This window comes from Medicago truncatula, chromosome 4 (assembly GCF_003473485.1).
Source record: "Medicago truncatula cultivar Jemalong A17 chromosome 4, MtrunA17r5.0-ANR, whole genome shotgun sequence".
Classification (NCBI taxonomy): domain Eukaryota; kingdom Viridiplantae; phylum Streptophyta; class Magnoliopsida; order Fabales; family Fabaceae; genus Medicago; species Medicago truncatula.
In genome coordinates this window covers 26,166,778-26,310,956 of record NC_053045.1, presented here as the reverse complement: position 1 = coordinate 26,310,956, position 144,179 = coordinate 26,166,778, and the positions used below count along the sequence as shown (strand labels likewise).

General features: G+C 34.4%; 10 protein-coding genes, 1 non-coding gene and 1 pseudogene across 16 annotated transcripts in view; 6 read left to right on the top strand and 6 right to left on the bottom strand.

Moving 5' to 3' along the window:
- Positions 1-5,052: 5,052 nt before the first annotated feature.
- LOC11439875 (protein FAF-like, chloroplastic) lies at positions 5,053-7,962 on the top strand. Its single transcript, XM_003605946.4, has 2 exons — positions 5,053-5,218; positions 5,926-7,962. The coding sequence occupies exon 2, from the start codon at positions 5,948-5,950 to the stop codon at positions 7,646-7,648; it is 1,701 nt and encodes a 566-aa protein (XP_003605994.2). The 5' UTR covers positions 5,053-5,218; positions 5,926-5,947; the 3' UTR covers positions 7,649-7,962.
- A 20,151-nt stretch (positions 7,963-28,113) lies between these two features.
- LOC11443421 (serine/threonine-protein phosphatase BSL3) lies at positions 28,114-45,732 on the bottom strand. The gene is made up of 21 exons (XM_003605944.4): positions 45,016-45,732; positions 38,840-38,900; positions 38,661-38,739; positions 38,476-38,555; positions 38,310-38,404; positions 38,110-38,209; positions 36,551-36,620; positions 35,627-35,728; positions 35,465-35,546; positions 34,812-34,991; positions 33,880-34,153; positions 33,094-33,322; positions 32,832-33,002; positions 32,016-32,254; positions 31,331-31,415; positions 31,146-31,244; positions 30,860-31,059; positions 30,705-30,780; positions 29,360-29,495; positions 29,140-29,276; positions 28,114-28,938 (listed from the first exon to the last, which is right to left on the bottom strand). The coding sequence occupies exons 1-21, from the start codon at positions 45,434-45,436 to the stop codon at positions 28,855-28,857; spliced, it is 3,000 nt and encodes a 999-aa protein (XP_003605992.2). The 5' UTR covers positions 45,437-45,732; the 3' UTR covers positions 28,114-28,854.
- Positions 45,733-53,169: 7,437 nt separating this feature from the next.
- LOC112421453 (U5 spliceosomal RNA) lies at positions 53,170-53,286 on the bottom strand. The gene has a single exon (XR_003011783.1). It is a non-coding gene; the product is annotated as a U5 spliceosomal RNA (small nuclear RNA).
- A 1,545-nt stretch (positions 53,287-54,831) lies between these two features.
- On the bottom strand, positions 54,832-60,090 carry LOC11444051 (GTPase LSG1-1). Its single transcript, XM_003605939.4, has 7 exons — positions 59,740-60,090; positions 59,536-59,643; positions 58,134-58,220; positions 57,845-57,938; positions 56,852-56,908; positions 56,411-56,490; positions 54,832-56,299 (listed from the first exon to the last, which is right to left on the bottom strand). The coding sequence occupies exons 1-7, from the start codon at positions 59,961-59,963 to the stop codon at positions 55,180-55,182; spliced, it is 1,770 nt and encodes a 589-aa protein (XP_003605987.1). The 5' UTR covers positions 59,964-60,090; the 3' UTR covers positions 54,832-55,179.
- A 1,284-nt stretch (positions 60,091-61,374) lies between these two features.
- LOC11445209 (protein IQ-DOMAIN 1) lies at positions 61,375-67,186 on the bottom strand. Of its 4 annotated transcripts, none has more exons than XM_024782563.2 (7): positions 67,016-67,186; positions 65,727-65,844; positions 64,603-64,851; positions 64,129-64,356; positions 63,792-63,905; positions 62,185-62,674; positions 61,375-61,875 (listed from the first exon to the last, which is right to left on the bottom strand). In XM_024782563.2, the coding sequence occupies exons 2-7, from the start codon at positions 65,808-65,810 to the stop codon at positions 61,718-61,720; spliced, it is 1,323 nt and encodes a 440-aa protein (XP_024638331.1). In that variant the 5' UTR covers positions 65,811-65,844; positions 67,016-67,186; the 3' UTR covers positions 61,375-61,717. The 4 variants fall into 4 exon arrangements, with proteins under 4 accessions (XP_024638331.1, XP_024638333.1, XP_024638332.1 ...); XM_024782565.2 differs by having other exon boundaries at positions 64,603-64,848; XM_024782564.2 differs by having other exon boundaries at positions 61,376-61,872; positions 67,016-67,185.
- A 6,561-nt stretch (positions 67,187-73,747) lies between these two features.
- Positions 73,748-74,779, bottom strand: LOC112420830 (uncharacterized). The gene has a single exon (XM_024780541.1). It carries the CDS (start codon positions 74,777-74,779, stop codon positions 73,748-73,750), a length of 1,032 nt encoding a protein of 343 aa, XP_024636309.1.
- A 9,495-nt stretch (positions 74,780-84,274) lies between these two features.
- Positions 84,275-88,045, top strand: LOC11444505 (dnaJ protein homolog). The gene is made up of 6 exons (XM_003605932.4): positions 84,275-84,525; positions 85,061-85,211; positions 85,302-85,452; positions 86,703-86,979; positions 87,068-87,266; positions 87,496-88,045. The coding sequence occupies exons 1-6, from the start codon at positions 84,376-84,378 to the stop codon at positions 87,816-87,818; spliced, it is 1,251 nt and encodes a 416-aa protein (XP_003605980.1). The 5' UTR covers positions 84,275-84,375; the 3' UTR covers positions 87,819-88,045.
- On the top strand, positions 86,191-86,345 carry LOC112421543 (uncharacterized; annotated as a pseudogene).
- Positions 88,046-88,762: 717 nt separating the features above from the next.
- Positions 88,763-93,616, top strand: LOC11444504 (putative disease resistance RPP13-like protein 1). The gene is made up of 2 exons (XM_003605931.4): positions 88,763-92,946; positions 93,573-93,616. The coding sequence occupies exon 1, from the start codon at positions 89,090-89,092 to the stop codon at positions 92,894-92,896; it is 3,807 nt and encodes a 1,268-aa protein (XP_003605979.1). The 5' UTR covers positions 88,763-89,089; the 3' UTR covers positions 92,897-92,946; positions 93,573-93,616.
- Positions 93,617-98,111: 4,495 nt separating this feature from the next.
- LOC11439874 (putative phosphatidylglycerol/phosphatidylinositol transfer protein DDB_G0282179) lies at positions 98,112-102,818 on the top strand. The gene is made up of 4 exons (XM_024782528.1): positions 98,112-98,271; positions 98,475-98,576; positions 99,249-99,409; positions 102,474-102,818. The coding sequence occupies exons 1-4, from the start codon at positions 98,178-98,180 to the stop codon at positions 102,579-102,581; spliced, it is 465 nt and encodes a 154-aa protein (XP_024638296.1). The 5' UTR covers positions 98,112-98,177; the 3' UTR covers positions 102,582-102,818.
- Positions 102,819-119,365: 16,547 nt separating this feature from the next.
- LOC11445207 (uncharacterized) lies at positions 119,366-124,708 on the top strand. Its single transcript, XM_003605927.4, has 4 exons — positions 119,366-119,503; positions 120,014-120,287; positions 121,001-121,248; positions 124,198-124,708. The coding sequence occupies exons 2-4, from the start codon at positions 120,029-120,031 to the stop codon at positions 124,555-124,557; spliced, it is 867 nt and encodes a 288-aa protein (XP_003605975.2). The 5' UTR covers positions 119,366-119,503; positions 120,014-120,028; the 3' UTR covers positions 124,558-124,708.
- Positions 124,709-138,314: 13,606 nt separating this feature from the next.
- The window catches only part of LOC11446936 (putative axial regulator YABBY 2), a 7,904-nt gene continuing 2,039 nt past the window's right edge, over positions 138,315-144,179 (bottom strand). For 2 of the 3 annotated variants that reach the window (XM_003605925.3, XM_024781799.2), the window contains exons 2-6: position 144,179; positions 142,169-142,292; positions 140,862-140,910; positions 140,430-140,505; positions 138,315-138,595 (exon numbers count right to left, since the gene is read on the bottom strand). The exon at position 144,179 is cut by the window's right edge and continues 125 nt beyond it. In XM_003605925.3, the coding sequence (XP_003605973.1) occupies positions 138,503-138,595; positions 140,430-140,505; positions 140,862-140,910; positions 142,169-142,292; position 144,179 (343 nt within the window). In that variant the 3' untranslated portion in view covers positions 138,315-138,502. The remainder of the gene's footprint in view (positions 138,596-140,429; positions 140,506-140,861; positions 140,911-142,168; positions 142,293-144,178) is intronic. The other variant, XM_024781798.2, reaches the window with a different exon arrangement.

Genomic DNA, 144,179 nt, shown 5'->3' with positions numbered 1-144,179 from the left:
TTGCGCCAATGTGTGTAAATTATCAACGGTATTTTATAGAAATTTTGTGTGTAAATTACAAACGATATTTTATATAAAAATTTTGATGTAGATTAAAATTATAAGTGTAGATATTTGTTACTTTTAAATAAAACAAATTAAACAAACCATATTTATCTTTTTCAATAACAACAATAATATAACAAAAATTATTATCTTTTTCAATAACAACAACAATTTAACATTATTACAAAAAAAAATTGTTTAAGAATATAATTTTTTCTTTTTTGTTAGCAAAGTCAATCTAAAATATCATATTCTCTTTATATATAGTAAAGATAGATATCTTGAAACAAAAGTGTTGTAGTATTTTATCGAATTACGATCATATTTTTGGTCCTCTTTCCTTAGGTAATTTAAATTGATCTCCTCTACATTTTTCATTATGATCTCCATTTCTTTTACCACTACAGTTTTATAAATATTAAAGACCAAATACCATCGGCAGTCCTTAAGTTAAATAGTTATAACAAATTAATTATTTAAAAAATTAATTTTGTTATAAATTAGTCATTTAAGTCACAAAATATCTGCATCAATATAAAAATAATAATAGTATAAAATTTTAAGCCTATTTATTTCTAAAAATGGTTTTTATGAAAACTTACTAAAAATTAGTTTGAGTTATTTTGAACTCATTCGTTTTAAATAAAAAGAGTAATTATGACATTGGGCGTAACTAATATACTTATTGTTAGAGATTAACATAATAAAAATCATACTACATAAAAGAATATATAATAAAATTACATTTTTTTTTCATAAAATTCGTAGCAAATGTATGAAATATTAAAAATGACTTTTTCTAATAAGTTGTGTAAACTAATTTCTTATTTGAAGCTTTCTTTAAAAAATTATTTATCAACAAATGTTTTACAAAATTATAAAATATTATAAAATTATTTAAAAAACTATAATTAATGGGTCTTAAATATTGGACTAAGAAGTTTTAGTATCAAGTTCTGCTAGTATCTTTGATGGGATGCAAATGTAAATTCACTTGTAAGTTGAGTTATAAGGTGTTCTTCTTAAGACACCACTTTCTCACCCGAAATTATTTTCATAAAAAAGTCCAAAAGTCCTTTATTCATCTAAGTTACTCCAAAACTTTGAAAATAAAATAATGAAATATTGAAACAAAATGGAATACTACTCTCTACAACTAAATGACATATTAACAATTGGATTGGAGTGATATATAGCACAGCCTCAGGGACGGATGTAGGCTATGGCCATGCCCATGTGTGACTAAAGCCACACATCCAATTCTCTAATATAAACACATTGTTGATTGGAATTGAGGATTTTAGAATTGTTTATGAATTATGATAAATCAAATTTGGACATTGTTGTTTTGTGATGTGAATGAATGTCGGTGATATTTGTTTGGTTTGGTTACTTGAGGAAGAGTATGTAAATTTATTGGTGTTGTTCTGTATAATGGTGTTAAGTAAAACGCAAGTTCATGATCATGTTCTGTATAATTATTTGAAAAAACTATGTTCTAATCATGATCATGAACATGTAATCTTTATATTTTGATCACTCTAAAATTTTCTTATTTTTATAAGCAAGGAGAGAGGACAGGCATCGGGAGGCATCATCGACATTCCAACTAGATTGGTACCCTGGGATACATCCATCCTATGCCGCCAAGCTCGAAAAATTTATTAAAAAAGGGGGAAAAGATATATACAAAAGGAGGAGGGACTATACCAAAACCCTCCGAAAAAACCGCTATAAATAGAAAAAGAAACATAAATACAACAAAACAGCCCAAAAATAGATTAAGGGAATCTATAATTAGGTAACCCACATCTGTCTCTAAAAAAAATCAATCTTCACCTCATCTGGAAGAAGAGTTCGAGAGAAAATTCATTGAGCAGACGGTTGAGTGTCACCCCGTACACGGGATTTGGATGGCTGCTTTGATAAGATGTGTTGTACCTTAAGCTTATGTTTCTGACTTCGTGTAAGAACAGGCATGAAACCATCAGTTGCTTCAGCTACTGATCTTGCGTCATAAGCACGGACTCGTTCCCACAAATCTAAACCATGTTGGATATTTTTGCTTGGATGAACCTCTTGTCTTAGCAAAATGACCACATTTTGTTCCTTTGTCGTGGGCATACCCCCATCAACCACACTTGATGGTTCGGTAACCATAGGCGATTTCAAGGCTTGTGAAACAGCAAGAACATCATCTATACCATCCAGAGACCCATCAAAGTTCTCAAGTGTAACAATTGGAGGATCAATGAGAGAAATATCGTGATGGTCCTTAAAACCAACAGATACCTCATGCATGTCATCATGCTCAACAAGGGATGGTCGTGCAACACTCTCACGAGCACCCTTGGGACTCTCCACCAGCTCCCATGGGCTCACATGATCATGTACCACAACATCCTGAAGTGGTTCAGAAAAATCATTGACCTTGGGGTTCTCCAACACCTCCCGCGATGTCTGATTTGTCTGTGCCACTCCGTCGGGTCGTATGTCCTCACGCCCAAGAGGGGATGAGTGTGTATCACGCTCATTAGAACCCTTAGCACTCTCCACCAGCTCTGTCGGGCTCACAAGATTATGATCCACACTATTCAGAAGCGGATTAGTAACGTCAGCCATCTTGGGGTTCTCCAACACCTCATGTGATGTCTGATGTGACCTCCCCACTTCTACGGGTTGCACGTCATCGTGCGCTACAAGGGAAAAAACCTCCTCCAACACATTACTAGTCAAAGGTAACTCATCAGTCGGAATACGGTCAATACAGTCAAAAACATTATGAAGCGGAAAACTAAACGAATTTGAGGCAATGTTTGAAACCGGCACTACAGGTAAAGAAACCGGATTTGATTGAGTAATAGTGTTGACTTGAATCCGAGAAGATGTAGCCTGTGTTGTTTGGGGGACTGGGACCATAGTCCTGGAAGTGGTTGTAACTGTGGAATTGACAGAAATAGGAATCCACGATCCATTACCTCCAATAGCCGAAGTAGAGGGACCCTCACCATTAAGCTTAGGGGGAGTTTCTTTGGCCGGTTGTTTTCCACGATCCATTTTCTCTTTGGCAGCTTGCAGATTTAACCATCTACAAGTGGTGATATTATGTCCAATGGAGTAACAATGATGGCAAAACAAAGGTCTCCGTTCATATTGTACCTCCACCATGAACGGAAAACCATCACGTTCCACAAGGACCTCATCATATGCTTTCTTAGATAAATCAATGTCCACTAGAATGCGAGCATAATGACCAAAGGAACGATTTCTAGTTGGCCCGTCGATATCTATAGGAGTACCAACTGCACTTGCAATTTCCATCAGGGTTCTCTCCCGCCAATACTCTTGTGGTAGCTCCACCAAACGAATCCAAAGCGAAGCATGAGTCTGTTTCTACGTCAAAATTATAAAGTCTTTGGTCCATTGTGAAAATCTCAACAAACCAGGCTTGAGATTTACCGTGCCTGCTACCCATATTTTCTTTAAATCCTCCGCCGAGTCAAAATGAAAGTCATAATACCCCTTGCCAAGAGACACCATTTTCCATCCTGCCATTGTCTTCCAAGTCTTATCAATTTTAATACTGAGATCACGTGCAGAATAAGGTTTGTCTCCTTAATTTGTTAAGAGTCAACCGAGCCCTTAACACCTTCTGACAATCTTCTACTCCCTTACAGTATCACTCTAAAAATTTTGCCAAGCTGCTTTATAAAAATTATTTATAATGACTTCAAACAATATTATTTCTTATTTTTAATGTAATTTGCTTCATTTTTTTTTTTAAATTTTAGTCACACATATACTACTAAATATCTAGATCCACCCTTTCAGCCTTCAAACAAAAATTATCTAACACAGCCCGTCTCTTGGATATCATTGTATGGTCGTTCCGCAAACTTTTTTTTTTTGTATGGTCGTTCCACAAACTTAAATTGTTTAGACACATTCATACAAAAATATATATTATTTAATTATTTTAATTATAATAATAATAAAAAAAATCTTTCACATTCTACCTTTTTTCCATATTTATATATGTGTATGAATGATTTAGATTTGTGTTACTGTCGCATAAGCATTACTCCCGTCTATTTGGCCACTGAATCCATACATGAGCTTTCCTCCAAACCTTTTTACCATCCCAAAAAAATTCTCATATTGAAAATATTGGTTGATGGTTTTTTATAACCAGTTGGTATTCATGATCCACTTTATCTATACTTATAACAAGTGTTCATCAATTCTATAAGATACACGAATTCATAATTTTAAAAACACGTTATTAACTTTATGTTGGTATGGATGGAATTCCTAACTAAGGGTATGTTTGGATTGAGAATTTAGGAGGGGAAGGGAGATGAGAGTTTACTTTTCTTTTTTAAATTACAAACTATATAACATATTTTTTTTTAAATAAATTAAGTGTGATTGAAGTATTATATGATCGTTTATCATGTTATTATTTTAAATTTTTAAAAAACATTCCATAATGTCCATAATTTAAAAACGAAAATTAAACTCTTCCCTCCATTCCCCTCCTAAACCCTCCATCCAAATGCACTCTAAGGTTTTGAGTTTAATCTTTGTGTATATAAGTGTGTGCGCGCGCGCAAGGGTATGGTATTAAGAGAGCTAAAGGAACTTATTAAGCATTAAAAAAATTTGACAAATATTATATATAAAAAAAGTGTTTTTTAATACTTCAATATTTTGAATACATTATTTTTAATTTTTCACTTTAAACTTCTTAACAAATATCCTTAAAAAATGAGTGATTACTTCACACCAATAACATAGTTACCATAAAAAATTCAAATCCATCACAAACTTGTGTCCATAAATAATACTAGTAATTTTTTATGTGGAAAAGAATTGAAATAAATAAAATAAAAACCTGTAATGCAATAAAGTGGGTCATTATCATGGTGCATAAAAGGGGTCCACTGAACACGGTTCTTTAAAGCTTTTAGCTCCCTACAAATACCCTCTTCATTCTCCCCCATCCTGCATTCCCATCACAAACCATTCCACTTCTCTCAACTCAACTATATACAAATATTACATTCTCATATATCTCCCTCTTGCTTTGCTATTTGCACTCTCACAGTGGTCTCTATCTCTCACTAGAGAGAGACCTCTGTTTGCTGTTTTGCTTTGCTTTGCTACCTTACAGGTAATCAATCATCAATTCATTATTTTATTCAATATCATGGCACATACTTTGTATTTTTCCTACTTTGTGTTTTCCAAAATCATACATGCACGTTACCCAACTCTTCCTAGTAACTTGAAATTTTTTTCCTTTTCCACACTTATCTCACACTCAAATCTGGATCCTCTACAATAAGTTAGGTTTAGAGAAGAAATTTTCTTCTCTTTATCTAATGTATATATATAGTCACTTAAACTATATAGAGGTTGTAGAGTAACCAAGTTTATTAAAAAATAAAAAATTTCAAGTGTTTTTAATTTATTTTTTATTATTATTAGTATATGCCGCTTTGAACTCAACTATAAACAAAAAAAAAAAAAACTATTTATATACATGCAAAAAATATTAGTTAATTTGATGTAATATTTTTAAGTAATTTATATAAAAATTAATCTATTCTTTAAGTTACTCTCAATGATATTTATTTATAAAGTATCCTGGCATTTTACTTTTTTCATGAATTAAATGAGAAGTATTTTTGAAATAATTATATTAAATAAGATAAGTTAGTAAAAATTTGCTAATAATTTAAGATAATAAACTAAAACAAAAATTGCTTTTATTTTAGCCAAAAATAATAATAGTGATATATTGCTCCTTTTGGATTTTGTTATTATTTTGGTGTTTAGTGTTCAAAATATTGATGAGTTATTGTATTGTATATGCAGATAAGTGCAATTTGTATCGAACATGTCAACTTGCATGACCATGAAGATAGAAGAAGACACTGTGCTCAATCAGAAACAAGGCATAGTCACTATCTTGAACTGTAACAGTGACACTAATTTCACACCTAATTCACCACCTTCTCTCAGAAGAACTCTTTCAGCTGACATGTCCTCCAAAAAATGGCTTCCTCCAAAGGGTTCCTCTAATCTCATCAAGAAGATTTCATCATCTGAAAATCTCTTTCAGTTGCACCCCAACAACTCATTTTCATCCTCTGAGGAAGATGGTGAGTTCAAAGAAACAAAGCTGGATGATGAAGCTGAAGCTGAAAGAGAGAGGCTTGAGATTTGGAGTTCAATCCAGAAAAACAAGAAGGAAGAGCAACAAAAAGGTGGGTCATTTGATACATGGGGTTCACTCATGTGTTTGAAGACTAATGATGAAATCTCCAAATCTCTTCCACCTTACATTCACCCTCTTGCTAAAAGGACAAAAAGCTCTTTGTCTAGGAAGAGTCTTGAAATTTGTACTGAGAGTCTCGGATCCGAGACTGGTTCAGATGGCCCGGTGTCCTCTTATCCTCCATCTGAAAGTCTCGGATCCGATACAGGTTCTGATGGACTGTTGTCCTCTGATCCTCCGTCAGAGACAGAGGATACTGAGGAACATCAACAAAACCATCTAGAACAAGAACCTGAAGAAGACAAAAAAGAAGTGGAAGACAAAGAACAAGAAGTGTTGGAGGTGGCAAGGTTCAATTATGGTGGTGTTGCCGCGACTACTAAGAAATCACCACCACGATCTTTCCCTCCACCACTTCCTTCACTTTCTCGCCAAGACGGTCCTTCTTTTCAAATGAGGCCACACCGCGACAACGGAAGGTTGGTTCTAGAAGCTGTGTCTCTTCCTTCATTGAACAACTTCTGTGTTCAACGCCAAGATGGTAGACTTGTCCTCACTTTTGCAAATCAAGACCAAGAAATTGGTGAGAATGATGAGAAAGAAAATGATGGAGTAGGTGAATTGGAAGAAGAGTTTGAAGGGTTTGAGGAAGAAAAGGATGATCCATATGAATATGAAGATGAAATTGAAGATGAGGAAGTTGAAGATGCAGATGGAGATGGAGGATCTAAGAGTGTGATAGAGAAAGGGTCATTTATGTCATTTGATAAAACTACTATAAAGAGTAGTATTCATTGGATAGGATCAAATAATAAGATGGTGAATAAGCCAATTGGAGTAGTGAACATGAATCCAAAGTGGTCAAAGAAGTTCAATAATGAAGTGGATAACAAGAATTTTGAAGACAAAGATGTTCAAGTTGTGGAAGCTAGTCAAATGGTAAAATCACTTCCACCAAGGCCAAGAGTGGCTAGGTTGATTCCATCAGCACCAAATGCAGCAACTGGTTCTTTCAATTTAAATGCTTATGAACATTATTGGAGGACCACAAAACCAACAACAACAGCAACAAAAGGTGGTAATTATCCACTTGGACCTTATCAAGAGAATAATAATAATAACAACAATAAGAATAAGATTGTTGTGTCTGCAGCAGGAGATATGAAGAACATGAACATCAACCATGTCTCAAATGATAAGCAACAAGTTTTGGTTCTTAAAGGGAAGAATGGTGATTACTTGGTTCATAATTTGAAGAGTTGCAAGGATTCAAGAAGGTCTTTTCTATTTTGGGAACCATATTGCATTGCTACCTCATGAGTCACACCTCAACAACAGTCACAAAAATTTACTATTACTGCTTCTAATTAATCCAACAACATCCATTGCTTAAATTCAAACACCGCTAGCTTCGTCTGTTTTTATAAACACTCTTTTGCACTCGACAAAAGAGATTTATAATTACGGACGGAGGTAGTATTTACTGCTCTATATATTATATCTACTAAGTTCAAATCCTTCAAGAAGGCGTAATGTAGTGTAGTCAAATAAAAGAAAAGGGATAGCGAGAATTACTACTTATTTGTAAGTTGTCAAATAATTTATAATATATAATATATATATCTATTACTCTTTATCATTGGTTAATAATCAATTACATTGTACAACATAATCTTAGCTCATCTTTGACTTGGTGGGAATGTCTTGTCTTGCTCTAAAACATGATCTATCTATCATCATTGTTTCTTTAACTTTTCAAACTTTTATGCTTTTGTAATCCACAAGCCAATGAGGTTTCAGAATGGGTTGTGTCATGTCTAAATATTGGTCTTATTTTTGGGAACACTATGATCATTCCTTGATTTGTTTTGCCCCTTCTGGATGGTGACTAATTCATACTCAAGATTTTAGAATCAAAAGGCTAACTCATACTAATTTGTTGATTACACCAAGGTTTTTTATCCTACTTACATATATGGTCTCTAATATCAAAGCTACAATGTCTCTAGATTTTACAATTATATAGGGTTGATTGTTGGATTAATATAATTATTGAAAAATCAATATAATCAGTTGCATGATAAATTCAACAATCCAAGGACCAATCTTTGATTATAAAAGGTGAAGACATTGATTAGAAGATCATCACTATTGTACTAAATAATCAAACTAATTGATTATCAAAGTCAGTGTCCAATAATTTCAATAACTAAAGGTTGGTTCTTAGTATTCATGTAATTACTCTATCATTGGATTATTCTATCAATTGAAAGACAAACCTTTAAGCATAAAGACAAGAGATGCTAGCCATGCATTCAAAATACATTGGCAAGGGCCTACAAATTATTATTTTTTTTTTAAAAAAAAAAGTGAATATTATTGCCATATTTGAACGTCATGAGGACATTTTATTATGATATGATTAAAACATGAAAACAAATGATCGTGATGATGACAACATCATCAGCTTTCAACTGAAATATATTTATTTAGCTGCCACTTTCTGATGGTGGGGGTGACAACTTACCAATATGGATAACAAAACAACACAAATTTAGGATTAAATAATTAACAATCATGGAGTGTGATTTTGTTTCCAATTTGTTGTTAATGGTATTGCATGTATCACATGTCAATATACATTGGGAAAAATGCAATTAGAATCCTAGATCACTATGATTAGCACGGTTATCATGTTTTTGATAAGATTTTTGACTGAAAAACAACTTTAGTCCATAGAATTATAGCAATTTGATCTCTTAAATTCTTGAAATGGTAAATTATGATAACTTGCTTTGCATAGCCATTGATGCAAGGCTGTGGTAGTGGTTTTGCAACATAATAGTGTGTGGATTAGTAGATGAATTTAATGACTGAATTACACTATGGACCAGCTATAGAAGTGGTTCATATCAGCCTTATTCGTTTCTATAATTTTAAGAGCATTACTTTTCCCACCCTATGCCTTTCCTCACACGCCTTATGTTTTTTTTTTAAAATTACCTTCGGAGCATTCCGGATTATATAATCTGGAATGATGTTTTCTTTTGTTAAAGGGTGCAAAAATGAATAACGGATTTTTCCAGATTTTGTAATCCAGAAACTTCAAAAAATAGGGCGCGTTACATGATGTTTCCGGATTACATAATCTGGAAACCCCTTAAACACCCTTTTTTAAGGTAAAACAGTTCGGATTATATAATCCGAACAGTATCAGCACAAATTCTAAACATGTTTGTAACATGGATAATCATTTTAGGGACATTATTAATCTTCCTAACTCTCATCCTTCTGTTTTGGGTCATTGTTACCTGTTCTTAGTAAAAAATCAGATTTTCAGACCACTTGATCGGATTGCTCCGAAACTTCTCCAGAAAATCAGAAAAAATTCAAGGACCATGACTCCCTTAGAAAGAACTTCTTAAGAGATTCCGCCTCTCAAAATCCAAAATTCCATAGTTTAGACCCATTTTTTATTTTTTTTTATTTTTCATATTCTCAGAAAAATCCGAAAAAATTTGCATTAGTTTGATTTGATTTTTAGAATTTTTGGGTGCTATTTTTATGATTTTATTTGACAGGTTTTTAGCATTTTTTACTTAGTTTTTTTTGTTATTTTTAAAAGAAAAACTCAAAACTGCTGAAATGTGAGAGAGTCTGATGGCTGATTATACATAAGAATTGTCCGGATTATAAAATCCGAAATAGTAAACATGAATCCGGATTTTAAATCCGAAATGCACAAGGACATTTTTGGAAATTTTGCAGGGCGCGGGAGAAAGCCGTAGGGTGGGAAAGGTAATAGCCTAATTTTAATGACAAATGTTAGTGAAACCTTACGCATCTACTGTTCTATAATCTTTTTTTTTTTTTTTTTTTTTAAGGGAACTGTTCTATAATCTTAATAACAAACATCAAATGTTAGTGGAGGATTTTCCTTTGAAATATGGTCGGTCCACTTTATTGATATACTGTTTCTAAATAGACAATTTTTTTGTACCAAAAAAAATATATATAGACATTTTAGAATGGATCTTGCAAACAAAGTTCTAAATGCATTCTTTAAAAATTTCAGATAAAAAAATTATTTATTGAAAAAGTTAAATACTTCAATTTTAAATACTTTAAATACATATATTGTTATAAAAATTTACTATTCAAGGTTATTTAATTATTGGCTTAATTAATGAATTGGTCCCTTAAGTTATTTATTGGTTACAATTTGGTCCCATAAGTTATTAAGGTTACAAAATGGTCCCTTAAGTTACACTTTATCAGCCAATTAAATCCTAACCGTTAAGTTTTTGAAAAAAAAACGTTAAATCATCCTACGTGGCATATGTTGGGTGAAAAACGGCCAAATGAGTGAGGATGACGTGGCATAAGTTTAAAGGACATAAATTGGAGATGAAATTAGGTTTTTTTGCTTTCCAATTTCCATTACTTCTCAATCGTACTTTGTTTCCGCGTCTCCTTCTCCATCGATCTCTTCTCCTTCTTCATCGATGTGCATCTTCTTCTCCTTCTCTTGCTTCGTTTTCTTTCAATTCCACTATGTCTAATGCAAGCCAAAGCTCCAGAAGCCATAACAACTATAGGGTTCAACAAAGCTCAAACTCCACAACTGTTGGGTCTGTGTTGAGAAGAAGATCTGATAGAGTGTGGTTGTAAGGATATTGAGGTTTTGAAAACTGTTACAGATGTTTTTTCGATTTTGATTGATGAAGGAAGAAGAAAGAAGATGAAATACCTTAATGTAGATCGCGATTTTCTCCTCTTCGTCGTTCTACCTTCTTTCTCTCCGTCAGTCGTTCTTTTTCTTCTTTCTCTTGTCGTTCTTTCTTCTCTCTAAAATGAGACCTTCTCTCTCTAAAAACTAAAGTCCATCAGACTTATGCCACGTCATCGTCAATTATTTGCCTGTTTTCCACCCAATCATATGCCACGTAGAATGATTTAACGTTTTTTTCAAAAACTTAACGGTTGGGATTTAATTGGCTGACGGAGTGTAACTTAAGGGACCATTTTGTAACGTTAATAACTTATGGGACCAAATTGTAACCAATAAATAACTTAAGGGACCAATTCATTAATTAAGCCTTAATTATTAGAGCACTTATTAGTATTTTCTTCTTAAAAAAAATATTAGTCCAAATGAACAACTTTAAAAATTCTAACCCAAATAATTGAACTCATGAAGAGTCCCCCATTTAGACCCCTAATTGCACCCATGACTAAACCCAATGTTAGCTTTCCATGAAAATTGCTTTTCTGACATAGGAAACTTCCTATTGACACAAGTAAATGATGCATTTACCCCCAGCGACAGTTAACAACCGTTGGGATAAGCGCCGGCAGTTAACAACCATTGGAACTCGGCGGAAGTTAACTGTCGTTCGCACCAGTTAACAGAACCAGTGCATTATTCACTGGTTTAGCCCAAGGAAATTTGTCATGTTTTACCTATAATTTCAAACGGCGATTCCGGAGGAAATCAAACCGAAACAACAACATCCAGCAATCACAAACATCAACATTTCATAGGTTATCAATTATTCGGCAACATTACACAAAACCGATAATGCGTTAATGTTTCACAATTGTTTGAAATTCGTCAAATTTTCCACATTATGCAACACGTTACACGTAATGTACATTAATTACTAATAAATGCGAAACTCAAATATATATATATATATATAGTTAAAGGTTAGTTACATATCACCCCAAAAATTGATATCCCAAAAAATACGTCGGCGTGTATCGACCAAAAAATGGATTAACACCGACCAAAAAGTGTCATATTTCATCTAATAAAAGCAAATCATCTAAATGTTCCAGAACATCTTCAAATTCGGTGTTTGCTTTAACCGGAGTGTCGTCAAACATAATTGGATTGTCTTTATTTGTTGGTTTTTTTGATGGAACCGGTCTCTCTTTGTCCTCAATCTCCATGAGTACTCGGAAACAATCGTGTTGATCCAAGAATTCATAATCTCATGGTTTTGCCTCATCGCTCCTATGATTTCTCCACTCCGTGGATGATGGAGGTAGTGGACAACCATCTTTCAACGAAAGGACAAAATGATTTGGGATTAAACCAAGGCAAATCATGTTACTTTTCGGATAACCGGAGGCACACCTCTAAGTGGGAAAAAAGTCTCGGAGACTCCAATATCAAGGGTACTCATCTCCACCACCGGCCTATTGTAACAAGATGCAACGATGTGTCCCATATCCGGCAATGTCAACCATTTGTCGGGACGTGCAAAGCTACTAGAATTTTAGAGGGGATGCAATCCATCCAAAATGTACTTGTAACGGTCCTCGCTCGCATATACCTCGGTGTATTTGTTCCTATGCTCTTTCAACTCTTTAATAAGTGCTCTCCGCACCATAACATGACTTTCTTCCGTCAAACCCACGCGTTCAGCAATAGCCCTAAACCCACAATGTCCGTCACCAATAACATCCACAATTCCCTCAATGTATGGTCCCATGAATTTTGGCATGTAATACATAGGATTCGATGGATCATAATTTCTTGAAACCAAGCTAGACTTAGGAACCGGAGAAATACCAATGCGAGAACCTTTTCTTTTAGGTTGTGAAGATTTTTTTCATGGTGAAGATTGGTTTTCCAGATGTTGAGAATCAATAGTCTCCCACTTAGATGGGATCCTACGTGTAGTTTTGATTTTTTTGGGAGCTCCTTTGGTTGGCACCTTTCTTGGAGGTGGTGACAACATTGTGGTCTTCGAAAACGCTAACAACCACATACCCTCTTTGATTTCTAGTTTCATTTGGAACAGAACTCTTTCGAGACGTTCTTGGATACCACGCCACTCCTCCGCGACCGAAAACAAATCTTCATTACTTTCTTCTTCACTCATATACAACGTATGTCAATGCGGGTGTATCTCATTCAATCGAATGGGCTTGTTGTGACGGATTTTCATAGCAATGAAGCATGCACAAGGTAGGCCATACGACTGTTGGAACAAAATGTGTTTCACAATGAACCTTATTAAGTTTTGATGATAACAAGGTATTAAAAATTGTCAATTGGTTATTACTAATAATTGTTCAAGTGTACAGGACCAAAGGCTACTCAAGTTATTTCAATAGGTCTTGGAAGAACAATGGAAAGAAAAAGAAATTCTGAGCATCTGAAGAAAACTGCTCCTGAAGGTGAAGTGCTTCTGAAGTAATGACGTCATCAGAAGCAGAAGGTCATCAGAAGCAAAAGTTTTCATCAGAAGCAATATCTTCACCAGAAGCTACGTTTGATCCTTTAATCAAACTGAAGATTCAAAGTAGCTGATTCTCAATTCAGTCTTATCAAAGAAGAACGAAGAATTGAAAGGGAGGTATCAACGGATATATGGATAGCACTGAGCACTTGTCTCTCGTTAATAGAGTTGACAAAGTACAAGTGTACAACCACTACCTCCACTACTCTGTTTTCTGTCTACGCTACAAGACAAAACAACAGCCATGCCTGCAGAATTTGTACACTCAAGATGGGAATGAATTTGAAGCTTATTCTTCAAAGGACTACACCCAAATCAGGCAAAGGATCACTGGTGGATAATCAAAGGATTTCAAACGACTCTTTAGACGTGCTGATTATCTCAACGTCTCTTTCACGCCTCTATATAAAGGAGTGAAGACTTGAAGATTGTAGATAGAGATACACAAGTTCAAAAGCGCCAAAACTCTGTCAATTTGATTCTACAAAGCACACTGAATTTCTGCACTGATTTGATACATCTTAGAAATTCAAAGTCTAGAGTCTTTACTGTATTGTATTGTGAACACCACTGATTGTATATCAAGTGTTCAACTCAAACTCAATTCTCTGTATTTTTGTTTGATTGGAAGTCTCTTGCCTGCGTGCTTGAGCATTAGAAGTCTCTTGCTTAGTGCTTGAGCATTGGAAGACTCTTGCGTGTGTGCTTGAGCAATTTTTGTGAAGTCTCATACTTAGAAAGTATTGAGCAGTTGTAATCTTTGTGATTATAGTGAAATCTCCTTGGAAGTGCAAGGGGGACTGGACTACTTCCGTGTTGTGGAAGGAACCAGGATAACTGCTTGTGTCTTTGTCTTTCTTTTCTCTGCTCTGTTCTTTTCCGCTGCAATCTGACTCTGATCATTTCATCAGAAGCAATCAAACTGCTTCTGAAGTTTTATCAGAAGAAGTATTTTTTAAGAGAAAAAGAAAACACAATTCAACCCCCCCCCCCCCTTCTTGTGTTTTTCACCTTCAATTGGTATCAGAGCCTGCTCTGTTATCACAGCACTTAACCGTGTTACAGTTCAAGATCTATTAGAAAAACATGTCTGGAGATGAGGAATCAGTTACTACAAAATACACAAGTGTCAAGCATGACTATGATACTGCTGACAAGAAAACAGACTCTGGAAAAGCTCCAAAGTTTAATGGACATCCAGAAGAGTTTTCATGGTGGAAAACTAATATGTACAGCTTTATCATGGGATTGGATGAAGAGTTATGGGACATACTGGAAGATGGAGTTGATGATCTGGATTTGGATGAAGAAGGAGCTGCTATAGACAGAAGAATACATACTCCTGCTCAGAAGAAGCTTTATAAGAAACACCACAAGATAAGAGGAATCATTGTGGCTTCTATACCTCGCACCGAATACATGAAGATGAGTGACAAATCTACTGCGAAGGCTATGTTTGCTTCTCTATGTGCAAACTTTGAAGGCAGCAAGAAAGTGAAAGAGGCTAAAGCTTTGATGCTAGTTCATCAGTATGAACTTTTCAGAATGAAGGATGATGAGAGTATAGAAGAAATGTACTCAAGATTTCAAACTTTAGTTTCTGGATTGCAAATACTGAAGAAAAGCTATGTTGCTTCTGATCATGTTAGTAAGATTTTGAGAAGCTTACCTTCAAGGTGGAGACCCAAAGTAACTGCTATTGAGGAAGCTAAGGATCTAAATACTTTAAGTGTTGAAGATCTTGTTAGCTCACTCAAAGTGCATGAAATGAGTTTAAATGAGCATGAAACCTCTAAGAAGAGTAAATCCATTGCTTTACCATCTAAAGGAAAGACCTCAAAATCTTCCAAAGCCTACAAAGCCAGTGAATCTGAAGAAGAATCACCTGATGGAGATTCTGATGAAGATCAATCTGTAAAGATGGCTATGCTGTCCAACAAGCTTGAGTATCTAGCAAGGAAGCAGAAGAAATTTTTGAGCAAGAGAGGTAGCTACAAGAACTCCAAGAAAGAAGATCAGAAGGGATGCTTCAATTGTAAGAAGCCTGGTCATTTCATTGTTGATTGCCCTGATCTTCAGAAGGAGAAGTTTAAAGGCAAATCCAAGAAATCAAGCTTCAACTCCAGTAAATTCAGAAAGCAAATCAAAAAGAGCTTGATGGCAACCTGGGAAGATTTGGATAGTGAATCTGGTTCTGATAAAGAAGAAGCTGATGATGATGCTAAGGCAGCCATGGGGTTAGTGACAACAGTATCATCAGAAGCAGTATCAGAAGCTGAATCAGATTCAGAAGATGAAAATGAGGTATATTCCAAAATCCCTAGACAAGAACTTGTTGATTCTCTAAAAGAACTTCTATCACTGTTTGAACACAGAACCAATGAGTTGACAGATTTAAAAGAAAAATATGTTGATTTGATGAAACAACAAAAGACAACTCTATTGGAACTGAAAGCTTCTGAAGAAGAACTCAAAGGGTTTAATCTCATATCAACAACATATGAAGATAGACTCAAGAGTCTTTGTCAGAAGCTACAAGAAAAATGTGATAAAGGTTCAGGCAATAAACATGAGAATTGCCTTGGATGATTTTATTATGGCTGGAATAGACAGAAGCAAAGTTGCTTCTATGATCTACAGCACATACAAGAACAAAGGCAAAGGGATTGGATATTCTAAGGAGAAATCCAAAGAATACAGTCTCAAGAGCTACTGTTATTGTATCAAGGATGGATTGAAATCCACCTTTGTGCCTGAAGGTACAAATGCTGTAACTGCTGTTCAGTCAAAACCTGAAGCTTCTGGTTCACAGGCTAAGATCACATCAAAGCCAGAAAACCTTAAGTTCAAGGTGATGACAAAATCTGATCCCAAGAGTCAAAAGATTAAAATTCTGAAAAGATCAGAACCTGTTCATCAGAATCTGATTAAACCAGAATCTAAAATCCCAAAACAAAAGGATCAGAAGAACAAAGCAGCTACTGCTTCTGAGAAAACAATACCAAAAGGTGTCAAACCTAAAGTATTGAATGATCAGAAGCCACTCAGCATTCACCCTAAGGTACAAGGGAGGAAAAGTAAAACCTCCAAAACTAACCCAAAAGGACCCATGAAGATATGGGTACCTAAATCTGAATTGGCCAAAAATGCAGGTGTGCCTAAGGGCAAGAGAGAAACAAAGGTCAAGGTACCTAGACAGCGGATGTTCAAGGCACATGACTGGAGAGAAAGCTTTGTTCCTTACCCTTACAATGAAAGATGGAGGAGAAGTGAAGTTTGGTGGCAACCAAACTGGAAAGATCATTGGTACAGGTACTATTGGTAATTCCTCCATCTCAATTAATAATGTGTGGCTAGTAGATGGTCTGAAGCATAACCTATTGAGCATTAGTCAATTTTGTGACAATGGGTATGATGTAACGTTCAGTAAGACCAACTGCACACTAGTCAACAAGGATGACAAATCCATTACATTCAAGGGAAAGAGAGTTGAGAATGTCTATAAAATAAATTTCTCTGATCTGGCTGATCAGAAGGTAGTTTGCCTTCTGTCAATGAATGATAAAAAATGGGTATGGCATAAAAGGTTGGGACATGCTAATTGGAGATTAATTTCTAAAATTAGCAAGTTACAACTGGTCAAAGGATTGCCTAACATTGATTATCATTCAGATGCACTTTGTGGTGCATGTCAGAAAGGGAAAATTGTGAAAAGTTCTTTCAAATCTAAAGACATTGTATCAACCTCCAGACCCTTAGAATTACTCCATATTGATCTTTTTGGTCCAGTTAACACTGCATCTTTATATGGAAGTAAATATGGATTAGTCATTGTTGATGATTACAGCAGATGGACTTGGGTAAAATTCATTAAAAGTAAAGACTATGCATGTGAAGTGTTTAGCAGCTTCTGCACTCAAATACAATCTGAAAAAGAATTGAAAATTTTGAAAGTCAGAAGTGATCATGGTGGAGAATTTGAAAATGAGCCATTTGAACTTTTTTGTGAAAAACATGGGATTCTCCATGAGTTTTCTTCTCCTAGAACTCCACAACAAAATGGGGTTGTAGAGAGAAAGAACAGAACCTTACAAGAAATGGCCAGAACCATGATCCATGAAAACAACTTAGCTAAACATTTATGGGCAGAAGCAGTTAATACTTCATGTTATATTCAAAATAGGATCTATATCAGACCTATGTTGGAGAAAACAGCATATGAACTCTTTAAAGGAAGAAGACCCAATATCTCTTACTTTCATCAGTTTGGATGTACTTGTTACATCTTAAACACTAAAGACTATCTGAAGAAATTTGATGCCAAGGCTCAAAGAGGAATCTTTTTAGGTTACTCTGAAAGGTCAAAGGCGTACAGAGTGTATAATTCAGAAACACATTGTGTTGAAGAATCTATGCACGTAAAATTTGATGATAGAGAGCCTGGAAGTAAAACTCCAGAGCAAAGTGAAAGTAATGCAGGTACAACTGATTCTGAAGATGCATCAGAATCTGATCAACTTTCTGATTCTGAAAAGTATACAGAAGTTGAATCTAGTCCAGAAGCTGAAATCACTCCAGAAGCTGAGTCTATTTCAGAAGCAGAACTTAGTCCAATAGTACAGAATGAAAGTGCTTCTGAGGACTTTCAAGATAACACTCAGCAGGTTATTCAACCTAAATTCAAGCACAAATCTTCACATCCTGAGGAGCTAATTATTGGAAGCAAAGATAGTCCTAGAAGAACAAGATCACATTTTAGACAAGAAGAGTCATTAATAGGATTGCTTTCAATAATTGAGCCTAAAACTGTTGAAGAAGCTCTCTCAGATGATGGATGGATATTAGCTATGCAAGAAGAGCTAAATCAATTCCAAAGGAATGATGTGTGGGATCTGATACCCAAACCTTTTCAGAAGAACATTATTGGAACAAAATGGGTATTCAGAAACAAGCTGAATGAACAAGGAGAAGTAACCAGAAACAAAGCCAGACTTGTTGCTCAAGGCTACAGTCAACAAGAAGGCATTGATTACACTGAAACATTTGCTCCAGTTGCAAGATTGGAAGCAATCAGGTTACTTCTATCCTACGCAATTAATCATGGCATAATATTATATCAAATGGATGTCAAAAGTGTCTTTCTTAATGGTGTCATTGAAGAAGAAGTGTATGTTAAACAACCTCCTGGGTTTGAGGATCTTAAGCATCCTGACCATGTTTATAAACTTAAGAAATCACTATATGGCTTGAAACAAGCTCCCAGAGCTTGGTATGATAGACTAAGTAATTTCTTAATTAAAAATGATTTTGAAAGAGGACAAGTTGACACAACACTCTTCAGAAGGACTCTTAAGAAAGATATTTTGATTGTGCAAATATATGTTGATGATATAATATTTGGTTCTACTAATGCATCTCTTTGCAAAGAATTTTCTAAGTTAATGCAGGATGAATTTGAAATGAGTATGATGGGAGAATTGAAGTTCTTTCTTGGAATTCAAATCAACCAAAGTAAAGAAGGAGTATATGTTCATCAAACAAAATATTCAAAGGAGCTTCTGAAGAAGTTCAAGCTAGAAGATTGTAAAGTGATGAACACTCCAATGCATCCAACCTGCACCTTAAACAAAGAAGATACTGGAACAGTAGTAGACCAGAAGCTATACAGAGGTATGATTGGTTCTCTGTTATACCTCACTGCATCTAGACCTGATATTTTATTCAGTGTATGCTTGTGTGCAAGATTTCAAGCAGATCCTAGAGAATCTCATTTAACTGCAGTTAAGAGAATCTTCAGGTATCTGAAAGGAACAACTAATCTTGGACTCCTGTATAGGAAATCCCTAGATTATAAGTTGATTGGATTCTGTGATGCTGATTATGCTGGTGATAGGATTGAAAGAAAATCAACCAGTGGAAATTGTCAATTCCTGGGAGAGAATCTGATATCCTGGGCAAGCAAAAGACAAGCAACTATTGCTATGTCTACGGCAGAAGCAGAATACATTTCAGCTGCAAGTTGTTGCACACAACTACTTTGGATGAAACATCAGTTGGAAGACTATCAGATCAATGCTAACAGTATTCCCATTTATTGTGATAATACTACTGCTATTTGTTTGTCAAAGAATCCAATTCTACATTCAAGAGCCAAGCATATTGAAATCAAACACCATTTTATCAGAGACTATGTTCAAAAAGGGATTTTAGATATACAATTCATTGATACTGAACATCAATGGGCTGATATATTTACAAAACCTTTATATGTTGAAAGATTTGATTTTATTAAGAAAAATTTGAACATGCATTTTGTGTCTAATTGAAAAATTGCTTGCCTCTGAATAAGAAGTTTGGTTCTGAAGTTTATTTAGAAGCATTTGGTCCATCAGAAGCTCTTAACTGAGGTTCTGAGGAAAATGTGCTTCTGAAGATGACGTCAGCACTAAAACTTCAGAAGTAGTATTCTTTGCTTCTGAATAGCATGGTTAGTGGGAACGGTGGTAGTTACTTTATGTAACAGCTGTCCCATTACCCAAAAGGTAGTTTTCTGAAGAGTCTCTGACGTGGTCTATTTGTATTGGAGTATAACAAAAAGGGCAATGATGTTTTATTTGCTTTTTAACATACTAACACGCGCCCCCAATTTGTCATTAATGCTATGTTTGTTTGTCTCTTCTGAATTGTAAACGTTTTACTTAAAAACACTAAGTCAATTCACACACTACTCACTTCACAACAAACACTTTCTATTTTCTTCTCAATCCTCTGCGAAAGTAAGCGCATTCACTCTTCCTCTCAAAACACCGTAGAACCCTAAAACTCCTTCAAATCAATGGAAAGCTCAAGTTCTGCTGGTGGTTCATCATCAAATATGGAAATAGATATTCCAGCTTATGAGATCAAATGAAGAACCATGTCTATTGAAGAATGGGAGTTAATCATTCAAGCAGAAAATCCAGTGGATTTCGCCTCCTTAACTCACCATGGATGTGATTTAGTAAAGTTCTACAAGAAGCAGAAGCTGATGAGTTACTTCAGTCTTCTCAATGGTCCAACTTATGAAGTTCTGGTCAGACAATTCTGGATAAGGGCTTCAATATTTGACATTAATGCTGCTAGACAGGAAGAAGCTCAACTGATTCTGGTTGATCCTACTCTAAAGGGAAAAACCAGAGAAGAAATGGGTCTACTCTCCTTCACCGGTACAGAGATCAGGTCAAATGTCATGGGTATTCCTGTAACCATAAATGAGCAGGTTATTGCTCAAGCCATGGGAAGGGATACCTCTGGCAAATACTTTGGAGAAGAGATTCCTAATCCAAGAACCAGCTCTTGGAAGGAAATTGTCAATGAGACCATCTATGGGTCTAAGGTTGCTCAACCTTACAGCACTTTGAGCATTGAGAAGAAGTTGTTGCTGAAGATTCAGAATGAGAATATCTTTCCCAAAGGTGGAGGAAGTGATCAACCATCACTTGGTCACAAGGTTTTTCTGCATCACACCATCACTCAAGAGACCACAATGAATGTTCCAAAGTACATGTTCAAATACATGATCAAGGAACTAAAGAAGAGTCAGATGGAGAACAGGAAATTTGTTCCTTATGGAAGTTTGCTCTCTGTAATCTTTCAAGAAGGAGGAATTCTAAGTGCCTTGAAGGATGTGGGCATCTATGATAACCAGAAGCTGGGAGCAGTAACTGGGAAGATAATCAATGCATCAACACTTGTGAAGATGAAGTTGATTCCAGCAAATGCTCACAAGAAACTAGATTCTGATATGCATGAATCTGATGCAATATCTGATCTAGTCACTCATCACATCCCCATCTGCAAGAAGGATCCCCTGGATGTGCAGAGAGCCTACATCTTGGACTTCTACAAAACCTACAAAAAGAATATCAGCTTGAAAGATGTCCCTGAAGAGATGTATGGTGGTGATCTGCCTGTGGCCAAAGGCAGAAAGTCTAAGAAGAAGCAGATCACCAAGGAAGAATACCTTGCTGAAGATGCTACTGAGAAGGATGCTCAGAAGCATCAGAAAGCCAAGAAGGAAAAATCAACTCTATCCACTATTCAAGAGGAAGTGGAGAACCTAGATGAAGTCCCTATCATCAGAAAAAGGACAAGGAATGCTCAAGAAACTGCAGAACAGCTTGCTTCTGAACAACCTGCTTCTGAACAAGCTGCATCTGAAGAGCCTCAGAGTCCTAAAAAGAAAAGAGAAGCTGCTCTTAAATCCATCAAAAGGAAGAGATCTTCAAGGAATCTGAAGACAGCTGAAGGACGAAGGGCAGAAATGTTGGAAGAACTGGAAGAAAACTGGGATGAAGACTCAAGCCCCAAGAAGGCAAAAAGGACTATAACTTCTGAGACTATAGTCATGCCCAGTTTTGAAGCTTCTGAAGAATTAAAGCAATATGCTAGGGAGTATTCTGCATCCAAGATAGCAGAAAGGAAAAGGATGAAGGAATTGTATGAGAAGGAAAGGGATGAGCGTCTCAAGGCTGCAGGGTATATGCCTACTCCTGTCATTGCTGCTTTAGCTTCTGAGTTAGAGCAAGAAACAGTTCAGTATGGAGCAACTCTGCTTTCTCAAGCCTTGAAGAATAAGCAAGCTTCAGGAGCAACTTCATCAGAACCAGCTTCAAAAGCTCCAGAAGCAGTTCATCCAGAAGCTCAATCTTCAGGTAATTCATCCAAACCTGACATCTATACTCAGATTCCTTCTCTACCCTCTTCACCCTCTTCATCATCCACAGAATCAGATGACCAACCCCTTAGCCAACACATAGACAAACTTCTAAAAACCAAACCTACCAAACTAACAGAATTTGGAACACTTGACTATGAGAGAACTCAAATAGAATTTTCCAAAAATAGGATTAAACTGTGTGAGAAATTCAATTTGCCTACTACTCATCCACTATATCCAGATATTCCAGAACCTGTTAGTGTACAACAACCTGAACCCAACCAAGAACCTAACCAAACTCCACAAAAAGCCTCTGAAGTAGTTTCAGAAGCAACTACTTCAGAAATCCCCCAACAACAAGAATCCTCAACCATTCACAATTTAGAAAAACACTTAGGTGGTGAAATGCAACCTACACCTACAAAGGCCCCTAAGACAGTCCCTGGAAAGACTGTGTTAGAAAACCAACAAACAAAAACCATCCCTGAGCAAAATGTTCCTGAGCAAACTGTTCCTGAACAAACTGTTCCTGAACAAGATGCTTCTGAACAAGTTGCTTCTGAACAAGTTGCTTCTGACCATCAATCATCAGAACCTGAACAACAACCAGAACCACCAATAATTGACCTAACTTCTTCTGACCAACAAACAGCCTCTGATCAACCCTCCACATCTCATACAACTCAATCTGAACCTTCAACCATCCCTGACTCTATCCTTGAATCTGAGTATATAGATGAACAGCTAATCAGGCTTAGTGATGAGATTCAGACACTGATTCTTCGCAGAACAGTTCCTATACCTCCTATTCACTATCTTGATCAATGGATGGATCTGAAAAAGAGTTTTGATGACCTACTGGATAAGCTAAGCTCTAAGTGTGTCTCATCTCACTCTGCCATGCTGCAAAAGATGTTGGATGATATGCATGAAGCAGCTAGAGTGAAAGAGCTGAATTACGTGCCTCTGCTGGACATCACTCCTTTCTATCCAGAAGAAGAGTACATCACAAGGGCTGCAAGAATTCATGCTGGGTATAAAAGAAGAATGAGGGAAAAGGATGAGCTACTCAAGAAGAAGGATGAGCAAATCAAGTATCTTTTGGAACAGATGTACAAGAAAGCCCAACCTTAGTTGCACACCTATTTTTTTTGCTTGTTTTAATCTTTGTTCTAAGTACTTTAGTTGCACTGCATTTGTATCTCAACTTTTCTATATATATATATATTATCATTGTTTCTGGATCTTATGCTTTTTCACCTTCAATATGTTTTACAAGCTTTAACTCTGATGATATTTACTGTTTTTAATGCTGCTTGCTCTGAAATACTAATTTTAAAGGTTATATGTTTATTCTTTTGTTTTGTTTTGCTCTGATACTCTTTCTTTTGTTTCTATTCTTTTTGTTGATGACAAAAGGGGGAGTAAATGTATAGTATTTTAAGGCACTGAGCCCCACTATAACCTCTTCTAAATTTTTAATACTTCTGATTTTATTTTTATGAGTATTTTATTGAAATTTAATTAATAAGAATAGAACTCAGGGGGAGCTTACAAACCTCACCTTAAAGATCTATTAGACTCAGGGGGAGCTTACAAACCTCTATCCCAGTGGTCAACTTATTAATTAGATCAACAACAATTGAACATTTTAAATACTATTGTTTGTCATCATCAAAAAGGGGGAGATTGTTGGAACAAAATGTGTTTCACAATGAACCTTATTAAGTTTTGATGATAACAAGGTATTAAAAATTGTCAATTGGTTATTACTAATAATTGTTCAAGTGTACAGGACCAAAGGCTACTCAAGTTATTTCAATAGGTCTTGGAAGAACAATGGAAAGAAAAAGAAATTATGAGCATCTGAAGAAAACTGCTCCTGAAGGTGAAGTGCTTCTGAAGTAATGACGTCATCAGAAGCAGAAGGTCATCAGAAGCAAAAGTTTTCATCAGAAGCAATATCTTCACCAGAAGCTACGTTTGATCCTTTAATCAAACTGAAGATTCAAAGTAGCTGATTCTCAATTCAGTCTTATCAAAGAAGAACGAAGAATTGAAAGGGAGGTATCAACGGATATATGGATAGCACTGAGCACTTGTCTCTCGTTAATAGAGTTGACAGAGTACAAGTGTACAACCACTACCTCCACTACTCTGTTTTCTGTCTACGCTACAAGACAAAACAACAGCCATGCCTGCAGAATTTGTACACTCAAGATGGGAATGAATTTGAAGCTTATTCTTCAAAGGACTACACCCAAATCAGGCAAAGGATCACTGGTGGATAATCAAAGGATTTCAAACGACTCTTTAGACGTGCTGATTATCTCAACGTCTCTTTCACGCCTCTATATAAAGGAGTGAAGACTTGAAGATTGTAGATAAAGATACACAAGTTCAAAAGCGCCAAAACTCTGTCAATTTGATTCTACAAAGCACACTGAATTTCTGCACTGATTTGATACATCTTAGAAATTCAAAGTCTAGAGTCTTTACTGTATTGTATTGTGAACACCACTGATTGTATATCAAGTGTTCAACTCAAACTCAATTCTCTGTATTTTTGTTTGATTAGAAGTCTCTTGCCTGCGTGCTTAAGCATTAGAAGTCTCTTGCTTAGTGCTTGAGCATTGGAAGACTCTTGCGTGTGTGCTTGAGCAATTTTTGTGAAGTCTCATACTTAGAAAGTATTGAGCAGTTGTAATCTTTGTGATTATAGTGAAATCTCCTTGGAAGTGCAAGGGGGACTGGACTACTTCCGTGTTGTGGAAGGAACCAGGATAACTGCTTGTGTCTTTGTCTTTCTTTTCTCTGCTCTGTTCTTTTCCGCTGCAATCTGACTCTGATCATTTCATCAGAAGCAATCAAACTGCTTCTGAAGTTTTATCAGAAGAAGTATTTTTTAAGAGAAAAAGAAAACACAATTCAACTCCCCCCCCCCCCCCCCTTCTTGTGTTTTTCACCTTCAACGACGTCCTTTGAACACAACCGAAGTTTTCTTCTCGATGCACAAGGTTTTCCTAGCACGCGCTTCTTCCATAAAAATAAAGTTCATGCCTTGTCTAGACATGTGACCCCCAACCCGGAGTACAAAGTGACATCTTTGTATCTATTTTCCAAGACCGTAACGCTCCTACCAAACGTTGATTGTATCTCCCCAAATTGGTTTGCCAACATCTCATCTATTTTTTGCCAACAAGTACCCAAATCACCTTTGGAGGTGGACAAATATTCCTTCACCACACCATGAGCTCCTTCAACTCTATTCGTGGTCCTACACCCAAGATGTAACACAAGGTTCGTTCATGCCCTCACTATTTTGTCCTTAAAAGGCTTCAAAATGGTAGTTTCAACATATTCAAGAAACTTTGGATGATCCTTACAAGCATCTTGGAATTCCACTAGATTACCTGCATATAACTCTTGAGTAGGAGATTCAACCAATTTTTCTCATGCATCAAATATGGTATCAACTAACTTACTATGACTCTCCTCGTCGACAATCTTCTTTTGCCCATCCACCACAACAACATTTTGCTTAACTTTGCAATCAGTGATGATTCTTGATCTAACATTTTTGCCAACATGAAAATAACAAAGTATTGCACTACTATCGGGGAGAACATTTGTTACGACCTTCATCATACTCGGGTCACTGTCAGTCACTACCATCTTAGGCATATCACTATTTGGTTCAAGAAGTTTAAGCAACATTTGCAATGCCCAAGTAAAGTTATCCTCCTTCTCCGACGTCATAAATGCAAAACCAACCGAATATGTCAAATGGGTTAAGGTGACTCCAACTATTTCAAACAATGGCATTCTATACAAAATGGTTTTGTACGTGAAATCCATTATCAAAACAGTCGGAAAAGTGTTAAACAACTTTACCGATGTTGGATGAGTCCAAAATATGTCTTGAATGGTTTGACTTTCCGGCTTTTCTCTTACGTAATGAACATATTCATTCTTTTCCAACTTTGAGATTAGATATTGCATTTCTGTCAAGTCACCCTTTTTACCTTTTTGAATTTGTGATGTTCATTGTAGACTTGCTTGATATTTGTGATGGACTCTTTCCTTTTCTTCTTCAAATTAATCAAAATATTTTTTGGTTTCACCGAAGAATCGGTCAAGTCATGTACAATCTTCTTGTCGTCCTCCATTAATCTTCCGGCAAGAAGGTGCCCTGCTACATACCGCACCATCTCATGGTTGTGAACACCATTAAGAATAGCCAATTTCCAAGCATTGTTTTCCCTCACGACATATCCACGCACCTTGAACAAACACCCACATTTTCTTGATCTCGTTGCTTCATGCTTCACTTTTGTCTTCGGTAGTTTGAGCTCGCCACTCCGTTCATAGACCAACTCCAACATAGCATTTCTTCCCTCACAAGATTTTCTAATGATAACCGTAAATCCATCCATATTTGCTTGTCACCGGACCCAACCGAGCAATTCCTCTTAATCTTTCCATGTATCTCGTGTCGAAAAGAAATGAGTTGTGTCCACTTCGTTGTCACAAAGTTTACACACGTCGGAATTGACGCTTGAAGCCTCTACTTTAACGAAAGTTTCAACCTTCACGTAAGCTTCGACATTAATGATAGCTTCAACCTTAACGGAATCGACAACACTAAGTTTTCGATCACTCTGATCATCATCCGCATTATCAACCGTATCTATAAATAAACAACATACAATTTGTAAACTAATTAATAAACATGTATCTAATATCATATAATAACATAAACAAACAAAAAAAAAAAAAAGGAAAAAAAATTAAAAAAAAAAAAAAAATTGGGCAATAGCACTGCCATTTGAAAATACCAGCGGCAGTTAACAACCGCTCACACGCAACGGGTGTTAACTGCCGCTACAGCTCGTGACAGTACAAAAAAAAAAAACCAGAAAAATCAATCAAATGTAATGGATTTTAACGTTGTAATACATGTTCTTTGATGCATATTGTGTGTAGAAACGTCCTAGCAATCGATCAGCAATGATTTAGAAGCAAGATTTTGACACAAAATTTTGAAATGGGATTTTTTTAGGTATGGTGATGATGAGGTAAGGTGATGAGTGAATAGGAGAGGTAGGGGTTTTCTCGTTTTGGGGGGAAAAAAGCAACGGCTGTTAACAACCGCCGAGTCCCAGCGGTAGTTAACAACCGCCGAGTCCCAGCGGCAGTTAACTGTCGGCGATTTTTCCAACGGTAGTTAACTACCGCTGGGGGCTTTTTAATAAATTACTTGTGTCAATAAGAAGTATTCCATGTCCAAAAAGCAATTTTTGCTTTCCATTATTTATAACAGTTCATGAGTCTCCAGTTTGAATACATCAAGAGATGGGACACAACTATGAAATACCCTTCTACGAGTTCGGATATGCTCCATTTAGGCTAAGTTCCATTTACTCCATTTAAAGTTTGGATGCAAGACATGTGGCAAAAAAATATCCAACGGTTGATATTTTAAATTAAAAAAAAAATTTGTTTAATAGAAATACATAATAACAACAATGAAATAATATTTGTTTAATAGAAAGGAGAAAACTTAGGTACATAATAAGAGATGGGACCCAACTATGAAATACCCTTTTATTGTTTTTTAATTTAAAATCTCAACTGTTGGATATTTTTTTGCCACATGTCTTGCATCCAAACCCTAAATGGAACTTAGCCTAAATGGAACATACCCGAACTCCGCTTCTACAAAGATGTTATTACAACATTATTTGAAAAAAAAATTAAAATCTATATTCTATATGGCTATTATGCACGACAACTCTGATAAGCATGCATGAGGCAACTACAATTTTATCATGTATAACTAAGTCGAGCGAGGATGTCTCAGATTACATCATAAAAATACATAAAGAACTTACAACAACAATAAAGGAACTTAATTCAGTCCCCCAAGCTCTTTGCTGCACAAGGAAAAATACATAAAAATACATAATATTTTATCAAAATTCACATTTCTGTGTCGGAATATGTTGATTCACACAATTAATTGTACATTGCTTGATTGAGAATAACACAACAACACCTATGATACAGGGACCCCCAAGAAAGATTTCTCATATATCTCACCATCACAAAAAGAAAAGAAAAGAAAAAAAATATTATAACCCCGTTGTCCTTGTGATTTTGTAAAAGAATGATAACATGGGGTGATGAGTAAAAAATATATAAAAAACAATGACAAAAATAGCCAACACTAACAATCCATGATACAGAACCATGATCTTGATTTTGTACCAATGGCTCATTTACAATGGGTGGGTGGAAACCCAACTGCATCTTCTAGCTTTGTATGAGTAGTGTACGGTGTACCTACCAGCAGGTACCGACCTTGCTTCTTGAACGTATATCTTCTAAAGGGTTGCTGAGTGACTTGTGAGAACCAGCACTGTGAAAGTCTTCAAGCTTTCCACAGTATTAAAGATCAGAAAGCTCGCATTCCCATGGTAAATGGCATCATGCTATGTACATAACACCGAAATTCAGGTGATAGCACAACCACAACCTCATTGCATAAACATTAAGGGCATTCTTAATTATCACTATATCCAAGCCAGCGAGCCACGGTCATTTGCGACAGGAGGACGACCTCTAGTTGGCGTTGGTGGTCTGTTAGCATTCAATTCCTGTAATTAACACCCCAAAAAAAATTATTTATAATAAATAAAGTGCAGAGAGAAAGTCCAATCCTAGTATTTTGCAATAGATCAGTTCGAAATTTACTTAGATGTGCATGTGTATATTTGAATTTTGACAGGTGCAATTTTAAGCAGCACTAAGAGGGTGCCAACTGCAAACCATTTTATAAAAAATATTTGACAGAATACCTGCATCCAGGTATCTTCAATATGACGTTCTGGCGAAGTTTCTGGTGAAAGTGCAGGTGGTAATGGATGAATCAGTTTAGGAACCACCACAAGATCCCTTCCCAAAACTAATATCGCCCCAGCATTATTTGCAGTACCTATTCCCACACATGCCAAAATTTAATAGGGAAAATAATTTGAGGGAAGTGCAATGCACAAAATACAAGACGTGAACAAATACCGCAATAGTTTGTAGCTGAGAAAAGGGTGATTAAATGTCCCTGAGCAAAACGCTCAAAGCCATCCATCACGCATTCATGTGCACGAACAATCAGCTGAAGATCATTGTTATTGCAAAATTCCATTACACGGTCAGGCTGCAACAGCAAATAACATTTAGATATCAGAAGGGCATAATACCATTACAATATACACAAGTTTAACCTCTTATATAGCACAAATTTAATATTCAAAAAAGTACAATCAATAATATATGACAAGGCGCCTGTAACTAACGACAAAAATTACATCCGTCATAAAAGGGAATCTTAAAATTAGAGGAAATATCAAATGCTGGCAATGACAGTAGCATCAGTAAATGAGAAGGGAATATATGAGTCATAAATGTAGTGCAACTCTTTGAATCTACAATACGTTAGACTTTGGGTTGACCCAAGTGGCCCGGTAGCAAGAGACCCAATAGCAAGTGGTCCAATTGGATAGGCTCTCATACCATCTTAAAATTTGGGTTGGGCCTAACTCAACCCTACAAAACCGGCTTGTAGAGTGAGGGGTGCCACCCACTTATACACTTGTTTTCAGACCTTATCTCATCCAATGTAAGACTGATAACAACTACAAATAGATGGAAATAATCAGCATTGTTTCCTTTCGTACTTCATGTCTTTATACATAGTATCGGTGGATAACATTGGTGAAAAAATGATCATCATTTGATATGTGTGTACAGCTAGGCATTAACAATTTGTTTTAATAGCTCGAGTGTATTATTTTCTTTTTTCTGTTTTTAGCACACAGACTCTGAGGAGATTATGGCTCCTGAATTTTAGGATTAGATTGATGCTCAGACCCAGTTTATCTTCTATTTATTCACCCTATTTTTTTGGTCTTAACCCAAGGAAAGGGGCCTTGGTAATCATGAGTTCGGTCAGTAGGTAAGAAAAGTTTGTCCAAAAACTGTTCCAGTCAGGATTCTATTTATGTAATCAGTTGTAAATAAATGTAAATCATTTTTCCAAAACAAGCACGGCTTCAAATATAATTGTCTAACAGATGTGCCTTAAGATTGCAAACGATTTAGGACATAAATATTGTACAATTGATCTCCAAGTCTCAAACGATGCTTCAAAACTCAGTACACAAATCAATCAATATAATTTCTAGAATGAAGAAAAAATCAGTACATGAGCATTCTAAGTTCATCAAATTCAATCAAATAAATTGTATTAATCAGTATCAAAGTACTTACCATCATATGTAATATCTATTCATATCATTATCCAGGCAAAATGCAACTAATTAATAAAATAATCATTTTGCAAAATAAGTAAGTAAAAATCACTCACCCCAAAAGTAACTAACCCTGGACCTCTAGCATTCGGTCGCAGCCCTTCCACGCTGTCATTCTCTGTAGGATCAGACCTATAGAACCGTTCCATGCTGTCATTCTTCAAAAGGTCGTGAAAATAAATTATCATCAAGAGCTTAGAAATGCACTAACCATAAAAGATCCATCAGCACAATTGATCCTGCTTCCATTGTAATAGGACGCTGAATATTCTCGATTTGTTCCAAGTGATTTATTGACCGGCCAATACCCCCATGCATGCAAATAATTTTTTTCTCAATTAGAGCTGCAAGAGGAAGCCAATTAAACAGACGGTTTATCCGATGCCATGTCCAAATTCCATCTCTCTCACCCTGAGCAGAAAATCACAATGTTGCTTCATTACCCAAAAAATGTTTTTCTATGTATAAAATGTTTTCCCATGTATGAAATTCCTTACCATCCTCTCAATGCACTCAATTCGAAAACCAAAAAGGGCATTAATATCTGCAGCTTCATGGTTTCCACGTATTAAATGAATATTGTTTGGATACTCAACCTGCAAATTTCACATAATCATACATAAACCTGACACCATCAAGCTTGATAAGCAATACAAAGAAACAGCCTATAAATCCACAGTACCTTCAAAGCAAGCAGAAGACTTATAGTTTCCAGGCTGTGTTGGCCCCTATCAACATAATCTCCTAGGAATAGATAATCGATATATCTGATTGTCATTAACACAAAATTAGCAAGAGAAAAAATTGGATGCCTACATTGTTATCATTATGCTTATTTACATGCTAATGCTAACTATCAGGCAAGAAAAATTTGGCATCATTATTTTATTCTAACTATCGACTATCAGATGAGCAGATGAATTTTTTTTCGTTTTTATGCACTAAATCTCGCAATATATCATTGTTACAGATTACAATGCAATCCGATGCAGACTGTCACAGAAATCCCAATCAAAGCACAATGTAAACAAAAAAAAACTACAAAAGCACAATGTAATCCCAAAAAACTATCATAGTATTCCATAATGGGAATGCATGCAATGCATATTGGTGATGGCAAGTAAAACCTGATAGTCGATAGTTAGATTGGTGATGGCAAGTGGTAACAAACTAAGTGGCACAAATAATTAAATAATGCAGGTTGTCGTTTTGACATCTTGATACACTAATAAGCATGCTTAGACATATTACTAAACAACCTATTGGCCTTTTAAGCTACAAAATAGACAAGAAATGCACTCCACTAATGGCCCAAAGTAACTATCCAGTACTTATATAAAACCATCCATGGGAACTAAGGAACTTACGCTATATCACCGGCAGTTGATGGTGAACCATACTCATCAAAGAGACGCATGAGATCCCCAAACTGCCCATGTAAATCACCAAATATTTTAATTGGTGCCCTAAGCTGTATAACAGTTGGTTCGCTGGAAAATATCCTCTCTGCACTATCACAAAGATCTGCAATTTCATTGCAATCCAAGAAAAACTGCCGTCGAACTGGTGGTTTCCAGCCACGAGGCTTTAAGAGGTGTGCTATGACCTACGTAGAAGGTTAAGAAACTTAATTAGAAACAAGCTGAGCATAAAATGAAGCCAAGCTTGATGAGTTCAATAAAATAAGTATGAGAAGTGATTCAACAAAATAGGTATGAAAAACTCAACATCGGACCAGATTCAGTACAACACTCAGATTATACCCATCGTCAGAAAGATGTGATGTAGTAGAACGACAACAAAAGGAAGGTTAATGAACATAACTTATTAGATGTTCTGCACCTGATCCATTGCTGAACCATTAAAGGAAATGTCGGCATTAAATAATTTGTGTTGTTTAAAACCAATCAGAATAATGCATCTGATCCATTGCTGAACTATTAAATGAAATGTATATAACTTTCCTAATAGAAATTAATTTTGATCACCCAATCATGTGTTTTCATATTATTTAATTGAGTTTGACCATGATAAACACTATTAGAGGCTGAAATATTTAATGAAATGACAGTACAGAAATCACAAGTCCAAAATGTTATAGCCAATTGAAAACATTTTCCACCGTCACAATTATATGCACCCTCTGCACTCAGTAGTAAGTTAGTTATTAGAGACAAATATACCTTCTTTGGGACACTATTGATAGACATCTGCCGATCTAATAACTTTCTAGCAGCAGTTGCACTTTCTGGAGTCCCATAACTGACCCGTCTGCCTTCATTTTCAAACTGATCAATTGAAAGCTGCCTAACCATGCCACCTAATGCTCCACCAGTCTCTGCGGCAATAACCACCTGAGAAACATTCCAGACAAAACTGTACTTGAATATATCATGAAAACTTGACAATATATATTTTCCTTAGTAATCAAAATTTACTACTCACAGCTCTGTGATGCAGCCTGACTCCACCAGAATTCGGGCCTCCAGGTTCAGGCTTAATCATGGAAGATATTTGTTTCCCACTAGGGGTAGCCTCAGCCCCACGGTCCCGATCAGGTGATTCAACTCCTCCATTCTCTTGCCGTGCCTTCGCAGCAGCCAGTGTGGCACTGATAGCTTCAGCTTCTGCAGCAGATGCTTCAACCAGATACTCAACTCCTTTGCTGGTTCTCCTGTTCAAAGTTTTTCACATAAATGATGGAGCCAGAGAGGAAAAATTTTAATATTTCCCCTAATGAGATAATAAAAACTAGGGCAAACTGTACTTCCCTCAGCCGATAGATATTTAAATGACACTACTCTCTCCTCTAATTTCAAAAATCACAGTTCCATCCCATCAAAGATTAAATGTCAAAAGAAAACCTCTTTGGAGCATTTTTATTTCTCTGTCTTTCAGTAAAATTTTGCACTCCTATTGTCAAGTTTATAGAAGATAAAAGAAAATTTTGCGTGAAGTTCCAAAGCAAATTACTAGAGGGAGTTTTCATTTGTCATTTCATAATTTAAATTACTAAAATCAATGATAAAGTTTTCACAATTAGTTGCTAATTACACTTGTAATTGCAAAAATGGAAAAATCTATTGGGGGTTTATTGCATTAAATGTTCTAAAGGGTAGTGCATTTCATCTTACAACTAGGGAAAGGATTATAATTAAAAACATAATATGACGTATAATTTAAGTATCTCTCTCTAGTGGTAGAGTGTAATTACCGTAAAACCTATCATACCTAGACCCCTGAAGCAAGGCATTTTCAGTGCTGATATCAGTATACATGTCACCATTTACAGGGGGGGCAACTGGATTTCCCAAAACGACTGCACCATCAGCAGCCGCGTCGGACATTGGTTGTCCTGTCCTATCATCAACAAATCCATATCGTCCTGGTACTCTTCCCATTTGTACATCAGACGCAGCTGCTGCCGCAGCAGCATGTGAAGCAGCACTTGTTGTTTCCGCAGCAGCAAGATCTTCAGCAACAAGCAGGTCATCCAGCAAGATTCCTGTAGCAAAAACACAATATTATGACCAGTCATGCTCATAAAATAAAAAGTTAGAACTCACCATAAGATAAAATTGTGGAATACGAAAGAAAACATTTAAGCTTGCAAGATGAAAAGGGATTGATGATGCGACATGCTCAAGAACAGTCCAAATGTGTTAATGAAATCATCTCTCATAAATGTTCACTCATGTTATAGCCTATGCGAATGGTAAACCTAGTTGAATAGTAATACATGATGTTTCTCTTAACAGTCTAGATATGCTCTTCAAACTCTATTTTTCCAAAGTTTTCTATATCCCAACTCTTCTTTTAGCATCATTTATGAGTTGTTCATATTCTGATATAGGACAATAAAATTATCTACCTTCTGCTTCAAATCCAAACAAATATCCACAGAAACGAATTCAAACAAAATATGTATAAGAAGCATGTAAACCGAAGACAGCAACAAAAACCACCACCAAATCTTATATCATATCATGAATCATTTCCCAATAATAGACCATTTAAATCTAAATGAATACCAAAAGGGGCAAACTAACTAAATTGTCATTAGACAGCAGGCTGGCCTAACGAATTGCAATGATCAAACTACCACAAAACAGGAAATAGATTCCATTAAGATGAATGTACAAAAAATTAGATTTATCACTTACCACCACGTAAACCACCATAAATAAAAATTAGGTCACCAACAGCAGCAGCTGCATGCCTGCAACGCCGGACCAACTCGACTGAGGCATCTCCACCAGCTGCATCAGCACTGTATCTACCCGTTCTTGGAGTAGTAACAACAGATTTTGTATCACACCAAACACCAGCAGCAGTGTCCAACACTACAATGGAAACAATAAACGTAAAAATAAGCTTCTAAAGATAGCATCAATTGGCACAAGAATAAATCTTGCCTTCCCATAAAAATTAAGTACACAAAATTACCATTGGTAAACTATAACTAAACGTTACAGCAGCAACTAGGCACCAGCAAGCTACCCTACAAACAGTAGCTACAGTAATAATGAAACTCCGAAAGTATTTGTTATTATTACTTAAACAGAGTCATCCAGGTTTCCACAAGTATGTTCTCGTTCTATATTTTCACACTTTTGAAAATAAGTCACACCTTTGAAAATATGAAAATTACATGTGCACACTAAACAAGAGTGGAAGAAGAAGGAAGATTGAGAGAGCAAAGACAAAAAAAACAATAACTAGTTTGTTATATTTGCAATCAAGGTCAAACATGGCCAAAGAAAAAAGTACCAGTCAAAAGAACAAACAAATTTTAAGCAATACCACAATCAATTACCTGCAACACTCGACGAATCTTCTACCATCCGTCCTCCACCAAGAGCCCCGCCAGACACATGGAGCCGTGCATTAACAAACACCTAGAATCATCAAACAAGTAAATTATGATCATTAGAATATATAACTAATTAAAAAATAAATAAAACGAACTGTATCTCACCGCTGCATGCTGATATCTTGAAGATGGTGAGACACCAGGTGCAATTGCCCATTCCCAACGACCATCTCTATGCTTAGCAAGTCCATATGCACTAGCAAGTGGCTGTATTTAAAATTTGGGGAGAAGGGCATGGGGGAATCAATATAAGTCCAAATATTAGAAGTAAATAATATAGAAGAGTAACATAAAAATATCTATCAGTTTAACAAAATTACATGAAGCCCCCCAGTAATGTTTGTTTAAAGAAAATGCAGAATGACAAATTGATAGGAAATAAAGAGTTAACTCATGTCAATGCCTTCTGATCAATCCAATTTTCATAAAGAGTCAACTGTTTTGTTCCATGCCAGGTAACCATGTTTTTGTTTGTTTTAATTTTTTCGACTCTTGAGAATACCTTGTTCTCACCCCCAGTGTCCTTACTTCATAAAACATAAAATAATCATGACTATACATTTCAACTCATGTCAATGCCTTCTGATCAATCCAATTTTCATAAAGAATCAACTGTTCTGTTGCATGCCAGTTAACCATGTTTTTGTTTGTTTTAATTTTTTCTACTCTTGAGAATACCTTGTTCTCACCCCTAGTGTCCTTACTTCATAAAGCTTAAATATAGAAAACCGAAAAACACGGACCTATCTAGTGTGTGAGACTAGACAACTTGAGCAAACTATCATATGCTGCATGTTTAGCTTCAGAGTAAAAATATAATTAACTCTTTACTTCAACAAATAGACAAATATAAAGTGTAATTAACTCTGGCTGGATCACTATGCACACAAGCCATTGACTAAAGGATAAAGAGAAAGTGATATCAAGTATTGATGACAAATCCAGATTATATTGTGATTAAAAGATTGCATGGTGAATCAAATCAACAGAATAAGAAAATGAAAATTTCTGAGCAGATGGATAACTCACAACGCTACTGGCATCCCTCCCTCCACAAAGCAGAAGAAGCCCGTCAGAGCGTGCACTTGCAGTTGCATACCTACCCATAAGAAAATGAAAAAAGAGCAACTCAACCTCGCATTATAAAAAAAAATCCAACCAAAACGTGATAGCCGACAAAAAACAAATAGAAAAAGTTTTGATAGTAATTTGATGACATCAACCATGGTTCATAAAGTATTATATTTTGCTAAATAAAAAAAACATAGCAACCATGAGGTTACTTTATTCCGGAAACAAACATCAATGCTGATTAGCGATTTAACGAAAATGTGTCAAGATTGATCAAATAATAAGAAATAAATTACAAAAGGAAAAAGGTCATCTAAAGTCCGCTTCTCTCCAATATGAGCAAGTAAAAGTGTATATATACTCTTAGATCATTTATTTAGTGGGTTAAAATCACAATACACTTTATTAAACTAAAAGTGGATATGCATCAGACACCATTCTTGTTCATGTTAGAGACAACTTCAATTTAGAGGAGCCTTTTTTCTATTACAGAATGATAGTATCCACAACTTCACACTTCTGCTTCCAAAAATTTCAACATTATATGTCAAACTTCAATTCACAGGGCCCTACTCAAGATTTGCAATGTTATTATTAACACACATGAAGGCATGCATAAAGGTGATCCTGCTCTGATATCAATAAGCTCCCAAACTGAAGAAAGAATAAAGCAATGACTAACCAATAGACCAGACGAGCAAGAACATACAAGGCAATAGTAAACAACGGGTTGTTAGTCCAAGCCTTATCACATCCAGTGTGGGACTCTTAACACACCCCTCATGCCCATGACAGGACATCTGGAGTGTGACCCGAGTGGTACGATAGCGGAAACCTGATAGCAGGTTGCCCAACAGATTTAGGATAGGCTTTAATACCATCTTAGAATTTGGCTTAGGCCTAACTCAAGCCTTACCAAACCGGCTTGTAAGGTGAGGATTACCCCCACTTATAAACTTATGTTCAAGCCTTATCTCATCCAATGTTGGCCTCTTAACACCATGCTTGACATAGCTGAACAAGTGGAAGTATAGAAAACTCAGTTTGCACTGATTTTGTATACATCAAATCAAATTTCTATATTGAAAAGGAGAGAAATAGTACATTAAGAACAAATTCAAGATTATATTGATCCTAAACATGAAAATAGTTTTAAAACTAGGTGCAACCGTCTCATTGACATCCGAAGTCACAATATAAAACCAAGCGAAACAAACAAAAACATCAGTCCAAAGACACATCAATCTAACAAACAAACATATCTACATGATCTAACAAACTGGAAACAAGGGGCTAATTTCTACTGAACCTAGTTTATGACTTTCCTTACACAACCTAGTTCAAGACATCGAGGCTTTTAAATCAAAACGAAACAAGAAAAACTGCCCTCAGAATGTATCTCGAGACATTATAAAGCTATGGAATAGGAAAAAAGCTATAAACATATAGCATATAAAACTGATATAAATGAAGTCAAAATATTAGTCAAGAAAAGGTAGAATTCATGAACTCAGTACATGCATGGAGGCGGGCCCTCTCCTTCTGGCTCCAATTTGCGCCATTCATAAGGCTTGGCAGCTGTGTCTAAGGCCCATACATCAGCCAAAGGTCTCTTTCCTGTTAAGTGGTGGTAAAACAAATGTAACATGCAATAAATTTACAAAAAAAAAAAAAACAAACAACCGAGTTTAATATGTAAAAGCATTTGGGTGGCTACCATCATTGCCTCCAATTGCCATGAGATACCTCTGCCCCACCAAAGCCATAACATGTCCATAGCGTGGCCCTGGTCCGGGCCCAGGAACACCAACTCTACATAAAATCCAGAACAGAGTCAGATAAATGCAATTACAAATGGAGTGGAGATAGGGAACTAATCTAACCTATGCCATCTTGGCCGTTGCTGTGTAAGATCAAGAACGTGAAGGTCCTCCGCCGACAATCCAGCAGGACCAATGCCACCCTGTTTTACATGCAGTATTCCACTCAGAATTAAGCTAATAATTTAAGGAAAGGAAACATATTAACCAATACTAATTAAACATAAGAGATAACCACTCAACACTACCTGGATAACTACCATCGTTCCCACTGCAGTAGCAACATGTGCAGCCCTTGGGGTTGGAGGCTCTCCAAAGGGAGTTATCCTGCATCAAAACCTCCTCGTAAGCACTAAATCAATACACATAAGGGCATACAAGCAGTATTTAAGCAAGGCTGGGAAATATAATCTAGTTCTATGCTTACCTAGACCATTTATTTGTCAAGACATCATAGCAGTGGACGTCAGCTGTCGCACCAGCTAAACCTGCAGGCCAAATGTAAATATGCCAATCATGATAAAATTTAAGCATAGACACTTATCTTTTCAATCAATATCAGTTCTTATTTAAGGGAAAAACGTATAAAATCTAGACAATTCATTATTCAACATGTACTAACCCTCACAAGGTGAAAGAATATGATGCCAAATTCCCAATAAATTAGGAAACTTTAAGGCAATGTTTGGATTATAGTCTCTTGCAGAGAGATTTTTTATGAAATGTCATTTAACAAAAACATGTGTTTGGTTATAAAAATGAGTTCACTGTAATGTGATATATGTATGCATAATTTTTTGCAAATGTATGTTAGATAAAATGAAATATTTGAATGACATTAATCAAAGTTCTTTTGAATATGTAATTACCAAAAAGAGTATAGTTTTATAATGTACTCCTTAATATTATATTTCATATCACTGTCAAATAAATTATAATCTGCACAAATAATAATAATAATAATAGTTGTTATAATTATAATAATAATAATAGAATGATGATAATAATAATAATAGGTTTCGTTAATAAGAATATTTAATTAATAACAAAAGCAAATAAATATAAAGAAATATCTAATACAATCATGGTAAGAGTACAAAATAGAATAACATGCTAATGCATATGCTCCAACTTAAAAAGTAGAATAACAAATTAACAAGAAAAATACATAGAGAAAAGTCTAATATAATTTCAATTAAAAATACATAGAGAAAAGTCTAATATAATTTCACATTTAAATGCATAACTAATTAGATTGCAAAACTAGCCAGTAAAAAAAAGTTAGATTGCATATACCAAAGGTAAAATTATCATTTTTGTGGTGAATTTCATGCATTTTTTAACAGAACCTGGTGTATGAAATTATTGTTCTTAAAACATTTTCTCATTTAAAAAAAAATCAGAATAGCTTTTAATTTGTAATTCTCCTTTTCATGGTTTTTAAACGTAAGTATTACAATTAGTAACAAAGTAATGAAATCAAGCAATTCAGATCTTAGTCATCCAATCACGCACTGCATAGTATCGATAATAATATAATAATGTACAGTTCGGTTTTTTTTTTAAGATGTACAGTTCGTTTTTAAATAGGTAGATAAATAAATGAGGTGAGGACAAAACTCGGTTTTGTCAACGGACATTGAAGGGCATCCAAACAAAACCTGAAAAAGACATCGAGGGGCTTCGAACTGGAAACCCAGCAGGCAGTAAATGAGGGCAAGTACATTACATGGAAACAGGAATTATATTGCTTCCCTGGGATTTTGGTACTTTGTTAGGATATAGAATATTATATATTAGAATTTAGTGTAGTTAAAGCAGTTAGAGAGTTAGTTAACGTTTAATTTAGTTAGTTAGTTAGTTAGGCTGTTGTTTTTGTACTGTTTATTGATGTATTTTCTGATTAGTTATTTTCTATGGATCCTTAACCCTTTCACTTTGTAACTGGAGGTCAAGAATATAAACCTCATTCCCTTAGAAAAGGATCTTTAGCATATTTTAGTTTTGATAGGTTTTATAACTAGTGTAGGAGAACTTGCTCTCTTGTTATTTCCTATTTCTTAATCAAAAGTGTTCTTTCTTTGGAATCCAATTTTGTGTTCCTAACAATTGGTCCGACCTGCCAGATCTTCGAGAAATGTCAGTGTTCTTGGAGATGGAGACTGCACAAATGGTGAAATTACCAATTTTTACATCGACAGATCCAATTGAGTGGATTGCAAGGGTTGGAAAAAATTTAGGAGCAAGAAATTCAGGGGTTCGATAAAGTGCAGTGAACGTTCATGAGGTATGATGCTTGGATGCTGTTTTGGTTTCGTTCTTGGTATCAAGAAAACCCAGATCCAACCTGGGAATCTTTTTCCACTGGTCTGAGCAGTAGATTTGGAGGGCAAAACAGCAGTTGTAAGGCAAAAGGAGACAAAGCCTACAAACAAATTCTCGATGAAATGGTAAAACAAGAAGATAAGTGGAAGCACGAAGATGACGAGACCTGTTCATGGTCTCAAAAGATTCTGGCCAGCCTTGTGTCTTCGTCAGAACAGTCAAATCAAGAATCGTGTGTGGCAACAAAAAAGATTCAAGCACCTCCGCTAAGATCATTGGACGCCGATCATCTTGAGGCGTGCCCTACAAATACCAAAACCGCTAACATTGATCAAGTCGCCACCTCCACCAAACCACCAGATGGTGGTACTCGCATGATGATTATTGTGGTTCTGAAGGAGGAGTCAAAGAGGGAATATGGTGTTGTCTTCACCTTCAAAGTCATGGTCTCAGTAAAAGGGTCATGATTTGAAGTATGGACAATCCACCGCTGCCACCGGAACATCCAGATTCAAGTTCAGCCACAAAAGGAATTAGATCACCGGCAACAAGAGAAGAAATAGAAGAAAAGATGAGGTTGGTGGGGAGGCACTTTGGAAAATCGAAAAGAAGAGACTTCCACCTTGGTGCTAATATGGGTTTCAAGCAAACCAGATGGACTGCAAAATTTGGGGAGCACCATCTAACTCTAAAATTGATCCATATGCCACACTCAGAATCACCAGACAGCGGTAATAGCACAGTAACTGTCATGACTCTGAAGGAAGAAGCAATCACGGAGTGCAGCGCCGTTCTAGTCATTGATGGTCGAAATTTAGAAAAATGAAGATTGGAGGAAAGTTGTAGCACCATTGTTTGCAAAGTGAGCGAGGAGTCATAAACTATGGCAAAGCCATGGTGTACAAGCAAGCTGGTCCAGCATTCACTGCCAAAACCACCATATGCAGATTGGACAGCGATAAACGTTGGAGGGCTGGACGAAAAGGCAAAGGCAGAGGGTTGATGAGTTACTTTCAGATTGGGTTGCCTCACATGGGAAGGAGCGAGATGCTAGTCGGACAGTGGACCAACTTGTTGCCCAAAAGAATCAGACCCAAGTTATATGCAATCATCATAGGTATCATGGATAGGGGCTATTTAAAGCTGCTGTTCAAAGGATGTAAGGGTTATTTACTCATTGGTTTTGTGAGATCCAGGTGGCAACATAAAAAAAATTAACAACAATCAAGCCTTATCCCACTAAGTGGGGTCAGCTAAATGAATCAAACAACGCCATAGTGCTCTATTAAAAACCATGTCTTTCTACAACTCATTTATCTCTATATCTTTCCTGATAGTTTCTCTTAAAGTTTTTCTACAGACACCCCTACCTCTAATGATCTGACTCCTCTCCATCTGATCTACTCTCCTATCTACATAATCCACAGGTCTTCTCTCTACGTGCCCAAACCACATGAGTCTAGTTTCTACCGTCTTTTCTACTATAGGTGCTACCCCAACTCCGTCTCTAATGTCGTCATTTCTAATTTTATCCCATCTAGTCTTACCACACATCCAACGCAACATCCTCATTTCTGCTACGCTTACTTTATGTTCGTGTCTTGAGGAGGGCTGTATTGTTGGGATATAGAATATATTTTGTTTAGGGAGGGATATAGAATAATATATAAGCAGCTAGGGAGTAAGTTAGGTTTAAGTTAGTTGATTAGTTAGTTAGGTTTATATTTTTGTACTGTTTATTGTTGTATTTTCTGTTTGAGGTTAGTTATTATGGATCCTTATCCCTTTCACTTTGTAACTCAAGGTATAATTATAAACCTTCTTCCCTAAAAAGGATCTTTGGCAAATCTTGCTTTTGATTGGTTTTATATCCAGTGTAGCAGAACGTGCTCTCTTGTTATTTCCTACTTTTTAATAAAAAGGGTTCCTTCTTTGGAACGCAATCATTGGGTTCCTAACACACTTGTAGCCTGATAATAAATGAGAAACCTAATAATATTCTAAATCTGGTTTTTTGTTATTCTTCGACCGGTGAAGTATACTAAATACTAAATAATTGAGATTATTACAAGATAAAAACTATCACCCCACAAACAGCAACAACCAACCATCAAACATGTGAAACCAACCCATTTTGTGCAATAGTTAGGGAGAATTTACTATTGACACTACTTCTTTATGTAATTTATGAAAAACTAGACATTTGGGTATTCAAAAAACATACAAATAAGCAAATACTGCAAACATCATCAATCCTAAAAAGACAAATCACCGTTACTTTTCTAAAATTCGAAGTTTTATGAAGTGCAAGTAATATTTCCTCAATACATGACAATCAGCATTTCAAAAAATATATTTAGCAATGTACATTTCATATATGACATATCAAACATCCAAGGAAGTCAATGGGAGAATAGAAAAGAAATATCTTCAGACGCACAAAACAATACATAGTCTACAGCAAATGGAATTAGGGTTCCACTGGCTGAATCAGGCTATGGGGCCAGAAAATTTATCTTAAACCTCCGGAAATCCGGAGGAAAGGTGCCCTAGTGATCCGGAGTTTGGTCGGGAGATAAGTAAAGTCTTGCCAAGGATTATTTTCAAGCCATAATTTGAATTTGGGTTCTCCCCACAATTCGTCTTTAACTGAAGCTGGAAATGATAATTAAATAGAATCGGACACTCAAATATGCATAGAGGGAATGCGGGAGTAATTGAGTAAATAAAATTAAGTTGATCGGAATGAAATAAAACAGAATCAAGAGTAAATGAAAACAATGGAAAGAACTACTACCAATGCTTTGGGCACACTAGACTGAAGCAAAGATAGTCAAAACAATGATGTATTCCCAACCGTATATTTTTGCCACTTCCTATCCTATTCTCTGCAAAAGGGGGCAGAGAGCCGTGCCAATGGAAATGTTTTTAAAAAGTAGTTTTATGAAGTTCCAATTTTACTCACCAATTGAATAAAGGGAGCAAAGTTATAAAACTGCAAATGATAAAAATTGTATACATTTTCAACATATTCTAGTATTGCATAATTGCAATATGACTCAATTTGAATATAAAAGTAAAATGGTTTATGATTTAATACAATCTAAAAGTACGTTGAACAATAAATTTGAAATCAAAAATCATGTTTGGAGGCATCACCTCCAAACCTCCGCTTCAAGTTCGAACTTATTTTGTAGGCAAAAGTAATTCTCTCAGACATATCAAAATCAATTTCATGTGTCTACAACCACTTTACCTCTCACAAAAGTAAATTCAAACATGTAGTTAGTTGTTCATAAAGACCAAAAACCAAATAGATGCTACAAAATTGAATAATAGTTCAGGAAAACCATCCATCTGTCATTTCATTTATATGACCTAAAAGCGGCAACATAATTGAGACCTTTGCATCTACACATCCACAATAACTAGACGAAAAACAAAAGCCCACCTATAAAGCTAAATTTATCTCTGCTTTAAAAGACACCAATCAAGCATACAACACATCTAGCGTAGTTTCCAAATTCTGATCAAACTAAGTGTATGTTCGGTTCCAGTTTTAGAGGACCAAAATTAATTCTAGAGATGTAGAATTGATTTTTGAAATGTTTTGTTGCTCTCATATAGAATTGATTTTACCTCTGGAATTGAGTGAATGTTTGGATTTTAATTTAGGAGAGGGGTCAAAATTGATTCTAGAGGTTGTAGAATTGATTGTATCATGTTTGGATGGTTTAAAGTATAATTGATTTTGCTTGTAGAATTGATTCTACTTGAAGCAACAATATATAGTTTTTGGCTTCTACAATTGATCTTTGCCTTGGAATTATTGTTCAATTCACTTTTACCTAAATATATCCAAACATAAATCACTTTACATTCAACTCACTTTCAGCAGAATCAATTATACAAAATCAATTATCACCGCCACATAACCAAAACCAAACACACACTGAATCTAACTTGAAGTTAAAAATTGCAGCTTTTGATTCTATAATTGAATTCTGCAATCAAACTTACTGTACAACTCACTTTTACATCATTTTTGCATGAATGTATCTTTCACATGAATGTCTCCAAACATAAAATCACTTTATCTTCGACTCACTTTTGGCCAATTTCAAATTTGACAAAATCAATTCACTCAAAATCAATTTTTGTCACCGCAGAACCAAACAAACATTAAATACCAGTTCAAAAACACTCAGCAACTGCATCTATGTTACTAGCTATTCTAAGCAAACACTGAAAAACCACACATGAAAGTAAAATACTTACGTATGCCTGCATTTCCAGCAGAAGTAGGAGTCCCTGACGCCGCTGAATTCCCTTCAAGGGCAGTGGCACCACCGAACAAAATCAGCCTCGGACCAATATACCCCGGTGTACCTTCCTCTCCCACCGCCGGCACAGCCGTCAACGTATGACCACACCTCGGCCCCGGTCCATCTTCCTTCTTCTCCAAAATCGCATCCACAACTGTATAGCTCGGCGCGAGTCTTGGTCCAACAACCGAACTATGCTGCACCTGACCAGCCGCAGCACCTTGTTGCTGTGATTGTTGCTCCGCCGGAGATCCACCGGACGACGACGGCGACGGCGCCGGAATCGAATTCCCTCCTAACTGTTCTCCCTCTTCAATTTTCGCCACCTTTGAGTCGTTATCATTCTCCGACGCCATCGATGAGTCAACATCCATTGTTTAACCCTAAGATCGGAGCTAAAATTGTTGCGAAATTCGAAGTAACATTTCGATTCGGTTGAAGAAATTTTCAACACAAAGCAAAATTGAAAACCCTAACTCAGATCCTAAATTCTTCAATTCAGATAGAAGAAGAACAAAAAAAAAACACGAAAATCTTCTGAATTTTCGATTATGTTTTTCTCTTATACGCTTCTTCGTTCTCTTTGTAACGAACTCGAAGAATGAAATGAAATGAAGCTATGAACGAAACAAAACAAAACGGAACGGAGAAGAAAATCTCAAAGCACCTTCAGCAAAAAACAAAATCGATAATCAAATTATTTTTTTAATTTTTAATTAAGATTAAAGATAATTATTAAAAAAAAAAACTTGATTATTTTATCTGAGAGAAAAGAGGATTGGGTCTTTTTCTCTATTTTTTTCTGGCTTTTGAATTAGTTAAAATATATATAATTCATTTTTTTCTTGTTGGTGACCGGAATGTGCCGGTGGGGGATTGAACGGAAGAAAATGTGTCGGCGGAGGAAGGGAGGACCGGGTCGGAGAAACCGGAGGGACCGGCGTTTACCGGTGAATAGTTGTAAGGGAGGTTTGTTTAATACAACTGGGGGTGACAACTAAGCAAGGGGACCCACGATTTTGGTTTTTCTGTTCTTTATCGTGTGTTGTTGTAAATGGAATAGGTGTCCAAAGTACTATATTTGGATGACAAAAAATCTTGTTCGTTAGATATTGTTCGAGTTAAATGTATGTAAGAAAAGGATTGTAAGTACATTTTAGATAACTGCACTACTCGAGGGAGGACATTGATGTGCTACAATCTGAAAGAGCATTTTTAATGGGAGTTTTTTTTTTTTTGAAAGGAAGCATTTTTAATGGGAGTTGTATAGAAGTTTCTTAAAGATATATCCGCGTACCGTCTCAAATTATATATCATTTTAACAATTTTGTATATACTAAAAAATGTAATTTGTGTTGTATAGAAGAGTATTTTACAAAAAAAAAAAACTTCATTCGTGGTATGAAAAATTAAATGATTGAATTTTTAGTGTTTGATGAAATTAACGGCTGAACAAACTTATAAATTTGAAATAACATAAAAAAAATATATTATTGAATATTTAAGCTTTTTTCAATTAAGACTACCATATTAAAATTAAACGAAAAAAATGATATTATAAGTTCTAGGTTATATGATAGACGTCTTATATGATACTTGAATTAGCTTATCAAAAACCACTATAAGTTAATAAAACTATAAGCTTGTGGGTAAATGATTATTGTCAAATAGATTTTTTCTACTTGCGTGAGCTAAGTTATAAGTTCAAAAATGAGTCCAAATAAACCTAAATATTGTTTTGGTGTGTCATATAGGACTTTGAGGGAGTTAATTAAAATATTGTTATCCCTCTTTGAATCTTAGATCTAGATAAATTTTTTACTTGGTTGTTGTAGATGATGTACTCATACTCCATTGTTTAGTACCTTGCACCATGCATTTGTTTTTGATATTGTTTTCAACGTGCGTTTATAAAACTCTAAAGTGTCTAGCTTCTTGAATTCACAGTGATATTTGCATTAGAACGTGAAATTGAAAAGCAAAATGTGTATCGAATTTGAAGACCTGGAGGTAGTGTACGAGCTCTTGGTGCTTTGTTGAGTCGAAACCATGGTTCATCAAGTACAAAGGTTGGGTCTCACATTTTTACACTGATGTAATTATGTAAGTCTGAAGAAATATTTGATTGAAATTGAATACATTTTATTTTAAATGTGGATTCACGAATTCTAATATAGATGGTGATGGTGATGTTGTTACCCACAAAGTAATGTGAGCATATTTTGTAAGTTAAAATATGTTTAGCTTGTGATTGTAACCATTAATGTATTTGTTGATTTCATGATTGTGTTGTTTATATGGTTTTTTATAGCAAACACTTGATGAGATAAGACATGAGAATACTGGTAATGGTGATTGTGAATGGTGAAGGTGTTAATGTACGTGATGCTAAAGGACGACTTTCTACAGAAGTAGGGGATGCGAATCTTGGCAATTATGTGGTTGATAAGAATGCGTTAACGATGAAGATGTGGAATTTCAAGTAAGCGAATATGATGATAATGAGTCTGGTGATAGTGATAGTGATTATGTTATGGTGAGGAGTGTTTTGACAGAGATGCAAACAACAACGACACCAATGTTGACGATTTCGACGAAAATTCAAATAGTTTCAATGAATCAACATACAAAGATCAAAATCTAGACGAATCTTACTTAATTGATGATGTAGGCGATATTGTGAAGATGGATGTGTTTAACTTGAAAAATGAAGATGTTTCAAAGTTATAATTTGTTAATCTTGAAGTTGCGTACAAGTTTTACTCTTGGTTTGCAAAGATGAATGGTTTAGCCATCCACAAAGGTCAGGTTATTAGAAATAAGAATGGAGATGTTGTTCAGCAAACATTTATCTATAATCTAGAATGATTTAGGCAAGACAGAGGGTTAATATCCAAGCAACGTAAGTGTGGTTCAAAACACGAAACTAGGTGTCGTTATGGTGCAAAATTTTGCATGCCTATTGATATAAATTCGGGCAGTTGGTACATCATAATTTTTAGTTATGAGCACAATCATGATATGTTAAGAGAGAAGCATTACATGTTGTTGGCTGCACACAGGAAGCTAAAAAAGTCAAATAAGATTCAAATCAATAAATTTGGCAAATTTAAAGTAAAAAGTTACTCGAATGATTGGTGCATTTAGAAATGTTGTTGATAGGGTATGATAAGGTCAAGTTTTTGAAGAAAGATGTACATAATCAAATTCGAAGACACTATAGAAATGGTAATCAAATTATCATAATCAAATTTTATATTATTAAAAGATGTACATAATCGAATTCTTATCGTAATCATTAAAAACTTTTAAAGCTTACTCATCAATTTTATATTATTTAGTACTTCTCATATTCATTACCATACACTATAGAAATGGGACAAAATTATTCTAGTGCTAACATAACTAACATGTAACTTGTGTTTTACCCATTGAACCTTTTTCATGGGATCTCCAATCACAAATGTTGGGTTCTCATTACTTGTCGTTTTCTAGTGGCATAGTCTCATTTCCCTAAATTTTCTCCCAAGGGATTTTATATACGGATTCGCTAAATTCACAAATATTGACTAAGACGTTTCTAAGTCAATTAACCTCATATTTCATCAAGTTTATATAAATAAACTCGGATTACACAATAAACTAATACAAGGCGTTGCCTACTAAGCGACAACATGTTCATCAATAAAATAAATCTACTTATAAATTTATTCTCATTTGATTCATATCTATTTGACATCTTTGTATTATTTTAATACAAAGGTTTATCAATTTTGTAAACAATATCTCATATATTGTCAAACTAATTTTCATAATATACTTCATCAGGTCTACTTAGATAAATACTGAGCGACAACATCTTTACAAAGGGAAAATTAAATTCACGTGTGAATTTATCAAAAATGTCTACTTGAATAATTTTCAAGTGACAGCACCCCCACATTTAGTAAGATAAATGAGTTTTTATCTAGATCTTCTTAGATATTATCCAAATGACAATACCTCTACAATTAGGGACAATAAATTCACATAAATATTAATTTTAATTCAAACAAGTTTTATAAAATATCATTGTATTATCCTAGTATACATTACTTGTTCCACCATGCTAGATTTTCATGAGTTCAAAAACCATCACACTAAAATTTTAACTCATCAAATAAACAATACAATAGCTTTCCAATAAGTGGGAAACCTGTGCTCATATTGAAAATAAAGTCACTTCAATTTTCTTTAATCACAAAATTATGCACACTATGTCTAGAATTCATCTCAATAAATTCTATCAAGTTAGTAATAGTCATAAGAATTATCTCTAAATAATAATCACCAGAAACATATAAGCAAAAGATAAGGAAAAATAAGGAATGTTATGTATCAAAATACTAGTGTGGTGATAGTTCCTAATTTTAAGTAATAAAGGAATGATAACTCATACATAAAACCTTTGACCAAGTAAGCAAGTAATTAAACATGTGAAACATATTTTTGGTGGGCTAAATTTTAATTAACTTTTGAAATATAATAATAACAACTAAAATTACAACACTTTGTAGATCTTCGTCTTAAATATCCTTTAATGTTTGTTGCGCATAGGTTTGATACAAGTGGTAGGTTACAAAACTTATTATGGAGTGATAGTGAAAGTCAAAACTTATTATGGAGTGATGGGGAACATCAAAAGATTATGAAGTTTTCGGTGATATGCTTACTTTTACCTACAAGAAAAATAAGTACAAGTGTTCATTTGTTGTATTTTCTGGTGTTAGTCACCATAACCAAACAATCTATGAAGCCTGGATACGAGATACGATACGGATACGATATTGCACCGATACGAAAAAATTTCAAAAATCAAGATACGATACGGCTTAGATACGTTAATAAAAAAAATTTATATATATGTTCAATATAATTATACCATTTTTTTAATATGAAAATATATTAACAAACAACATAAATCAGTCATAGGCTTGCAGCACATCAACATAAATATAAATAATATTGACGATTAAGAGAGTGATTATTAGACAATTACATACACAATATAAACCAAAAAGAGCATCATCAGTGTTATACTATATTCAAAAGGAACATTGTTAGTGTTATACTATATCAATCTAAAAAAGAAACACTATATTCAAAAAAGAACACATCAGTACTCAAGAGTTAAGTTATTTTTGTTAACATTAATTGGGAAGTATCGGGGCAGATACTGGTGTAGGATAATGATTGGATACTCTCCTGATACGTATTGGGAAGTATCATATAATTATTTTTTTTTAAAATAAAATTTAATCTTCGGATACTCTTCTGATACATATCGGGAAGTATCGGGCAGGTATCGGTGTATGATACGCATGAGATACGGTACGTCGTCCATTTTGAAGTATCGGAGCTTCATAGCAAACAATTATTTTTGCTACTAGCGTAGTCTCTAATAAGGTTGAAGGGAGACATGTTTGGTGGTTGGAGTAGTTTTTGGTTGCAATGAATGCAAGATCCAATTTTTGTAATAACATACTGTAATTTAGCTACGAGGGACGCGATAAGCGAGTGTTTTTCAAAATTTACCATAGATTTTGTGTTTGGCATCTGCTTTGCATTGCAATGTCTAACATTGCTAATGCTTGGTGATCATGAAGTATGGATATTTGAAAAACTTTGGAATGAAATGATGATTAGGTTTGATCAAGAAGACAACAGTTAGATCTATAAGATGTTCAAGAGAAGGAATATGTGGGCAACAACTAACATTAGGGGAATTTTTTATGCAAAAAAGTTAACTATGTCTCAGTGTGAAGCATTCATAGCCACATGAGCGTGTTTGTACATTCAAATATGAATATGACTTATTTTGTTAAGCAGTTCCATATATGTGTAGAATATTTTCGCTTTAGAGAGGTTGAAGTTGATTTCCAATTAGAATATGGCCAGACAGTGTTGTAGACCAATCTAAGGTTGCTCGACAGGTCAGCTTCAAAAAAATTTACCAAAAAAATATTCATCTTGGCGTGTTCGGTCCTTAAAAAGGTTTTCCTAATATCACTATTAGATACTTAAGATATAGCGTCCTTTTCAATTTATTTCGTGACAAAGTATCGAGACGAATGATATGTTTGGCGTGTTTTGCATTGTCCATTCAACGATAAATTTAAATACTCTTGTATTATAATGGAATCTATCAAGATTATGTGTGAGCATATTGAGGCGATGTTGGTATATCTTGATATTGTTGATTTCTCGAAGTCTCTTTTGTTGAATCGTTTGTCACAATTTGCAAAAGAATCAAACCATGGAAATTATGAAGATGGTTCACACTATTGAGATTTACATTTGGTTGTGAGACGAGACCCACCAATTTAGTGTATCTTTGTAAGGAAGTTTCTAATCTGGCATATATAGATGTTGATGATTATAAAAATTATTTAAATTACTTGACTGAAGATGAGACACACCAATTTAGTGTATCTTTGTAAGGAAGTTTCTAATCTGGCATATATAGATGTTGATGATTATAAAAATTATTTAAATTACTTGACTGATGAACTATGTAAGCTGGAAATCTAGGTATAAAAATGAAAATGGTCCAGAGAATTTACATGTGGTTTCTAAAGAAGTCATGCCTTTTTCCTACAACAATTTTGCTAGTTCAAAATCAGAAAGTAACACTTCGTCTTTAGGCCCTAATTGAAGGAAGAGGCCAAAAAATGATGCAATGTAGCTTCCTTTTACATGCGAGATCAAAGATAAGCCAATACCAAAGGGCATGAGATTCCCAACAGCAAAGGAGTATGATGGGAAGATAAATCTATGTGAACACTTAACCTCATTCAATATTAGAATTAAACTTCAACGAGCATTTAACACTTTAAAGTGCATCATCTTTCCTTGCTCCCTTAAGCGAGCTATTCTCCTATGGTTCTCTTACTTTACAAAAAGGTCCATAAAGTCGTGAAAGTATCTTTTGAGATGTTCATATCTCGCCTTATTACAAGCCAGATAACCCAAATGAGTTCAACATGCTTAGTTAGTCTCCGGCAAAAAAAATACGAGTCTCTGAACTCATTCATATATTGTTTTAACATTGTGACGTGACTTTACACACACTTGTACAAGGTATGAAATCAAGTATATTATTTGTTATTTTTCTTAAAAAAAAAAGTATATTATTTGTTATATTTTGCATAATTTTTTTTTAAGGAATTTACTACTTTTTTTTTTCAAAGGAATTTATTTATTACTTTGCTGGAATTTTATAATATTAATTAATGATAATATTTATTTTTAAAATAATTAATTCGGATGGGGTCAAAATTTTAAAAAGGATTAATCCAAAATGATCCCATGTTTTTGACTCAAAATTCATCCAAACATCCTTCACAATTACCGTCAAAGCAACAATGCTCTTTTTTGTTTTGACCAAATCCTTCTTTTCTTTCCTTTAAATCATGAATCGTTAAGTTGAAATGGTTTTCAAAAACTGATATTAACTATCGTATAATTTTATGAGTTGCGCCGTTTCTATGCAATTTTAGCCTAAAAATGATTTCACTTGTATTGTTTACTGCTTCTTTCTTCAATTGATTTACATTTCAACTTTTACCCCAATTTTAAATTATTGTGATATTTTGATCATATTCATAATTTGGATGCAGAAATGAATATAACTCTAAAAGTTATTATTTATTAGATCAAGAGTGAAAGGGAAGTGATATTAATCGAAGCATGTAACACGCAACACATGACACATACACGATACATACATGGATACAAACATGTGCGTCAGTGTCAAACACGATACGTATCCAACACCGAAATACGTCTAGTCTAAAAGGTATTTGTGTATCATAGAGAGCAATAAACAATGAAGAAATAATATGTTTTGTTAAAAAAATATTTTCGCACCGGCTATGTTTCAAGATAAGATGGTTTTTATCTTATTTCATAGTATTTCAAGTATCGACGCAAACACTAGGCAAAGAGGTAGCAAAAATGGATAGATCAAAACCAAAAAGGCAAAAGAAAATTATATTATACTATAAAAAATAAAGTATTAAACTAATATTGCTACTATAAAAAATAAAATATTAAACTAATATTGCAGAACCCTCATTAAGGAGGACTCTTTCAAAAATTAGCGTATGCCGCTTTTAGTGACGTGCACACGGTATTCTTTAGTAAAAGGCGAAAGAATAGTTCGCTATGTGCTCATCACACGGCTCCGTGGCTTATAATGAAAGAAGTCCTTTGATTTTATAACATCAACAATTATTGTTATTTGTAAACTAGTCGATGTGGGCTTTAACAATACATAGACACAGTACACACACTACAATACCAAGTTACCAACCCTTCTGTCAATTTCTCTTGTCACCTGTTCTAGATTTCCTTTTCACAATGCAAAGCATCAATGCCATGTGAAATGAAAATCAACATTTTGATAGTTGTAGATCCACATTTAAGGCCTTTTCTTAACCTCCTAATGATGCTTTTACATCATTAATCTGTCTAACTCTGAGACAAGTTTTCATTCTACTTTTATTTACCCTAACATAATGATAAAAACAGATGGATTGGTTCACAGTAATATTCAAGACTTGACTCATATTGATCCCAAAAACAGTAATAGCAAAAAATTATGAAGTTGTATTCATGCTTTGAAACACTGAGAGGCAACAAACTCTTGGTCTTAATATTTTCAGGTTTCCCAGTTGAAACTTTGTCCTAATGTCACTGCTGCTTGTGTATCATCTAGACTATAACAATGCAGTGTTATGCCGTTAGATGGCTTTTTGTATCTCCATTTTTTCTCCTACTGTTGTATTTTTTCTTCTTCTTAGAAGTATACATCCAAACTAAACATCTAATAATGAATACTTTCGAACAAAGGCAATTAACTAAATAAAACCGATAGTGTAGTCAGTGGCGGAGCCAGGATTATTGTAAAGCCGGGGCAAAAATATATTGCAACACATTTATAGGGGTTTACATAAGAAATTGCAAGCAAATAATAAAAAAATCTAAAGAAATTGCCCAATTTATAGGGGGTTATATAAGAAATTCATAGGAATTTACATAAGAAATTGAAAAAAATTTGGGCCGGAGCCCGGGCGAGTGCCCGGGGTCGCCTGGCCATAGAACCGCCCATGAGTGTAGTAATATGAGAGGTGTGATTCCATAAAACCACACACTAAATTTAGCATTGTATGAATGAACGAAAGATTGTTCAACATCTCAGTCAGATACACTTGAGGTGTTAGCTTAATGGTAAGAACTTAACTTTTTAAATTCCACACATTTGTAAAATGACCATTGATTTCAATTGAAATTAATTAAAGTTTCTCCTTCATTTTTTCTAAAAAGCTGGTGAATGATAACATTGTGAATCATGCTTATTGCTCAATCATGATAAACTACAAAATAACCAATTGATTTAATAACAAAATAATACAAATGTAATCTCTACTATTGCATTTTTTTATTATTAAGTAAATGTATATAGTTCACCATGTTAACTAAGTTGCAGCACTGCCAACATTTTGGTCGACTGATTCAATATATTTTTTTTAGCAAAAATGTTTCTAGTTTGTGACAAGAACTCTTCCTTTCAATTTCACAACCCCAACTTAACTATATATCTCTCAAAGCAACCTCATTCAAAATGTTCAAATTATTAAAGGAATGACTTGTCAATATCTATATTTTATACCATAAATATCAAATAGACACTCCTTACTCGTTGTTCGGATTAATAAAAAGAATAGAATGAAATAAAATAAAAATACTGCTAAATCAACCGTTTCGGTTATTCTTGATAACATACAAACATAAGAAAGCATGGGCACTTAAATCTGGATAATCAAGGTAACTTGTTTTCCAATCATATTACATCACTTTCATCCCAACAATCAGAACAATAACTAAACGTTGCAAATACAATATTTTCCCAAATACCTTTTTTCCTCTTACGAGGCGAGCTTCAGAGTGATAGCCTGCGTGATCAATTCCCGCAATGCCTTGCAAAAATTATACGTGGCTCACCTCAGAGAAAGTATGTACGTATGGGTCTAACAGACAAGTTATTGCACATATACCAGACAGTAGTATGACCTTATCAAACCTTCAGAGGACCTGAATTTACTGGTTTCTGATGGAATCTTGCAATTGGCATCCCATCAGTATCATCCTTCCCTGCATTCCCCGCTCTCCATGAACGGTTTTTTGTCCTCGGGGGCTTTCTATGATGCTTCTGAGATTCCTTGGTCTTCTTAGGTGCAACTTTATTTGAAGCAAGACCATTAGCCATGTCAAATGAACTAAGGTCGTCCAATACGTGTTCAAGTTTTGGTGCAAGTTCAGTCTCAACAACAGAAGAATCTTCAATATCAGATGCATCTGACACGTGTGGATTAACTTGGTCGTGTTCATTGGAATCTTCTGAAGCTAATTCCTGAGTTGACAAGCCAGGCGGCATTTCATAGTGAGGCAGCTTCCCATCAATATAATCTTTCAGTATCTGACGAGAAGCTCTGGTTTCATCAGGCAGTCCACTAGAAGTAGTTTGCCCACGAGAAGCACAATATGTTCTCAAAAGTTCAGATGCTAGAGGAGGGCGGGACTGGGACTCGTATGACTTGGGTTTAGGAAGACTAATATTATAAATCTCTTCTATTACATGTCTCGGGACTCTATTAGCGACAACTTGGACACACTCCCGGTGTTGGGTCATCCTATCAATTGGCAACACCCCACAAGTAATCATCTCATATCTTGAGCTAGAGAAGGATGGAAAAACTAATCCAGGACAGTCACAAAGGATCAGCTTTTCGGAAATAATTAATGTCTGAAAGTGCTTTGTTTTTCCTGGGGTAGAGGTGACACCAGTTTTTTTTTGGCCAACCAGTGCATTGATAGTTGAACTTTTTCCTACATTAGGATATCCAACAAATCCCACAACTACGTGACTCGATGATGAACTAACAGAAGCATTGTCATCTGAGGATTTAGAGGAGCCTGAACTTCTTCTCATGTCTACTATCGCTTCTGCCTCTGATTGGAGGCGGGCTAAGAGCTCATCCCTTCCATATATCTTCGTGTCTGGGTTATCTGCGCTCGCCATGTTATCAGCCTGTGATGAACCGAGCTTTTTGCCTTCCAAAACTGCCGTAGCAGCTTTAGCTGACCAGAAGATAAAGAGAATATCATGAGCACGGAAGTATTCTGCCCACTTCTCTCTGCAGGGGAACAGAAGAAAGACAGAGAATAAATAATAAGGATCTTAGAAAGATAGAGAAATTCAAAAGCAATGTTTTGAAACAAAATAAACCTAAAATAGATATCCAAACCTGACAGAAGCAGGTAAAAGATCTGCCTTATTAACCAAAAGCAATGTGTTTTTATGCACATCAACTTCCTTTGCATAAGCCTGTTCCGAAATAAAAGCAAAAAAGGTCATGCAAGGCACACAGGAGATAGGCACTCATGAGAGAGTGATTCTTAAAACAATAATATAAAATGTCCAAAGTTGTCTACACAAATTACGGACACATGATATATGGTAAAATCTCTCACTATTGCTTGTTGCATTTCACACAAGCATTTATTAAGAATAACAGAGGCTCTGATATGATACTGTGACTTTTTGTTACATTACAATAGCAAAGTTGCCGTGAAAGAATATAAAGCACGAAGTCTTTGTCTGTATCTGTGCATAGATTTGCTACATACTTAGGAATTGCTAGTGTTGTCAAGTTAGCATTTCCTTAAGGAAGAGAAAAACATCATACCTCAAGGTCAGGACAGCGATAGAACAGTGGATCTCTTGAATCAACAACCATAACAAGCTGAAAAAGAAAGTGAGATAATGAGATCACTGATGTCAATATTTTTTGCACTTGGAGACAATACAGAGCATATATCAAATAAAAATTTACAACACTGGATATTTCTACACAAGTACAAAACGACAACTACTGAAAACACAAATACCAATTATCCAAATGCTTTCATAAAATATAGGCTTTTTTTGACAGAATAAAATAAAATTGAATGTTACTTCCAAGATCATCCTTTAGTTTCAAGCTCATGATGCAGGTCTTAACTGGAAAATGAATAGGCTTTTTCCACTATTTTTGTTTGAACAAGCAAAACTGAAGACAAGGCAGCTAGAAATCTAATCAATGCAATCAATGTTAGTTGAACAGAAAACAATAACAAAAGATCATAAAGTATTGTAGTATATGTGAAATTACTTCTTTACCAACTAAAATGCTGATAACAACCATCTTTAATAGAACAGCGAACAACAACAACAACAACCAAGCCTTTTCCCACCAAGTGGAGTTCGGCTTTAATAGAACAGCGGGGATATATATAATATATTAAAACTACAAATATTAAACTTTGTTTTGCCAGCACTATCAGGTACTATATCTTGCTAATGACATTAGGGGGGTGAGATTAGGACCCGTCAACAGAAAAGCAAGACCATGAAAAAATAAAAAACCAAGTATCCAACACCAACAAATAATCTGTGGACAACCAGACGAGCCGCTGGAAGTCACATTAACATAAGTGGGAACCATATCCAACATGATTATATATGTAACATAGTCCGACTTCCATCATCAAAATCTATATAAAATGAATGAACCAACATTACAAAGAGCATACGGTGATACTTGAAATGGATATCAGATGAAAACACAATAACTGCTATAAATATGCCAAGGCAAAAATCGATATTTCTAGGTAAAACTTTGAAGAGCACGTCAACTTACCAAATCACTGCGCTCAACAACCCTCCAGAGCTGTCTCCAGATATCAAGATTTTTCTCAAATGGAGTAAGGACGAGCTTCTTATTTTCCTCAAGTCTGAAAAACATCACCAAACCATCAATATCAATATAAAAATTAAAAACATGGACAAAAGCAATTAAATTCTTTAAAGAGATCCCATAACAGAAACCATTGTCTATCATAGCTAGTGGTTTTTACATCTGATTCCCAGCTTGTAATTGCAAACTAATTAAGAACAAGGAAAAGAACAGTAGATAATATGGAACTTACCTTGCTAGGCTGCGACGCCAGGTTAAGAAATGTTGTGTTTCATTGGCATGAAGCTCATCGGCAGACATCTCAGCACTCCAAAATGGCCTGAAAAAGAAACAAATGAATCACTCAACCATAAAATTAAGGGTAATGAAGATTGGAGGGGAGAAGTTATTTTAAACATTATTTGTTTTTGGAGGGAGAGGAGTAAGTTTGGAAGGAGAGAATATTTGTTTAAAACTTACTTAAATATCCTTTTCAAATCCATCGATTTAAAATCCCTTTCATCCCCTCCACTTATCAAACCAAACACAACATATAAGTATTTTAAAAATCAAATTGGATGGTTCAACCAGTTGAACCTATCTTAACTACAGCTTAGTCTGGCGGTTTCGTCACGATTCAAATGTAAAAAACTTATGTGACTGTTCGGGAGAACTTATGGAAATAACTTATGAAATGTATGTTCATAAGTTGTTTTCAGCTAATTTTCATAAGCTCTCCAATATAGCTTATGAAAACAACTGATAACTTATACAAAAACAATTTAACTTTATTTTATCTTTTGTTATAGAAATAGCTTACACATGAGCACTTACCATGATAAGTCCTTATGCTATAAGCTAAAAATTAAGTTGTTTATCGAAACAGAGCCAAAATCCCTCATCTCTTCTCATCAACAGAACATAGTTTGAGTGGTTTAATACAGTTGAACCAGGACCAAGAGGTCTCGTCGTTCGGTTCCATTTTAAAAATATTGCGACACATATATGAAACACATAAAATACCTCACCTTCATCCCCTAAATTGAACCAAACAGTCCCTAATAGTATGCTTGGAATTGTGACATATGGTACAAGAGTGGAAAACATTATTTTCTAAGTGTAACTGGATTGTTTCATTCCATTCCATTTCATTTAAGCCCTGTTTGGATAAATAGCAATTTTGCAGCTTATAGCATAAGCGCTTCTATTCTTACAAATAAGCTATTTCTATAACACATGACAATAAATTCAAACTTTTTTCGTATAATCTATAAGCTGTTTTCATAAGGTATCCTAGCGAGCTTATAGACAACATATAAACACTTCATAAGATTTTCTCATAAACTCTCCCAAACAGTGTTATAAGCTCAAATAAGCCAATCCAAACATGCTCTTAATGTTATATTCTACCAATCCAAACAATCGTGATCATATTCTTCGGGTGTCAGACACTAAATGCGGGCAATCTCCCAACCAGTGTCTACACCCAACCCATTACGTGTCAGACATGTTATGGGAGTCCGGCTCCTTCTGCTAGACTCAACCCGTTGATAAAAAAAAAAACATTTAAAAAAAAAAAATCTAACTAGCATGTTTCATTCCATTTCATTTAATAACTATACTACCAATCCAGAATTCCCAAAAAAGAAAAATACCTTCTTGGAACTCTGAGACTACTAGCATGCAAAGCCTCTTCAATCTTCTGCTCCTTCTTCATTTCTTCAACCGTCAAACCATTAAAATCACTTCCAGACGCATGATCCCTGATTTCACATCAAACAATAAAAATTACATTTTTTTTTCACAAAAACACGCAAAAATCAATTTTGAATGATTGAAAAATCGATGAAGATACTTACAAATTGATAAGCGCAGTGGGAGGAGGAAGAGGAATATCAAGAAGCTGTTGTTCATCGACATCTTCATCAGCTTGTTCAATAATAGCGTCGATATCAGAAACTTCGGTGAACGATTCAAGAAACTTCTTCTTATAGATTTTTCCTTTTTCCTTTGTTTGTTGAATCATTTGGTTGTGTTGTTTTACGAGGGCACGACCTAGCTCGGTTTTTTGGTTTTTCCCCATTTTTGCGAAATTGAAAACCCTAATTGATTGATTCTATTCTATGATGAAAGGTGAAATGGTGTTAATGTGTTTCGTTTTGCAGGTATAAAGCGCCACCGTTTTGTTTTGCGTTGAAGTTTTAGGGTTTAAGATTTTGATTTGGCTTCTGATATTTTTTATTTCTGCCACGTGGATAATTTGCTACTACAATCGCAAGGGATGATGAAAGCACCCTCATTTTATTATCACCTAATTTACAAAAGATATTTACAGTTCAAACAAAAATAATTATACTGTAGATTTTTTGTCTAAATTAAAATATTTAACATCAATATTACCACAAAATTGTAACAACAAAAACGAAAAAGAATTACAGAACAATTTTTTTTGGATGGTGCTAATGTTTTAAAAGCAGTCCCGTAAGTGTAGTTCAGTTAGTAGCTTTCATGGATAATTTGTGCAGGGGCAGGGTTCGAACCCCGGATTCTCTACTTCTCCAACATAATGTGTGTAAATCTAGCCACTAGACTACTTGACAAAAAAAAATGTTATAAGCTATAAAAAAATTAACGTAAAGAATTATGGGTATCCAAGATCACTTGGATGAGATCATAAGACATCTCTTTCAACCAGAGGTCTTAATTTCGATTACAACCCTACATATTCAACGGTTTAAATCTCTTGAGAGAAAGCAACTTTGTCATCCATTACGGTTTTACTTGTCTCAAGGATCAATCTTTGTGCGCAAGATAACCAGTTCATACCAAAATAAAAAGAACCAAGGGGTTCTTTTATGTTATTCGGAATATGATTTTTCTTTCAACACCTAAAACTAAAAGTTTGTCTAGTGCGCAAAATATGATAGAAATGTGATAGGATAAAGAGCTCGGCAAGAATAAGATATAATAGTGATACGATAGAGACATTATCCTATCATATGTTTGGTGCAAATATGACAAGAGTAATAAAATAAGAGATTTATTTTTAGTGCTAGTATAGGAGTCCGAACAAGTTAATAGCCAAACTCGATTACTCGAGACCGTTTTAAAGATATCTCCAAATTGAATATGGGTTTTATGGTGTGACAGTTTAGGATTGTTGAACTAATATCCTCATAGTTTGTTATTGTAATCTATTTTTAATTTTTAAATTCAAATTGTAAACCTAATCCAATGTGTTTCGTGTAACAAACTGTAGAATTTCGCTGAACATTTGTATCATTCATGCAAATATATTTCTTTATATGGTATTTTATCCTTCTAATTCGCTTAACAGCAAATTGATCCCATGACTTCCTCAAACTCTGAAACCATCTCCACTATGATTAGTAGTGACCCAGAGATTTGGTTGAATACAATGCTGCAACCCACCTTTCCTATAAAATAATATCTAGAAACAAGGCAATAAGAAAACAATATCTAGAAACAAGGCAATAAGAAAACACTTTCAACTTGGCAATAGAAATAAAATGGAAGGCAGTGGCACTCTGAAAGTTGTACATTTGAACATAAATATTATACCGCATTATACATAGCTCACAAAAACAAATATGCATATAATTACAACAGATGCATGTATCTACCTGACAAATCTTATAACCATGAAAGCCCAAGCCAATCTCAACAATCAAACCACATCAGCGTCTTCGTAGAAGAGAGGAACATTTACATTGTGGTTGCGACCCCTCAACACTTCGCGTCACGCATTGCATGTACAAACAGACAAATGTCACCCGAGGACCTCAATGGAGAATGGAGTAGTTTCTTAATACTTAGTTACACAACTGCAGGCGGTGGAACTGATTTTGTAAGATTCACATCCCCTCCTCCATTGAGCTTAGGTTTATCCCTTGTAGGCTTTTGCGTGCTACGTGTCCCTTTCATGTTAGATCTGGTAGGATATTTGGCTGTTTGAGCCCCGGAACCAACCCCTGCTAAAATACAAGACAAAAAACTTAAAAATGGCATGTTCCATTAATCTAACACATTATTCAAAAGGATTTGGCAAAAGCATGCTTCTTATCCCGCTAACTTACAAGGAAACTGTATCATCATTTGCGAATTTAGTATGATCGGAAGATAATTACATGAACTGTGTAATCAAATTTGGAGAGTGATTCTTTGCAGGTTTAGAAAATATTTGTGAACATGTTTTATGTTAAGCAAACATGGATGATGTTAGCACTCGCAGAGGTGATAATCTAATACAATAAGGACAATGCAGAGAAAGAGAACAAACTCACCATGGTTGGGAAGAGATAATCGCTTTTTCGCCGGTTTATCTACTTGTGAGTTTCTCTCCTTTGGATTACTTTGAGATCTTTGAACTCCAGATTTTGAGTTGGTTTCTTCAACGGGATTTTGAACATTTGCATTAGATTTTGGTTTAACAGATTGTGTATTCGATGTCTCTAGCAAACCTGCTGACTTGCTAGTGGAAGAAGAATCACAGCCATCAGAAAGAGAAGGGCCGGTTTTGTGACTGACAACGCTTGGATGAATATTTGCCAGATTAGATTTTGTGTTAGTAGACTTGAACTGAGGTCTGATTCCATTTCTACCATCCATAACATCATTTTCGTCTGCCTTCACTCCATCCTTCGTATTAATGTCAAGAAAACGATTCTCCCAAGGACGTACAGCCATCCATCTTTCCAACCAATTCCAACCCCAACTGCTTTTATCAGGTTCAAATCCTGAAGAAATGGCCTGCTGCCTTGATCCTGCCTGCCACTGCAAAGTGGAAAAGAGGAACAAAAATATTTCACAACTAAAATTATGAACCAAAGGAAACAATGTGTTGTGTCCATAGATAATATAAGGGAATAACAACCGACAGGGACAGCAATATTAAAATTCAGTTAGACAAAATAGTATCTCAAAAATTCAGTTTTCTTTGCAATCACCCTTCATACTTATAATTGCAAAGAAAATAATTTTGGAAAAACGTGTCTTATCATGTACATTAGAATAATACATTGCGAAATTGGGGTCAATCGCCAATTTCGTCTATGGAATTACAAGCTTTTGGTTAACAAAATTTCAAAATGATCCCTCAGGGTCGGTCAACTTAGTCGATGAGATTGACGCAAAGGGAATTATATGACCAAGGATTATTAATTTCATGAATAACTTTAGAATTTCATTAATTTTAGGGACCATACCCGACTGCTAAAATATTAGGGACTAAATCGGTGTCATATATCTACACCATATGCTTCACAAATATCATCTTTTTCCTTATCAATATGATAGAATCTTATCGTATCATTCTTGATTAAAACAGACACATAAAAAATCACTGCAAGTGAAGGATGCATCTGCAGTTCATTTTCAAATTCATTGACAAGAATTTGCATGCAGGACCAATACAGTTGCCCCACGGTTTTCCCCTTACATAGTAGTAAATGATTAGGATTATGAAATTAGAGCTCAATAGCATCTGGTTTCTATATTCTATGACTCAATAAACAGAAGCTTCCAATGATAGATGATCGTAGAACATTTCAGTCACACTAATTCCTGTTTAGAAACATTTTATAGCTTCCTTAATTTAGAAAAGAAAATAAGCCCCCCCCTACCTTTCCCTAAAACATTATGTAACCAAACAGTCCCTAAATTAATCAACCCCATCCTCTTTGAAATTTGCAATTTCAGATTCAACTTCAAATACTTACATAGCAAGTAATTACTTACATCTCATCATGGAGCATAACAATCAAGGACCTGATGAGAAGGACTAATGATACCACATATACTAGAATAGCAATTACTCATACAAGTAACAGAAAGATTGATCAAATATCATGGCTGCCCTTTTAATTTCCATTAGATGGAATCGTAAATTTACCTGATGAGCTAGAGCATATGCCATGGCTCTCTCACGTTTTGCTGCAGCCTCCTGTCTCTTTAATATTTTGGCTTGAATTTCTTCAACAGATCCCACACTGTCACACCAACCTTCCTGTACCAAACAAGTACGAAAAATAAACAACATAAGTTGCTGCTCACTATTATGTAAAGTTGTACAATTTTGTAACATGACACAAGTGATCAAAAGGAAGCTACGTCGAATCTATAAAGCTCAATTTTTCAATACTTAGCTCTAGATAAAAAAAATAAAAATCATGAAAGAGACAAAAATATTCCATATTAATAAAACAAAATATGGGAATAGTACTGCTTACTTCAATTTCTCGAACACGAGCTTCGTTTACAAGCTGTTGCTGAAGTTTCTGTTGTTCTGTTTGACTTTCCAATGACAAGCGAACACGCCTTGCCCGAACACGAGCCTGAACTCTCACCAAAGCTTGCATACAACGGAGAGTTATTGCAGCTTGTTTTCTTACTGCATGGCCTCTTACAAGGGCTTGAAGCCTTACCAATCCTTTCAAAGCTCGTAGTGCTCTCCTGGCCTAATATACAAAATAGACCCACATTTGGTTAGATTTGTTGCCTTGTTAGCAACTAAATATTTAAACTGATCAGAATAAGTTTTTAAGTTAGGGTTAAAGCAAAAAAAAAAAATCACATTTGTATGAAGTGCATTTCAAGATAAACAAATCTGGAAAATAAACCTTGGTAGATATAAGCATTTTAGTCTGCCACTGTGATGCTTAAAATGTTGTAATAAATAAAAACAAAATGACGTGATAAATTACCAGAAATCCACGAAACGCTGTTTGAATGCATATTGCTGCCCATTCTTCGCTTGTGATTTGATGATTATGTGCAGGATCCTGTACTTGTTGTGAAGTAGAAGGAGAATAATGGGCTTCAAGGTTAGATTGGGGATTCGCATGATCTGCATCTCCAATAGGTGCAGCACCATCATTGTCAAACTCATTTTGAAGTTTTCCGTTGTCAATTTCAACGGAATTTTTTCTCCGATGGCGAAACTTGCTAGCCTGCTGATTATTGAAAATATCAAATATTATTTTATTTTTGAAGAACATGTTTTTTATGATAAGTACCATGGAATTATAGAATAGCCATAAAGAAGTTTGTCAAGCAGTTCGTTATACAGTTCTATGCAAAAAGCATAGAATAACTTAGACATTAATAGTTTAACAATATGAAAGTGGAAGTATGATTCAGAAATGATAACTTGTAAAGCATTCCCAAAAACTCTCTCGTCATTCACAATCACAGAGATAAAAAAAAAAGGTGAAAGTTCTGCTATTAACTATAAGAATATATGGAAAATATCTTGAAATATTTGGGTTGAATTGTATTGTGGTGTATGCTGAATTTTCTTATTTAATCAATATCAGTATAAATCAGTCCTTAGTGCTTGGTCTTTTGTATAATCAAACACAATTTCTCTGATAGCAGAACATAGAGTTGATTACAGCCAGATAGCCAGTGTTTACCGTTCTGAAGGTTGATAACAGCCTTGTAGTGAGAACTTAACAAGGATGGACCAAAATTTCAGGTCTTTAACTGATATAGTATACAATCTTTTCATTCTCTCGCATTTCGCCTTAATATACAGATTTGAATGATAAAATGAACTCAATTACATTAATCAAACACACTTCCTTCGGATTTCAGGAATATAAACCAAAAATATGCAGGCAAGGTGAACCGTAGAAAACAAAATTATATGCTTTCCGTACAGGTTAATTTTTTTGGCAGCATGGGTGGAGGAAAGAACATAAGAACTAAGTGATTATACAAATAAAGCCAAAAGTACAAATGCAATAACTACAACAAGTCATGAATAGTACAAAGGAATAGAAAAGATTAGATAGACAGAAAGAAATCGAGAGAGGGCTATACTCACATTTCCATCCTTCTCTAAGGATTCACGCTTTTCTGATTTCTTTAGGCCAACCAATGCTCTAATCCACTTGCCTGGGACACCCATAGCGTCGTACACTTTATCTCAATCTAGCCCGAATCTGGCAAATTTCAGCCAAAATCAATTCAAAGAAGTCAGTTATAATTCAAAATCTTATTTACCCAAAACATGGACTAAATTGAGCTATGAGGTACATGAACGATGAAACAAATAGCAAAGGATGCAACAACATGCTTAACCGATAAAAACTATTTAAAAGTTACAAATGATTCAGTTTAGTCATAGTACTAAGAGGTTTTCTAGTGATCTTCAAAGTCAATATTTGTTTTGATTGGTCTATTTTCTTGGTTTCCTAAACGCTAGTAGTTAACTAATGAGTTTCTAAAGCTTGGATCTTTAAACAAATGTAAGAAGTGGGGAACCACAAAGTTAATTCTCAACGCCTCAATCCTTAAATCACCGAAGTCGTATACAGTGTAGAATGAGAACTTGAGCTCACATAGTTATTAAACACATACGATGAACTTTTGAGTTAGAAGTAAATCCATCCCCTACAAGTCCCCGCAAAGGTGTATGTTGGAGGTTGAGGTTTGATGTCTGCTGCTAACAAATTCCTCCCGCCTATCAAACTAACCACTAACATTCGCCAATCAATAGAAAAATGTAAACATAGACCAGACACCTATGAAGCACAGACACTCCTTGGATTAGGTGTGTCCTGGTGTCGGACAAGCGTCGGTGTCTGACACGACACTGACACGGCACATATGATTACACTAAATTATGTCATTTTCTAAAATTAGTATCAGTGCCGGAGTGTGGGTGTCTGTGTCCGTGCTTAAAAAAAATGTCTTTTCAACTAAATTAGAGTTAATTGCATACCATACATGAACAATTGATCATAACATCATGAATTAAATAAACATTCCTAAAAAACAATAGATCTTACAACAATTGAGATAATGGAAAATAAATGAATAACTGTTTGAATTCTTTAGTTCTAAATCAACACATAGTTAATAAATTAAGTTGCTGAAGAGCATTATAACCTCATAATCCTAAAGTTTAAAAAAAGTTTGAAAAAAGAGTTGAATTTTTGAATGGTGGAAAACAAAAAGTTTGAAACTTTTAGGAAGAAAAAGGAACCCAATTGGGCAGGAAAAACTGTAGATCCAGAGATGAGAAAGATGAAGCTGAATTCACCTGAAACACTGAAATTGATGCAACAGAGAGAGAGAGAGAGAGAGAAGAGAAGATACCCTTTTACTTACTTTTTAGTAGGAGTTGAATGATGAATGAGTCAGTGAGTCAAATAGTACCGAGTTGAGTTCCCATCATCCAAATTCTGCAGCTTACAGCTTAGAGTTGACACTGTGTTTGTTTGCAACCTCTATCTCTCTCTAACACTATTTTTATGGGATTCTGTGCTCTTTCTAATTTTGTGGTTTTTTAGTTTTAATTAATAATTAATAATATTAGTTATATGTAATGAGAGAAGTAATCAAACTTATTTTTACCTTCTGTTCAAAAGGAGTTGAAACTTTTTTTAAGATAGAAAAAAAAAAAAAAAAAAGGTTTTCTGATGATTAATAACATGCATGAAATTTTGAAAATATGTCATATGTTAAAGAATTCAATATAAAATATTATTTTAAAAATTATGCATTAAAAGTTTTTAAAGTTTTTCTTACTACATTTTTTTAAGTTAAAAGTTTATTTTTCTTCAACATAAAATTACTATATAATCGCTTCAAAAATAAAATTACTATATTTTTTATCCCCTATCATATTTCCATAATTCCCTAAAAAAACATTTCTTAAGAAACAAATAAGCAAAACCCTTTTTAGTATAAAACTCTTGTTTACATTCGCTAAATTATACGGAAAGTGAAAAATGTCTTATAATTATGAATTATTCTTGTATTTTTTGTTACAATGAATTATTCTTGTATGATCACAAGATCAAATAAAAAACTTTTATATACACTCATAAAATATTACTTATAATTTTAATTTTGTTTAAGGTTGTTTCGAGATCGACTTCCTACAATGTCTAATTTAGCATATTGTGGTATCTTGAATTCAGAGGCGTGCTTATGTGTGTCAGGATGTGGTTTCGTGGAAGATGCTCGTCATTTATTTTTGTCGTGCAGCTTCTTTGGTTCTTTATGGTCTTTGGTGAGGTCTTGGATAGGCTTTGATGGTGTCGATCATTGTGATATTTCAAATCATTGTGCTCATTTTTCATTTTACACAGGTGGTTTGAAATCAAGGAGATCATTTCTTCAGCTTATTTGGTTACTCACGATGTGGGTTATCTGGAATGAAGGAAATAACAGGCTTTTAAGCAAAAAGAAAGTTCTTTAGTACAATTATTAGATAAAGTAAAGTATCATTCATTGTGGTGGCTGAAAGCCAATAGGGTTGTACTTATGTTTGGTGATTAGATGTGGTTGTCGAATCCATTGTCGTGTTTAGGCATTGGTTAACCACTTGTTGTAATTATGTAAACTGTTTGTTTCGTTTTAAGTTAGTCTTTTCGGTACATCATGTGCTGAGAGGGCTGCTTTAGCAGTGTTAATATAATCAATTTTTGTTTGTTAAAAAAAAAATCTACTTTTTATTTTATCCTTCTAATTATTCAGACAATAATCAAAAAGTTAACTTTATATTTTAATTGTATCGAAGACTTGTGACCATTTAAAATTTGCTCTATAATTTCCCTAAAAAAATTATAATTAGGAACTAAGTAAAATAAATAATAACTAATTTAAGATACTTTTGTTAGTAATTGCTAATTGATTGATTAATAGAGGATGAAGGAAAAAACAAACAAGCGGTCAGAAAAGGGGGAGAACAAGTGGCGTCTAACGTGCGCCGGGGTTAATAATGAGAAGAGAAAACGATGTCGTATAACGATGGATGAGGAAACAAACGAATTGTCTATTTTGTTTTTTGATGGAACAAAGGAATTGTCGTTGTCGTCCCACGTTTTGGTGAGGGACATGGGAGATGATTTTGAGTCAATCACGGGACCTCTTTTTTTATGTCTAACCAAAACCAAACCCCATTCTTCATTTTATTCTATTATTACTTATTCATTCCTTTTTATAGTATAGTAGGCATATGCTATTAGGCTTTTTAATTTGTAAATGTGTAAGTTTCATGCATTATTACAACTAATTCCATAGTGGCACATGCCATTACTAAAAAAAATAGTGCATATGGACCATATGCCTTTTGTGAAATGTTAGTGTTTTGTGAGTTTGATTCATCATTAGTGAATTTTTTTAAGAGGATTAGCTTTTTTTTAGGGGTTGAGAGGATTGTTAGTGAAATAATTATCTTGTGAAATTATATATATATATATATATATATATATATATATATATATATATATATATAACCGCAAAAGTTTTAATTATTCCAAAACTTTTTAACTAATCCAAAAAAAAAAAAAAAACAGATGCAAAACAACAATCCTTACTTGATGTCTTGTTACACTTAGGCTTTGTTTGGAAGTTTGGAGGGGAAGGGAGAGGAGAATTTTGGGGGGTTGGAAATATATAGAAAAATGCACAAAAAATTCATATTTTTTTAAAGAACAATTTTTTAGAGAATGATAAACTAATACTTATGATTAATATACTTTTAATTTTAAGAATATTATAACAACATAAATTGAATTTGAAAAATTCATATAAACCTTCAATAACCCCCCAAAACCCTCCCCAATACAATTTTTGAGTTCCCCCAAATAAGGGGGATTTTTTATTATGAGTAAAAAGATTAACCTCCAAAGCCCTCTCCTCCCAATGTCTTCTATTTCTTCCACTTGCTCCTTTCTTTTTTTTTCAAAATTCTCCCTTCAAACTCCCAAACAAAGTCTTAGGCTAGTTTTCTACTATTGGTGGAACAAAAATTTAATCGAGGCTTAGACGATATTCTTAATTGTGATTTCTTTTCTCCCATTGATTAATATTGAGGGAGAAATTTTGTCATTTAAGTCTGGGTTCCATAACTTCTTCATAAAGTGTTGAGTGCAGTTGTTTTAGGGTTTTTGAGCTACTAAACAACGACATGTATAAAAATTATAAATAAAGACAAATTGATTAAGAGATAAAAATAGTAAAATAATTTGTGTTTGATTGGATGTGTGTGATTACAACATACAAATTGAGTATTATATGCAGGGATGGACCCACGGCAAACACATTGACATTTTCAACATTTTTTTACCTATATATACTACTCCAAATATATACTACTCCATTGACGAATAAATTGATGAATGATAAAAGGCTTACATTTAATAAACTAAAATAAAATTACATAAAATTTGCTTCTTAACTTAATTTTAGGTAACATTTTAGTCCCGATTTAATCCTTTATGTTATAAAATATCAACATAATTGTCCTTTTTTTATGAAAAAAATAATCAAAAACTACAAAACAATTTATCAAACTCATAAACAAATTCAAATTCTCATCATTCAAACCTAGAAAATCATATCATATTGAAAAATCTCATAAAAATTGATAAGGTGTTGTCATTTTATAGCATAAAGGACTCAATCGAGACGAAAAAAGATGAAGGACGAAAGTGTTTCCAAAAATTAAATTAAGAGATGAATTATGTAATTTTACAATAAACTAAAAACCAAATAGTGTATATCTCAATTCCCAAATTGCAAACCCCATTCAACCAAAAAACATGGCAACTGCAACTAATGAAACAAATTTTTTATTTTTTTTTGTCAAGTAGCCTAGTGGCTAGAACTCGCACAATTAAATATGGAGAAGTGGGGTCTCCGGGACTCGAACCCCGGCCCCTGTATATACTATGCAATATCCCTACCAATTAAGCTAAGCTCACGGGGATTCAAATAATTTTCTTTATTACGGGTATTTACGAGAATTGGATGCAAAATTACATAGAAGATAAATGGTTAAATAATTATTTACTTATATTTATGTGGCCTACACTACTTAAAATTTATGGGTCTGTCACTGATTATATGAAAAACCTATCATTAATAGCCAAACAAAGTGGCCTGCGGTGTTCAACATCTTCTTGACTAATTATGTGGGTAGTTCATAACTTGTTATTTTGCATAGTTTTATATTATATTTTAGTTAACAAATTAGTACTTTTATTTATGAAATTCTAGCACGCAGTAAAGATGTTATACACAATATCAAGACAAGTGTGATGTTAAGTATTATGTCAAGACATTGAGATAACACAAATGACTAATGATAAATAAGATCGTAAATAAAGAAACACAAGATATTTCTTGACCCAGTTCGGTGCAACTTCACCTACATCTGAGGGCTACCAAGTCAGGAAGGAAATTCACTAAGTAGTATCAATTCAAAGTATACATAAAAATCCTCGGTCTACTAGCTTCTCACCTAATCACTACCTGTGCAATTTCTACCTAGTCCAAGATATGAGAACCTCTGCCCACTTCCTCTTAATCACAGATTCATTGATCGTCCTTTTGGAAATAACAAGAATGGAGACACTCTCTTAATCCTAAGAATCAACTCGTGCTTACTAGTTTTGAGTGATTTTTAAGAATTACAACACAACTACAAAGTCCAGCTCAATGCATCAACGTGATACAAGAGTGACTCACAAATAACAAAGAACATACTAAAACCCTACATGACACTTTTGTAAACGACGGCTTCAGTGAGTCAATTAGGTCTTGAGTCTTATTTATATAGCCTTATTGAAAAATGAGCTTGATGCACAAATCTGGCTAAACATCATCTGAATCACGAGATTTCAGCACATTTATTCTGAAGCAGATCTGATGTTTCCTTAAATGTTACAACAACATTCTTAAGGATTAAGCTAAGTATAAATAGCCTATGTTTGTTTCTAGAAACACGCTTCTTGGTCATCTCTTTACGTGAATTAAATCTTCGGAGAATATTAAGGAAATCTTCACGTTTAAAATAAATCTCCAAGTAAGCGGAACAAGACACGCTATGATGTCGTACCAACATGTTAAGACATCTTGTCTGACATCTTCCTAGAATTATTGTTTTAACAAAATGTAGCCAACACATGTCTACAAACCCCAGCAATCTCCCCCTTTGACAAATTTTTGGCTAAAACAATCTTTGCATAAATTTTCAAGATACCAAGTAACTTGCATAGATAGGACAAAAAGAGCGATAGATCCTTTGGTCATACCTTCTGTCAATTTAACATAAGAATTCAACATGAAAGAAGATAACAGAAGTAGTTCAACATTATTAAAAAAGATCAACTTTAAAAATAATGCACAGATGGACGAGTTCATCTTTGCTCCATTTAATCCTTTTCAATGCATAGATGCATGACACATGGTAAAAATAAATCTAAGGGCTGAAATTAAAAGGTTAACATAAACACTTATCCATCTTATTCCATCTATCTTCTCCTCGTCACCTAATCTCCATTGTCGCCTCTCTCTCTTTCTCTCTCCACCACCACCACTGCCCCTCTCCGTCCAGTTATAATCCCAACCACCATGAAATTAGTGTTTTAATCAAGATACCCATTCTGATTCATTGATTTACAATTAAGAAGAAATCCCTAAAATTAAGAAGAAATCAAAACAACTATGTGATATCAATAATTTTATGCATTTGATCAGATCTGAAGCAAAGGCATCAAAACAAAATCCATAACGTAAAACAAGAGAGTTGAATAAATTTGGAGCAGAGGAATCAAAGATAAACTCAGAAAATTTATTGAATGGAATTCAGATTTGGAGCAGAGAAGAAACCGCGCACAAAATCATTGATCCCAACACAACCGTCGCCGCCACCGTAGACATGGAAGTTGAAAACGTTGCCGAGAAAAGTGATTTCGAAGAGAAGAAGAGGAACCCAAAGACGACATCGTTTCGAAGAAGGCTAAAGTGGACGATGAAAAATCAGTGGAAGAAGAAAGGTTGGAGAGGTTGGAGAAAAATGAAGGTGATGAAAAAGAAGAAAAGGAAGCATCTGGTGGTATGAATTGGGACCTAAAATGTTTGGTTCTTCTTTGGATATGTTTTATTACTTTCACAAATTTCTTCATGCTTGGCCTCAGAATCTCAATGTTAACAAGTATGAGCACATGATGTTGCTGGAATTGCTCAAGAATGGAGGATGTATGGTGTTTGTGCACCTGTGATTGTGATGATGATAGAAATAAGATGGATAGGTCTCTATGTTAACCATTTAATTTCAGCCCTTGGATTTATTTTTACCATGTGTCATGCATCTATGCATTGAAAAGGAGTAAATGGAGCAAGGCTAAATGGAGCAAAGATGAACTCCAGATGGACATGTTGAGACATCATCCATCACATCAGAGGCATACACAACAGAATAGAATAAAACTCAGCCTCACAAATAAAAAATCAAGAGAAATAAACTCCACAGAGAGAAATAAATTCTCATAAGTATATAACATTAATCAGCCCATGGAGAAATAAACTCCCGCATAGAATGCATCAGAGAAAAAATAAATTTCTCAAATCATCAGGATGTCAGAACTCTTGATAGGACATCGGTTTATCAGAACTCACAGACCCGCATGCATTAATTCATCAACCTCATACTAGCAATATATAAACATGCATTATCAGGCTAGTCAACAGTATTCCCCCTCAATAGTAGATCAGAAGAAAAAAAATTATGCTCCCCCTCAGACAAAACTTCTTTAAGAACATGCATAATAATCTGCCATACCAATCGAGCTACTCCCCCTCAATTCCAGAAGTCATGCATATATAACATGTTATAACAAAATATATATATATATGATCAGAACATTAGCATATATAATCCCCCTTTTTAGCCATAAAATCTGACAAACTTCAAGCCTAAGAAGTATAATTAAAGTACCGAGGTAGCAAAATAACAGAGTGCAGAATAAAAGTATCAGGACATGAGTAGCATGACATAGCATTGCAGAAAATAAGAGTGCAAATATTACAGACCCAACACGTAAAGTGCTAAATAAATCCAGGGCATAGCCCATAAAAGAAAAGAAAATACATGATCGAAATAAGGTGGAAAAAAAAATCAAGCCTCAGCTTCAGATTCATCCTCCTGATCATCATTTCCATCTTCATCATCAGTATTTCCAGCTCCTCATTAGTACTGCCATCCTCTGTATTCCCAGGAGCTTCCTCATCTTTATTGCCTATGGCATCATTATTTAATTCAGCCATCTCTTCAACATGTTCTTTAGTAATTATAGACTGGATTAGGTTATACACATGCAGCTTCCTTTCAACGCTGGACTTGATGGTTTCTTCCAAGGTTTTGGACATCTCTTGAAGCTCTGCAAGAATTCCTTCTTTAGAAGTAGAAATGGCAGCTTCCTGTTCAGATGTTACAGCAATGTCTGTGACATGTGTATCTGTAAATAACTTCGGATGGAGAGATATAGGAGATTTCCTCTTCCTCACCACATCAGTACTTACCAAGATGCATGGGTGTTGGTTTAAGATGACACCACAAATGATGGAAGGAAATGATATGGGCATCTTTATGGAAAAGGTTTGAGCATGTTTCAGGGTTTGCTCATAGACGTAAGCACCAAAATTGAATTTCCCTTTAGTACCAACAATATAGATGAATTTACCTAGACCAGTTGCAATGGTAGAGGTATGATTAGTAGACACACAGTTTGCAGCTCCTATCCTATGAAGTAGAGCGTATTTGACATTGAGCTTGCTTGAGACCAGCTTACCCTTGATGTGCCATTGCGTAACCTGACCTGATGTGATCTCCTTGCACACAGTGTTGTCAGTTACTTCTACCTCCGTATACTCATCCTCACTTCTGCCTAAGAATCTATTTATGACAATTGGAGAGAAATCCACACATTTCCCTCGAACAAAGACCTTCCTATATTCCTTGTTGAGAGGACTATCACAGTCCTTAGGAATGTAGACAATAAATTCCTTAATCATCATCTCATAGCTGTGACCAAAACCACTGACACTTCTTCTTATCCCAGTTTCATCAACAAGCTCCATAACTTATTTGCATTCCAGGGTGTAACAACCCGATTTTCGCTAGATTTATTTTTGTTAATTATTATGTGTGTGTGTGTATATATATATATATATATATATATATATACTTATGTGTGATTATTTGTCTTTGTATGTATTTTATTCAGGATTAGTGGATTTTGGCTTAAGGAGAGTATATTAGTCATTTTAGACTTAGGGGCATTTTGGTCATTTGGTGAGTAAGGATAAAATACTCTTTTGGTTACGAGAATTATTTTTAGTGTTTTAAGTGGGAATCACTATATTATTAAGTTACTAGTAAAGTGAGGTAATTAATTAAGAGCCAGTAACTATTCGTTATTTTATCCGTTAAGTGGGTAGAAACTTTGTGAATTAGTTAGTGCAGACTTTAAGCCTATTAAGACATTTGAGAGTTCAGCCCATTTGTGTAGAGCCTATATAAACTCTAGTCTTTAGAGAAATTAGGCCAGAGACTCATTCACTCATTTTCACAAAACTTTGGAGAGGGGTAGAGAGAGAAAGAGCAAGAACAAGGGTTGGAGAGAAGAACTTGAAGGGCAAGAGGAGGGTAGAGATTCAACGAGAAAAAATGAAGCTAAGGCTAGGATTGTGCTCAATTGAGGTAAGGGGGATAATGTTCATTCATAATTTAAGCTAGAATCTCCTTTTCCACTTAATTTCATAAGCACTTATTTTGTGATTTGAGATTTTTGTGGATTTAAAGGATGAATTTTGTGTACCCACTTTGATACTAAGTTTATGTATGTGAAATTGATGCTAAACATGTTGTTGTTGAATTTGCATGTTTGAATTGTGGTTATATCAAACTTTGTTGATTTTTGCTCAAATTGGTGTAAAATGATGTTGTGGTTATAATTGTTGATGAATTCATTATTAAACGATATTGTTGTTGTTGTGAGATGTTGTTGTTGTTGATTTATGCCATGGAAATTCATAACAATGAAGTTGAGTAGTTGTTGAGAGTTTTTGTGAAAAATGGATTGAATTGATAAATTGCGTTGGAATGGTGTTTGATTTCAAATTTGATTGCCTTTTTAAGTACATAAGCGTATAAACAAGCTTTGGGGACGAATTTGGGTGTTGGGGAATCAAAATTGAAAATTTTGGGTGAAAAATGGTGTGAACCCATAAGAGTTCATCCGGAACAAGGGACTGTTCACTTGAGCGAGCTCCAAGCGAGTACTCTCTGGAGGAACTTCGCTTGAGCGAGCTCGAAGCGAGTGCTCACTGGAGTTCGATCGCTTGAAGCGAACGTGCTCAGTGACAACATTCCTTGTTTGATGTTCCGGGCATCCATGGTCGATCCGGATGGTCCTAAACTGATTATTTTGATGTAATTAAATGTGTTTAAGCTCTCTAAACCTTTAGTAACATCAATTGAGTTAGATTATACTTGGTTTTGTAAATCGTATCATTACGTTTTGAAAATAGTTCAAGAATATGAATTTTTCGAAAACTCAATTTCTCAAGGGAAAAGTGTACGACTAAGGTTGTCTAGTATTGTTATGAGTTGTAAAAATGTGTTGGATGGGATTCATGGACTTTAACTTGGTTTTGGCCTGAAAACTTGAATTTCTTTGAAAAGCGGTAAAATGATGTGAACTTGGCAAAACTTTGGAATTTAAGTGATTTGGCCTATGAGACGTTGATGTATACACTAATGCACTCATATGTGATTTGTGTAAGACTCGCGTAAAATACTCCTTGTATCACTCTCATCCATATGTCCAGCGTTCAGGCCAAGTTGAAAGCCCAATTTTAGCCAAGCTTATACATATACAAGCTTAATTTAGAGAGGAACCCCTAGTTTTCCCCCATTGTGTTTGTGAAGTCGTTGTTGAGTGTCTGAGAAGGTGGGAAGTTCTCAATTTTCCACTTGTTTCCGCCGTTGTTCCTCTACCATTTTTCAAATCTCGTTCGTCTTTTGTGTTTCTAATCATGTCTATCCTCGTTGATCATGTTTCTAAGCTAACTAATTTTTTTGCGGTTTTTTCACGTTGCTTTACTAATATTTGTTTCTCTATGTTTCATACATATAATAAACATTTTTTGGCTAAAGATCAGAGGTAAATGTTTACTTATTACTATGTTTGTAGTGTTGATTCGCTCCAACCTTTTAAAGATGATCTTTTAACTAATTTTTTCCTTTTCTTTGTATTTGTTTATGTGTATGTTTGTTAGTTATTACTTGGAAAGACGAAAGATAGATGCTCAAGCAAGCAATGAAGCAATAAATATGAAAAATGATAAGTAATTTTTATTCTTTGCACATGTGTGTCTGTTTTTAGTTTGATTCTTTGCATATATTGTGTATGTTTTGAGTTAACATGAGTAATGTCTGTATTCTGAATATGTATATACCTCTAATTGTGTTTTTCTGTAAAATTAGTTGTGAAGGGCATAACTGGAGCTGGAGCTATGGAGGGCATAATTGGAGCTAGACCTGGAGCTATGGAGGGTGTAATTGCAGCCTGTAATTTCTAATGCCTTGTTAAAATGATTTTAAAACTAGAGTATGCTTTCTGAACATGATTTTGAATAAATTTGGGGCTTAAATATGAAAATAGTCCCTGCAAATATCTGACATTTTGGTTTTAGTCCCTGTAAAAATATTTTTTTGGTTTTAGTCCCTGCAAATATAAAAAATTTGGTTTTGGTCTTTGGTATTTTGTTTTAATCCTTGTAAAATTGATTCATATTGGATTTGGTCCTTGTAATATGTAGAATATTTGATTTTAGTCCCTCAAAACGAGGACTAAAATGAATATTATAGGGACCATTTTCAATATGAAATGATTTTACAAGGATTAAAACAAAATATCAAGGACCAAAACCAAATATTCTATATTTGCAGGGACTAAAACCAAAAAAATATTTTTATATGGACTAAAACCAAAAAAATATTTTTATATGGACTAAAACCAAAACGCCAGATATTTGCAAGGACCATTTCCATATTTAAGCCTAAATTTGGTTTATATGTAATTCGGTGTATATAAAATTTGCTTCGTAATCTTGTTACTTATGATGAACATGTACATTGGTTTCTCTTGTATGATTTATAATGTTGTGATTGTACTCATTTTTAGTTAAATGTCATTTCAATATATGTATTAACATCTATACTTGTTTGTATGTTTTTGTTTATTCACTTAATGTTACTTATAAGTAAATGTGTTGAACACGTATGATTCGTATGTATGTTGAATTTGATTTGATTATGGTGCAATGCAATTGTTGAAACTGAAGCAGTCGATGCTCTCTTGCCAAGTGATGCTTGTAGGAAGGAAATTTCTAGATTTGTTATTGTTTCTAATATGCCATTTAGAGTAGCTGAGCATGATAGCTTCAAGTGCTTATGTAAGCAATTGCAGCCCCATTTGAATATCTCTTCTAGAAGATTAGTGGCTAGGTATTGTTTTAAAATGTATCGAGATGAAAATTTCAGATCAAAACTTATTCTAACTCTGACTGTAGTAGGATAGCACTTAGTACCTATCGATTGACTTCTATTCAAAACTTTACCTACACTTCCCAAACTGCCCACTTCATTGTTAAAGATATTTTGGTCATACCAACTTCTACAATAGCTTTAGAGAGCATTTTCAACAAGAGAGTCAGGATATTGGATACTTATAAAAGTTCCTTTAGTCTGAGAGTTGTAGAAGCTTTGATAGGCTCTCGAAACTGGTTGAAGCCAACGTAAGAGTTTGAGGTCAATGATGATGTTGTTTCAAGTGTCTTAAATTTCTTTCCCTATAATTTTTTATTTGTTATAGGTATTTAATGATGGTATTATTCAATGATGGTATTTAATATTTTTTTAGTTTTGGTTTGATGACGAAAATAAATCAAGGATCGACCATTGGCATTTGGTGTTGGGAAGCAGTTTTAGGTGTTATGCCAACAACCATTTAGTTATGATTGAGCAAAATTATAATTATGTTTAGTAAGTAGATTAGAACTTACTCTTATGTCTTTTAAATTTTGGTATGGTTGATTATTATAATTATGTTATAATCAATTCATATGCAGTTTGAATCCTTTTATGGAGTCACATATGACTCGTAGCACACAGCATGTGCCTCTCTTTATTTTAGATTCATTTTGAAATGAATTCTAATTGCTTGCCTGTCTCCATGGTAAATCTGGACTAATTGTGATGTCCTTTCTGCTGGTTGCTTGGTTGTACAATGTATATTGTTTTCCCTAGCATGTTGCATAAGTAGTTGTTTGATTATGTAGCTTAGAATTGGTGATGAGTTTGTTTTTTCTTTTATTTGTTAGGTGTTTGCAATGGGAAATATTGAGGAATAGAAAATTAGTAAAAGCTGAAAAGACATTCTTTATATGAAAAAATGGTGAGCTATATTTCTAGTTGCTAGGTGCTATTCTGATTTGCATATAAAAAACTTTAATTTTTTTTTTAGACGCAACTCAAGTTTCATCGTATTGAAGCATCGACAAGCTGCTGATTTCATTTTAATATCTGAATGTTTAATTTTAATATTTGGATGATTGTAATTTAATACTTAATACTTGTGACTTAAAACTTATTGGTTGTGTTGTTGTAGTTTGTGATGTATTTTGAACTGATGCAAGCATATTACAATAGTATTAATGGCCTTGGACCCAAACGGTGTTCTAAAATTATTACAGAATGGCCTTAGATCAGTGACATCAGTTTTATATTGAAAATTACTTTTATTTTAGCCTATGATATTTGATTAGCCCTCAAACGATTATGAATGGGCTTAAAATTAATCTCAACTTAGGATAAATTTTCAAATTATTATGAATCTAAACAAGAATTTATTTGTTCAGTGAAATGTAAAAATTAATGATAGGATTTCAAGCTGGCCCTTTTTCTGAATTAACATATTGAACCCACCCTGATTATCCGCCTAAACTGATTAAACCGAAACCAACTAAATTGATACATATTTTGGGCTAAATTGGTCTTAGGTATTGCAATCGTAGGTTAGTGCGGTTTCAGGTTTTGGGACCGAGTGTGACCTAAACCGAACGATATCCAGCCGTGGCTTTAGGGTCGTTAGCCTTGAGGGTGGATTTGATTGTCGATCCCTTTTGTAGAGGGTGAGGAAACGAAGAGAGGGTGGGGCAACATAGAAGAAAGGGTTAGAAGATATAGTGAAAATTCATTTTTCTTTGCTGATATTCATTTGAGGAAGAAGAAGATGAAGAAATGATAAAATCCTAATTTCAATTTCCCCCTTTCAATTTTTATTAATTTAAAATTAAAGAAATTAATATAAATTCATTTATAAAATGTTTGAAAAATAATTAAATACCACGTGTACAAACAATCACATGGGAAAATAGCGTCAAATCATGGAGATGAGGTGAAGAATATTTTTAAAACAATTTTTTTTGCAAGGGTATATTTCAATTTTTTTTTTTTTTGCAATGACCAAAACCTAAACACCCTATATTTCGGTGACCTTTTGCGTAGTTTATCCTAAATTTATAGAAACTAAAAACAAAATTTTAAAGGGGCTAATTTTAAAATAATAGTAAATTTATGTTATTTTATTTTTATTATTACTTGATTTTTATTTACTAAATAAATATAACTTTAGTCAAAATACATGTGTTTAATGTTTAGTCATAACATTTATGTTTTAACTTTATATATATTTTTTAACAATGTTTAGTCAAAAACATACGTAACCATTTAATGTTTAGTCAAAATACATATGTAAATATTTAATGTTTAGTCAAAATACATATGTTTTTCCTATATATTTACTTATCTATTTATTTATTAAACAAACAAAATTTTCATCAATATATATATGTGTGTGTGTATATATATATATATATAAATTCATGAAAGCTCACACATCAAACCGCAAAATGTTAGTCAAATGCTATGTCCATCTCTTTCTTGCTCTGATAACTTCTCTATGTAATGCTTCAAAAGATGTCATGATTCAAGAAAATCAAACCATTCATATCAATGAGTTGGCCAATAGCATTAAAATCTTTATTGATTTGCCTCTAAATTTAAAATCGATACATTTTGACTGTCGTCCCGGGGGATTGGGAAAGTTTGTAATACATCAAAGAAAAAGTCTTGAGTTGGTTGTTCATGATTATGAATTTGTGGCATGTAAAGTAACTTTGGGTCATTTACAAGCGATTTTCAAACCAGACTTTGACCAAAATGGCAAAGTTCAACCCGGTTTTTGGATAATAAACATCGATGGTTTTTTCCATACTTTTGACCATATCCATTATATAAGAAAGGCTTCTTGGTTTCCAACAAAAAAATTAGGGAAATAAAGGCTAATTGGGACTAATCTCAATAATTTGATGCGAATATTATTCATATAATAATTTATTTATAATATTTATTATTCGAATAGTCGTATTAGTAAGTGGATCCCCTTATCCTACTTTTTTCTTGTTCATTGCTTTGTTTTCTCTTTTATTTTTTTATTTTCTTAGGGGAGGTAAAAGTGAGGAAGTTGTTGAGTTTGATTCTAGCAGAGATCAAATGATCCACAATATATTTAACTAATTGATGGAGTTGGGAGTAGGTGAGGTAGAATTTTTTGATGACATAGATGACTTGACGAGACGAAAGTTTTTCCACAATAGATTGGAGTAAACATGTGAGAATTGTTGTGGTTTCCATCGCTAGACGAAGATGTTTTTATTGAGGGATAATATGGACCGAATCCTAAGTAGGGACTGATTAGAATCATGCCCTAATAGAATGAGGATGGTGGAGCGGTTAGTGAGGAGGAAAATATGAGAATGGATATGAGAGAGAAGCTTGGGGATGACTTAATCTACCCCAGTATCATGCAAAATGGTTTCTTCATTTTTACTTTGGTAGAATGATGGTAAATTTGGAAGATATGATGATGGAGAGGAAGATTTTGGTTGATGTGGTGGTGAGAAAACGATTGGGTTGCATATGGTTGGTGAGGAAGAGTTCGACTAATGTAGTGGTGAGAAGAAGATGATTTATCATTTTATAGGGGAGGATAAGGGGTAATTTGGGTTGGTTCTGATAACTGGAACTATTACTAATAATTTACGAAATTTTAAGGCAGTTGATTGTTAGATAAATTGGTCGTATTTTAAGAAAATGATTGTTAGTTGAAGACTCAACGCATTTTAACCATTAAACCCATACAATTAAGAAGATTGTGAATTTAACCAAAGTTAATAATAAAATTAAGAAGATTATGAATTTAACGGGTGCTAACTAATTTGTTTTATAGTATATTACTATCAGTTCTACAATAAAGTATTAATACACGTTAAAAAAAATGATGAGTAAATAGGTATATACCCTCTGAAATTGTAAAATCTTGCAATTACCCCCTATGAAATTTGAGAAAAGGGAAAAACCTCCATGAAATTGTCAACATTAGTCAATTTGCACCCTCCGTTAACCTCCTCCGGTAGTTAACATGATGTGGTCGTTGACTGCCTACGTGACACTGCACGTGGTCTGACATATCATGCCACATCATAAGGGATATTTGCCTTTTTTCATTTTTTTTTAAATTTGAATTTTTTAACGGTTATGAGCAAATATCCTCTCTAAAATTTTATACTTATATGCAAAATGTCCCCTAAAATTGATAATAATCAAGCAAATTGGTCCCTCTGACACAATTTTTATTGTGCTTTCTTGAAAGATTTTTCTTTTATAGACACACATATATTTGCCATTAAAAAAAATTCATGCAATTTGAGGTAATTCTTGAATAGAAAATGAATTCATTCTTCCTATTTTTCATATCCATCACTTCTTAGATGGTAAAGAACACTCGCAACAAATACCAACTTTCTCAAACTCAAAGCTCTTCCGTCCATAATAATCTCTAATATCAACTTCGGATCTTATAACAAATTATTAGATGCTTACGCATATTTGAGAGAACAACAAATTGACATGCTGAATTGTTATGCTAACATATCACTATTCGCTACTCATGTGTGTTTTAGTAGGTGTTAACTATTTTTTTTTTTGTCAGGTAGCCTAGTGGCTAGAATTCACCTTATAAGGTGAATAAGTGAGGTGTTCGGGGTTCGAACTCCGGCCCCTACGTATAATAATGCATTGTCCTACCAACTGAGCTATGCTCACAGGACAATGGGTGTTAACTATGTTATAATGGTATTTGTGTGTTCTGTTCTGGTTGTATATGTTGCGCAGAGGGGTAACCGACATAAATTAAAATATTTCAGAGGGATGATTGACTATAAGTGACAAATTTCAGGGGATATTTTGCCTGTTAATTCCTATCATGTTTACTTAGTTTTCCTGTCATGAGTTAATTTGTCACAATGGAAACACTAATTTATCATGTAATCATTGTCTCATAATATAAGCATTAATTTGTCATGTGTTAAAGTACCTTAGTACCTTAAAGTATCATGAACATTATCAGAAAGCATTGTCATGGCAAAGAGTTGTGTACAATTCATGTTATTAATAAATTACACTTTTATATGATGGGGGTGAAAGAAGTTATTGTCGCGCTGATTCAATAAAACTAGAAGTATGCAACACTCTCCATGAAGCGGTGGATATGAAAAATATGAAGAATGAATTTATCTTCTATTCAAGAACTACATCATATTGCTTGAGTTTTTCTTTATTGCAAATATATGTGTGTTTTTATATAAAAGAAAAATCTCGTAAGAGAGTGCAAGAAAATTTGTTTGTCACAAGGACCAATTTGCTTGATTACTATCAATTTCATGAGGTATTTTGCATATAAGTATAAAATTTGAGAGGTATATTTGCTCATAACCGTTTTAAAAAATTTCTAATTTTTTTCTTCAAAAAAGAAATAAAAAAAAAGCAAATACCTCATACGTCGTGACATGACATGTCAGACCACGTAACAGTGTCACGTATGTAGTCAACGACCACATCATGTTGATTAACAGATGGGGAAAATTGGCTAACATTTGACAATTTCATTAAATTTTTATATTTTCTCAAATTTCAAAAGGTAATTACAAGATTTTACAATTTGAGAAGGTATTTGTCTATTTCATCAAAGAGGAAGAGAAATCTTAGCAACACACATTTTAACATATTCTTTCGATTAATTAAAATTTACATGAGACCTACAAAATTTATTTGAAGACTCATATAATTTGATGGAACCCATGTAAATTTTAATCCATAAAAGAAAAATTAAGTTGAAAAATGTTTGTTGTTAGATTAAATGATGGAATATTAGTAGAAGTAAGTTGATTTCCACAACATTTCATACCACTTACTAGGAAAGGATCCAACAAGAACAATTCCACGTAAGCCAAACAACTTTCACACGCGTAACAAAACTCACACCGTACTTCCACTCTTCTAGACCCTTCTTCCGTGGGACCCAAAACTCAAACACAATCCCAACCATCCATTCCATCTCACTCTTAATCCAACCACTATAACAAACTTGGCGTGTTACAATTACTACTTCTCTTCTCTCTCATTCATTCGGATCTACAACACAAACTGTTCCTGTTCTTGTTGTTTGAACTACTAGGGTTTGTTTTGTTTCGATCTGTACAAGGATAAGATGTTTGGAAGAGCACCGAAGAAAAGTGATAGTACGAGGTACTATGAAATCTTAGGTGTATCTAAGACAGCTTCTCAGGATGATTTGAAGAAAGCTTATAAAAAAGCTGCTATTAAGAATCATCCTGATAAGGGTGGTGATCCCGAGAAGGTTTGTTTTCTTTTAATTTCATAATTTTTATTTATTGTTTATGTTGATTTGATTCATTATTGTTATGTGTTTTGACTATTTGATTTCTTGATTTTGAATTCTTTGATTTGATGTTTTATGTATATATTAGAAAGTTTTGGTGATTGATTTAGGGTTAGGTTTTGTAGAAAATTTTCAGGTGTTGTTTGTGCGTCTTTGGTAAATGTGAGTTTAAGGAGAAATAGTTTATGTTTGGATATGATTATGGACAATAAAATTGAGTGTAAAAATCATGTTTTTTGGATGAAGAAGCTGCAAATCATAGCTTCAAGATAGAATCAATGCTAGAGGCAAAATAAATTCTAGTCGAGAACCACCAAACATTGGAAAATCAATGTTGTCTTCAGAATCCTAACACGCACTTGAGATTTTCTCTTTTCAATTTGTGTTGTTGGGAAATTTGATTGCATTGTATAATAGTGAGATTGCAAAACCAATTGAGGTCAGGTTTATGTGTTTCTATTGAATTTTAATTTATATTTTTGTGGATGTGTAGTTCAAAGAGCTAGCGCAAGCTTATGAGGTTCTGAGCGATCCTGAGAAGCGTGAGATATATGACACGTATGGTGAGGATGCTCTTAAGGAAGGAATGGGTGGTGGAGGTGGTGGTGGCCATGACCCATTTGACATCTTCTCGTCTTTCTTTGGTAATAATTCCTGTTTTTTGTTATTTGGATCAATCTTTCCTTAATCAATTGTTGTATGGTTCTTAAAGGAGTTTTGGCTTGTATGACCAGGTGGTGGAGGTGGTGGTAGTAGCCGAGGACGGAGGCAGAGACGTGGAGAAGATGTGGTTCATCCTCTCAAGGTCTCTTTGGAGGACCTTTACCTTGGGACATCTAAGAAGCTTTCTCTCTCGAGAAATGTCTTGTGCTCAAAATGCAGTGGGTAGGTATCATAAGCGTTTTGGTTTTGAATATTTTGATCAATTTTAATGTGTGAGTTTCTTCATTTTTTCCAGTGAATTTTTTATGGATAAAATGATAAACAATCATTTTTATCCCGGAATGTGTGAGGCATTCTCACTATAGTCCTATAATGTATCAAAACACATCCCAAATGTCTTTTTGTTTGTAAACTCATTCAGTGACTGGGTTTTAATAGTTTTGTTGAGCCGAAACTGTAGGGCAGTGATTAAAATGAGAGAGGCCTTGAGTGGGAATACCCAATTCCGTAGATACATTATCATATATAGATAGATAGATATTGAAGCTCTTTACCCAACAGCAACAAGAAGATCAGAACTTGAAGGTGCCGCCACACCCTTTTCACCAAAGGGTTTTGCTTTGGTATCTCAGATTCTATCTTTGTCTTTCTTCTCTTTTTCTTTTTTCTTTTCGTCCCTTCAAATGGAATTAGGTTTTTTTTTTTTTTTTTTTTTCCATAGTGACAGATCTTTCTAAATTTACGCTTGATGTGAGCCTTACACTCATCTGATTTTCAATTGTTATAGTTATGTACACTTCTATTTTTCATGGTTTTCTAGTTTTTTCTTTTCTTTTCTTTCCAGTGTCCAAGTATTTTTTTTTTGCACTGATTTTGTTTTGGACGGGGAAACACTTGTATGTTGTTTTCTTGTTGAAGATTCAGTGCTTACAGAAAAAGCTTGATTATAGCTACTTCTTGTTTCTGATTAATATGTTTTCCTTCACAAAGAAGGATCTCTGTTTTCAGAAATATGGTAGATTTGTGTAATTGGGCAGCGGCCAGACAACCGTAGAGATGGAATCCACAGATGCTGAGTTTTTGTCTCACCATTCTACTAATTCCATCTCACATTTTCTTATGTTTTAATTTCTTATATATGTTATCCAAAATTTAACCAACTGAACACACATTTGATGACCAAATTACTGACAAAATACACATTTAGGTCTGTTTTTAAGTTCGATACATTCAAATTTGAAGGACTACGTTTACAGCGCATCACACATTTAAGGATCAAAATGACTGTTTAGTGTTTACCCAATTTTTTATTATGCTCTGTTTGAAACTCTTTCTTTGAAGATGGTGTTTGGTACACAATTAAATCTAACAATCTAGTTCAATTATAAGCAAGATTTTTTTTGGTTGGATAAATGTTTCTCAATTCAGTGACACCATTGCTTACATTAGTTGCTATTTGTAATTATGTACAGCAAAGGTTCTAAATCTGGGGCTTCCATGAAATGTGCTGGTTGTCAAGGAACTGGTATGAAGGTTTCTATTAGACACCTTGGTCCATCAATGATTCAGCAAATGCAGCATCCTTGCAATGAATGTAAGGGTACCGGTGAAACTATCAATGATAAAGACCGCTGTCCGCAGTGCAAGGGAGAAAAGGTTGTGCAAGAGAAGAAAGTACTTGAAGTTCATGTCGAGAAAGGAATGCAGAACAGTCAGAAGATTACATTCCCTGGTGAAGCTGATGAAGCAGTACGTTGAAAACCTCAGTAATATTGACATTGAATTTTAAAAATCATATAGAATTTATAATGACTTTTGAGTTATTTGTGTTTTGCAGCCAGACACAGTTACTGGGGATATCGTATTTGTGCTTCAGCAGAAAGAACATCCCAAGTTCAAAAGAAAGAGTGAAGACCTTTTTGTAGAGCACACACTGTCTCTTACCGAGGCTTTGTGTGGTTTCCAATTTGTGCTTACTCACTTGGATGGTCGCCAACTTCTTATCAAATCAAACCCCGGAGAAGTTGTCAAGCCTGGTATGTAAATGATTCCCATCTAGCATGTTACCCTTAGTTTTGCTTTCTGATTAAAATATCAGTTTTCAGCGCTCTTAAAATGCGGATAGTGTTGTCGAATAGCCAGCTGTAGCAACACTATAGCAATGTAGCATAGTGAAATTCAAACAAATGGCTATTTTCTTCAATGCTCAATTGACAACACATGGATTGTTAAAAGATTTGTAATTTTTGGTGGTTATACATGCAGATTCATACAAGGCTATTAACGACGAGGGAATGCCGATGTACCAGAGGCCATTTATGAAGGGCAAGCTTTACATTCACTTCACCGTGGAATTCCCCGACACCCTAAGTCTTGATCAGGTGAAAGGTTTGGAGGCTGTTCTTCCAGCTAAACCTTCATCACAGTTGACAGACATGGAGATCGACGAGTGTGAGGAAACTACACTTCATGATGTCAATATGGAAGAGGAGAATAGGAGGAAACAACAGCAACAACAACAGGAAGCATATGATGAGGATGATGATATGCCTGGTGGGGCACAGAGAGTACAATGCGCCCAGCAGTAGAATCAGAAAAAATGATGGTGATGAAATGATAATGATAATGTTACTGTTTTTTAACCATTGTGTGGACAGAACCTATGTAGTTTGGTTCAATGGTCTTGAGAGTGTGAACACTTTACTGCTTTCTATATTTATTATCGATGGGATAACTTCCATTCTGACATCCAAAATACTTATGTTTTGGTATTTTTGAAACATCTATATCTTGGCTTTTGAGATATTATAGCTCATTTTCCCATAATGCTCCTTTATGATGATGAAAGAACTAATAAAAATTATGGACAAAGGAAAAGAAAAAAAAAATTAACATGCACAATTTTTGCTACAAGGATTTCAATTGTAAAGACTGGTATTTTTATTTCCCTCAACCTTTTTCAGTTCAAGATCAAAAACGGGTCAGTCTGTTTAATGAAAAAGAAAGATTTGACATATAAAGCTTCTGATGTGTTGAACTTGGTTTTTAATTTATGGGTCATTTTAGCTTGGTGGCAAACTTACAGTACAATTTAAGCCCTTGAGTTTCAATGTTGATAACATTGACGGCTTCACCATACTATTATTCTCGTCCTACAATAAGTTACTAATGTGTTGTAATTGTTCCCTGTCACTAAACATCCCAGTTTCTCACACTATTATATTACCTAAAGCTAACAAACTCACAGTTATAGTATGCAAGTATAATGCAACACTTACATGCTCACTATTTCCTTTCAACTTCGTGGATTGGCAATTTAAGTATATACCCATAAATATCTGGGTTAGGAGTTTGTGTTCTCATATTTTCCCGAATTGTTTCTTTTAAAGAATTCAAACTAGACCATCGAAATTGGCACAGCCTATGTAAGTTGTATTTTTCCGAGTTTAAAAATAAAAATCATAGATGTAAAAGATTCTCAAGCAAAAGGTCATTTTCAGATTCTCAAGCAGGACTCATCTTTGTCCTGAAAATTTTAATTGGACAGTGTTTACTCATTCCATTTTCTTTTTTTGTTTACTTCCAAGTCCACAAATGCAATTGCATTTTGGAGGTGCAACTTTTCTTTCTATACATATATTATTTTGTTGGATGTGGGTCCATTAAGCAACAAATAAGTCTTGGTGAGTCTACCTTAACTATTTGAACTGCCAACAACCATCCAAAAGCAGTACTATTATCTTTTCATTCACAATTGAGTCTTTGCTCCTTAATTGCAATTACTACTATCCTTCAATCATCATAGCTCTTAACTTTCTTTTACACTTTCTTCCTTGCTGCTTTACTTTACCAATCAAATATGGCTGCAACTTTGGTGGCAGGTGCATTTCTCTCTGCTACTATTCAAACCATAGCAGATAAGCTAAGCTCATCGGAGTTTCGCAGTTTCATCAGAAGCACCAAGTTCAATTACTCACAACTGAAAGAGTTGAAAACGACACTGTTTTCTCTTCAAGCTGTGCTGGTTGATGCAGAACAGAAACAATTCAACGATCTTCCTGTCAAACAATGGCTTGATGATTTGAAAGACGCTATCTTTGACACGGAAGATCTGCTCGATTTAATCAACTACGATGCCTTGAGGTGCAAGGTGGAGAAAACACCAGTTGATCAGCTGCAGAATTTACCTTCATCTATAAAGATCAATTTGAAGATGGAGAAGATGTGTAAAAGGTTGCAAACTTTTGTCCAGCAGAAAGACATCCTTTGCTTGCAAAGAACGGTAAGTGGTAGAGTTTCTCGTAGAACCCCTTCAAGTTCCGTGGTAAATGAATCTGTCATGGTAGGAAGGAATGATGATAAAAATAGACTTGTCAGTATGCTGGTATCAGACATAGGCACCAGCATAAATAACAATTTAGGTGTTGTTGCAATATTGGGGATGGGAGGTGTCGGTAAAACGACCCTTGCACAGCTTGTTTACAATGATGAAAAGGTTGAACATCATTTTGATCTCAAAGCCTGGGTTTGTGTATCAGAAGATTTTGATGTTGTGAGAGTAACCAAGTCTCTCCTTGAATCTGTTGTTAGAAATACAACATTTGCTGCTTCAAAGGTCTGGGAAAGCGATAATCTTGATATCCTCCGAGTTGAATTAATGAAACAATTGATGGATAGAAGATTTTTGTTTGTGTTGGACGACTTATGGAATGACAATTACGTTGATTGGAGTGAGCTAGTAACTCCCTTGTTTAAGGGAAAAGCTGGAAGCAAGGTCATCATAACAACACGCCTAAAAAAAGTTGCGGAGGTTGCACGCACATTTCCAATTCATAAATTAGAACCTATATCCGATGAAGATTGTTGGTCTTTGCTCTCAAAGCATGCATTTGGAGGTGAAGACCTTGGTCACAGTAAATACTCAAATTTAGAAGCAATTGGCAGGAAGATATCTAGAAAGTGTGATGGCTTGCCAATAGCTGCCAAAGCACTCGGTGGACTAATGCGCTCGAAGGTAGATGAAAATGAGTGGACTGCAATTCTGAATAGCGATATATGGCAATTACAAAATGATAAAATTCTCCCGGCTTTGCATTTGAGTTATCAATATCTTCCGTCTCATTTGAAAATATGTTTTGCATATTGTTCAATTTTCTCAAAGGATTACTCATTTGATAGGAAGAAATTGGTTTTGTTGTGGATGGCAGAAGGATTCCTCGACTATTCTCAAGGGGGAAAAGCAGCAGAGGAAGTGGGTGACGACTGTTTTTCTGAATTGTTATCCAGATCCTTAATTCAACAAACAAATGATGATTCTCATGAGAAAAAGTTTTTCATGCACGGCCTTGTCTACGACTTAGCTACAGTCGTATCTGGAAAAAGTTGTTGCAGGTTTGAATGTGGTGACATCTCTGAAAATATCCGTCATTTGTCATACAATCAAGGAGAGTATGATATCTTCATGAAGTTTAAGAATTTATACAATTTCAAACGCCTGCGAAGCTTCCTTCCTATTTACTTCTCAACGGCAGGAAATTACTTATCCATCAAGGTGGTTGATGATTTCCTACCAAAGCTCAAAAGGTTGCGTGTGTTATCGCTATCAAATTATAAAAACATCACCAAGCTACCAGATTCAGTTGCCAATTTGGTGCAATTACGTTATCTAGATCTCTCCTTCACTAAAATCAAAAGCTTGCCCAATACAACAAGTAACCTTTACAATTTGCAAACCATGATTTTAGCATATTGTCGGGTTCTCACTGAATTGCCATTACATATTGGAAATTTAATCAATTTACGTCACCTTGATATAAGTGGGACGACAATAAAGGAGTTGCCTGTGGAAATTGCTAGACTAGAAAACCTTCAAACTTTGACTGTTTTTGTAGTGGGGAAACGACAAGTAGGATTAAGTATCAAAGAGCTTAGAAAATTTCCACATCTACAAGGAACACTTACCATCAAGAACCTGCATGATGTCATTGAGGCCAGAGATGCAGGTGATGCCAATTTGAAAAGCAAAGAGAAAATGGAGAAGTTGGAGCTACAATGGGGCGAACAAACTGAAGACTCGCGAATAGAAAAAGACGTGCTTGATATGTTGCAACCATCGGTTAACCTGAAGAAACTAAGCATTGACTTTTATGGTGGGACAAGTTTTCCAAGTTGGCTAGGAGATTCTTCGTTTTCTAACATCGTGTTCTTGGGCATCAGTAATGGTGAACATTGCATGACACTTCCACCGCTGGGGCAGCTACCTTCTCTGAAGGACCTACTAATTTGTGGTATGGAGATATTGGAGAGAATCGGTCCAGAGTTCTATCATGTCCAGGCAGGAGAAGGTTCCAATTCTTCCTTTCAACCATTTCCGTCCCTTGAGTGTTTAATGTTTCGCAACATGCCAAATTGGAAGGAATGGCTTCCCTTTGTAGGCATCAATTTTGCTTTTCCTCGTCTTAAAATTCTGATTTTATCTAATTGTCCTAAACTTAGGGGGTATTTCCCTAGCCACCTTTCTTCAATAGAAGTATTTAAAATAGAAGGCTGTGCTCGTCTATTGGAAACACCACCTACTTTCCATTGGATATCAGCAATTAAAAAAATACATATTAAAGGATTTTCTGAAAGATCTCAATGGTCGTTGGTTGGGAGTGATTCTGCTTGTCAGCTGCAATATGCAACGATTGAAAGGTGTGATAAGCTATTGTCCCTGCCTAAAATGATTATGAGGAGCACTTGTCTTCAACACTTGACACTCAATGATATTCCGTCTCTCACTGCATTTCCGACGGATGTTCAACTCACTTCATTGCAGTCACTTCATATTAGTATGTGTAAGAATTTATCCTTCATGCCTCCTGAAACGTGGAACAATTACACATCACTTGCGAGTCTTGAGTTATGGAGCAGCTGCGATGCACTTACCTCTTTCTCATTGGATGGTTTTCCTGCGCTCGAAAGACTTCACATTTATAGTTGTAAGAATCTAGATTCAATTTTTATTTCAGAAAGTCCTTCACATCAGCCTTCAGTCCTCCGGTCACTTAAAATCAAATCTCATTACTCAATTGGATCTCTTAAAGTCAAGCTTCGAATGGACACACTCACTGCTCTTGAAGAACTGTCTCTAGGATGTCGAGAGTTGTCATTTTGTGGAGGAGTTTCCCTACCTCCCAAGTTACAATCAATTGATATTCATTCCCGAAGAACAACAGCCCCGCCTGTAACAGAATGGGGTCTCCAAGGCCTAACTGCTCTTTCATCATTGAGTCTTGGAAAGGATGATGATATAGTGAACACCTTGATGAAGGAGTCGTTGCTCCCAATATCCCTCGTGTCTCTGACTATCTGTCATCTCTATAATCTGAACTCCTTTGATGGAAATGGACTTCGACATCTTTCCTCTCTTGAAAGTCTTGACTTTCTTAACTGTCAACAACTTGAGTCATTGCCACAAAACTGCCTCCCTTCCTCACTGAAATCGCTTGAATTTTGTTATTGTAAAAGACTTGAGTCGTTACCAGAAGACAGCCTCCCTTCCTCTCTTAAGCGACTGGTCATTTGGCGATGCCCTATATTAGAAGAAAGGTATAAAAGGCAGGAACATTGGTCCAAAATTGCTCACATCCCTGTCATAGAAATTGAGGACCAAGTCACAATATGAGCCACGGTAGAGTAAGAGAAGGAAGAGCTGCTTTGCCGTTCCTATTCAAGGTACACTTTTCTTTTACATCTCTACTATAACATAAGTGGATTGATTAATAAGAATCTACATTATTTATTATTGGTTCTAAATACTAGCGTGCTGCTTGAGTAAAATAATATTCCTAAGATACTCTACTAATGTATGACATTTGATGATATCTGATTTTTTTTTTTTGTATGTTTCTTAACTAGTTTTTGGTACAACTATTATTCAAAGAGTCACTTGATGTAATTTGGGTTAGTTTGAGACTTTTCTATAGAACTTTCCATTCATGTGAAAAAACTTGTTTCTTACTAATCAAAGCTTATGCGCATTTGTTATATAAAGTTAAACTGCTACATTTTTTAGAGGAAATTTTAGAAAAATCAGTCTTTTACTGTTACACTTAGGATTATATAACCAGGAAATTCGAGTTTGTTACTTTGTTTGATAGAAATGGTTGCCTTTATTGAGATATGACTATTCATCTGGAATAACTCTTCAAGTTTTGGTATGAAATTGGCTTGATTATGAATCAAACTAGTCACTTGTTGATATTGTGTAACTACTTTTCTAAATCACCATCTTTCATTTCTTTCTGAATCATTTTGTGAAAAATGTTGCCACGAAACACTTAGATTTGTTTTCTTTGCAGGAGAAGCATAAGTGGAAGAAAATCAGTTCATTGGATGAATTGAAGGAAAAAGAAAACGGGGCATGTTATTGTGATGATTTTCTTGTAAACTTGTTTTAGAGAATCCAAATGATGCTATTGATTGCCACACCATTGGATTTACTTAGCTATTCAGATTGAGTACAAAGCAGTAAGCTTTGTAATATTCTGAATTTGTAGCTGTAAATGAATGTTCATATGATTCAGAAAATAACATACTGTTTGAAATCTTCTGTTCCACTGCTTTTTTAGTGTGTGCAACAAGAAGCATAAATAAATGGGACATGTAGAAATAAATCAATAAGAAGCCATGTTGTTGGTTCTAAATATTGACAAGTTATTTGAGGAACATAATCAAAATTGATGTTCTTGGTGCATATTGCATAAACATACTATGCTTTTTAACAAGTCTTTGCTGCAACTTGTTAGTTTGAGACTTTTGGTAAGTGTGTTAATTAAGAAGCTTAACAACCCTTTGCTTCATTAGCTTAATTTACAGTATTATATTGTTGTAAACATTTTGACCAATGGCTCAGAATTTGTATGAAAACCAGAAATATATCCTACGAAATCATGCTTAAATTATAAGGAGTTTAGATATATTTTCATAAGATCAAAGGACTGTGTTCAAAATCAGACAGAGGAAAACATTATACATCCTCATCAAATCAAACCCCGGGAAAATTGTATGTAAATAATTCATGCTCCTTTTGGAATGAATTATATAAGCAAATTTTACCTTATACTTTTTGGAATGAAATACAAGCAACTATTAACTACATCTCTCCTTTTTAATATTAGTATCTCTAAGCATCCCCCATTATTATTTAAGTATATGTTGAAGATTATTAAAGATTGCATGAAGAAATATTGGATTTATTCTCTCCATAATACTCTTAGTGAGGGCAATGCTTTACTAGTTGATATTGTTCGAGGGTCCTCTATTAGGACTTAGTTTCTTTCCTTTTCTTTATTGTTTTTTTTTCTCTCCTTTGATTTCTCTTAAGTAACAAAAAAAAATACCTTTCATTTAAATTTTAAACTATTATAACTACAATTTTATCTTTTTTATAATATTATTTAAATCTTTAATTTATAGAATTAGTTAAATCACTTTAGATCTATCCGTTCTCTCCGTTTTCTTGCGGCGTGGAGAGGATGACCTTGCTCCCATTCACGTTCCATCCAGATTATCATTATGGTCAACATATCAAGACTTCCGGCTCAGTGTAGCCTGCTATTATGTGCATGATACCCAGGGATACCATGCTCTGGCTCCGTAACAATGGCTTCACAATAGAAAAACGTACAGTTAAGTACAATAGAAAAGAAGATAGGAGTTTCCGTCTTTACCCTAGTTATCTATAACACTTTAACTTAACGAGCAATGCTATATCTCTAGAAAAATAACATAAAAAATTCTTCAAGATTAAAAAGCAGTCAATCATAATGCACGCCACAATTCAAGGAGGTGTGACAGAAAAATAGAAAGTGAACAAATAAATCATGCAATTAAAACTTGCCAACTGTGTCTTGAAAAATTCTTGATGCTATTTTTCGAGAGAAATAACATTTTCCTTAACTTTATTTTACCCTTTGTTATATAAATAACTTATGTGAGCTTATAATAAACCGACACTTATCATGAGATATTGTCTCATTTTATTTTTAGGTCAAATGCATCTAAAGGTCCTTTAAGTTTTTCGTTTTTCCCAAAGTGGTCCTTTAGGTTTCAAAAGTCCCAAACAAGTCCTTTAAGTTTCAAAAGTCCCAAACAAGTCCTTTAAGTTTCAAAAGTTCCAAACAAGTCCTTTTAGTTTTTGAATCGTTTCAAACAAGTCCTTTTATAGGATGATGGTGATGATTCAGATGATAGCAACAAAGAGCATTATCCACCATTTGCCATGCCTAAAAGATGACTAATTTTAAGTGGGTGTTAGGAGCCAGATTTGGTATCAAAGATGAGTTCAAGGAAGCAATTACCAATTATGCTATCTACAATAGGACTTGTTTGAAACGATTCAAAAACTATAAGGACTTGTTTGAGACTTTTGAAACTTAAAGGACCACTTTGGGAAAACGAAAAACTTAAAGGACCTTTAGATGCATTTGACCTTATTTTTATTAAGAACTAAAAATTGTTTTTATTTCTTTAAAGACTAAATTATATTCTGCAGTATTTTCTTGAAGTGACAGGTCAATTAAACTTACATTAAGATCGGGTAGAAAAGCATATCATATCTAAAAGTTCTAGCTCAACTGGCAAAATGTCGAAATTGTTAGGCTGGATCCTATGATCGAGGTTCGAACCTCGGTACCTCCACTTGTGTGTGTGAGTTTCTAATGACTTTGCCATTTCGTCTATCTTAAAAAAACATATCCTTTACCAAAATAATATTCGAATTCAAGCCTATTCAAATCGGGGTTATTCGTTGGTTGCACCAAATCCAAACCAAACTAAAAAGATGCCATGCACTTGTTTGATTTCTTTAATATATTGCCATGCATCTATATGTTATTTGAATTTTTACACATAGATTTTTTCAAGTTTTATATAAATGAAAAATATTATCAGGAGAGTTGAATCATAACTTCGTATCTCTCCAACTCTTATATTTCTCTTCCAAATCACAAGCTTCTTATCATTCAATTTAGTACTTCCTCTTGAAAAAACATATAAGTAAAAGTTGATCCATATTACCAATAAAGGAGAAGAGTTTTGTTAGCAATAAAAATAGTTAATACATGGCTAAGAATAAAATAGATAATATGTTGGAACACTAGATATGTTTGTGCGTAAATTGAAAATTTCCTATAAGCCCTACATGGGAGAGTTTGCACTCAACATTATGACGGAGGTAGGACTCCAAAGGACGTGTCTTTAGGGGTACACAACTTTATAATGAGAGATGACACAATCAACATGACCGCCATAAATTTGACGTTGTTGTCGTTCAGTCGAGTCTAGGTATGAGCTATGTAGTGTATTATTTTTTAATGACCTAAAACTTTAAATTAATTTTTATTTTTGGTATACATCATCGTCAAGTAAGCATTTTTCACAAGTCAACATGTGTATGGCACATGCCAATGTGTGTCCAGCACACTCCCTCCCACTAGTCAAACTCTTGTAATGGTCAAATGATTTGATCTATCGATTTTGTAACCGTTCTTAGATCTTTGTCTATATAAAGAGCTCTTCTTTAGAACCCAAAAAAAGAGCTCTTCTCCTTCGTTTGTGTTTCTTTGAAATATAAGAAACAAACAATATTAACTCAGTCTATTTAGAGTATGAAATTATAACGCTAACAAGAATCAAATACAATATTTTTTCTTGATTCACATGCTTTTCTTAAAAATAATAAAAAACTAATATTAAAAATATGGAAAAAAAATGGACACGTTAACTAATTCTTTTAGAACACTTTTTTTTTTGAGGAAAAAAAAGTAAATTTTATATTGAAAAGAAGATTTTTTTTTGTATTTTTAAGAGGTTGATTACACATTTTCCAAAATATTTATAGTATATTTGATTTTTTAACAAATACCCCAAATCATTATTTAGCATTTTTCGAAGGAAAAAGAAAAAGAAATGTGACTTGTGTCTATGGGTGTTCAAAACTGAATCAATCCAATAGAATAACCGCAAACCGAACCAACCCAAACCGAAACTGCAAAAAACCTCATTTGATTTGAACGTATTTGGATCACTTTTTTACTCAATCGCATGGTTTGGTTTGATTCGATTTGCGGTTTTTATTTTATCAACCAAATTAAACCGCAATATAAGAAAAATGTTAATTGAACTATCTCACATAAACCAATACTCATAAAAACTTTTAAAAAATGATATATTTTTTTTTCATTGTTTTTTTTATTTAAAAAATATACTTATGTAATATTTGAAATTTTATGGAATGATAAAATCCTAGTGTTTTACATTTCATAGATTATAGAATTACTTTTTATTCACGTTTTTAATTTCGTTTATATTGTTTGATGAAAATAAAATTGTAATGTTGGATGAAATTTAAAATATTGTCGAAAACATGGCTAGAAATATGTTGTGCTATACCTTTTTAACTCAATTTTAATGTTGAAAACAAAAAAACTATATTGTCTAAACAAACCGCACCAACCATCCAACACAAACCACATTGATTTAATTTGGTTCAAATTTCATTTTAAAAATCAATCGACCAAATTGCATGCATTTTTTTTATTTTACGATTCAGATGACTTTTAGCTTCAAAACTGAACCAAACCGCACCACAATACTAATATCTATTAGCTTAAGTGATTAATAAAAAAAATGATATTTATACAATCAGTTTAAAACCGAGACAATTTTATCGTTTTCATATAATTATTATTTTTTGTTTAGAGGAAACATGATTTGTCGTTATTGATCGATGTCAATTTGATGTGATTATTATAATTTTTACAGGTGTTTGGTTGATGAGTTCGCACGGTGTCCGTCCATCTGAACAAAATTCAATTCTCACTCAGTAGTATATAATATTAACAAGGACACCTAACTAAGCAAATAATTTGTTATTCACTGTTAGAACGAAAGAAGGAGAGAAAATGGAGTTTCATTCTCTTCCCAATCTCTTCCTTCTTCTCTCCTTCTCCACCCTCTTCCTTTCATCTCAAGCTAACGTTACTTTCAAATATTGCGGTAGTAACTAACTCCATCACTTTCTTTCTTTCCTTTTTTTTTTTTTTTTTTTAATTGCATCATTCTGTGGTGGATTAATTTGACACTTACCCAATTGAGTATTATGTAAAAAGATTTGATTTTTATTAGATTTTCATTTAATTTTGTTGCAAATTTCAATCATTTTATTGTTAAGATTTGTTTTTACCTGTGTATGTATGTAGATAAGAAGGCAGACTATCCTGTGAAGGTGACTGGAATTGAAATATTACCAAACCCTGTTGTCAGTGGTGCTCCAGCCACCTTTAAGATCTCAGCTACTTCTGGTAATTATATTTTTATCTCTCTCTTTTTACTTTTTACTGTTTTCAAACTTGTATTGATTATATTTTGTGACATCAATTTGGATGGTTAACGTTGTTTAAGTATGCAGTTAATCATGTTGTCGGTGGTAAATTAATATAACACAGAGTGTGTTTGATTTCCTAAAGTGATTATCCACTTAACGTAATTAACCACATATTTAAACTACGTTAACCATCCAATTTGATGTCAAAATAACACAACTCTTCGGTCATAGTTTTAAATCACAGTCACAATCTTTGCTGATGTGGGAAATTGGAGTCTAGTGCAGCCTAATTGCAATCGTGTTGCGGTCTGTGAGACATCAAACACCTTAGATTGTAGTCACAATTTTTTTTCAAAACCCTAATTTTGATGTGTTGATTGTGTGAGGCCATTGCATTACCTTCAATCCGAAGTTGATCTTAGACATTTACTTTTCATGCTTACATTTGAATTGTTTTAAGTGTAAAATTAGTATTTCGTCTAAACTTTTGTTGTTTGCAAAAGCCGTGGATGACTTGTACAACATATCATTTATTTTCTCACTCACTCTATTTGTTCTTTATGCTTATGGGAGCTGCCTCATCAAACTAACATGCCACTTATCTATTCTACTAAATTGTAAATGGAATTTCTGTCTATACTTCATGCAGGTAAAGCTCTTTATGGCGGAGATGTGGTAATTGGAGTTTCCTATGTTGGGGTGCCTGTCCATTCTGAAACCATTGATCTGTGTAAGGAAGTATCTTGTCCAGTTGCAAATGGCAATTTCGTGATTTCTCACAGCCAGACACTGCCTGCAATTACTCCACCGGTGAGTTCCATTTTATCAAATTAACACTTGTAGCAATGCCGAAGGCATTCTACAATCATCCTATCTTGAAATAAAACTTCCTTTAATATCTTTTTTGGGACCCCCTGAGTTAAGATGCTTAATCTCATTTTGGCATTAAGAACTTTATATAACTTCGATTTTGGTGCTAAATTTAAAGTTATTTTCCATTTGTGAATTTCCCCTAGCGTATTGCTCCATTTCCCTTTTGGGTTTATAACTTCAATTTTTATTTTATTTGGCAAGGTTAATGTTACTTCAATCAAGAGTGATTATACTAATCCTTTTAGAATGGCAAACGTTATGTGATGTGCCTTTCAGTATGTTATAACATGTAACTCTTTCAATATGTTTTAAAACATGTAACATGTGGTGTGCCTTTCAATATGTTATAACATGTAATTCTTTTACACAAATGTGTATTGCTATTTGAAAAGTAGGTTTATTGTAAAAGGAGATCGAAACTTACATTGCTTTCACATAACTGATTTTCCTTCATACAAATATAATTAAAAGAATATGACGTGATCTGTATCTATGACATCATGTATCACCTACATGTAAAATCAAAAATCATTTTAGCATTGTGAACATGCAAATGTGTGTCAGAAGGCTGTCTTTGTCCATTATGATCATCAGCGTTATCAAACAGCATCCATGACAGATTGCAGTAGCGGAAGTTTTATAACTGCTATGGCCAATGCAAAGGATGGCGGTGCCATGGCGTTTTATGGTGGAAATGACGCTTAAGATAGCGGATTTTTGGCTTTCTGTCATGGTTTGCTACCTGCAACCGGTACCACCGATGGTGAAAGAGATAAAGGCAGTGAAACAATAATGGATTAGAACTTTGGCTGATTTACTTATTTGTTCTGTTTGCGTAAATTTAGCGTCTCTGTTCACTATAAAACTAAATTTTTGGGGGGTAAAAATTAAAAACCAAGATTTTTGATAGTGGTTATCTCGTGTACCTGTCTTCAGTAGGTATGTTGGATGTTTACTTCAGCTCATACTACATCTATATTCTATTATATTTACTCTTGGACTATGAAGCACTGGCACAAACATGTTTACACCGTTAGTAATTTGGAAAAATGGTAGAATTAAATGTACCCCCACACGTATCGGTGTTTCGTCGGACTTGGATACGTGTTGAACACTGGGCACACCTTCAATCTATAGTGTTGGTGCTACATAGCTCTCTGATTCCTTTTGAACTATAACATATTTTCCCCACTCCACCTTGCACCCGTTAGTTACATCATAGTGGTTAGGGTGCAGTGCTATGGTGTATATTGAAGAGGTTGTGGTTTCTCACTTCTCCACCTCTCTTACATCATTTTAAGCAATTTTTGTTAATTTGTTTGTGAGTCATGTCGTCATTTTTTCCTTCATTACGTGATACTATATGTTGCATGGTTGAAGTATCTTGGGTCTATTAGGAAGTGATTGGGATGTCATACATTGGACTCAAGGTATGCGGATAAAATGAAGAAATATCAAATGAATATTCTACGGTCGGTGGATCACACGACCACCAATGTTCTACGATAGAGAATATTGGACAGTGAAATTCCAACAAGATCTGTAATTAAGTATAGTAGAGATGACAATGTTTAGGTAATTGGACATAAAAGAAAAAAAAGGAGTTAAGGAACAAATATATCAAGGAAAAAGTTAGAATGGAACGTATGGATAAGATTATGGTCACTTAAATGTGATTTTCGACATATGAGTAGAATAGCAATAGAAACTTTCCAAGGAAAGTCAATCAACTTGAATATAATTAAAAAAATGGTAGGGGAAGTCCTAATAAAACTTGAAGTCATTAAATAAGACCTTTGCTCTGAATGGTTTTATTGAAAGTTTGATTTTACCTTAGTTTAGAGTTCATCTAGAGGAGTAAGACTTTTGGTGATTGATTCAGGTTTACCATGCTTTTTGTCTGGAAGTTAAATTTTGAAAAATTCACTATTCAAAATCTTTAATCCATTTTTTATTCCTCAACAAACCATAAATATGTAATGTGTTTATGCAAATGTTTACACTTGAATTGCTTTATAATGTTATTGGCATGCTTCCATCTTAAGTTCCTTCTGAGATTCCAAATCCTTTCTCCAAATTTATGGAATTTTATGAAGCTAGTCTAGATTCTCTAGAAGTACCATCCTTTGTCATTAGTACCCATCGGCAATTGGTTAGACAAAATGATGATTGAATAAAGGACATTTAAATGCATCCATGTACAACCTTGTCTTTTTTAGGAGTCAAGCTGTCGAATCTCAGGCTATGTTTGAATGGCGGGTTTTGGAGGGGAGGAAAATTTTCTTATAAGCCTAGTCATATAATAGAAGCTTGTTAGGCAGAAAGTAATAGAATGGACTTAAGTTACTAGGGTTGACAGGCTCATTCGTGCGTTGGTGGATAGATGATAGAATACAGACGAGGGAGTGGCTTTTCTGCAAAGAAGCTAGAAGGAGGTTGGAGATGGAACATGTAAACTTAGAGAAAGTCCTGGCCTGGGATATACACTTAAGCAAAATGGTGTGGTTTCAACCTTCACAACAATACTTACCTTGCTTTAGGGACCGCGGGTTGAAGTTTTCAATCTGACTTGTGAGTGTTCATACTTGAGTTGTGACTGAACTTAGATGCTTGGCGTGAACCCCGAGGATCAAAAGGTGTGCAAAGCAGTGCCCTGCACTTTAGGTCCGAGTATTTGATTGGGTTTTAACTTAGACACACGATCAGTGGTCATTGTTGGGATTGCTTGAATTATTGAAAATTTAACTATTGAAAATTCTGTGTACCAATAATGGTAAGGGAGAATGTCCATCCGTCTTAACTAATGTTTCATATGGTTTGAAACTTGATGCATATAAGGTAATGCATGAGTAAAGTAGCAATCAAATCAACACTGATTGCCACATAAATTGCCACATTTTCTTTCAATCTGGTTCTTGTTTTAATCATTTTTGACTTGGATCTTTTATTTAGGGAAACCTTTTCTATTTTGTTTTAACATTACATTAATGTGTGTTTGCAGGGACCTTATGCTCTGAAGATGACACTGAAGGATGACAAGGGTGGCCAGTTAACTTGCATTAAGTTTAATTTTAAAATCGTTTTCGGAGCTCTTGTGTCTGACATGTGAAGTGTTATACTCTGCATGCTTGATCTGGAGGGTTACTTCTTTGCTTTGTTGTCCAGTGTTTTTTTACTGTAAAGTGTATTGTGTATCACCTTTCAAGAGTCATTGTGACTAGGGCCAATGTTGTCAAATGTTTAAGTTATATACACTATACAGTGACATGAACTCATAATGTTCTATAAGTTGAATGGTGAATCTTCCTTCATTTGTGAACTTGGATTAGAAGTATTATTTCCATAACTCATATTCATGTATATTGAATTGGAAAATGAGGCGAAAAACTATTTGCGATATAAACTTAAAATTTCTCCCTCCACCCCACAATATAAATTTTAATAAAACATTGTCTCATTTTATATTGTTTTACAATATTAATAAAGTTTAATTATTTTTTCCTAGGCTTTTATTTTTTTCCACCTTATGGGTTTCTTGCACGCCCTATTTCTTTTTTCTTCTAAAATACTCTTTGTTTGGATTATATATTTCGAACTCATATAAAATGATTTTCAGATTATACAAATCATAAACCTCTTGAAAACCATAAATGGTGTAAAATTGATACCAAAAGTTTTTGCTGACCAACGTACGTTTTCAGGTATCGTATGAATGGTCAGCATTGACCATAACATCCTAAGAATGAATGAAAAGTGAAGATTGGATGAAAATGTTGAAGGGTGCAAGACTATTTATAGTTATAAAACATTTCTACACTGTAACTATAGTAATTTTATTTTTTTTACAATGTCTAAACCATCCAAACCTTGGATGTCATGTCATAGAGATGAAGAGTGAAGACGGTGAGTTTTAAGAGGCACTGTGAATGTCATAAACAACTGTTCCTAATTATAAGATTCTTTTGAATTTTTTCTTTGTCCTTTTTTAGAAGATTTTTTTTTAATTTTTTTTAATTTTTTTAAAGAAACTAAAAGAAATATATTAAAGACACATACAGTCCCTCAAGCACAAGGTGTGACAAAGGGAGCTGAAAATAGTTAATTACAATACAGTAAGGCTAGAACAGCCATAAAACAAAAACAAAAACAAAAACAGACATTACAAGGCAGTCTGTAAACAACATAAGGGATTTTGTCTCCAAAAGGGATAATCAAAAGTGAACATGATGAAGTTTGCTTTCATCCACCAAAAAGTTTGAAGTTTAACCCTTTCAAGAAGAGCTTCAAGATGATCCATATGGTTTTGGAAAATCTTCATGTTGCGATCTTTCCAAATAACAAATAAAACCAAAATCCAAATAATAGACAAAGCTTTCATGGAATTCTTTGAAAAGCCCCCAAGAGCACAAAACTGATTAGCATGTGTATATAAATTGCCATGAAACACCGTAACAAAACCAAGTCAATTCGATATCAAGAGCCATAATCGACCATAATAATCACATTGAAAAAACAAATGATCCCTTTTCTCCTCCTTGTTGAGGCAAAATCCCTAATTAATTTTAAAGATAATAAACTTTAATGATTAAGGATTAAATGGACTTTGATTAATTCCTTGGTATTTAACTTGTGCTCTTGAGTGTTTTCACTAAGACAGGAACAAGGTCTGAATCATACCAAGATGCATAAAATCAAAGGACATTGAATCCATGAACTAATTCTGAAGTTCAAAAAGTTAGTTCAGAATGTTGATCAGAAAGTTGATCAGAACGTTCTGATGAGAGTTCAGAAGCAACCTTGTTCAGAAGCAACTCAGTTCAGAAGGTTGTTCAGAAGCAACCCAGTTCAGAAGGTTGTTCAGAAGCAACTCAGATTTATCAAGAACATGAAGAGCATGCAAGTACACTTGACATGAATAAAAGGTCCAGAAAAGTACATCTGCATGGATCTATCAACAAATAAAGGCATGGACAAGGATCTATGTCAAAAGGATCTTTAATGTTCATCCAAGACTATGAACATTAAAGTACTAGGAATATTCCAAAGAGAATATTGTCCTAGATGATGCATTCACTGCACTTCAGTTGTATCTTACTATTAGGTTTGATTACATTAAAAGTTAAGTCTTATAAATCAACCTAAAGTAAGAACAAATGAAACATTCTGAGATCAGAATGTTCACTTCTGCACATGCTTCCAGCCATGAACAGTGTAGTTGGTGGAAAGATGGAAAAGCTAGCAAAAGGAGATCTTGCATCAGAGATAACGTGTACTCTAGCAAATCTCCTTGAAGCATGGGCCTGAAGATTGCAGATCCACTATCCTCTCTTTCCTGCACCAAATCCAAGACAGATTTGATTCAACTTTATCCTACTTTTTCAAGCAACTTTTGATGCATATGGAGAAGTAACTTTTGAAGGATAAAACTTGAACAAATCTCATGTCACGTATTGGATGGACCCAGAAACCCATCAGACATTCATCCTTGATGAACCCAGATGAAGAACATCATGAATATCAAACATTCTGATGGTCAGAATGTTCAGCTCAGCACATGCCTACTTTATGAACAGTACAGTAGGTGAAAAGCAAATCTGTCATCTTCAACAAGAGATAGACACGTCTGAGAGTTGGTACTGAACAAGGACAATACAATCTCTCAAAGCATGGGCATGAAGATACAGAATCCCACTAAATCCTCCTGCACCGATTCCAAGAAAAAATCTGGGAAAGGAACATTCTGATGTATGAAGAAAAGTCCATACATTGGTTATTGTCCAGAAATTCATATGGAAAGCATATGCATAGCCCAGAACTTCATGTGTTCATTCATACATGATGAACCCGGATGAAGAACATGATGAACCCAGATGAAGATCATCATGAACACAACAACATTCTGATGTTCATCAGAGATCAGAATGTTTGCCCAGAATTTCAAGTTAAAGCTTGTGGGACCCAGGACACATGGCATAACACCATTGGACATCCTACAACGGCTATATGAGCCCAAAGACTCTATAAATAGAGATCAAGGCATTAGCAAAACTTGCACCATTGCAAAGCATACAAGAAAACAACAAAGATTGTTTGAAGCTCTTGCAAATTGAAATTGATCAATCTCTAAGGCTTTTGTTTCCTTAGTGCAAATCAATACTCTTAGTTATCTCGTGCAAAGATAACTTTCTTCCTCCTCCTCTGTTTGATTCTCAAACATTCAAACTCCACAACAAATTGCAAAGCATACAAGAAAACAACTTGATTGTTTGAAGCTTTTGCAAACTGAAATTGATCAATCTCTAAGTCTTTCATCAACTTAGTGCAAATCAATACTCTTGTTATCTGTAGGATAACCTCTTCTTCTTCTTCCACTGTTTGTTTTACAAACACCCAACTTCCATACAAATTGTAACAAAGTCTCATCTAGCTTTTAGAGGTCCTAAAGTGTTAGGTTGAGCAAAGGTTGTAAAAGTCTAAGTGGTTAACTTAGCAAGAAGGTGCAAGCCTGCTGAGGCTTAGAGAATACAGGATTGTAATTGTTCAGGTGAACAAGGATTGTAAGGTGCAGGATTTGAGAGGTTATCTCAAGCATCATAGTGGAAACTCTCACAAGATTGTGAGGAGTGGACTAACCCACATTGGGTGAACCACTATAAATTCTCTGTGTGTTGATTCTCTCTTCCCTATACTCTTTACTTACTGCATACACAACACACACAAACACATTTACTTTATTAAACTGTTTTTGCAATCAGACATCAGAACGTTCTGAAGTCTGTTTTAACTTAACCATTCCAAGTTTCAACTTGAGAATCAATTTTAAGTTACAGGTTGAATTTTTAAAGGGTCACAATTCAAACCCCCCCTTCCTTGTGACTATTTTATCTACTTCAATTGGTATCAGAGCCTGCCTCTATGGGTTGAGCACTTAACAGTGTATGAGGAAAAGATCCAGAAAGAAGTAATGTCAAAACCTGCAAGCCAAAGTGCATATCACATATGCAACAATGTGGGATATTTAAAAAGTAAAATCCCTCTGAAGAAGAAAATGCAAAAATGGCATTCGGAGATGAGTTTGAAGAAGAAGTCAACACATGAGCAAAAGACAATAGATAAAGTAAAGAGGTAAGAAATCTGATCCTTATCTTTTATATAAAGTGCTTACTATTATCTCATATGACTCATGCATTTTATCTTAAAAGTATGAACTTTTAAAATAATAACTTTTCTTGTATAAAGAAAGAAAATGTGAAACTGCTAATCTTGAAACCATTCAAAAATTGTAGAACTCTCATTTTAAAATATTTGAGAAACATAAGATTCTCAATGAGCAAAAATTGTAAGATTTAGCAAAGTCTGAATTTTTGAAATAAAATGTTATTTTGAAAAGCGAAGTAATATTTTGAAAAAGGACATAACCAACTTTATAAAGTCTGTTAAGACCTTTCAAAAAGGATGGTTTAGGATTCATAACCTATCACAAACAAAATTGTCATGAAAATATGTTATACCAAACAAAAGTGATAAGGTAAATAAAAATGATCATTTTGAAAAAGGATTCAACATTTTGAACCTGTATATTGTTTTATGAAAAGAAACTTGAGAAAAATCCTCATTTCAAAAAGACATTTTATCCTAAATTAGATTGGTCTCAAAAGGTTGAGATTGGTAAAACATAATGTTCTTATTACAACAAAGCTGATTATCTTAAATCAGAATGTGGTCATAAGAAATAATCTCTCAAGAAGAGAAACACTAACCTTCAAGGACCCAAAGTAATATGGGTACCAAAAGCTTTGCCAATCTGTGATGCAGAAATATTTGCTTCCAAGATGATATGTGGAGAAAATGTTCAATCACTAGAAGATGAGCAAATGGAATTTGCAACTAGTTTTAGTCTCAACATAGAAGATCTAAACTCAGACTTCAACACTGATGTGTTTCAAGATGCTCAGAAAAAAACAGCTCAGATTGTGCAAGAAACATCTGAAACTGAAGATCTGAATGTTCATGTGTCTGCAGATCAGAATGTTCAGGAAAATGCTCTTGATGCTGAAGCTACTCAATCCTAAAAGTTGAAAGCTTCAAAGTTCATTCCTTTGTGTTCAAGCAAGGCAGAAATAACTTTGGAAGTGTTTGAGAATGTCATTAATGTTGATCATGTATCATATATCATGTTCTCAACAAAATTTTCTTTCAAATCTCAACTACATGATTCTGCAACATATGATTGAAGAACAAGAAGACTTCTCATATTTTATATGAATTCGCTTTCACACTCACACTCAAGCATTTTAATATGCCTCTGAAAAAATGAAGTGTATGAGAAGGAGTATCAAATCTTTAAACTAAAGAATTTGACAACAATGAGGTTCTCCAACAATGGATCAAGACATCCCTGGAGAAACCTTCCAAAAAGCTTCTGACATTGCTAACAAAGTTGTTCAGAAAGCTGATGAAGTTCAGAATGTTGAAGAACTTCAAAAGGAAGTTGATGTTGCTGAGAATGAAAGTCAGCAAGTTGAAGCAATACCTCAAATATTGAGATTGCAGCCAATAAGGTTCAGGAAGCTGATGCAACTACTGAAACATGAATTCAGAAAAGTTGATGCAGCTACTAAAAGATGGAACTCAAAAAGTTGATGAAGTTCCTACATAACAACTTCAGAAGGTTAATGAAATTGAAAAAGCTTTTAAAAAAAATACCTCAGAAAGCTAACAAAGCTGAAAGCTTTTATTGGAGAAGGATCCTTTAAATCTTCTACTGCTGAAACAATTTCAAAATCTGAAGTGATGTTACAAACATCATGAGTAAACTCCAGTTTGATGAACAAGAAATTGTTTTAGAATCTGATATGGGAAATGACCCTCTGTCATTAAAAGATCATGATATGTATGATGTTGCTAAAGTTCTAGCCACACATATGCTTAGTGGAAACACTACCACAAAGGAATCTGATGAAGCTGAGCTAGCTTGAAATCAAGATGGTTTTTGAACTAAATGTGGAGGAATTCAGCCCAGACTTCAATGCAAGTGTCTTTGAGGATTCTCAGATGAAAATGATGGAACAATTCCTTCAAATCAAGTTCAGAATGTTCAAGCAAACATTCTTCATGAACAAAGCATTCCATATGTTGATCATATGTCTGCAAATCCTGGAACTTCTGAATATGTTAAAAGACACTTATATCAGAAAGCTGAAAAGACTAAGAAGAAGAGAAAGCTACTGATGATTAAATTGCTTCAGAAGGTTTTTCTTATTGATGCTTGGACTTCTCCATCCAGACGAGAAAGTATTTCAAAGAAAGAGAAACATGCTCTCTTCATTGAATCTCAAAAGTGAGGGATATTATCGCATAAGGTACACATTTATTTGCACTATAATAAATATGATATATGATTGAATGCATCAAATTCTGTCATGTCTAATATGTGCATATATCAAATGTTTGAACTTAAATGCAAATAAGTGTTTCATACTTTGTTCATACTCCTTTCATGATGGTATTATACTCATTTACAACTGCACACATCATAATTAATGACTGAAATCATTGCATGATGTCTTATGCTTTAACAAGATATATTAAGGGTGCATTGAAAATGAATTAATGTTCTTATAATTGAACAATGTGTTGTTTCTGTTATGTATAAATTCATGCATAATATTCTCTCATTATTTGCCCCAAAATTATTTCTTAACTATCATGTTAAATGTTAAATGTGTTACATCATTTTGTAATACTTATCTCTTCACATTTGAAATAAATGACTCTTAAGCATTTCTATCCGAGTTATTGACATGAGATGGAAACTAATTCATCATTGTTGTTAAATGATTCATAGGAAGATTTATGTTTGATCATAAATGTTAAATCATGATTGTTCATTGATATGATACATAAAACTGTCTTAATTTGTCAAACTTCAGAATAATCTGAAACGTGAAGATTTCACTTAACTTTGATATGGTTTAAGAAAATATCATTCATCAAACATGATTTTAAATGAATCTTATGTTTGAATTTATCATTAGAAGAATTTTTATATACTTGATCTTCATTATGATGTTGTATGTGATCTTGTTATAATCTTCAAAAATTGCTCTAAGGTCTGCATATTTTGTTCTTACACTTATATTGGCCCTGCTTTGAGCATAAAATTTGATTTAAGCATTGTTGAATAATTATCTTACTTTAATTACAAAAATTGAAGACAAAGATAGAGTTGTAAACATCAATGGCATGTAAATATGTGCTAGATGTCAAACATGTGCAAAAGAATCATATTTAACTGCAATTAAAAGGATTTGTAGATATCTAGTAGGTACTACTGATCTTGGCCTTTGGTATAGAAAAGGTTCTAGCTTTGATCTTGTAGCTTATTGGATGCTGATTATGCTGGAGACAAAATTGAGAGGAAGAGTACAAGTGGCTCCTGTCAATTCTTGGAACAAGCATTGATTGGATGGTCTTGCAGAAAGCAAAACACCATTGCACTCTCCACAACTGAAGCTGAGTATGTATCTGCAGCAAGCTGTTGCTCTCAGATTTTGTGGATCAGAAATCAGTTGGAAGATTATTCACTAAGGTACACAAATATTCCTATTATGTGTGATAATTATAGTGCTATAAATCTTTCTAAAAATCATGTACAACATTCTAGGTCTAAACATATTGAAATTAAACATCATTTCATAAGAGATCATGTTCAGAAAAAGGATATTGTATTAAGCTTTGTTGATACTGAAAATCAACTAGCTGATATTTTTACAAAACCCCTTGTTGAGGATATATTCAATTTTCTTAAAGAAAAATTGCAAATCATGAAAAATCCCAATAAAGATTGATCACTAATCACTAAGGGCCTTGAACTTACCCCCTTGATGTTATCTGATTCATTTCAGTTAAATCAATCTTAATATGAACAATTCATCAGAATGTTCATCAGAATGTTCATCCGTTCAGTTTGTTCATACAGGTCAGAATGTTCTTATTTATCAGAATGTTCAGGATCTGGATTCTGGGTCAGAAATCTCAAACGAGAGATTTTGTGTTGACTTTAACCAAAAATCTCACTATAATCTGAAGCATTTAATGTTTGGTTATAAGAAGATAGGTTTAAGGTTTAACCACCATGTAAAACCTTAACCATCCATTCACTTTTCCTCAAACGGCTAGTTTCTCTCTCCTGACCACTACTTTTCAGTTTCATCTTTTCCAATGCAAAAACTGTCAAGTCACTTCCTCTTTCTTCCCTCAACTGAACACGTTTTGGTTCCTATAATAACCAACAACTATTCAGATTATTTCCATCACACCTCTTCTTTTCAAACCAATTTTTTCTCAAAACAAAGTTCATACTCTGTTCTTGCGAAAAATGGCACGAACCAAAAATTCTTCACGCGTTCGTTCTCAATCACCACCAACCGCTGCTGATGATCAACCCTCGAATCATTCTCCACTCAATGAAACCCCTCTTCATACAATTCTACAAGATGTAATCATCCCTGAGATGCATAGAGACTCTGATAAAGAAACCATTTATGAAAAGAGAAATGTTTCTGAGAAAGTTGAAGAAGAATCCTCTAGAAAAGGAAAAGGAGTTGCAGAAGAAGGAGCAACCTCTGAGAAAACTGAGGAAACTCTCTTTGAAATGGCCAAGGCTGCAAAGATAGTTTACCTAAGAAGGAAGAAAATTGCAAAAGAAGCTTTGCCTCTGCCTGAAGAGAAAACCTCATCTGAAGATGAACAAGAAGTGGAAACAGAGGAAGAGAAATATGTTCCTATGAAAAGAGGAAAAGGCAATGACATTGTCATACTTGCTTCTACTTTAAAGATTCAAAGTATTGAAAAGATGGCTAACAGACTCATCAGCAGAGCTAAGTACCTTGACTTTGAAATTCTTAAGACAAAAGGATGGAATCTGAAGAAGTTCACATATCCTCAAGACTGGTCAAGTTTTGTTTCCACTCAATGTCAGACTTTTCCAGACTTGGTGAAGGAATTATATGCCAACATGACTGTAAAGGAACAAAATGAAGAAAAGTTCTTGGAATCCACAGTCAAAGGAGTGAGAATCCAAGTTTCTCAGAACCTTCTCTCAAATATTCTGAACATCCCGAATGAAGAAAGTTGCTGGGTTGCCATATGGGATGCACTTGTCACCCATATTTGAAGCTGCTGGAATTTCTCTAGACAAAGAAAAAGGTCAGGATATCTTTATGAGATTCACAGCCAAAACCATTAGTCAATTTCACATCACAACTTCAAACATGCCTATTCCTCAAAAGACTGGATCAGTTAAGAGACTTGCTGATCAGAAAGTTCAGGAAGTGAGGAAGAAGCAGAAAGCTGACAAGCCTGCCAATAAGGAAATTGGTTCAAGTTCTCAGAAGGTTGAGAAAGGAAAGACTCCTCAGTTGTTGAAGTCTTTGCTCATGTTGTTGAACATGCAAGAGAGCTAGTTGAACCAAGCCAAGAACAGTTTGAAGCTATGCTGGCTAAGAAAGCTGTTGAGAAGGTTGGAGAATCTGATGGTGATCATCAGAATGTTGAAGACTCTTTGAATCAAGGTGTTGAAGCACCCTCTGAAGATATTAGAGTTGAAGAAAATATTGAGCTACAAGCTCAGAATGTTGATACAGATACTAGAGAAACTGCAGAAATTCTAGTATCCAACACCTTTGGAAGTGAAAATCAACCAATGGATGTTGAAGAAGAAGTTGTGTTGGAACAAGAAAATGTTGAAGCTCATCCTGACTTTGATCTCAACATTGAAGACACTACAAATGATCTCTATGATGAGCTCTTTCAAGATGCTCAAGGAGAAAACATTCAGCAGGATGATCAGAATGTTCAAAAGAACACTGATCAGAATGTTCTGGAGGATGTGGCTCAGAATGTTCCTACTGCACCTGTTGAGTAGCTGTCAGCAGATCCTAATCCTTTGGGTTCAGGATCTTTGCCTTCTGAGAAAGTTCAGCTTCTTGCTCAAACTGGTCAGAATGTTCAGAGAGATCAGAATGTTCCATCTGCTCAGAACATAGAACAAGCTCAGTTTGTAAACTTGTCAACATCAACAATGGGGTCTACTGCTGGAATAAGCAAGTATCTGGTGTCTTCCCTGCCAACACCAAGTACCATTCCTTCATTCACACCACCTCCACCTCAAATCAAAACAACTCAGAATCTCCCAAATATGTCTTCCTTGTTTGATTCTTTAAACACTTTTGTCACAGCAAACAAAGGAAAAGCTGATGTTTCTGGTAATACTGCACCTGCCAAGCCTTCTAAGGCTGAGAAAATGGCTGCAAGGGCTCTAAGAGTTGCCACTAAAACTCACAAAATTGTGTGTGCACTTGCTAACTGGACAAGGGATGTTCAGGCTCTTGGTTTAGCAGTGGACAAACCTGTCTTTGATGATCCAACAGTTTTTGAATCTGAACCATCCTCAGATTCTGGGGATTCTACTCCATGAATCATTTCTGGTCCTACTCCCTAACCTTTTTGCAGATGACTAAAGGGGGAGAAGCTTTAGGATTTTATGTCTTTAAGTTCTCTAAGTTTAGGCCCTAAGTAGGCTAGTGATCAATAGTTATTGAAGTCTTATAAAACTTCATTTTTGTTTGATCAAACTTAGTTCATATGCTTTTTTTTGTTTTTGAACCATGTTCATCATACAATTAGACTTCATGAATGATATTAATGAATGAATATTGATGTTGGTTCAAATTTGCATATTCTTATTTATGCTATGGATTATAAAAATGAGGGGGAGCTTTTTAAAACTTCTAAAAACTCATAATGGATTATAAAAATGAGGGGGAGCATTAAAATAAAATTTTCAAGCTCTAAAATTCTTCATTTATAATCAAAATCCATAAATCCTAAATCATAAGTTTATCATCTTCAAAAAGGGGGAGATTGTTGAGGCAAAATCCCTAATTAATTTTAAAGATAATAAACTTTAATGATTAAGGATTAAATGGACTTTGATTAATTCCTTGGTATTTAACTTGTGCTCTTGAGTGTTTTCACTAAGACAGGAACAAGGTCTGAATCATACCAAGATGCATAAAATCAAAGGACATTGAATCCATGAACTAATTCTGAAGTTCAAAAAGTTAGTTCAGAATGTTGATCAGAAAGTTGATCAGAACGTTCTGATGAGAGTTCAGAAGCAACCTTGTTCAGAAGCAACTCAGTTCAGAAGGTTGTTCAGAAGCAACCCAGTTCAGAAGGTTGTTCAGAAGCAACTCAGATTTATCAAGAACATGAAGAGCATGCAAGTACACTTGACATGAATAAAAGGTCCAGAAAAGTACATCTGCATGGATCTATCAACAAATAAAGGCATGGACAAGGATCTATGTCAAAAGGATCTTTAATGTTCATCCAAGGCTATGAACATTAAAGTACTAGGAATATTCCAAAGAGAATATTGTCCTAGATGATGCATTCACTGCACTTCAGTTGTATCTTACTATTAGGTTTGATTACATTAAAAGTTAAGTCTTATAAATCAACCTAAAGTAAGAACAAATGAAACATTCTGAGATCAGAATGTTCACTTCTGCACATGCTTCCAGCCATGAACAGTGTAGTTGGTGGAAAGATGGAAAAGCTAGCAAAAGGAGATCTTGCATCAGAGATAACGTGTACTCTAGCAAATCTCCTTGAAGCATGGGCCTGAAGATTGCAGATCCACTATCCTCTCTTTCCTGCACCAAATCCAAGACAGATTTGATTCAACTTTATCCTACTTTTTCAAGCAACTTTTGATGCATATGGAGAAGTAACTTTTGAAGGATAAAACTTGAACAAATCTCATGTCACGTATTGGATGGACCCAGAAACCCATCAGACATTCATCCTTGATGAACCCAGATGAAGAACATCATGAATATCAAACATTCTGATGGTCAGAATGTTCAGCTCAGCACATGCCTACTTTATGAACAGTACAGTAGGTGAAAAGCAAATCTGTCATCTTCAACAAGAGATAGACACGTCTGAGAGTTGGTACTGAACAAGGACAATACAATCTCTCAAAGCATGGGCATGAAGATACAGAATCCCACTAAATCCTCCTGCACCGATTCCAAGAAAAAATCTGGGAAAGGAACATTCTGATGTATGAAGAAAAGTCCATACATTGGTTATTGTCCAGAAATTCATATGGAAAGCATATGCATAGCCCAGAACTTCATGTGTTCATTCATACATGATGAACCCGGATGAAGAACATGATGAACCCAGATGAAGATCATCATGAACACAACAACATTCTGATGTTCATCAGAGATCAGAATGTTTGCCCAGAATTTCAAGTTAAAGCTTGTGGGACCCAGGACACATGGCATAACACCATTGGACATCCTACAACGGCTATATGAGCCCAAAGACTCTATAAATAGAGATCAAGGCATTAGCAAAACTTGCACCATTGCAAAGCATACAAGAAAACAACAAAGATTGTTTGAAGCTCTTGCAAATTGAAATTGATCAATCTCTAAGGCTTTTGTTTCCTTAGTGCAAATCAATACTCTTAGTTATCTCGTGCAAAGATAACTTTCTTCCTCCTCCTCTGTTTGATTCTTAAACATTCAAACTCCACAACAAATTGCAAAGCATACAAGAAAACAACTTGATTGTTTGAAGCTTTTGCAAACTGAAATTGATCAATCTCTAAGTCTTTCATCAACTTAGTGCAAATCAATACTCTTGTTATCTGTAGGATAACCTCTTCTTCTTCTTCCACTGTTTGTTTTACAAACACCCAACTTCCATACAAATTGTAACAAAGTCTCATCTAGCTTTTAGAGGTCCTAAAGTGTTAGGTTGAGCAAAGGTTGTAAAAGTCTAAGTGGTTAACTTAGCAAGAAGGTGCAAGCCTGCTGAGGCTTAGAGAATACAGGATTGTAATTGTTCAGGTGAACAAGGATTGTAAGGTGCAGGATTTGAGAGGTTATCTCAAGCATCATAGTGGAAACTCTCACAAGATTGTGAGGAGTGGACTAACCCACATTGGGTGAACCACTATAAATTCTCTGTGTGTTGATTCTCTCTTCCCTATACTCTTTACTTACTGCATACACAACACACACAAACACATTTACTTTATTAAACTGTTTTTGCAATCAGACATCAGAACGTTCTGAAGTCTGTTTTAACTTAACCATTCCAAGTTTCAACTTGAGAATCAATTTTAAGTTACAGGTTGAATTTTTAAAGGGTCACAATTCAAACCCCCCTTCCTTGTGACTATTTTATCTACTTCACTCCTTACCACACAAGGCCGCACAAGAAGCATCTGTAGCCTGAAGGACATTCCTCTTGCGAAGATTCTCCTTTGTAGCAAGTCTATTCAGAAAGAGACGCCAAACAAAAATGTTAACTTTTAAGGAAACCACTTTAAGCCATAAAAATTGATCAAACTCTACAGTGATATTGATGTCCACCGTTGTTAAATAAGAGTAAGCTGAATGCACTGTATATAATTGTGACGAGTGGAGTCTCCACACCCACCGATCAGACATGTCTACCTGCAAAACAAAGTTAGCCAACCTCTCCACACACTCCCCCACCAACTCTTCCTCCCATGCAAATAATTTCCGCCTCCACCTCCACGCATCCCCATCAGCCCCCCACTCCAACATAAACATCTCCCTCACTGTGACATTTTTGTTTTCCGACAACTCAAAAAGTCTAGAAAACGACACAGCTAACAGAACATCTAACAACCAAGGATCCTCCCAAAACATGGTAGTGCTCCCATCTCCTACCTTCCTAACTATGTTATCAACCAACCATGTAGTCTCCGCCAAACCCACACCAACTCTAATCTGGTTTAACTGACGCCACCAAATCGACCCAACTCCCTCACAAAACCGCACCCTCCCTCCAACTTCTCCGTATTTCGCGCGCAACACCACATTCCACAAACTCTCCCTCTCCTCCAACACCCTACACACCCATTTCCCTAATAAAGAAATATTGAACTCCCGCAACCTTTTCACCCCCAAACCCCCATTCTCCTTTTTCAAACAAATATCATCCCATTTAATCCAAGAAATTTTCCTAGAATCCTCACCACCACCCCAAAAAGAATTAATAAAAATAGAGTCAATGATAGAAATGATACCTGAGGGAGCTTTGAAGAAAGAAAGGAAATAAACCGGAATGGACGACAAAACGGACTTTAGCAAAACCAACCGACCACCCAAAGATAAATTTTTACACTTCCATCCGGATAACCGCCGACGAATTCTCTCAACCAACGGATACCAAAAATGTAGTTTACGAGGATCCCCACCAATAGGCAAACCTAAGTAAATGAAAGGCAACCGACCGTGTCGACAATGCATTACCCCCGCTGCCTCATGCAGCCAAGACTCATTAATATTCACCCCGAACAACATACTTTTGTGGAAATTAACTTTCAACCCTGAAACAGCTTCAAATAGCAAGAGAACAACCTTCATTGCCCGAACATTAGCCCAAGACTTAATACCAATCAATAAGGTGTCGTCAGCAAACTGAAGATGGGACACTGCTATTGGATCATGCGCCCCTACATGATATGACGTAAACAAACCATTTGTAACAACCGATGACATCATCACATTAAGACCTTCAGCAGCTAACAAAAACAAAAATGGGGAAAGAGGGTCCCCTTGACGAAGGCCTCTCTCAAAATGGAACTCATTTGTCGGACAACCATTTACTAATACTGATGCTGTAGCCGTTGTAATACACTCCATAATCCAAGAGCACCACAGGTGCGAAAAATTCATTTTAACCATCACCTCATCTAAGTACCTCAAATCCACGGAATCATACACTTTTTCAAAATCCACTTTAAACATAAGTAACTCTTTATTATTACACTTCGCATCATCTACCAATTCATTAGCTATTAGAATCCCATCCAAAATCTGTCTACGCGTTATAAAAGCAGATTGAGAAGCAGACACAACATTCCCTACCACCGTTCTCAAACGATTGGCTAAAACTTTTGATAAAATTTTATAAACACTACTCACCAAAGCTATAGGACGAAAATCAGCCACCCGTTGAGGGCTTTCGACCTTTGGAATCAAAACTATAAAAGTGGAGTTAAGGCCTTTAGTTAACTTACCATGGTGATAAAAATCCGCAAAAAATTCAATAAATCAATCTTCAAAATCTCCCAAAAGTCCTTGAGAAAACCCAAATTAATACCATATGGACCGGGGCTTTTAAAACTATCACAGTCCCACACCGCTGCTTTATTTTCTTCCAATAAAAAGGGTTTGATAAGGTCAGCCCCATCCGACACTGACAAAGATTTGAAGGTCAAACCCCCCATATCTGGCCGCGGCTGCAGAGTCCTCTTGAAATTGTTTTGAAAATGTTGAAATATCAGATGGCGCACAGGTACCACACCTTCAATATTACCACCTTCTGTCGCCAAAGAAATGATAGTGTTCGTCCTCCTTCTGGAAGACATAATACCATGGAAATTTTTTGAATTTGAGTTGCCTTCCTTCAACCAGTTAACCCGTGATTTCTGCCATTGCATACTAGCATGAAGTTTCGAAAAAGCCATGATGTCAGCCGAGAGCATATGAATTTCAGTCACTTCCGCATCACTCAGAGAGTTATTCTCTCCAAGAGCATCCAAAGCAACCATTCTAACTTTAGCACCTTGAATTTTGCTGTCAATGTTAAGAGTATGATTCAAGTGCCAACTCCGCAAACTTTCTTTTAATTTTTTAAGTTTTTCTTTCAGAATAAAACCACTCCAACCTTGCACATGAAACGACTGCCAACTTTCTTTAACAAAATCACCGTATCCTAGAATGTCCGCCCAACATTTGAGCATTCTAAGAGGTTTAGGCCCCCAATTTTCCTCATCAACGATTAACATAATAGGGCAGTGGTCCGATAAACCTATAGGAAGCGCAACTTGGATACAATTAGGAAACAAAGACATCCATGATTATGATAACAAAAACCGATCTAGACGACTCATCGAAACACCATCACCCCGATACCAGGTAAAATTGCGACCACATAAAGGTAAATCAATGAGAAAATTACCGTCAATGAATTGATTGAAAATAGCATAGTCAGTAGAAAAGGTATTATCAACACAACCTCTTCTTTCTTCACTAGAACGAACGACATTAAAGTCACCAAGCACACACCAAGCTACATCACCGTGTACCAGAAACAAATTAGAGACCGCATCCCACAAAACCTGACGTCCCCTATTATTACAAGGAGCATAAATATTTGCCAAACAAAACATTTCATTATTTTTTAAGAACGTCCCCTTGATCATCAAGCAATTTGCAATGTTTACAGTCATCCAAACATCCAACACACTAGGATCCCACACCGTAATAATACCACCAGATGCGTCAACTGAAGATTTAAAAGAAAAGGCCATTGGAGCAGACCCCCATAGAGAACGACACAAAAATTCATCAACCACCTCCAACTTCGATTCTTGTATACATAACACTGTCGGCTTCCTCTCAGAAACCAACCTATTAATCTCCCTCCTCTTCTCTGGCGCCCCTAACCCCCTAATATTAAAAGATAATATCTTCATAAAAACCACTTATTTCTTCATCAATATACCCCTATTTATGTTACATATTTTTTCTTGAATATGTAATAAATACTCTTGGCAACATTAACAAACCCTCTCTCCTAAAAAGCGTAAATTTTAAAACAACATCAATTGAAAAAAATCTACTCAATTATTAAATAATTCAATTATTTTGATTTGGAGAGAGTAATTTCTACTATAGTATGAACCAAAATTAACTTTAGTTTCTGTTAAAAATATGTATAAAAAAAAACTCTAAATTATATCTTTTTTAGGGAAAAACTCTAAATATTTGTAAAACAAAATAATTCGCCCCCTTATTCCAAAAAGCTCATAACTAGTAGTATAATTGAAGAGAAATCCCAATTTTTCACTTTCTTCGTTTAAGGGCAGCAATCGAATAGACCTCGACAGTGTCCGGCGATTTGGTACGTTGCAATATCACTCAGACCAGAAACTCTTATTTTCTATTCAATCTTTAGATTTATCCAAGTTTATCAAAACACAGCTTATAACTTATACCAAACACAGTTTAATTTCATTTTATCATAAGCACTTATATATGATAAGCCCTTATGCTATGAGCTGCAAATTAAGCTGTTTATCCAAACAAGGCCTATAGCACAATCACTTATTATAATAAGTGCTTTTGAATAAGCTTACATAAAATTAAGTTAAATTGTTATTTTATATGCTATAAGTTGTTTTCATAAGCTATCTTGGAGAACTTATGAAAATAAGCTAAAAAAAGCTTATGAAAAATGTCATAAGCTGTTTTCATATGTTCTCCTAAATAGTCTCACAGAACTTATGTCAGTAGATAAGCTCAAATAAGTTAATCCAAACAGGCCTTAATTAAGTTGTTTATCCAAACAAGGCCTTAATCCTAGTGTAGCTTTTGTGGGTTTAGTGTCTGATAGGTTATGTTGTTGACACAGGAATTTTTCGGAATAATGAGGAGACAGGGGCAGTATGGTGATGCATCTGCGAATAGTTATGGGGCTTCACAGATGCATCATAATCATAATCATAATCATCATATGGCTGGTCAAAGTATGGAAACAAAGTCTGGTAACTTTGAAGGACGGTTAGAGGCGTTCACTCCGGAAAGGGAGAATTCGTATCCGAATTCTAAGCCAGAGGGTCAGTGGAGATGGGAATCGGATGAATCGAAGATGTCTAATTCAATGCCATCTCATATGTATAATGAAGGTGAGTGTTATTCATTGTCACCTTATGATTGCTTATGCCCCGCTTTATTAAAGGCTCTATTAGCGTGCTATATAACAGAGTAATTTGAACAAATTACTATTTTCTGCGATTGACAACATTGATTAACCTAGACAACAACTACACATGTATTAGAAAAAACTGACTTAGAATGTGTATAAAGACTTGAGCGGAGTGTGTCTGATATAGTTTCTGCTTTATATGCTGTTGCTAGAAGAGTCAAACACATGATAAATTCTATTATGAAAAATGTAACTCACACTATGCGTGTGTATCCTGGAAATTATGGTAGAAAGTCTATTGCTTAACAGATTGTTGATGGTATCATGTGACTTGATTAGGCAGAAAAGTTTACGTAAATGCGGCGCTTCCAAATCTGTTAAATGTGTATTGATATTATTCATGTTCCTGGTGTTCTTGTAACCCTAGCTATCAAATCTGCTTATTTTTCAATCAATGGACTTAAAAGCAGTTCCTCATTTATATAAGATGAATAAAGCTCCTGGTGTGTATTTTAAGTTGTTTACAATGGTATATTTGTTCAGAAAACATTGCCATATCTGCATAACCTATCCTACTTTTTAATTGTTAGAACATTAGCTACCATGTCTAAAAGGCCCAGTTACAGGTTTGCCATTTATATGATGAAAACGGTTTTTCAGTTTCTGAAACTTAGGGAATCTTTGCGTGTGCAGGTCAAGGTGGTGATGCTTCAAGGTCCTATTTTCAAGGACAGAGGCCTGATCCTAAATTGGCTTTGCAGAGCCGGAGCAACAGTGATTCCAGATCTCAGGCCCATGAAGAAAATATAGATGTTAGATATGAAGGAAATCATTTATCACAAACTTTTGAAGGTCTTGAGCAGAATTTTCATGATGACATTGTTAAACTGACTAAAGAACAGCACGATGTTGAAGATGCAGAACATGCCAGGCACAGAGAGGTTAGTTTTCACCCAGTTCTTTAAATACCCAAAATCTGCTACAAGTTTGTTAAGCTTTGTTTGTTTTTTTCTTTCTCTATCATAATAGATGAACTCATAATCTTGCAACACACTTGATGGATTTAGTACATATTCTGCAAGGTTAACATACACATACCTACCGGGGTTTCAGCATACTGAAACCAGGAGAAACATAAAGAGCCATCTAGAGTCTAGACTGCTTTTGCAGATATTTCGTTTTATAAACAAATGACCATCATTAATAAAATTAATTATGGTTTATGATTAAACTAAAAAATACCTGTGTATTCAATAGGTAGTTATAAGAGTTAGTTGGCTGAGCTGGCATGGGTGGGCCCAGGGGAATGTAAGCAATAGGTAGTTATAAGGAATAACGAGACAGACTGAGGGATTATCTAGCATTTTGTTATAGTGAGAGAATGGGGATCACCATAGATTCATGGTGAGGAGAGCATTATATCTCAGGCTGATAGTTTCACTATCAGAGTTCTTAACCTTTTCAATTGTCATATTCTCTATAATGATCAAAACAATTCATAAATTTCCCTATTATTTGTGTATTAATCCTCATCAATTGATCTGCTCTGCTGGATCTAGCCAAGAGCGTGTCCTGTGATGTAAATGCTACCAGAGAAGTTAGGCAGGAGAAGTTAGAGGGACAATGCAAATTCTTGTGGACAAGCCTTAACAGTAGAGTAGAATGCTAACATAGTTGAGCAAGGTGGTAGGGAAACACATAACAAGCTATTGTGTGACCCCTGAATTTTGATATGATGAGTAGTTCCGATGAATCCCGAATGTTTGCGTAGAAGGCTGAACTACCTATGTTCTGAAGGGAGGATCTGGTCACGTAGATAATGCAAGATGAGATTTACTTTGATGTGCTTGGTACTCCAGGGGACAATAAACGAATGCTTGCTTGACTAAGCAAGGAGGGATCCACAATTCATCAGTCGGTTCACGCTGTTAATGGAGACGCAAGATGAACTATCATGGGAGAAGTTGAAGAATCCTGCTCATTCCACTCTACGTTGGACGTCATTTAGAAAACCCCTTTAATGAATTTGCCACACTAAGGCAAACAATGAGCATAGAAGAGTTTGTGGAGCCCTTTTTCTTTGAACTACTGTCATCTCAAGAAGTGCATGTTCCCAAGGAACAATATTTGGGGTATTTCATCCTTCACATGTGAACTCGGACATTCAACCCACAAACATGAATGCAAACGATGATATCAAAAAATGTAGAGGAAGAGTTGCGTGGAGGGGATGGTGACGAGGACTGGGGAACGAATGTGTGGGAGAAGAATGGGAGGATGGGCTGCTATGAGGGAATGTGCCCAAATTCGAGTCAACTAAACCTAATCGGCACTCCTCTTCACCAGTAGGGTTGACGAGCATGAAAAACGATGGTGAGCGACAAAGTCGAAAATCAGAACCATGGCCTCTGTTTTAAATGACGAGACAAATTTCATTCTCTTCCCCAATGTCCAGAGAAGTAACTTTGCCTATGAGATGACTATTTGATTTTCACCAAGGACATATGCAGGAACTTGGAGGTTAGGTTGGGGACACAACTTTGTCGGGGACCCTTTTGTGTTAGCTGAAAGATATCTTGATGGGAATTTCGTGGCCAAGTACGTAGTACCTAGGGCAAAGTTGTGATGAATTAGAAGCACCTGTCAATGCAGTTTTAATCACCACGATGAGTTGGTAACACTACAGGGGAGCGGGAGAAAGCCAAGAGTAAGCAGAACCAATGAAACATAAATTTGAAAAGTTTGATGGTTATAACTCAAATAGATGTAAATGATGTTGAAGGGGGAGAGGGGGGAATTGATAATAGAACAGTAGGAAAGTTTGGTAAAAAATAATTGAGCAAGTTTCACCTAATTTTTTTTGGAGGATATAAGGTTGCCACATGAGCGTGAGCTAGTTCCCTACATAAGACTGCTGTCTGAACAAGGCCCGATCAGTTTGTGAGGATAACTGAAGAAAGAAATCGAGAAGCAAGTAGGGAAATGCTGCAAGCTCATATGATCAGCCTTAGTATGAGTGCATTTTCCAGCCCTGTTCTGTGGTTTGAGAAGAAAGACGCATCATGGAGATTATGTGTGGATTACATAGCTCTAAACAGGGTAATAATTCTTTATAAACACCCTGTCCCAGTAGTGGACGACTTGATTAATGAGTTGTTTGGGAGACAGAATTATTTGAAAAATTGATCTCAAATCCAGATATCAAGAAAGTTGGGTGCATGAACCGGATATCCTTTAACAAAGTTGGAAAAAGAACTGCGGCTATGGAGGCCTTAAACACTATAGAGAGTGATTGAGGGATTATCTAGCGTTCTTTTAAGTGAGAAATTTGGGATCACTGAGAGATTAACGGCGAGGAGATCATTATAGCTCAGGCTTATAGTTTTCCCCTATCAGAGAGTTCTAGACCTTTTCGATTGTTATCTTCTCTATAATCAATTTCAGAAATTCCCATAAAAGAAAATTAAGAGGATATGCTGTTGGAGTAAATTAGTATCAGATACAGGTCCTCCTGCAGAATCCTCAATTAGCATGAATTGGACTGTATCCCTGGGGTGCAAGCTCATCAATGGATTTCTGAGGACTTGCTTCTTTTTGCATCGATTAAAGTATAAACAGACTTCCAATGTTGTCTGATCTTGATACTTTTAGTTAGGTTCATTTGTCAGCTGAATGTCAGCACCCAGTCTAGTTCTGCAACTTGCACCTTTCCTGCCTTTTAGTTATGAAATCCATGCACGTTTTATACTTGGATAAACTGATGTTGACTAATAACAGTTTATAATTGCTAAATTTTTTCATGTTCGAACTAGATATGTTATGTACATATTCTCTAAAACTATATTTCTCCATATATCTTTAACGAGTCTATTTATATTTCTCCTTATCAGAAAATAAATGCGATCAATTCTCAGTATGAAGAAAAACTGGAAGCACTCAGAGCTCGGCATGGAAAGCGTAGAACTGAATTTCTTCAAAGGGAATCACGTGCAAGACAACAGCAGTATGAACAAATAATTCGGGATCCTTATTCCGGTAGTGGCACGGCATCCAGAGGCCCTCATGCCCATAGCAACGTAAATGCTTCAGCTTCGGGTGGGGAACCCCAACGAGGCTATTCTGCTGATCACTTTGATCCCTACAGAGAGCAATCTCGATTTCTTGGGAGTGCAAGAGATCAAGGATTCGAACCTAGAGGTCCGTATCCCGGGGGACGTGTCTATGACACTGGTTCACGTTATTACAACTAAGTTTTGACCAAAAGTTCAGCTCTCATGTTCGGTTTGTACTATGTACAATTTAAATTGCATACATGCATTTAGATGTAGTGTGACTAGCATGTTTGTTGTGTTTGTGAAATTCAATACCATTCAAAACTATGAAATAATTTTATTCCTTTTTTTTTTTTTTTGGTGGTGAGGGTGGGATAGGTGCAACACAAGGACTTCCCAGGAGGACAACTGCATAAGACTTCAATTAGTTAGGAAGAATGACATGATACAATTAACTTCTTATATAAACTGGGGCAGGCTAATTTGTATTCATATCTCTATCTCCCTGTCAACCATTACATCAAGGGGGAACTTTTGTTCTAAAAATTATTCTGAAAATTATTTTTAAGAAAGAAAATAGTGTATAACAATGTTTTTAAAACAGTTTAGAGAAAAAAGAAAAAAAACTTGCTCGGTAGATGTGTTTGTGTATTAAAAATAAAACTCCTTGCATTTATTTTTTAAATATGTGGAAGAATTTGGATATATTTTTTAGATATACTACATTCTATTGCAAATAGAATAGAATTAATTAATATTTCACTTTTAACTTCAACAATATAAATGTGTTAACATATATTTTCTATTCTTATTTTCTTAAATGTGTTTATTTTAACTCGCTAATAAAAAGACGTGAGACTCTTAAAGCGGACCATTGTGAGACTCTTCCAAATAGTTCATGAGAGTATTTACAAAGAGCATAAAAAAAGAGTACATTATAGCCATTCTTTAAAGATAAGTTTGAATTACACTCTCTCATATTTTGTAAATATATGCACTCCTCTTAAGAAATAAATATATGGTAAAAATTATGCTTCTCTCCCTAAGAAGTAAATATATAGTTTTTTTTTTTTTTTTGAGTAAAGAAGTAAATATATAGTTAAAACCATGCTTCCCTCCCTAAATAAAAAAGAAGTATACATTAATAAGCAAGTTTTAAATAAATTTATTTTATATGACAAAAAAAATGGCGAATTAAAAGTGAAATTGCATAAAAACAACAAACTCATCCAAATATAATACTTTTCCCTCAATACAACAACACTAAATAATGGTAAAAATAAAATCAGTATATCTTATAACACATGACCTAAATTCTTGTAAAAAAAAAAAAAAAACCGACCAAACTATTAGTATATTTTAAAAACAGACATAAAAAAATTGCAAACTCGTAACATTAGGAGTTTACCCTTGTTTGGACCGGCCCTGCAATTAGACATCACCAAATAGTAGAAATTCATATTAATTTTTTAAGAAGCCAAATAGTAGAATAAAAAAAAAAATGTTATGTCGACCATATATGTCAAACATTACAGGTCACGTCAAGCACTTAGAGAATAGGTAGTATTTCATAGCTTTATAGAGTCTTGCCAAGAAAAAACTCTATCTGCAGACACCAGTTAGTACTCTGCATTAGCATTTTTGTATTATTCCAAATGTACGAAAAATAAGATATATTGATAAAATATTTGTTAATTAAATAAATGAATTTTTTTTTTTTTTGAAGAAGCTAAATTAGCCTACCTAAATTGGCATTAAGGAGAATCGAATCTAAAGCCTCGAAGAGTAGCACACTTCCAGATCCCAAACCAATACCACTAGACCAACCCAAATATGACTAAATAATATAAATAAATGAATTCTATTTTCGAACATACGATTTTTGAGCAACAAGTTATATATAGATAGAGAGAGGGACAATTGTTTAGAGAGATGAGAGAGAGTCTCGAGAAAAAAATTCACAACCAATACTAACAACACTGTTCCTCATCAACCTAGCCTCACCAACGACCAGCCACCAATTAGGGGTGTAGCCATTTATATACAAGGGGTAGCCTTAGCTACCAATTTTTTTTATTTTTTTTTTTTAAATTAGTTGGTATGTATTTATATATCCGACTATCCCAAATAATAAATTTTGAGCTATTCTAAATAAGTTTAGTTGTAAAAAATTAGCATAAATGAGAAAGTAAAAAAGTTACTACATGTTTGATAGATTTATATGTATTGGTTTGGTACTTCCAATCTTAATAACAACTATAGAGAAAACTTATTCAACAATAAAAATTATCAAGACAGTAGTATTCAATGGGCAATGAGTTTCTTGCAAAATAACTTACTATTTGTTTACATTAAAAAAACATTATTAATCTATTTTGTAAACAATCAACTATGGATAAAATTGACTTCTTTAAACGCATTTTGCCCAACTTTTTTAAATAGCTATTGTCTAATGTTTATCATTTGTTGTTGCTCTAAGTTAATTTTCATGTATTGGTTAATTTTCGGATTATTTTGTTTTTAGTCTCTACAACACTTGTGATTTTTTAGTTAAGTTCCTAAGATTTTGGTTAATTTTAGTCCTTAATTTTTTGTCATAGAGATTAAATCCAAGACTAAAAACACTTTTTTTAGTAAAATTTTAAAAAATCGAGACAAAAATTGAATAATTTTTTTGCAAGAACTTAACCTAAAAAGTTATAATTTATAGGGCTAAAAACATATTTTATCTTTAAATTTAATATATTGTTGGTGTGGAAGCATGAAAGTGCAATTTCCATGGGAGAATTATTTGGCCAAAAGGTTCCACAATTTAAGGGACATTTTGTATTGTTTTCAATCAAGTTATATTCCTGTGAGCTTAGTTCAGTTGGTAGGGATATTACATATTATATGCAGGGGTCGGGGTTCGAATCCCTGACACCCTACTTCTCCATATTTATATGTGTGAGCTTTAGCCACTAAGCTACTTGACAAAAAAAAATAAAAAATCAAGTCATATAATTTTGCTTATTTCATAAACATAATTTTATAAGTAAGTGTTTTGAGTCTTTTACTGATAAATTATGTAATCTGGTCCACAAGTCCTAGTTCAACTGGCAAAATGCCGAAATTGTTAGGTCGAACGTCATGACTGAGTTCGAACCCCAGTACCTCCATTTGTGTGTGTGAGTTTATAATGGCTTTGCCATTTCGACTATCTACCAAAAAAAATTATGTAATTTGGGATGCAAACATATCCTTTTGTCGGACTATGAAACTCCAGCAGGGTTGATAATAATTCTCCATGCTTCTAAAAAATATGTCATATGTGCATTACAATCATGGTTCTCCTTTAGAGTGGCAACAACAACAGTTTTAATGTCAAAGAAAACGGGATTCGCCGGTTGAAACCCTTGGACAACTTTGTCGAGGTTGTCAAGTCTTCCGTAATCTCCAAGTGTGATGTGTTCCACGTCTCACGTTTCTTCGTCATATGAGTAATCACTTAAACTTGGTAGTGAAACAGCTGCTGCTATTTGTGCTTCTCTTGCTTCTCGAATGGCTTTCCAGATTGCTCTTCAAGTTTTATCGATGTCGAAATCAAATAGCAAGCTGTACTTGTATCTACACCACGCATAAAACAACCTGTAAGGATTCTATGAAGACCTTGGAGAATATCAACTTTTCAATGGTCAATGAAAATTACCTCCGTAATTGAATCAAAAGTTCCCTAATTTCAGACAACTTACTCAACAAGTTACCATCCCTTTGAAATATAATCAAGACAAACTATTGCGAACACTTCTTTGACTTAATCAAGACAATATGGTTTGCAAGAAACCAAGCAAGATTTAACAACAAAGGAGTGTCGTGGAAGTCAGCTATGTCTTTGATCCTAGAAAGACTTTAACAAATTATATCATAGATTTCTCGATTCTCAAACTTTTCGAAGTAACTATCCATCATCCAAAGGCTCCTACAACTAGAGAAATTTTTTGATATCCTCCTTTGCAAAACTGGATAAAATACAATATAATTAGAGCCTCTATAGGAATCCTAGCAATTCATCTTATGGGGGCATTTTTAGAAACCATGAAGAAGATCTTTTATGTTTTTTTGTTGATCCTCTGAGTCATACCACTTCTTATCGAGCAGAGCTTTGTGGTGCTATGAGGAAAATTGAGTCTGCTTATGATAATAACTGCAATAATGTTTTGGTAGAAATATATTCATCTTTTGTTGTCTTATCTTTCAGGTAATCAGGTCAGGTTCCTTGGCCTCAAAGGAATAGATGGCAGAACATGTTGCATCTTCTCAGGATCATGAACTATATTGTTAGTCACATCTTTAAAGAAGAAAATCAAGTTGCAGACATTATTGCTAACAAGGGCCTCACTATGAGCTCTATTAGGTTTTGGCAGGATGACCCTTTGTTTATTAAGTTATGTGAAAAATAAACTAGGTTGGCATAGTCTTAGGTTCATTTATTGATTTTGGTGTTTTGCTTTCTCTTTATTAGTATATTGTAGGGTTAGCTAGCTAGCATCTTAGCTACCATCCCTCAAAAAAAAAAAAAGCATCTTAGCTACCACCCATTTGGTGTATATATATAGGATGCATACCAAGTGAGAATGCCATCTTTATATGAGAATTGTAAGGATAAATTTTAGCCTTTAGATTAGATTTTAGGGCTGAGATTAAAAAGATACGTTAAGTGAATCACGTGCCAAATTTCCCAAACCCACACACTCGTTTTTGGTTATGCTTTGTGTTTCTTCTCTTCCTGTCTCTCAACCTTCCACCTCTAGCCTCATCTTCTTCTCAATTCCGGCAGCCGTCTTCTTCTGATCGACGACGTGAGAAGAGTAACGGTGGAGGAGGCGGTGTGAGCACAGGGTTAAATAAATCTAGTCTTGAGATGTTGAGTTTTATGTGCATACGATAAACTTATTATTTTATTACTTGTTTACAATTTGGTGTTCTTCAATCAACTATGAAAGAGGGACTCCTCTGTAATTAGTTGTTCATGTAACTTTAAATCATTCTATGAATATCAGTCGATTACTTTGTATTTTATTTGGTTATTCAGTTCTTAATGCTTTTCATGTCATCAATGATTACTTACCCTAACTTTGCTGGGTTGACCTAGTTTAATCATTCAATTATTGATTAGATTTAGACATAAACTAATAATACTTGTTACTAACAATTTGTTAGCTTAAAGAGTACCTAATAATAGTTATCACTTTGGCGTTCTTAAACCTTCGAATCCGGTTAGGGCTCCCTAAGTCAGAAGGGAGTGTGACCGATCGAAGAGTGTCAGTGACCAACACATTGACCTAAATATTTTGATCAAAGGTAACAAAAAATATTAATTAATGGCACTATATTCATAGTTTGTAGCTGTTCAATTGATTCAGGGAAGGGAATATACCAGGACATATAATCATTTTCTCTCTTTCTATCTTAAGGTCATTAAATCCAATCTTTTGCCACATGCAAAACCCCCTTTTTAATCAATATTCACAATAGTTACGTTGAAGCTAGGCAATCCATGTCGATATGAACTCTTTCACAAGAAAAATTACTACTTGACGACAAAAATGATTCAAATCATGTAGATCACTTTAAAAAAAAAAAATGTGATTTTTAATGAAAAGCAAATTATGCATGAATGAAAATGTTTCTCAATGATTCTAACAAGTTGAAAAATGCTAGAGGGAGATAGGTGCATTAATTCTATTCTAACCGAAGTCTAGTTTTGACATCTATCGATATAAAACTCAAGTCTGAAGGTGAGAAAAACATAGGGGGAAAGGTTGAATTGTGTTAGCTTGATCAATCACCAATGATCAATTGTTTGATTTGGTTAATATCTTATGAAGAAATAATTTGAAAACCATTCCTTGTATGGAGAATTAACCAGCAGAGACACAACTGTAGCTTGTACTATGCGCAGACAATAGTGGAGTAGTGGTTGTACAACTTTACTATTGTCCTTTCTCTGTTCTCCTTCAGCGGATAAGCATCCAATGCCTTCTAATTCCTCTGAAATAGCCGTTGCTCCAAACTTCTATTTCTTCTGCAAATTTGTGTCTTCAAATAGCAGAAATAATTGACTTCAGTTTCAGACTCCGAAGGTCTTCAGACTATGACTTGCAACAAAACTTCTCTTGTAAATTATGTTGCTCTCAATTGCTCTTCCAGAACCAATACATTGTTTTAAGACTTATAAATTTTAGTCTATGGTCTTGCACATTTGAACAAACATTAGCATATCCAATTGAACTTTTAATACCTTGTTATCATCAAAACTTAAGTGACAATGTTAAACACATTTTGTTCCAACAAAGTTTAGAAATACACTCCTTCAAAAAAAGTCTAGAAATACACTCAGAAAGTAAACACACACTCACAAACAAAATCACTCTCGTTCCAACACACTTGAAAATGTGATACAAAATCGGCTCCGCGAATTAACATGTCCAGCAAAAATGATCCTCTTCCTCTAAAGTCTTTGGACACCACACACAATTTACGACCCCTTCATCTTTAAAATACCTCTTTTTGAAAGGTTCCCACGGGTTGGTAACCTTCGAAGGAACAATTGCAAAGCAAAGTAGACATGGCAACTAAACCCGCCCGTCCAGACCCGGTCTGTAACGCCCTCTCTAATTATTTGATTATTTTAAATGAGTTTAGAATATACTTATATGATTTGTGTGATTTATTTTGATGAGTGATATTTTGTTATGATATATGTTATATATTTATTAATATAATATATATGTTATTTGATTTAGAAATATATATGTTATTTGATTTAGAAATATTATATATATATATATATATATATATATGTATATATTAGAATAGAATATTAATATTTGGATTTAAGAGAAAAATAAGTAGGTTAAAGATTTATATAAATAGGAGAGACCTAGTTTAGAAAAACATAACGTACGTACGACTGCTTTTGGAGAAAAGGGGGAAAAGTCAAGAGAAGAGGGAGAAGACCTAGAGGCTGCAATTTTCTTCACTTTAAGGTAAGGGTGAGACTAACTTTGCAATTCTATTAAGTATGTGAATCAATGGTTAGGTTTAACATGATGTAGGATGAGTTTTTGAGGAATTGAAAAGTAGGTTAAAATTGTAGAATTAATGAATAAACGGTGGAAACTTGTTAAAAAGATGTAGAAACTGTCCTTAGACCTTAGATAATGATTAAGATGAATTAAGGAATCGAAATTAGGCTTAAAACCCTGAGAAAGGATTGAATTGGAGAAAACGAAAACTAGGTCAAAACCTTAGAATTGATGATCAAACGGTGAGAATTGGTTTAATTGATGTAGAAAGTGTTCCTAGACCTTAGATAATGTTTAGGACGAACTTTGGAATCAAGAACAAGCTTAGAACCATGTGAATCGTCGAGTTTTTGTGAAAATAGGAAGCCTGGCCGTAGCGACATTCATCGCTCGCCACGGCGAGCTATGAACCTCGCCTCGCGAGTGATGATCTTCATCGCTCGCCTCGCGAGCCCCTTCCTTTCGCCTCGCGAGCGTTTCTGGCATCGCTCGCCACGGCGAACAACCCTTCCTCGCCTCGCGAGCTTAGGCAGAGTGCATGTCCTATTTTGTGTTTCGACCTTTTTAGTTGGACCTTGGATGCCTTAGAGCGCCTGAACATACCTAGTATTGATTAGGATTGAATGTAGGATCAGATTGAACCCAGAACAACACTAGTTTGGGAGATGAGTGGTACTCGCCATGGCGAGTAAGAACTCTCGCCTCGCGAGCACATCCAGAATTGAGTGCTTTTGAGGAATTTGAGACCTGAGTCGTTTGAATGGATTAGGAATGGAACTTTAGGTACTAATGAGACCTATCTAAGATGTTAACTGTTATTTGTGAAGCTATATTGAAATGTTAAGTGTTTATAATGTGATTTATTGATTGATTGCATTACTTGAATTATTATTGAATGATCAGGAAGTTGTTGAAAATGAATTGATATTAAGCTGTTGATATGATCTGATTATGCTGCTATTGTTATTTAACTAAGTTGCATGAGTTGTTGTTGATTATCATTTGATATTGTTATATCCTGAGATGTTCATGTGTCGCCTATGTTGTTGTTGTTGATTATGTGAAATATTTATATGCCTTATGTGGAAGATGTTTGATGTTTAAGTTGTTGATGCTTCACATTAATATTGTTATGTTGTGAATTGAAATTGATATATTGATATCTCTCTGTTGTTGTGTGACTTGACTGTGCTACTGCTGTTATTTAACTAAGTGCATGATGTCTATATATATGATGAAATGATGACGTTTAGCTCCAAATTATTGGATGCATGATGATATGTTGATTACGATGATTACGGTGTTTTGTTGTTAAGAGTCCATGCATAGCATTTCATTGAGCTTTGTCCTCACCACGATTAGGAGCTTTGTCCTCCGCACGTTTTAGGAGCTTTGTCCTCCGCACGATGAAAGTATATTAATACTTATGATGACGATTGGTACCACATGCATATAAGTGTCTAAGTTGCATTGTCGCATATGTCGAGTCAAGGTCGTTGTTGATGAATTATCATCCATGAGTTGTTAAGTTGTCGATGAATTATCATCCATGAGTTTGTCGAGTTGTGTTCTGTAACGCCCACTTTCGTTTAATCGTTATTTAATCGAGTTTAGGTGATTATATTATATTTATATAATATATGTATGATTTTGATATGTTTTGATAAATTGTGGTGATTTTGGTGATTTGATTGATGACGTGTTAGGTTCTGAGTTTTGGAGGAATTGATAAGATTAGAGAATTTATTTTATTGTTAAATAAAATAAAGATTTGAAAAATATTTAGTTGAGGGCTGTTTTGATATTGTAGATAGTTTTGGGGGAGAAAGTGAGATAAGATAAGTTATTAGAAAGAGGTATAAATAGGAGAAGACCTAATATTTTAGAAACTCATTGTACGTGAAAACTTTTGGAAAAGGGAGAAAAAGCTTAGAAGGGAGAAGAGCATAGAGAGAGCTGCGATTTCTTCATAACCAGGTAAGGGTGAGACTAATAATTCAATAATGTTAATTACTGTAATTCTGATGATTAGTTGACCAAGTTAGGATTGATTTAGAGAAGTTTTGGAATTAGGTCAAAGCCCTAAAAATTGATGATCAAACGGTAAAACTTGTTTAGATTGATGTAAGAACCGTCCTATAACCTTAGAACATGTTTAGGATGAATTCTGGAATCAAAATTAGGCTTTGAACCATGTTGTGTGAGGGATTTTTGAGAAAAACCCTAGTCTGCCCGTGCTTCTGTTCATCGCTCGCCACGGCGAGTGATGATCCTCGCCTCGCGAGTGATGAACTTCATCGCTCGCCACGCGAGCCCCTTTCCTTCGCCTCGCGAGTTGTTTGGTTCAACTCGCCATGGCGAGCAACCTTCCTCGCCTCGCGAGCTTAGGCAGAGTGCATGTCATATTTCGTGTTTCGACCTTTTTAGTTGAATCTTGTATGCCTTTGAGTACCTGAACTTACCTAGTATTGATTAGGAATGAATGTAGGATCAGAGGGAACCCAGAACAAGCTTAGTTTGTGAGTTGAGTGGTGCTCGCCATGGCGAGTAAGTACTCTCGCCTCGCGAGTACAACCAGGATGAACTTGATTATGTGTTTGTGCGATCTGTGTCGCACTTTTTGGTCCAGAGTGAACCCCTAATTGGTAATGAAACCTTATGATAACGTTTAATGCAGTCTGTAAAGCTATTGAGTTAAGTTGATATTATTTGAGCATGATTAAGGTATTATGCAATATGTAAGATATAATTGAAATGATTATGATTCTAGTAAATTGTTGTTGATATATTGATATCTCCTTGCTGTTATGCGACTTGACTATGCTGCTGCTGTTATTTAACTGAGTAAGCAATGTTTATATATGAATATAATGAAAATGATGACGTTTTGCATCAAGTTATTGAATGCACATGATTACGATGATTATGATGTTTTGTTCATCTGTGTCCATGCATAGCATATCATTGAGCTTAGTCCTCACCACGAAAATTAGGAGCTTTGTCCTCCGCACGTTTTATAGGAGCTTTGTCCTCCGCACGATTGAAGTATATTAATACTTATGATGACGATTGGTACCACATGCATATAAGGAGTCTAGGAGCATTGTCACATTGTCATGATTAAGATGCCTTGTTGATAATGAATGGATATGTGATTATGTGATAAGTGTTATTTGAATATGTTATGTTGTTTATAATGATTGGATATATGATTACGTGATAACTGTTTAGCATTTATGCAAAGTTAATAATGGAATGATTGATGTTAATTTATGATTCGCAATTACATTGATTAATGTTATTTTATTATGAAATCTCACCCCTTCTGCTTGAAAATGTTGCCCTTCGTATGGGTAACTTGCAGGTGATCGTGCTTAGTGTGCAGTTGCTTCGTGAGTTGGCCTTGCCTTCACTGTGTCGTCTAGGTCGCTCTGATACGTAACGGGATGGGGTTTTATGCTATAACATGCTTCATTCTTTTACGTGAACTGCTTATGTTTTGATAAACTCTTTTGAGATACTTATTGGGCCTGCGTGCCGAAAACGTTTATGTTTTATGTTTATGATTTTCCGCTGCTATGTTAAAGATATTTGTGAAGGTTAAATCATTATTTAACTGTTTTGGATTACGTTTCTATGTGATATCCCGTTTATGGTTTTTACTCTGATAATTGTTTAAGAAATTTGTATATTGGGAAAACGGGGTGTTACATGTTCTACCCATGTGTTGTTAAAGAAGTACCTACGAAGATTTTACGATGTGAATTATATGATGTTGACTAAAATATTGCTAAGTTGTTTAACATGTTGATTATGATATTGTTATGTTGCTACGTTGTTTAAGATATTGATTATGATATTGTTATGTTGCTACATTGTTTAACATGTTGATTATGATACTGTTATGTTGCTACGTTGTTTAAGATATTGATTATGATATTGTTAAGTTGTTATGATGTTGTGTATAATTGTTACTATTAAGTGATGAATATGTTGTTCTATATATTATTATTATTATTAAGTGAATATCATGTTACGTTGTTGTTATATTATTATAAGAAGATGTTTATGTTATGATGTAGATAATTATTACTATTAATAAGAGATGATTATATTGTGTTGTTTTAAAGTTATTAGTGATGATGATTACATGATGATATCTATGAGTTGTTAAGTGTACTTGATGATGTTTATGTTAAATTGATAAGTTGTCTTTTATTAATGAATTGATAATGAGATGTTTGATGAATAATTATTATTATTATGAATTAATGATGTTGTTATGTTGTATATGAATTAGAATTAAGATGTTGTTATGCTATATATGAACTATGACTATGATGTGATGATCTATGTTTGTTACGATTTGGTTAATATGTGTTAAATGATAATTAGAAGTTGGTTGAGTTATTAAGAATTATTACATGAAGAATTATTATTACTAATAGATGAAGTTATTTGTGTTGTTAAATATAATTATTGAATTATATGCTTGATATTATTGTTTTGTGAAATCTCACCCCTTCTGCTTGAAAATGCTGCTCTTCGTATGAGTAACTTGCAGGTATTAATGATTAGTAGGAGTGGTGGCTCAAGTGTCTTTAGGTGCTCTGATACGTAACGGGATGAGAATTTGTTATTGCTTTCTATTCCTTACGTATTGTTTCTGAAGAGTTATGACTATGCTTTTAGAATGAATTTTTATGACATAATTGTAAAGAGGCTTTAGTGCCAAAGGCTGTTTTGATTATTGAATAATTTCCGTTGCGAAGTATTAAAGACTTTTTAGTTATTGAATTTTAAAGGATAAATAGTTATTTATACAGTTTATGATTTTAAGAAAAGAATGTGACATTCCGTTTAGGTGAATTACTCTGATTAAATAAATGAAATTTTCACGTTGGGAAAACGGGGTGTTACACGGTCGCCCCCGCCCTGAATTTATCGGGGAAAATCCGACTTAACTGGGTGCGAGGGAAATATGAGTTTTTAGTACGGGGGCGGGGATGCTTACACCCGCCCTGCATCCACCCCCGCCCGCACCCGCTTTTTGAAATTTACTTTATTAAAATTTATAATCTTATTTCCATAAGCACCAACCTATTTTAATATATTATTACTCTTTAGAAAAATGTTTATTATAATTATTTTGCTATTTTGTAAAAAAATTATTAGATCTTTAATTATTAATATAATTTTTGTTTTTCGTTGCTATGAAAAAATGAAAAAATATACATTTTTTAAATATTTTATAAAAAATAGAGTTTTTGCATGTAGGAGCGAGGCTGGGGCCGGGAGACCCATCTCCATTGAGGACGGAATTGGGTGTTCAATTTTTACCCCCAATATAATTTGGGGACGGAGGCGGGGGCGAGTGCATGGAAACGGGGTTAGGGACGAAAATGCTTAAACCTGCCTCCGACCCGCCGTTGCCATGCTAAAGCAAAGGTTCGAACCGTCAACTCAAACGGGCCAAACTATCCCAATTTGCTCTCACACATCTTCTGAAAGCAGCATTTCAAGAATTTGGCCGCTAGGAATTTTTTTTTTGAAGGATGCTAGGAATTTTTTTGAAAGCGCAACCTACATGATTTGACCGAGAACATACCAAATTCATCTATTATGGATTTTGAGTTTTAAATTTGAGTAGTGATATGTGTACAATTCTTTGGTACAATTTTTATGATAATTTTGGTTTTTTCTCTTTTGATTGATCAAAAATAATAGGGAGAAAAAAAGGAAGAGAGAGAATAAGAAAATAATGTGAGTATGAGAGAGAAAATTGTCAAAAAATTATTAAAAAATAGTTGTACAAATATATCTTTCTCTCCTCCTGTCAAATAAAGCGCAACCTAATTCTTGAGAGTGATGTTCACACTCATCACTCAATGATATAGGGTATCTGAAATAAGTTGTTGAAAATTGTGTGTTGAAATAAAACAGCTGAATTATATGATGTTACTTTAGAATGACTAATTAGATTTTTTCTCAATCTTTTTTCCTATCTTGACTTATCATAGCTCCTTCGTTTTCTAATTTATAGCTCCTATTGTTAATTTAAGTATATTAATTTGGGTCGCTTTTTAGAAGAGATTGAAAGTAACATTTGGGTCGCTTTTCTAATTTATCTTACTCACTACAATACACATAACATTTTTTACTTAAAAATTAAAAACAATCTGAGTTCTGAGAGTGTGACAGGTGAAGACATGCATGCTGCATCTGCACTACATGTTGCTCTTTTAATAGGGCTGTACACCATAACTGAACAGGATGGTCCATAAATACAAATAGAAAAAAGAGAAAGAAATTGAAGAAGGTAAATAAAATAAAATATCTTATATTCATTTTTATGCAACTCATGCAAATATAGTGGTTAATAGAGTATACCTTTGGGTAGAAGCCACCATATACATAAAAATGGTTAAACAGAAACCATCTCAAAAAATGACATAAAAAAAGCACTGTCCAAGTGGTCCTCTTATAGAGGTTGAAGCATTGGAGTACTTTCTTTTTCTTATATCATAAAAAGAATAAATTGACGATTTAATAATTTGTTTTTTATGCAAATGTTATTGTGATTGGTTTGTCATGTTAGGAGGAAATGTCAGTAGGAATCGATTTTTGCTCTCTTGCATATATATTGTTTTTGGTATATTAACTTATACCACTGGAATACTACTCTAATTTTTAGAACATTTTTTTAATTTTGTTTATTTAAATAGTATTTAAAATATTAATGACAAATTTTTTGAAAAGTTACTTGTAATTTTTTCATAATTTTTGTTGTTAAAGAAAATAAACATTTTTTTAAGTTTTCGAAATCATCTAAGTGGTTTAGGTGAGTCCATAATAATAACCAAAAAATATATAATAATAAATGCAATATTACAAAAATAGCAGTAATTTCATAACAAAAGAAAGAAAAGGGAAATACATATAATTAATATAATATTTTAAACATTGGTGAGAAGCTGAGATTAATTTGCAGACCAGTCTCCAATCTTTGTTGTAGGATCAGGAAAACCTCATTAATTTTCACAGATTTAGGTCAAACAAAGGCTACGATATTTATATCAGTAGAATCCATTAGTCTTTTCACGAGTCCCTTCACCATGATCCAACTTTGCTTGCTGCTTCCCAAAGTGAATATGAGGGAAATGTGCCCACTGCATATAGATAAACATATAAAAATACTAGCTTATCAAGACTTGTAAAGTATTTCAACTAAAACTATAATATATGGCATATGGTTGAACAAATTAAAATGGTTGAATTTAAGAATTAGATATATTAATGAAGTCTTATTTTTCTGTTGATTAGTGGCTATATATTATTAACTTATTTTTTACTACACATCTCCACTTATTTTATAGCATCTCCACTTGTTTTGAATTTTTTTCAACAGAAAATTACTTTTTTTTTTATATATAAATTTACCTCTTTATGATATAGTAATAATACATTTTGTAAAACTTTAAATGGGGAAAGAATACCATTGTATTCTACTAAAATCTCGAGGTACACCTTTAGATATTTTTAGTCATATTTAAAATTTTCCCATTTGAACATTAATATGGACCCTACATGAAGGCATATAAATTGTTATATTAATATTTTTCTCTTTACCAAGACTTAAATCATAGACGATCTCTATATTATCATAAGCTTTTTAAGTCCTTGTGCCGCTCCCTCCATTTCCTCTGCTAGGGTTTGAGGGAGAATGGTGTATAGTGCCTCCCATATCCGTTTTCATCGTGTTTTGATCGGCTCGTCCTGTTTCTCAAACACCTTTACCATGTTAATCGATGTTTTCAACCCCAAATCGCTTTCGGCCACAAATCACTTTCACCCTAAAATTGGATTATCCCCTAAATCACGTCCGACCCCAATTCACTTCCACCTCAAAATTGGATTCTTTCCCAAAAAGCTTTCATCTCCGCGGAGTTGTACCGTTCCAAAGATTTCTCTGATTAATCGTCATCAGCCTCATTCGTCGCCTTTAGATCTTGTTGATAGGGTTGTCATCTCAATGGTTGACACGACATTCGAGCGCCCCCTCGAAAACCACCATGGAAACATTGTGTTTAATTGCTTCATATTTCCTCATTTTGAGATCTATTGCATTTTTTGGTGTTTTTTCTCATTTTGTGAACGGCACTCTTGATCTGTTCCTGAAAATACCCTAGAAATCAACATGTCGACAAACCATTGTGTGTGTAGAGAATATTGTGGTTGAATCCTTTTTTTGGTTACTCTCATACAATCAAATGGTTTTTGATCAGAGGTTTAAAATGGACTTTTACGAGACCATTAAAAGTCGAATCGTGTCCAACAAATGCATTTTGCCGTAACAAGATAAATTTTAAGATTGGGGCCTCTCATCTCTTCTATGTCCAAGACCCGACAGAGGAAGCGATTGTTTTGTTGGAAGCTAGGATTCAAAATGGGCTTGATGCCCCCAATCATTGTATTCATTCTATGGTTTCTTGTATGGTTATTGGTTTATCTTTTAATTTGATATCCTTCTCAAGAATGGGGAATGCCCTAGCACGACATAATAAATTTGATATAGTGGTTCTTTTAGCATATGAATGAAGTTCTCTTTTGATATAGACTTTTAAATCATTAACTCTTTTTATCTTCAAACTCAAAACACTTTAGTTATCCGACCTCATGAAAGTACGGAAGATGCATGTCTCCTTAATATGAATCTCAACAAAGGTTTCAAAGGTGTGATTTCCCGCTAATTTTTTTGACAAAATTTACTATTTTATTAAAAAACATGGGAGTCCACACCTTTGAACCTTTTGTTGAGACTACCGACAATTTTTGTACCATATTAGTTTGGCATACTCTTCTATCACTGTCTTTTGGGTAGTTTTTTTTTTTTTTTTTTGCTGGGTGGAATATTTTTCCTATTAGGTCTTTTTTATACGGGTTAAAGTAACTTTTCTTTATTTATTTATTTTAAATAATTTTTATATTAGATATAATACTCACATTTTTGGCTGCTGAGCTGAAAGCCTCCCTGTGGCTGATATCTGGATTACTGGCCTTAATCCTTTGAATTTCCTCCCTACAAACAAGGCAATAGGGAAAGTTTCTTATTTGCTTTACTTAAACGGTACGATCAATAGCCTAAAGAAAAGTACTCTAAGATATAAATATTCATCACCAAAAATAAATAAATAAATATAAACATTGGTAAATTTTGGTTATGTTATGTGCTTAAATTTATTTTTTGTAGGGTAATCAAGAGTAATCATTATCACCCTCTTTTCAAATTAAAAGTAAATATAATAATGATAATAGTACTAAACTTTTCTCAAAAATAGTAGTGTTGATATTTCAGTTATCATAAGTCTAAATCCTGCACCTAAGCATGAACTGATTTGAAATTGTAATTGTAAATACTCAGAAAAAATAACTTACTTAATGAACCGGTTGTAAGCTGAAGGAACACGATGTCTTTTCTCTATAGCTGTGGTAATAATAATCATGAGATCAATTAGTTTTGAATATTAAATTTATATTGGAATTTAACATAATTCAATCAATAAAATCGTAATTTTTTTTTTCTTTTTGAGTAAGAAAAAATTTAATTTCATCATATACATTAATTTATCATCTTTCAAAAAAAAAATTAATTGATCATATCATTTTTTCACAAGAACATACCTCATTTTTTGATAGACTTAATAGATTAAGGATCATGTATTATATTATATTTTATGCATTTCACATATTATTGAAGCTCCAATTTTATCCAAGAGTCATTTATTTAGGTTTTATTAGTTATTTTATTTCTAAAACGTTTTTGTCTCTATTGTTCATGTCACTTCACTTCATCAGCAGCAAACTCCGATCACTAACTGAAGTACCAGTAATAATTTACAATTATCAATGCCAATAATATATTAATTACCATAACTCTGCTACTGTGAATGAAATCTCAAAAGTAAATATAATTTATATTATATTATATATATGCATGCATGTGTTCTACTAGGGCATAGGATGACAGCAATGAATTAAGGATGGGTCAATTTCGTTACGTAACGTCACAATCTTGGAGGGGCCAGGCCAAATAAATTGATGAAGAAAAAAAATTCCCAAATCGGGAACCTATATGAATATATATAAAACAAATTCAAATTTGTTACTACTAAAAAATGATGGACCGACTCATAAATTAAGCATCTATTTTCATGACAAGGTTTTTCTTTGCTATGCTATTACTTACCTTGATTAATTAATTTAAAGGTTAATATGTCTTTATCCCTTGTCATCTTTTTTATATTTTTTTGATTTATCCTTCTGTAAAAAAATTGTTTTGATTTACCCCTAATAGGCCGAACAAAAACGAAAATTTCTTGAAAAAAAAAGAAAAATTGGTTTATGTTTGACCTATTAGGGAGTAAATCAAAACAATTTTTTTTTTACAGGAGATAAATAAAAAAATATTTTACAGAGAAAAATCGAAAATGACCTATATTACAGGAGTAAAGACCTATTAACCCTAATTTAACTAACCTGTGCTATGCTATGCTAGCTAGTATTTTTTACTTTTTTTTTGAAGAATTTTATGCTAGCTAGTTAATATGTGAATGTGTGATTGTTGTGTCATTCAGGGGGGCCTAGTTAGTAGTTGCCACTTTGTTTATTCAAATTTAGAGTAATAGTACAAAGTTGAACTTTTGATACCAAAAAGCTAATACAAAAATTAGAGTGTGACTCACGACGAATGGGAGGAATCCTAGGATGTTCTACTGCCTCAAATGATGCTATTTTGTTGCATTTTGAAGATGATGATCCAATTTCCTTGCTGCTTGCTTCTTCATCAATTATGTGCTGTTTCTGTGGCTTATAATTAGCAATAGATTAATTAAGGAGAAAAGTAATTAATCAAAATTGATAATAAGTTCCTAAATCCTAAATCCTAGAAGCATTATTTCACCATCTAAAAAAGTAAGGAGATCACTTTAATATTCATGTGTTTGATTGAGTATATAGACATCATTCTCCTAACAAAAGTGCTATATAGTATATACCCATCCATGGTTCAATGTCAAAATAGCTTCTAAGGTATCATTTAGTAATATAAATACTTTCATTTCTTTTTGACTAAATTTAATTACAAAAAATAATTTTATTTCGTCAAAATATTTTTATCAAAATTATAAAAATAGTATTTAATTGTTAAATACAAATTTTATAAAAAAAAAAAAAAGGTGTTAAATACAAATTTTAATCTATTTATTTTTTAATGAATGTAATGTAACTTATGCTTAATCCTTAACTATTTGGTATCAATACTAAAAAAATTATTAAAAAAAAACATTTTAAAGTGGTTTCAAAAGACCTAAAAGATATTTGGTATTATTGTAATCTATCCTTGGTTTTCCTTTAATTTTTTTTTTTTTTTACTCTTCTATTATTTTATAAAAAAAAAGGATCGATCCAGTACTTTTTTAGACAGGACCATAGAATTTGTCTATATAGATTAGAGCACAAGTGGTACTCAAACTAAAAAATTATTCACTATAAAGTCACCAAAAATTAAAAAAAAATCTTCATTATAATGTTTGAAGGAGCTAGCACAGACAATTATTGAAGCACTAAAATCTACATAAAGTGATTACCTAAAGATACAAACCAATGGTTCTTACACATAAAATAAAAGTGACCCCTTTGTTTTACCAAAAATCATTTTATATTTTCCTTAGCTAATTTATTTATTTTAGCAGTGTTTGAAGGTTGAACTTTAATTCAAATGAGAGGTTAGTTCAATTGTAATAGTTTGGCATTATAATCTTACAGGAGAGGGTTCTAATATTCAAGGAAAACTATATTATGAAATGATCGTTGATCTCAACTATGTATACTTCATTTGTTCCAAATTATAAGCAAAAAATTTCATTTTATTTGTTCCAAATTATAAACAAAAAAGACAAACTTTTTTATTTTAAAAAATATCATCTTTTCCAAAGTGAAACTAAATGCAAATTGCATTTAATTTGTTCTCCCTCTCATTTTCTCCATAACAAATAACCAATGAAAATTGTTTTTACATCTTCCCATAAAACTAATTCCAAGAAGAACACCAGAAATTATACTCCAAATTATCATATTTTAGTTTTCTTAATAAATATGAAATGATTTTTTTTTTCTTATAATTTAAGACGAAGGAAGTACTATACTATAGTTGAACTTATTTTGTCATGTTCATGTAACATGGTGTGCTCCCTCTTTGTATTGAGTTAGAGTATCTCTTATACTCTATCCTTTTATTTATATAAATCTCATTTGTGCTAATTAAAAACAAATCAATTGTATGTACCGCAACTTACTTGTGAACTGATCTATGTTCAGAGAGATTTTAAGAATGTGTATTTAATACGTTGAAAAGAAATATAATAAACTTTTATATTAATAACCACAAATTTTGGAATTCATGGACAATGTCTTTAGGACACTCCTTAACAAAATATCTTCCGCATGATTATTTTTTGAAAAAAAAAAACAATAAGAATAGAAAACTTGAAAATGAAAAATCATTCAGTTTTTTTTTTAACGGCAAAATTTATTAATAATCAAGTTCCTGCACAACATGAACAGGGATCAACAATTATAAACTACAAATAAAAGACGTCGTATATAGGCAAAATACCCGAAAGAAAACAGTAACAACACTGATATTAACTCCACCTAACTTGAGGGCTACCAAATAAAATGAGTATGAAACATACC

What these genes read in the sequence shown, in the direction of transcription:
- LOC11444505 (XM_003605932.4), top strand. Translation starts at nt 84,376, where the DNA reads ATGTTTGGAAGAGCACCGAAGAAAAGTGATAGTACGAGGTACTATGAA. An exon ending in TTGTGCTCAAAATGCAGTGG is followed by an intron (nt 85,453 to 86,702) that starts GTAGGTATCATA and finishes AATTATGTACAG; the next exon opens with CAAAGGTTCTAAATCTGGGG. An exon ending in CGGAGAAGTTGTCAAGCCTG is followed by an intron (nt 87,267 to 87,495) that starts GTATGTAAATGA and finishes TTATACATGCAG; the next exon opens with ATTCATACAAGGCTATTAAC.
- LOC11445209 (XM_024782563.2), bottom strand. Translation starts at nt 65,810, where the DNA reads ATGGGTGTCCCAGGCAAGTGGATTAGAGCATTGGTTGGCCTAAAGAAA. An exon ending in CATATGCTCTAGCTCATCAG is followed by an intron (nt 62,675 to 63,791) that starts GTAAATTTACGA and finishes TCCACTTTGCAG; the next exon opens with TGGCAGGCAGGATCAAGGCA. An exon ending in ATTATCTCTTCCCAACCATG is followed by an intron (nt 61,876 to 62,184) that starts GTGAGTTTGTTC and finishes CTTGTATTTTAG; the next exon opens with CAGGGGTTGGTTCCGGGGCT.
- LOC11443421 (XM_003605944.4), bottom strand. Translation starts at nt 45,436, where the DNA reads ATGGATGTTGACTCATCGATGGCGTCGGAGAATGATAACGACTCAAAG. An exon ending in GAGGGCCCGCCTCCATGCAT is followed by an intron (nt 36,621 to 38,109) that starts GTACTGAGTTCA and finishes TCTTATGGGTAG; the next exon opens with GTATGCAACTGCAAGTGCAC. An exon ending in TTGAGTGCATTGAGAGGATG is followed by an intron (nt 31,060 to 31,145) that starts GTAAGGAATTTC and finishes TTTTCTGCTCAG; the next exon opens with GGTGAGAGAGATGGAATTTG.
- LOC11445207 (XM_003605927.4), top strand. Translation starts at nt 120,029, where the DNA reads ATGAGGAGACAGGGGCAGTATGGTGATGCATCTGCGAATAGTTATGGG. An exon ending in ATCTCATATGTATAATGAAG is followed by an intron (nt 120,288 to 121,000) that starts GTGAGTGTTATT and finishes TTGCGTGTGCAG; the next exon opens with GTCAAGGTGGTGATGCTTCA. An exon ending in AACATGCCAGGCACAGAGAG is followed by an intron (nt 121,249 to 124,197) that starts GTTAGTTTTCAC and finishes TCTCCTTATCAG; the next exon opens with AAAATAAATGCGATCAATTC.
- LOC112420830 (XM_024780541.1), bottom strand. Translation starts at nt 74,779, where the DNA reads ATGGAGCTTGTTGATGAAACTGGGATAAGAAGAAGTGTCAGTGGTTTT.
- LOC11439875 (XM_003605946.4), top strand. Translation starts at nt 5,948, where the DNA reads ATGTCAACTTGCATGACCATGAAGATAGAAGAAGACACTGTGCTCAAT.
- LOC11439874 (XM_024782528.1), top strand. Translation starts at nt 98,178, where the DNA reads ATGGAGTTTCATTCTCTTCCCAATCTCTTCCTTCTTCTCTCCTTCTCC. An exon ending in CGTTACTTTCAAATATTGCG is followed by an intron (nt 98,272 to 98,474) that starts GTAGTAACTAAC and finishes GTATGTATGTAG; the next exon opens with ATAAGAAGGCAGACTATCCT. An exon ending in TAAGATCTCAGCTACTTCTG is followed by an intron (nt 98,577 to 99,248) that starts GTAATTATATTT and finishes TACTTCATGCAG; the next exon opens with GTAAAGCTCTTTATGGCGGA.
- LOC11444504 (XM_003605931.4), top strand. Translation starts at nt 89,090, where the DNA reads ATGGCTGCAACTTTGGTGGCAGGTGCATTTCTCTCTGCTACTATTCAA.
- LOC11444051 (XM_003605939.4), bottom strand. Translation starts at nt 59,963, where the DNA reads ATGGGGAAAAACCAAAAAACCGAGCTAGGTCGTGCCCTCGTAAAACAA. An exon ending in AGTCTCAGAGTTCCAAGAAG is followed by an intron (nt 58,221 to 59,535) that starts GTATTTTTCTTT and finishes TTTCTTTTTCAG; the next exon opens with GCCATTTTGGAGTGCTGAGA. An exon ending in TTGTTGAGCGCAGTGATTTG is followed by an intron (nt 56,909 to 57,844) that starts GTAAGTTGACGT and finishes TTTCTTTTTCAG; the next exon opens with CTTGTTATGGTTGTTGATTC.